The 129,010-nt window shown below is 50.4% G+C and overlaps 3 protein-coding genes across 4 annotated transcripts in view; all 3 read right to left on the reverse strand.

Annotated features, from left to right (window-relative positions):
- C1H8orf82 (chromosome 1 C8orf82 homolog) overlaps positions 1–1,825 on the reverse strand; it is a 3,239-nt gene extending 1,414 nt beyond the window's left edge. The window contains exons 1-2 of the mRNA XM_030478086.1: positions 1,597–1,825; positions 1,144–1,192 (exon numbers count right to left, since the gene is read on the reverse strand). Coding sequence (XP_030333946.1) covers positions 1,144–1,192; positions 1,597–1,722 — 175 coding nt within the window. The 5' untranslated portion in view covers positions 1,723–1,825. The remainder of the gene's footprint in view (positions 1–1,143; positions 1,193–1,596) is intronic.
- A 4,744-nt stretch (positions 1,826–6,569) lies between these two features.
- ARHGAP39 (Rho GTPase activating protein 39) lies at positions 6,570–120,238 on the reverse strand. Of its 2 annotated transcripts, XM_030478039.1 has the most exons (11): positions 119,960–120,238; positions 41,526–41,957; positions 32,362–32,442; positions 21,658–23,065; positions 17,576–18,137; positions 15,344–15,436; positions 11,757–11,830; positions 10,195–10,394; positions 8,812–8,903; positions 8,547–8,716; positions 6,570–7,704 (listed from the first exon to the last, which is right to left on the reverse strand). In XM_030478039.1, the coding sequence occupies exons 1-11, from the start codon at positions 119,968–119,970 to the stop codon at positions 7,510–7,512; spliced, it is 3,318 nt and encodes a 1,105-aa protein (XP_030333899.1). In that variant the 5' UTR covers positions 119,971–120,238; the 3' UTR covers positions 6,570–7,509. The 2 variants fall into 2 exon arrangements, with proteins under 2 accessions (XP_030333899.1, XP_030333889.1); XM_030478029.1 differs by lacking the exon at positions 15,344–15,436.
- A 6,862-nt stretch (positions 120,239–127,100) lies between these two features.
- Positions 127,101–127,417, reverse strand: LOC115611955 (feather keratin 1-like). The gene has a single exon (XM_030495698.1). The coding sequence runs from the start codon at positions 127,413–127,415 to the stop codon at positions 127,101–127,103; it is 315 nt and encodes a 104-aa protein (XP_030351558.1). The 5' UTR covers positions 127,416–127,417.
- Positions 127,418–129,010: the final 1,593 nt, after the last annotated feature.

Here is a 129,010-nt window from a genome sequence, read left to right on the forward strand (position 1 = left end):
TCAAGTCCCAGTTAAGGCTGAAATCCCAACGAAGGATCAGATCCCGAGTCAGGACTGGATTCCAATCAGGATGAGATCCTCATTAAGGATGAGATCCCAAATAAGGATGCGATCCTTATTAAAGACAGGATCCTGGTTAAGGATAAGATCCTAAGGCTCAGATCCTGATTAAGGATTGGATTCCAATCAGGATGAGATCCCGATTAAGGATGAGATCCCAAGAAAGGATTGGATCCTATTTAAGGACAGGATCCTGGTTAAGGATGAGATCCTAAGGATCAGATCCCAAGTCAGGACTGGATTCCAGTCAGGATCAGATCCTCATTAAGGATGAGATCCCAAATCAGGACGGGATCCTGATTAAAGACAGGATCCTGATCAAGGCTGGGATCTCCAGGATTGGATCCTGATCAGGATCCTGGGACTGGATCCCAGGTACGGGTTGGATCTTAATTAAGGATCAGCTCCTTATTGAGGATCAGCTCTGCAGGATGAGACCCCGAGCAGGGATGGGATTCCAACTGAGGATCCCAGTCAGGGCTGACGGGGAAGGGCCATGTTTGGGGTGGTTTGGGGTGTTTTGGGGTGTTTTGGGGCAGTTCTGGGGTGTTTTTGGTTGGTTTTGGGGTAGTTTTTTGGGTGTTTTGGGGTGGTTTTTTTGTGTTTTGGGTGGTTTTGGGGTGTTTTTTTTGTGTTTTGGGTGGTTTTGGGGTGTTTTGGGGTATTTTTTGGGTGTTTTGGGGTGTTTTGGGGGTGTTTTGGGGTATTTTGGGGGGTTTTGGGGTGGTTTTGGGTGTTTTGGAGTGGTTTTGGGGTGGTTTTGGGGTGTTATTTTGGGGTGTTTTTTTGGTGTTTTGGGGTGTTTTTTTGGGTGTTTTGGGGTGTTTTTTTGGTGTTTTTTGGAGTGTTTTTTTGGTGGGTTGGGGTGTTTTTTGGGGTGTTTTGGGGAGTTTTTTTGGTGTTTTGGGGTGTTTTGGGATGTTTTTGGGTATTTTTGGGGGGTTTGGGGTGTTTTGGGGTATTTTTGGGGTGTTTTTTTGGTGTTTTGGGTTTTTTTTTTTTTGTGTGTTTTTTGGAGTGGTTTTTTGGGTGGTTTTGGGTGTTTTTGGGGGGGTTTTGGGGTGTTTTTTTGGGTCCCGGTACCTTTGAAGCAGGTGATGAAGTTCTTCACTTTGGTGTCATCCAGGAAAAGCTGTGGAAAAGCAGGGAAAAGCCTCAGGATTCCCGAGTGTCCCCAGCAGGTGCAGGGGCTGCTGGCAGGGACCCGAGCCCCTCTGGGATCGGTGCGTGGTCCGTGCAGGGAGTGCCCAGGATCCGAGTGCGATCCACGTGGATTCCACCCGGGATCTGTTCGGGATCTACCCGGGATCTCACAAGGATCTATTTGGGATCTATCCTGACCCATCCAGGTTTCTGGGGGTCTCTCGGGGGTCTATTTGGGATCCCCCCGGGGGTCGCTCCGGGATCGGTCCCTGGGATCCACCCGGGATCCATCCCGCGGCTCTTTGCCGTCCCTTTGGGATCCAACCGGGATCACCCCCCCCCCCAGGGCACTCCCCGGTCCCGTTATCCCGGTGTATCCGGTGTTCCCGGTACCTGTCCCTGGTGATCCAGGTAATAGAAGTACTCGCGGGTGCGCGGCTCCGGGCGCTGCCCCTGCCGGTACCCGGGGGCCGCCGCGCTCGGGCCCGGCCGCAGCCGCAGCGCCGGGAGCAGCCGCATCCCCGGACCCGATCCCGGACCCGATCCCGGTAACGACCCCGGACCAGGGCCTGCGACCAGGCCCCGCCGCGGACCCGGAAGTGACACCGGAAGTGGCGGGGGGCGGTACGAGCGCTGCACCGCTCCGGGCGGAACCAACTGCCCCGGGGGGGGGCCGAGAGAGGGAGAGAACCCCGAGAGCCCATAGAGAACCCGATAGAGACCGTGTGGACACCCAGGACCCCTATAGACACCCATGTAACCCTATAGACACCCAGAACCCCTATAGACAGCCATGTGCACCCCTATAGACACCCACGTACCCCTATAGCCACCCATGTGCACCCTATAGACACCCATGTGCCCCTGTAGACCCCCATGCGCACCCTATAGACACCCATACACCCTATAGATACCCATACACCTCTATGAGCACCCACACCCTTTATAGACACCCATGTACCCCAATAGACACCCACGTGCCCTATAGGCTCCTGTGCACCCCTATAGACATCCGTACCCCCTACAGACATGTAGACACCCATTTACCCCTATAGACACCCGGGCACCCCTATAGGCACCCCTATAGACTCCCATGTACACCTATAGACATCCCTATAGGCACCCGTGTACCCCATAGACACCCATGTATCCTTATATACACCCATACCCCATATAGGCACCCATGCACCCCTATAGACTACCACACCTCCATGTTCCCTATAGATATCCCCCCCAGTCCTATAGACACCCATGTGCCCTATAGACACCCACACCCTCTATAGACACCTATTGATCCTATAGACACCCGTACAGACACCCATGCACCCCACAGGCACCCATCCTCCCTATAGACACCCCTACAGACACCCAGATATCCCTATAGACACCTCTGCACCCTATAGACTGGCTCCTATAGACACCCAAGTACATGTACCCCTAGAAGCACCCAGGCACCTTATACACCCCCATGTACCCCTATAGACACCCCTGGGCACCCCTATAGGCACCCATGCACTCCTATAGGTACCCCTATAGACATCCCTTCAAGCCTCTAGACACCCCTATAGACACCCATTGGCTCCTATAGACACCCATGTACAGGCACCCTATGGACACCCAAGCACCTCACAGATCCCCATGTACCCCTATAGCCTCCCCTGGGCACCCCTATGGGCACCACTATAGACACCCATTTCCCCTATAGGCACCCCATAGATACTCAGGTACCTGATCCTATAGACACCCAGGCCCCCCCCATAAACATCCATACCCCCTATGGAAACCCATGTACCCCTACAGACATCCATTTGCCCTACAGACACCAATATATCCCTATAGACACCCATGCACCCCTATGGGCACCTCTATAGACACCATTTCCCCTATAGACATCCACCTGGTCCTAGAGACACCCAGGCACCCCTAAAAACACCCGTACTCCTATAGACACCCATGTACTCCTATAGACTGCCATGTACCCCTATAGACTCCCATTTCCTCCATAGACACCCACCCAGCCCTGTAGACAGCCGGGCCCCCCTATAGACACCCATACTCCTATAGACACCCACCTGGTCCTATAGACACCCATGTACCCCTATAGACACTTCTATAGACCCCCCCCCCACAGCCCCCCATTTCCCCTCCCCCCTCCCCCCCCCCGCAGCCGCCTCCAGCCGAAGCTTTATTCACATCCGGGTACAGGGGGGGAGGGGCGCGCCCTGACCCCTCCCCCACCCCCTCCCCCCCCCCCCCCCCCGGGTCCCCCCAAACCCACCGGGGGGGGAGGGGAGGGGGGAAAGGTTCGTGCCCCCCCACCCCCCCCCCCCCAATGACTTCTATTCGGTGTTAATTATTTGTACATGGGTTTTCCGCCCTTTAATAAGAACGAGGAGAATTAATTAATTAATTAATTAATAATAATAATTAAGAAGAAGAATAAATAAACCCTAAAAAAAAAAACAAACCCAAACCCCCAAAACCCACCAACAAAAAACGGGGCAAAAAGAGGGAAAAAAGCGACAAAACCAGAGGAAAAAGCCCAAAAAAGGCCCCGACGAGGGAACTCGAAACCCGGGGGAGAAATTAATTAATTTAATTAATTAATGGGGGAGGGGGGTGGGGAAACGGGGCCCCCCCAGTGACACCCCCCCCCCCCCGTGCCTGGCAGTGAGTGGAGCTGGGAGGTAGCGTGGGGGAAGGGCCCCCCCCCCCCCATGGGGCACCCCCCAGCTATGGGGCACCCCCCCCCAGCTATGGGGCACCCCCCCCCAGCTATGGGGCACCCCCCCAGCTATGGGGCACCCCCCATGGGACCAGCGTCTGGCTTCAAACTGAAGGGGGGGTAATTAATGGGGCTCTTAATGGGGCTCTAGATGCTGATGGGTGGCCCCTTGGCACCCACTGGGTGCTGACTGAAGCCATTGGGTGCTGCTCAAACCCATTGGGTGCTGTTCAACCTACTGGGTGCTCCTCAACTCATTGGGTGCTCCTCACTCATTGGGTGCTCCTCAGACCCACTGGGTGCTGCTCGAGCCCATTGGGTGCTGCTTGAACCCATTGGGTGCTGTTCAACCTATTGGGTGCTCCCCGACTCATTGGGTGCTCCTCAGACCCACTGGGTGCTGCTTGAACCCATTGGGTGCTGTACAACCTATTGGGTGCTCCTCAACTCATTGGGTGTTCCTCAAATGCATTGGGTGCTCCTCAGACCCATTGGGTGCTGTTCAACCTCTTGGGTGCTCCTCAACTCATTGGGTGCTCCTCAGACCCACTGGGTGCTGCTCGAACCCATTGGGTGCTGTTCAACCTATTGGGTGCTCCTCAACCCACTGGGTGCTTCTCAGACCCATTGGGTGCTGCTTGAACCCATTGGGTGCTGTACAACCTATTGGGTGCTCCTCAACTCAATGGATGTTCCTCAAATGCATTGGGTGCTCCTCAGACCCATTGGGTGCTGTTCAACCTCTTGGGTGCTCCTCAACTCATTGGGTGCTCCTCAGACCCACTGGGTGCTGCTCGAACCCATTGGGTGCTGTTCAACCTACTGGGTGCTCCTCAACTCATTGGGTGCTCCTCAGACCCATTGGGTGCTGTTCAACCTATTGGGTGCTCCTCAAATGCATTGGGTGCTCCTCAGACCCATTGGGTGCTGTTCAACCTATTGGGTGCTCCTCGACTCATTGGGTGTTCCTCAAATGCACTGGGTGCCCCTCACCATCCACTGGGTGCCAAACACCACCCATTTGGTGCTCTTCAAACCCACTGGGTGCTCCTTGAACCCACTGGGTGCTCCTTAGACCCATTGGGTGCCCATCACCATCCACTGGGTGCTCCTCAAACCCACTGGGTGCTGCTCAAACCCATTGGGTGCTGCTGAAACCCATTGGGTGCAACCACCACCACCCGTTGGGTGCCCCCCATGGTCCTGCTTCGCCCCGGGTGGAGCTGAAGGCACTTGGGGGGCGGCCGTGGGGAAGGGGAGGGAGGGGGGTGGTGGATGCAGGTGCTGGGGGTGGGTGCAGGAGGAGATGGTGGGTGCCAAGAAAGGTCCTGGAGGAGCAGGAGATGGTGGCTGCAAGGATGGGTCCAAGGGGAGGTGATGGGTGCCAAGGTGGGTCCAGAAGGAGCAGGAGGTGATGGGTGCCAAGGTGGGTCCAGAAGGAGCAGGAGGAGACGATGGGTGCCAAGGTGGGTCCAGAAGGAGCAGGAGGAGACGATGGGTGCCAAGGTGGGTCCAGAAGGAGCAGGAGGAGACGATGGGTGCCAAGGTGGGTCCAGAAGGAGCAGGAGGAGACGATGGGTGCCAAGTCGGCTCCAGCCCACCCAGATGGGTGCCAAGGGATGACGGGCACCCAGATGACTTGGGCAGGAGCAGGAGAACATGGTGGGTGCCCAGATGGGTGGAGGTGAAGCAGGAGGAGATGATGGGCACCACGATGGGTTATGCAGGACCAGGAGGAGATGATGGGCTCCAAGGTGGGTCCAGGAGGACCAAGAGGACATGACAGATGCTGAGATGTGTCCAGTAAAGCAGAGTCAATGGGCACCAAGGTGGGTCCAGCAGGAGGAGACAATGGGCTCCAAGGTGGGTTCAGCGGGAGGTGATGGGGGTCAAGATGTGTCCACCAGGACCAAGCAGAGATGGTGGGTACCAAGATGAGCCGGCCAGAAGCAGGAGGAGATGATGGGCACCAAGGAGGGTCCAGTAGGGCCAAGCAGAGATGATGGGCACCAAGATGGGTTGGGCAGGACCAGGAGATGATGGGCTCCAAGATGGGTTGGGCAGGACCAGGAGATGATGGGCTCCAAGGAGGGTCCAGTAGGACATAACAGATGCCAAGATGTGTCCAGAAGGATAACGTAGAGATGGGCACCAGGATAGGTCCAGCAGGAGCTGAAGGAGATGACGGATGCCAAGATGGGCCCAGGAGAACCAGGAGAAGACGATGGGCACCAAGACGGGTCCAGGAGGAGATGGTGGGTACCAAGATGCTCTGGGCAGAAGCAAGCAGAGATGACGGGCAGCCAGATGGTCCAGGAGAACCAGGACGATGTGGTGGATGCCAAGATGGGTCCAGCAGGACCAGAGGGAGCTGATGGGCACCAAAACAGGTCCAGGAGAAGCAGGGGGAGATGATGAGCGCCAAGATGGGTCCAGCAGGACCAGGAGGTGATGATGGGCACCAAGAAGGGTCCAGGAGGAGCGTGAGGAGATGATGGGGGCCAGGATGGGTCTTTCAAGGCCAGGAGCAGATGATGGGTCCTGTGATGGGTCCAACAGACGCGGTGGGTGCTCGGACAGGTCCTTTGGGGCCTGGTGGTGCCAACGTGTGGTGCGATGGGGCCGGTGTGGGGATGGGGATGGTCACCATGATGTGGGTGGGCAGCGACCTGCCACCAGCTCCTCCAGCACCCAAAGGTGGGCACCCGGCCTCAATGAGCCACCCAAAGGGACCCCAGCACCCAAAGGGACCCCCCAGCACCACCCCTGGGTGCACCCAGCTCCGGTTGTGCCAATGGTCTCCTTCTCTATGGGCTGGGACCCTCCTGGTCCCTCTGGTCCCCATGTGCCGCCTTCTCCATGGGCTCAGCTCAGCACCTGGAGGTCCTCCCTGCCCCATGGCTGCCCCACGGCTGCCCCACAGCTCCGCTCTCGACCAGCCACCCAACCCCAACATAGATGTTGATGGACCCCGATCCTGCTCAGATGCCACCAGGTCCTCACTGCCACCCATGACCACACGGGCCACCCAGGACGGATGGAAGCGTTGCCCATGGGATGCTCCTCACCCATCCCATGGGTGCTGCCAACCCTTGGTGACCCCACCATGGCCATCCCTTGGTGACCCCACCATGGCCAACCCTTGGTGACCCCCACCATGGCCAACCCTTGGTGACCCCATCAAGGCCAACCCCTTGGTGATCCCCACCATGGCCAACCCTTGGTGACCCCACCATGGCCAATCCCTTGGTGACCCCATCAAGGCCGTCCCTTGGTGATCCCCACCATGGCCAACCCCTTGGTGATCCCCACCATGGCCAACCCTTGGTGACCCCACCATGGCCAATCCCTTGGTGACCCCATCAAGGCCAATCCCTTGGTGACCCCCACCACGGCCAACCCCTCCGGCTGGTCAAGAGGTGCCCAGTGAGAAGGTCAGGATGGGGCTTGGTTGATCCCATGTCTCATCACTGCACGAGGGGCCGGGGCTGGTGAAGGTGCCACCACCCCCCAGCACCCATCCGCTGGTGGGGTCCATGTGGGGTGGAGGAGGCGCGCGGGGGGACCTCGGGTGGCGGGTGCTATAGGACGCCCTCCATGAAGCTGGTGTCGAGGTGCTGGATGAGCACCCGGATGAAGGACATCTCCTTCCGCGTGTTCTCGAAGATGATCCGGGGGTCGTCCGATTGGCAGCGCAGGCAGTTGGGGGCCATCACCATGGCCAGGTTATTGACGTCCATCTTGGTGACCGCCACGTTGCCCGGCTGCACGAACACCTATGGGGCAGGGGGAGGGAGGTGGTGGTGAGACCTGACGGCACGTGGCTGACATGGGGCATCACCACCTGGAATGGGTTGGCTTGGAAGGGAGCGTGAAGATCATCCAGTTCCATGGGCATGGGCACATCTGGACATGGGCAGGTTCCTCTATGGGTGTTTGGAGCAGGAAACGCTCTGGAGGAGGTGATGGAGATGTGGTGGCACCTGAAGCCACCCCAAAAGAGGAGGCTTGGGGGATGTCCAGGACATGGTGACCTCAAATCTGGTGCCCATTCATGGAGTCATGGAATGGTTTGGATTGGAAGGGACCTTAAAGCTCATCCAGTTCCAGTCCCCTGCCATGAACATGGACATCTTCCACTAGAGCAGGTTGCTGCTCCATGGGCTGCGAGCACCCATTTGTCACCACCAGTGTCCCCAAGTGTCCCTCCCACCATCCCCAGTCTCTTTGGGTACCACCGGTTGCTCCCACCCTGGTGCAGGACCCTGCTCTGGGCCTGGTTGAACCTCATGATGTTCACACAGGTCCCACTTCTCCACCTCCCCCAGGTCCCTCAGGTGGGTCAAACCCCATCGCTTGGCTTGGTGGCACCTCCAAAGGTGCTGAGGGTGCATCGGACCCCACCATCTACGTCACTGATGGAGACACTGAACAAAAACCTTGTGGCCCTTAAAGCCACCATGGGGACACCTTCCACTGGAGCAGGTTGCTCCAAGCCCCTGTGTCCAACCTGGCCTTGAACACTGCCAGGGATGGGGCAGCCACAGCTTCTCTGGGCCTGGAGAACCCAAAGCCACCCCAGGAGAAGCCACCAGGGGTGGTGGGGTCCTGGCTGTACCTGTAGGAAGCGGATGAGGTAGCACAGCACCATCTTGTTGATCCTGGGCAGAGAGTGGACAACGGCGATGGCCGCCTCGGGGTTCTCGTAGTGGGTGATGCACTGCTCATAGAACTCGTGGGGGATGAGGGGTTCCTCCAGCTCCCGGTACCAGAGCTTCAGCAGGGAGGCTGGACGGGGAGGGAGAACATGGGGATGTGTGAGACCCGCTGTGGGGCCCCGGTTCTGCACCTCCCCACACTCACACAGCGCCCCCCGGCCCTACCGGGGACGTGGGGGTCCTCCAAGCCCGTTGGGATCTTCCATTGGTCCACCTGGAGCTTGAGCGCGTTGACCTCGTCGATGTCACCGGGGACCCTGAATGGGAAGAGATGTTGGTTCTCAAGCAGGAGATGGGGACCCACCAGACTAAGACCCACCCTGGGTCCCTCACGGTGCATGTGGGGCTCAAGAGCTGGAGATGGAGCCATTCTAGGACATGGTTTCTGCCCCACAGGGAGGTGGCAGCCTGCTGTGATGGACCAGTGGACGTTTGTATGGCAACCCCAAGACCTCAACATGACTTTGGTGGGGACCAAAGGATGGGCATGACCCTGACATGGAGAAATCCCCATGGCCTTGGAGCAAGGAGAAGTTGAGGGGCAGCTCAAGGAGAAGAAAGACACCCATGGGGACATGGGGAACAGGTTAGTTGCCCCATAAGATGACCTGCTATGGGCTTCCCCTATGAGAAGGTCATCATGCTGGGGGTCTCCTGCAGCCATAGGTGAATGGGAACATGAGGAATGGGTTGGTTGCCCCATAAGATGATGTGTTATGGGTCTCCCCCCATGAGAAGGTCACCATGCTGGGGGTCTCCAGCACCTGTAGGTGGATGGGGACATGAGGAACATGTTGGAGACCCTCACCATGCTGAGGGTCTCCAGCAGCCATAGGAGGATGGGACATGGGGAACAGGCTGGTTGCCCCATAAGATGACCTGTTATGGGTTTCCCCATGAGAAGGTCACCATGCTGAGGGTCTCCAGCAACCATAGGTGGATGGGCATGTGGGGAACAGGCTGGTTGCCCCATAAGATGACTTGTTATGGGCCTCCCCCATGAGAAGGTCACCATGCTGGGGGTCACCAGCAGCCATAGGTGGATGGGACATGGGGAACGGGTTGGTTGCCCCATAAGATGACCTGTTATGGGCCTTCCCCCATGAGAAGGTCACCATGCTGAGGGTCTCCAGCAACCATAGGTGGATGGGGATGTGGGGAACGGGTTGGTCGCCCCATAAGATGACTTGTTATGGGCCTCCCCCATGAGAAGGTCACCATGCTGGGGGTCTCCTTCAGCTGTAGGTGGATGGGACATGGGGAACAGGCTGGTTGCCCCATAAGATGACTTGTTATGGGTTTCCCCATGAGAAGGTCACCATGCTGAGGGTCTCCAGCAGCCATAGGTGGATGGGACATGGGGAACATACTGGTTGCCCCATAAGATGACCTGTTATGGGTTTCCCCATGAGAAGGTCACCATGCTGAGGGTCTCCAGCACCTGGAGGTGGATGGGGACATGAGGAACATCCTGGTTGCCCCATAAGATGACTTGTTATGGGCCTCCCCCACGAGGCAGTCCCCGTGCTGGGGTGTAGGTGGCTCTACCTGAAGATGCCCTCGGTCTGGTCGCCGTTGAGGGCCAGGACCTCCTCGGAGAGGCGCGTCTGCACCCAGGGCAGCTGCCGCTCCGGGTACTTCTCCTTCTGCATGTTGATGATGTCCTGCAGGGAGCTGCCGAACATGGACGGGTTGAAGACGGCGTTCTTGGCGTGGCGGATCTCCTCGATGTTGGGCTTCTTCAGGCCCTGCGAGGGACAACGGAGACGTCACCGTCGGGTCAGGAGATGCCGTCCCCAGGGCTGGGATGGGGCATCTGGGTCCTGCTTGGTCCCAGCTCCCCATGGTCCTGAGCTGTGGGATGGGGACAGTGGATGGAGCCATGGAGAGGTCCAGCCAACCCGGCCAAGGCGTCCAATGCCCAGAAGCTCAGAGCTGAAACGCAGCCACTGGGCTGGTGCCTCCAACCCTGGTCTTGATTGGAAAGTGAATCCAGCCCCAGGAGAAGACACGTGTGGTGGGATGGAAGGAGATGGGTGCAGTGGATGTGGGCACGGTGGGATTCGGATGGGGTGGACACAGAAACCATATGTGTGGTGGGATGCTGAAGAGGAGATGGATGGAGCAGACACGTGGGTGGTGGGATGCAGAGGAGGAGGTGGATGCAGTGGATGTGGGTATGGTGGGATAGAGGAGAGGAGATGGACACAGTGGCCATGGGCATGGTGGGGTGCAGAAGAGGAGATGAATGGAGCAGACGTGTGGTGGATGAAGAAGAGATGGATGCTGTGGACGTGCATGGTGGGAAGCAGAAGGGATGGACACAGCGGCCACCAGCATGAGGTGCTGCAGAAGAGGAGATGGACGCAGCTCCCCATCAGCTGGATCTGCCCAACATCTCCTCCCCAGCCACAGCCACCAGCAGAAGAAGCCACCTCAGCTGCACCTTGAGGTCCTCAACACCCCCCACCTTTGCTTTCAAAGCTCAGCAGGACACGTCCACCACTAACCCCATGGTGATCCCAATGGATGCCACATCCCCTCCCACCACCAGGCCTTGTCTGGGCAGATGTCACCATGAGGACTGAGGTGGGATCCACCACCTCTTCTCCATCTCCATGAAACAAGGATGGGGAAACTGAGGCAGCCATGATGGTGGTGGGACCATGAGGAGAACCCCAAGCTCTAAATTAATCCCCATCTGGGGTCTTCTCCTAAAGGAATCAACCACTTCCCTAATGGGCCATGGGGACGGACCTGGTTGGGGAGATCCATGGTGATGGTGACCTGGGAGCTGCTGGAGCATCTTCTCAATCCCCAGCTCCCAGGATCATCTCCTCGATCCCTATTTGATCCCTCACTCTATGGAAGGACCTGAAGGACCCCAAGAACCCCAGAAGGTCCTCAAAGAGGAACGTGGTGATGGGTGAACCACGTTGGAGACACCTGGAGCATCCACCACGGGTCCAGCACAAGCTGCTGCATCATTCCCATTGGTCTCCAGCTTCATCCCTCCTCCTCCTCCAGACCCCATCCCCAAACCCCACCAGCCCCACAAGTGGTCCCAATGGGGGTGACATCCCACCCCATGGCCAGCGGTTGGGTGATACCTTCTTGGCGCCCGTCAGAGCTGCCTTCTGCAGCTTGTTGTAGCAGTACTTGGCGTAAGTGCTTATTGCCACCCCTGCAAGAGAGAAGAGACAGGTTGGGGTGTCATCTCCAGGTCATGGAGGGTCATGGGGGGGTCTTGGGGAGGTGACACCCATCCCAGCTCCAGGACGGTGCCAGGGTCCCCATGGGGTGTGGGGCAGCTCCATCCCTGTCCCCATCACTGCTCCTCAAGGTGGGGGGGTTGAGGAGGACGAAGGGTCCCCACAACTCAACCTGCTCCCCAAGAGCCTCATGGCCTCGTACCCACCAACCATGGAGACCCCTCGGCTCCATCCCCATCCCCACTCACTCCAGTGGCCTCGTGTGGGGACATCCTGGCTTCCAGGGCTGAATTTTCCACCCCTTCTCCTCCTGATGCCACCACTTCCACCTTCATCCCCCTCCACACCATCCATCTCCTCCTCATGACGCGTATCAACAACCTTCAACCCTTGGAGCACCCCAATGGGCTCAGCCCAATGGAAGATGCTCCTGCATCCCACAGCCAAGAGCTCTGGGGACCTGGTGGTACCTTCTGGATCACCCCAGATATTGGTGGGAATGGTCCAGGAGCTAAAAATGTGCTTTTCCTATTAAATATTGGTGCAAAAGAGGGGGAAAAGGGGCTCCTGGAGAAGACCTGGACAACACCTGGCAGGTGTTGGTGCCCCTGATGGTGCTTTTTGGTTGAAACCAGACTTGGGGACTTGGGATCATCTACTTTTCCCTCCATTCCCAGTGGTGTTGTCTTCAAAGGGTTCCTCAATGGGTTTTTGGAGCTGTAAATGCTCTGGAGGAGATGATGGAGATGTGGTGGCATCTGAAGCCACCCCAGAAGAAGGGACTTGGGGGATGTCCAGGACCTGGTGACCTCAATCTGGTGCCTGTTCATGGAGTCATGGAATGGTTTGGGTTGGAAGGGACCATCTGGGTCCACCACCATTCCATGAGCATGGACATCTTCCACCAGACCAGGCTGCTGCTCCATGGTGGAACCTCATGAGGTTCACACAGGTCCCACTTCTTCAGCTCCTCCAGGTCCCTCAGGTGCACCAATAAGGCTTGGTGGCATCTCCAAAAGTGCTGAGGGTGCACTAGACTCCACCATGTATGTTGTTGATGGAGGTACTGAACACAACCTTATTCATGGTGGCCATTAAAGCCACTTCTCAGGTGCATCCACCCCCCCATGCACCAGGTCCCACCACTGCTGTGGCTCCAGGTTGAGGTCCCTCATCTTGCATCAGGAACCTCTTGGTGTCACCTGGATGCTGAGTGTCCTCCACATCCCGATCTGGGGACTTGGCATCCCCCCAAAGCCCAAAGCATCACCCCTCACCAGTGATGGCTACGGCACCAGGGATGGTGGTGCCATCCCTGGTCATCCATCCATCCATTCATCCATCCATGCATCCATCCATCCATCCATCATCCATCCATCCATCCATCCATCCATCATCCATCCATCCATCCATCCATCCATCCATCCATCCATCCATCCATCCATCCATCCCATCCATCCATCCATCCATCCATCCATCCCATCCATCCATCACTGAGTAAACCCGGCAGCACCTTCTACGTGGCTCCACTTAATGAAGTTCCTACTTTCTCCCTCTTGTTAATTACTTATTAATTATCAATTATTAATTAATGTTATTGTTAATTAATATATTAATATATAATATTATATATGTATGAATAATGTTCTATCTACCCATATAGATTCATCTATAAAATTAGATATTTAATATAAACCTATAAATAATTTATATTAGTGGTATTAATTATATTAATTAAATTGCCTACATATCATATATAACATTATATAAACAAAAAATTATGTATTATTTAATGACTGCTATTTATAATAAACTATCATATATTAGATATATTAATATAATAGGATAAAATATTGTGTTTATATAAAATGTTCCATAGAATGTTTGATATATTTCTGGCATTTTTTATCTCATTCTGTGTTAATTGATTATATTGATGGTATTTTATAGTCAAAATGGGCTTATTCATATTAAATCTGATCTGATCTATTTAATTGATAATGTTCGTATGAGAAAATAGTGTTGTGCATAACTTTATATATATTACATATATTCATACATATTATATATTATATATTATATTTTATATATTATATATTATATATTATATACTATATACATTATATATTATATATCATATATTATATATTATATAGTATATAGTATATATACTATATTTATATACATTATATCCAATATATAAACATATATTAGGATACATAATATATATTTTGATATATAGCATTATATTTGTTATATGTTATATATATGATATATATGTTTTATAGGTTATATATGTTATATATAATCTATATGTAACTATATATGATAAATAATATTACATGTTATGATATATAACATTATGACGTATATAATAGAATAGGTAATGTATACTATATATAGTATAGTATATATTATATATTACAGTATATACATATATAATTTATAGCATATGTATGTATATATACTATAATATACTACATAATATATACTATACAATATATAATGCATAATACTTATATAATATATAATATATATTATAGATAACAAATAACAGATAATATGCAAAAGATAATATGTAATATTATATATCCATATATAAGATTATCTATGATATAGATAATCTTATAGAGAACATTATATAAATACACATATAATGTTCTAAACTCAGTATATAATATTATACATAACATTATCTATAATATATGAAAATACAAATGACAATGTGTAATCTATCTCAATGCATTACATTCATATAATGGATAGTTATTTATTAACTCTATTATTGATCTCTGTATCTCTATCTCTAATCTATCTATATCTATATCTATATCTATATCTATCTAATCTATATATGTATATCTATATCTAATCTAATCTATATATCTATATCTATATCTGCATCTGTATCTATATCTATATTTAATCTATCTAATCTATATATGTATATCTATATCTAATCTAATTTATATATCTATATCTATGTATCTATATCTATATCTAACCTATGTATCTACATGTGTCTGTCTGTCAGTCTGTGTCTGGGCTGTCCCTGGTGTGTGTCACTGGGGTGTGTTGTCACTGGGGGGTGTCACTGGGGGGTGTCACTGGGGTGTGTTGTCACTGGGGGGTGTCACTGGGGGGTGTCACTGGGGTGTGTTGTCACTGGGGGGTGTCACTGGGGGGTGTCACTGGGGAGGGTGTCACTGGGGGGTGTCACTGGGGGGTGTCACTGGGGTGTGTTGTCACTGGGGGGTGTCACTGGGGGGTGTCACTGGGGTGTGTTGTCACTGGGGGGTGTCACTGGGGGGTGTCACTGGGGAGGGTGTCACTGGGGGGTGTCACTGGGGGGTGTCACTGGGGTGTGTTGTCACTGGGGGGTGTCACTGGGGGGTGTCACTGGGGTGTGTTGTCACTGGGGGGTGTCACTGGGGAGGGTGTGACTGGGGGGTGTCACTGGGGGGGTGCCGCGGGGCCGTCCCTACCCTCGAGCTCCTCGAGCTGGGGCTTGGGTTTCTTTCTCAATTTGGGTTTCTTCTTATTGGTCCTTTCCAGGAGGTCGTTTATGTGCCGGGTCACTGGGAAACAGGGACGGGGGGGCACGGAATGCAAACAGGATGGGAACAGAACAGAAACGGGAACAGAAATGAGACTGCGACTGAAACACACGAAAATAAATAATAATAACAATAATCAAACCCAATTGTAAGACATGAAAATGAAAACATGAAAAAAATGAAAATAAATGAAAATAAAAGTTAAATAAAGCAGAAATAAATGAAAATGAAATCTAAATAAAATAGAAATAAAAAGATAAATAAAAAGTAAAAATGAAAAGATATAAAACCAGATCTTAAAAAATGAGAGTACAAAGAAAAGTAAAAATGAAACTAAAACTAGAACTAAAGAATAAAAGTAAAAGCAAAAATAAGACTAGAAGTAAAAGTGAAAATAATAAAAATAGAAAAATAAAATGGAAATAAATGAAAATGAAAGTGAAAACTAAATAAAGTAGAAATTAAAAAAGAAAATAAAAATAAATAAAAAGTTAATAGAAATTATATGAAGGAATACAAAATAGAATAAAAAATATAAGTAAAAATTAAAATTAAAAATAAAAAATAGAATAAAAATAAAAGTAAAAAAAGTAAAAATAAGACTAAAAATAAAAAAACCAAATAAAAATGAAAATGAAAATAAAAATAAATAAAAATGAAAATGAAAAGAAAATAAAAATGGAAATGAAAATGCAATAAAACCTAAAAATAGAAATGAAAAATAAATAAAAGAAAAACAAAAAAAAGAAAAATGAAAATAAAAATGGAAGTGAAATAAAAAAAGGAAAATGGAAAAAATAATAAAAACAAAAATAAAAATGAAAATAAATAAAATAAACCCCCCACTGAAATAACAAGTAAAAATGAAATGAAATAAAAATCAATTAAAATATTAAAGTAAAATGAGAATAAAAGAAAAATTGAAATTAAAATTAAAAAAGATGCAAATGCAAATGAAACCTCAGTGACATGAAGTGAAATAAACCACATGAAAATTGAAATTAAAATGAATTAAAATTAAAAATGAAACAGCAACAACACGACGATGAATCAAACCACGATCAAAATTCAAAATGCAAATAATGGGAACAAACACGACAATGAACCAAATCTGACATTAAATTAAGGTTCCAAATGAAATGAATCAAGGACCAGGCAGCAGCTCCCAGCGCCGACGTTCCGAGCCCAACGTGACGTGGGCTTCCTTTGACACCTCTGCTGCGGAGGCTGTGGTGGGACACGGGCAGCCCCAGAGCTCCCAACCTTGCTGGTACCAACCCATGTGCTGGCCCATCCCGTCCCACCACCCCTGGGGCTTCCTCAACCAACCTACAGCTTCCCCCATGGACACCGTGGTTGGGTTCCTCTCCTCTTGTCCCCAAGCTGGGCAGATCCACCACGGCTCCACCTGATGTTGGTGTCCTCCAGATGTTCCTGCCTGTTCTCCAGGGAGCCAAAGGGCAGCAGGAAACACCCGGGCCCCATCTCCCAATGGTCCATCCATGGACCTCCTGGACCTCCACCTCTGCCTCACTCACCGTGAGATGGTCTCAACCCATGGGAGATGGTGATGCCCAACCTTCTGGCCATGCTGCTGCCAGACCAGATCCCAACACTCATGAAAAAGCACCAGTTATGAAACAGCAGCAATGGCCAAGCCCAGGACTGGAGAGAGGTCACCAATTTGGGGTCAAATAGCCCAAATTCATGTCTCTTTTATCTATCATGACAAAAAACCATGTTGGGAGCTGGGAATCAAGCTGAATCCCCTTCCACCACGGGGTGTTTTTTTCGTCGAAAGCTACTCTAGAAGCCACAAGAAGCATCTGGAGATGGTGATGGTGAAATCATCAGGCTCAGGGAATGGTCTGGGTTGGAAGGGACCTCTGAAGCTCTCATGGCCACCTCCAGTGGAGATGACACTGAGCCTGCAGCAAAGGTGTCAAAGCTCATTTCGTGTTGGGTATCATGCTGGATTTCCATGTGCTGAGGAGGAAAAGGTGGTGGTAAAGGCCCCACCACACTCGCTGCACCTCCAGTAGGGATGTGGATGAGTTCCTCATCCATCTTCCAACCAGGAAACTCATGAATACGAAGGGGAAAGGAACAAAATGAGTTGTCACATCAGCAGAAGCCACCAGGGGGTGGTTCCTCCCTTACCTTTGGTGTCATTCACTGGATCCATGTGCCTGTAGATATATCCTTCTAGGTAGGAATGGAATTTGGGAGTGGGTGGGAAAAAGGCCAAACAAATGGCCATGAGCTCCCAGCCCCGGGCCAGGCTCTCGTATCGGAAGTTCTCGGTGGTCTGCCTGCACAGTTGGATGTAGAGCTCATCTCTCAGCCCCTGCATGCTCCAACCCTTGGTGGCGATCTCCAAAGCCACGTTGAGCTGGTCCGTCTTGGCCCGTCGGTCCCCCATGTACATCTGAATCAGTTTAAATATCTCACAAGCTTCCTTCTTGACGTTGCGGTCGTTGGTCATGATCATGGGTTTCTTGATGGACTCGCTGCTCCAGGCCAGCATGTTGGCGATGGACACCTTCCTACGGAAGAGCCCTTGGGTGTGCTTGTTGAAGTGCTTGGAGGCCCAGTTCTCAATGTCCGTCTCCGAGGAAGGCTTCCGTAGGTTGAAGGTGGGGAAGACGCAGCTGGCGCTGGGCATCATGTTCCTGGTCTGTCTGCTGCTCTCGAACTGCGCGCAGGCACCCAGGTCCTCCGACTAGGGGACAACGGCCAGAGAAGTCCATGTTACTGATGGCATGGTTGTACTGCCGAAGCAACCAACCCACCAAACCAACCAACCAACCATCCATCCAACTGACCAAGCAACCAACAAAGCCACCAACCAACCAAACATCCATCCAACCGTCCAAGCAACCAACAAAGCCACCAACAAAGCCACCAACCAACCAATCATCCATCCAAATAACACAACCAACCAACTATCAAAGCAAGCAAGCACCAAACCATCCACCCACCCACCCAACTAACCAACCAACCATCCAATAAATCAACCAACCATCCATCCATCTATCCATCCTCCATCCATCCATCCAACCAACCAACCAACCATCCATTCAACCAATCATCAAACCAAACATGCAACCAATGAACCAACCAATCAACCAACCAAAACCACAGACAACCAACCAACCAACCAACCAACCAACCATCCATCTATCCATCCATCCATCCATCCATCCATCCCATCCATCCATCCATCCCATCCATCCATCCATCCCATCCATCCATCCATCCATCCATCCAACCAACCATCAAAGCAACCAAACAACCATCCACCCACCCACCCACCCAAGGATCTCCTCCTCAATGGCAAGTGGTGCCATTGGCCAAGGTGAGTGGTGGCACCGATGGGCATGAGGAGGGAGGGGACCAATGGGTATAAGTGAAGCCACTCAAGAGGTTCTGGAGCCCTTTCTCACCTGGCACCATTGTCACTCAGGCTTTGCAGTCATGGACAGAAGCAGTTGGTGGTCTTAATGTGGCACATTGGGGAGGGGACAGCCCCCAAAGTCACCTTCAAGCAGGGTTCTCCAGCAGCCACATCCCCAGGAGGAGGCTGGTGGCTCCTCCAAGCCATGAGGAACATGAATGTTGTTTCTTTGCATCCCATGTGCAGAGGGACACAAGCTGGATCTAACCCTGCCTGAAGAGCACCCAGCAGGAAGAACCTCTGCAGAGCAGAGGGTACCCCTGGAGACCAGTGTCCTGCTACTGGAACCAGCACAACTCATGGGTATCACCCCAGGAGGTTGAGGGACACCCAAGCAGCTGACGACCATGAAGAAAGGCAAACAAGGACACTTGGGATGGGCTGGTCTCTGGTCCTGCAGCCAGCCAACGTGGCTTCATCATCTGTCAGCTCCTGGGCCAGCATTTCCTGGGTTTGGTGACCCTGTAGCCCTTCCCTTGGTAGGGAAGGACATGCCACACCATCCAGAGGTGATGTTGTTGTGGGGAGACCATGTTGGTGGCCTTGAGCAGGGACCATGTGCAAGGTGACCACAGTGGTGCCATGGCCTTGGGGTTGGGCTTTAGATGAGGAACACAAGAAGAGAAGCAGGATAGAATCAAGGTGGAAAGAATCAGGGCCATGTGGAGGTGGCAAGACCAGGAGGGGACAAGGAAGCCACCCAAAGAGCCACCAGAGCTGCTGGTAGATGAATGAGGTTCTGCTTCTTCAAACAAGTCAAGTTTCTGGTCTTCTACCTCAACAGATCATCCCTTCCCGGTGTTGAGGTCTCCTCTATCCATGGACATCTCTCAGCTCACATCTTGCACCACGGTGAGAACAGCAGGGACCTGGCCATGGGGACACAGGAGCTTCACCCCTTGAGGGACCCATCCCTGCTGTTTCTATGGAGGCCACATCACCCAAAAGGTCCTTGTGTGGTCAGCTTGTGCTGGTCAGCTCGTGCTGGTCAGCTCAAGGTACTGGTTTGGGTTGGAAAGGACCTTAAAGCTCATCCAGCTCCAACCCCTGCCACGGGCAGGGACACCTTCCACTAGAGCAGGTTGCTCCAAGCCCCTGTGTCCAACCTGGCCTTGAACACTGCCAGGGATGGGGCAGCCACAGCTTCTCTGGGCACCCTGTGCCAGCGTCCCATTCCCATGGGCAAAAAAGCCTTTTCCAGATTATTTGCTGTTTCCCAGCTCCATGTCAAGGGTCTGCCTTCTCCATTACACCAAGCTCCATCTTCCAGGCAGTTTTCCAGGTTGGATTCTTCTCATGAGGGTCCTCATCCACTTCTAAAGAGCCATTATAGCTTTTCCTATCATCCTTACATCAGTCTTTGATGCATTCAAAGCAAGTCAAGAGGTTTTCCCCCCAGAAACCCTCATCCTCACCTCCCCACCTCCACAGCCCATCTCTGGGTTCTTCTGGCTGTGGGGACGTAGGGTCCAGCAGGTCCATGGGGGACTATCAGCAGTAGAAGCACTATACCATCAAAGAAAGGTCTATGGCAGCCCAGGACGTCCTCTGGGATGGGAGCTTGCGGCAGGAGGGGTCTCCAGGACCAGGGAAGCTCAGTCCCAGGGAGGGAACGGACAGCTCAGAGCCCTGGGAAGCAGATCCTGGAAAACTCGTGTGCTTGTGTCTCTTTCATGCCAAGGTTTTGAGGGATCAGCTTGCCAAGGATCAAATTCTTTGAGGAACCAGGTTACTAAGGCCCCACTTTAAGGGACCAGGTAACTAAGGACCAACTTTGAGGGACCAGGTAACTAAGAACCAACTTCGAGGGACCAAGTAACTAAGGACCAACTTTGAGGGATGAGGTAACTAAGGACCAGCTTTGAGGGACCAGCTTGCTAAGGATGAGCTTCTATGAGCAATCAAATCTGGCAGCCAGGTTGGCAGTGCTGTTGATCCCAACGTACCATGAAGGAGATCGAGGTGGGATCTCCATGGGATGCTGCCTGTGATCAGATGGAACAACGTGCACCAGTGATGAAGCTCCTCAACCTACTTTCAGTCCTCACTGGGAAAACCCCCTGGAAAGTTACTGGTGGGTCTGGTGATGGGTTCAGCCACCACTTGCATGGCTGGAGCTGGGGTGGTGGGTCAGGACCCCAACTCAAATGTGGCACTACCTGTTCCTGCTCAACATGAAAGCCAAGGGCCAGCGGTGCTGCTCCAGCACCTCAAACCACTGTGGATGGGCACAACCTGAGGAGCAAACACCCATTTCTAGCAGAGGACCTCTCTGAAGATGGAAGCAGGTGGAGAGAGCAGAAAGAGGCTGATGTTCTCAATGCCACGGCCACCTCCACTGGCTCTGCAGAAGGGACATCCCTGCTTATGGGTCTCCTCCAGCTAGATGGGGACCAGAGCTGGCATTTTGGGTGTCCCCAGAATCCAGAGCTCTTGGAGGATGCTCTGATGCCCTGGATGAGGACACCATGGGGTTGCTAAAGGAAATCTGCACCACCACCATCCAATGGTGCTGTGCCATGGAACACAAGGAGATGAGCAACTACAAAGCACATGAGCCCTGTGTGGGTCCCAGGACCACCAAGCACAGCCAGGGATGGGTGTTTGGAGCTCCCCTGGGAGCTGGATGGGTGCTTGGGATCCAGGAGATCCCAAACCACGACAGTCCCTGACAAGGGAGGAGAAGCAGCTCCCGAAGCTCCTGAGGAACCCAAGGAGATGCTACATGAGGGTTGGTGGCCCAGGGGCACACCATGAACGCCGAGGACATCCCCAAGGACATTACCTGAGATGGATGCAGGTAGGGCTCGGGTGAAGCCAGGTTGGTCTGCACGGAGACGCTCTTCTCCAGCAGGATCTGGGGGAAGCCCAACTTCTCGAAGGTGTTCCTCTTCCAGTGCTTGTTCTCCTGCTGCGCCAACGCTTCGTCCTCGCTGAAGGCTCTCACCACCGGACCCGGCATGGGCAGAGGGAGGGCTCCATCGCTCTCATAGCCAGAACCATCCTTCTGGGAGTCCCAACTGCTCCGTTGCTTCATGTGATAATGGGCTTGTTGGGCTTCCCAAGCCAGGCGGGCCTGTGCCAGGAAGGGCTCCGGGAAGCCTCGTGCCACCTCAGCCTCCACCGCCTTGGTCTCCGTGCGGTTCAACGGTGACCTGTTGGGACCCGGGGTGGCTCGTTCCTCACCCAGCATCTGCTCCCCCAACACCTCCCTGTCCCCTGATCCATCCGTGGAGGAGGTGTTGGGATCATGGGATAGGGAAGGCTTTCGGCTCTTCCTCTTCCTGGTAGAGGGCGAGTAGCCAGTGGAGGACATGGTGTCCTGTTGGCTGGACCATGACATGGAGTCCTCACCCTGGGCTACCTGGCCACTGGCTGGGCCAGGGCAGAACTCAGGTCCTTCCATGCTGCTGTAATCACCTGATTTGATCTCCAAACGTTGGTCCCTGACCAAGCAAGGGCTGTGCTGCAACGAGTAGGAGCCACCGATGGGGTTGGGGGAGTATTTGTGCCTCAACCCCGTCTTCATCTTGGGGCTGGAGCCCGATTGCTCCACGTAGACCAGTTGCCTGACATATTCCTTGCCAGCGGGGCTGTACTCCAAGCTCATGAACCGGTCGGGACACTTCTGTTTGGTGAGCACCAACTGCTGGTAGGGCGAGTTGGAGCCTTGCTTGGGCGACTGAAGGAAGGGATGAGGTTTCCTGATGGGCGACTTCTGTGGCGAGCCGGCTTTGTAGCTCCCACTGGCTTCATACTGCATGTCCACGGGGGGTTCATCATAGATGGGTGCTTGGTATTCCATGGGGGGCTCCTCGTAGAGAGGGGGCTCGTAGGCGTAGCGGGGTGAGGAGGGTTGAGACTCGCTGGAGTGTTTGCGGTGCTGGGCTTGGAGCGGGGAGCAGAAGGAGTCCCCTCGGCCCAGCAGTGGGGAGCAGCTCCCGACGTGCTCGGCCCTCTTCAGGAAGGGTGACTGCTTCCTCTCGGGGAAGAACACGGAGTTGTCGGCGTCGGGGGTGAAGGTTTGGAGGTTGGGTGACTGTTGGCCACCCGAGGGTCGCCGCGAGCGGGTCCCCGGTTGGTTGTCGGGGGTGAAGCCGTTGCCTTGGTGCATGAGGAAGCTGGGCTCGCGGTCCGTCACCTTGATCAGCATCCGCTCCTTGGTGCCGGCGTTCCATCGTAGGGATGATGTCCTGCGGGGAGAAACTGCAGTGAGTGGAGGTCCTCCATGGCCAAGGGTGACAGACGACCCCGTACTGCTGCCCTGGGACAGCCCAAGACCCAAAGGATGGACATGCTCAAGCACCCCAAGACTCTTCCATCAGGTGAAGAGCATGTCCGTGACGTAGTGAAGGTCCCTCATGCCCATAGGTGATAGACAACCCTGTACCAGTACCCTAGGACACCCTGAACCCCAAAGGATGGACATGTCCAAGCACCTCAAGACTCTCCCATAAGGTGAAGAGCATGTCCACAATGGAGTGAAGGTCCCTCATGCCCATAAGTGATGGAAACCATCATACTGGGACAACCCAAGATCCAAAGGATGGACATGCTCAAGCACCCCAAGACTCTTCCATCAGGTGAAGAGCACGTCCATGGTGGAGTGAAGGTCCACAAGTGATAGACACCACTGTACTGCTGCCCTGGGACACCCAAAACCCAAGGGATGGACATGCCCAAGTATGCCAAGACTCTTCCATCAGGTGAAGAGCACATTGGTGATGGAGAAACCAGAGCATTGTCACCATCCCAATAGCAGTGGCACCAGCCATCAGCTCTCCATGGCTCCCATAGACATCAACAACCACCATGGTGCAGGAAGGATGCACAGGCTGGAAAGCCAGGCCCCCAAAAAGCCATGACACCACTTGGAGAACATCTCTAGATGACAACCCTGAAGGGACCCTCCCTACTTGTGCCTTAGAGCTCTCGAAGCCAAATGGTTATGGAGGAGAGACCATGACCACATGCTGGGGACAAGTGTTGGGTCAAACATACATTTGGGACAGTTTCATGGCTGTTTGGGTGCTCAGTCATTGCTGGGAGTGGGGATTCACCCCACCATGGTCCCACCTTGGACCATCTCCTTGCTGGGATCTCCCATCCCAAGGTGAGAAGGAGAAGCCACCTATACACAGCCCCATCTCTCCTACCTCTTGCTTTCCATTCCATGCAGCACCTAGGATTAACCCTGCTCAACCCCTCCATCCAGTTCCCTGCCTGGATTAACACCTTCCCCTGGTTCCAGGATCCCAGAGGTGGATCCAAGCATGGTTTAGAAAGAAGTTAGAAGTCCAAAACCTTCAGACTCTACACAAAGGAAGCCCATGGTGGGGAACGGGGCAGGGGATGAACCTCAGCCTGTGGTTTGGCTCCTGCAGGGATGATAAATGGCTCAAGGGGGGTTTGAAAACCCAACCCTGACCTTCACAGAGGTGTCATGGAACGCTTTGGGTTGGAAGGGACCTTAAAGCTCATCTGCTCACTCCACATTTCAAGTCCTTGGGTGGTGACATCCAGGCCAGGGACACTCAGGAGGAAGAACAGAGGTGGTTTTATGGAGGGATCTGAGCTGGTTTGCTGCTGTCTCCAAAGCACAGGCCAGAACATGGTGTTATCACCCAGTCCCTGCTGGCACAGAAGGTACCAGTGGCACCATCTGCTCTCCCAGTTCATTCCTCTCTCATTCCCAGTTATGTTTCCACAGAACTTGTTCTTTCTGCCCTTCAGACAATGGAGGAGTGAGTCCAAATACCAGGTTCTGCCCACAAAGAGGCTCAGATAAATGTCTCCCTGCATGAGGCTCCACCACCTCGTTGCCCACGACTTTGTCCTCACTCCAGGGGATGTGGAGAACAATTCCTTCCTTCCTTCCCTTTCCAGAGCAGCCTTTGAGCTCCTGAGCACTTGAGCCTCCTGCCAGCTTCTTGCTGTTGAAGACCTGCATGAGTTTGGGTCCCTGCACATTGGTTGATGGATCTCAACCACCCATTGAGCCCTTCCAGACCACCAAAACTCCCTGTACAACTGTAGGACCATGTCCTCAATGGCAGAAAGTACCAGGGCAAGGTGATGAGGAAAGCCTTGCTAGGTCAGAAACACGAAGGAATACTTGGATGCATCTCCCAGCTTCAACAAGCTAAAACGATGAGTGAGGTGAGAAGATAGATCCACTATGGAGACCACCAAGGACCAATTTCATCCCCCTCCATCATTAATGGGCTGATTTCCCACCAGCACCAAGGTGCTGAGTCCAGAGCCAGCGGGTGAGAAGGGATTATGAACCCACCAGCGCTCGATCACCTTGGACATCAACCAAGGTCTCTTCCTTCATCCCACCACAAAGAACACTCATTTCTTCTCACACTGTTCCTATCTGTCATAACTACAGCCTGTGTCACTGGCCAGCACATCCTCATCACCTCCCCTCTGGCTCATACCACCAGCTAGGACCATGGTTGAGAAGCCACCAGGACTGATGGGACTGGCATGAGGGTGATGGGACACCCAGAAGAGCTGTGGCTGCCCCATCCCTGGCAGTGTTCAAGGCCAGGTTGGACACAGGGGCTTGGGGCAACCTGTTCTAGTGGAAGGTGTCCCTACCCCCGGCAGCAGGTTGGAGCTGGATGAGCTTTAAGGTCCCTTCCAACCCAAACCATTCTGGGATTCTATAGATGAAGAAGGGTTTTGCAGCCACACCATTAACTTTCCCAATTCTCCTCTTCTTCCAAGGACCTTCACCCTGTCCTGCCCCCATCACCCATGGGCTTTTGGCCTGCATAAGGAGCACCAGGGAGGAAGGGAGGAAGCTGCAAATCCATAGCTGCTCCATAAGGAAGAGTTGCCTGATCTGGTGCCCATTTCCCACCCCAACAGCTCCCAAGTTAAAAACCTGGGTACCACAAAGCAATAAGAGCTGAGCACCAAGTGATGCTCAAAGAATCAGAATGGTTTGGGTTGGAAAGGACCTCAAGACCATCTAGTTCCAAAACCCTCATGCTTCAACTCTACGATCAACCCCATACAGATACGAATCCATCCTAAATCCAGGGTTTTTAACCCAAAACAGGTGAAAGCACTTCTTAACTCCCGGATTTGCAGCTCACATTCATATTTCAGGCAGCAACTGCATCCGGCAACAGGGAATAGGAATAAAGATCCATGCGAAGCAGCGCTGCCCATCAAATCATGAACCCAAGGTAGAGCTTTCCATCCAAATATGAAGTAATAAACCTGAAAGCTCTGTGGTGCTTCCCTGGAAAACACTAGGAAGCATCTAAATCTCATCTTCTCCCTAGGAAAGGAATAGTGGGAATTGCCTTCTTAGGTGGCCATGAGCAGCTCAGTCCCTCCCGTAACTGCAAGGTGATGCTGGTGGAGAGGAGGAGGAGCCCTGCTGAGGTTTGAACCCTCCTGGCACAGGGAATCCTCCAGGAATTCCAAGTATTTCTGTTCTCTCCGGCTTGGCACCGTGCTCCCTTTGCTATTTTCCTTCTGGTGCGGAAGATTTCCACGACAAGCTGCTTCTCAAATCCCTCCTCATCTTCCATCAGCCAAAATTGATTTCTTGTCCCAATTTTCCTCATTTCCATGGATTGAAATATGTCATTTATTTAAGGGAGGGGTTTTCCCAAAGCACTCAAGTGATTTGTGCTTTTAAATCTCCCTTCTTGCACAAATACCCCCTCTACAACCTTATTCCAGCCTTTGGAATGTCAATGACAGAGCTTAGAGGAGCTGCTGGGCTCCACTGTACGTTCTCCATCTCCCTCATCCAGGAATTGCTGCAGGGACACAAGCAATCCTCACCCTGCTCCATGTCCATGCTGGCAGCAGGACCATCCACAGCTCAGTTTAGCCAAAACCCAGTTATAACAACCAAAACTATAGGTATATTTTTAATACTGATGATTTCTACCACGACACCTTTAACATCAGCCATCGGCAGCTACAGTAGTGGAAGGTGTCCCTGCCCATGGCAGGGGGTTGGAACTGGAGAAGCTTTAAGGTCCTTTCCCACCCAAACCGTTCCATGTTTCTATGATTCTATGGTTAAATCAGTGCAGGACCAGTGAATAAATCCCAGGTCGGAATGATCAATCCAAATAGATTGTTTTCCAAGGCTTGGGAATGCATCAGGGCTCGCAGCCACTGGGAAAACCCAGGATTTCTGGGCACCCCACCACCACCCCGCAATGCCACCAGGTCCTTGTGCCATTCCCAGGCTGTTCCCACCATCCCCATGCCCTTGCTCTTCCTCACCTTCCTCTCCTGGCCGTGGGAGCCAGGTGCATCTTCTCCCTGTGCCTTTTCCTCACATTCCCGAGCTTTAATGGCTTTAAGATCCCTTCATGTGGTGATAAATGGGACTGAAAGCAATCCCCCAGGGATGGGGATGAGGGATGAGGATGAGGGAAGAGGGATGAAGGATAAGGGATGAAGCCCAGCCCCGTTTCCTCCCAGCTGGGTACCAGTGCCACAGCCGGCAATGGGCGGCTGCTGTTCCCATTGGCATCCCACTGTGAAACCCGGGATCAGTGATTTCGACAGCAGGAAAACCTCCCTGTGCCTGGCACGGTGCCTGAGGCCACTCCAGCAACACAAGTATCTTCCTCCAAATAGCATAGGAGAAGGTGGGAAGCTGGGAAGAGCCTCTGCAGCAGGATGTCCAGGCTTCAGACTGAACCCTATGATGATCCCTCCTCAATTCTCCAGCTTGGAAACTGCCCTTAGGAGAACCACCCAGGCTTTATCATTGCCCAAAAGGCACCAGAAAACTCAACTTTGTAATAAAATGATGAAAATCGTGAATTAGGAATAATTCATGACTAAATTAGGGGGGAGGAAGACAGGTTAAACCCCACCACCCGTAAGACTTCGTTGCTTTTCATCTCCAAGTATTGATGTTGCTCAAAATTTGCATGGATAGAATTACATGCTTACAGCAAATATAAATATCCCAGAGCTTAAACTGTACCTAAAATGTTAAATTCCTGCTCAAAACCTGATTTCTTACAGCTTGTATGAGATTAGGGGTCACCAGTGGTGACCACAACCTCACCGTGACATCTCCAACCCTTCTAGAATCAATTCTAGAATGGTTTGAGTTGGAAAGGACCTTAAGATCATCCAGGTCCAGCCCCTGGCATAGGCAGGGACACCGAGACATGCAATCTCTGTTCTCTACATGCCTGGAAATCTCATGTTCTCCTTGGACTTAATTCTATCTGAAACCTGCAAACTGGTCCAACCCAATTCCTACAGGAACCAGTGAGAGTGAGATGGAATCTGTGTTGCTTGGGCAATGAAATGGTTATTAGGACAGAGGTGTGAGGGCCAGGATGAAGATTCCCAACCTCTGCACTGACCCCAGTGATGCTAAACTGGTTTCTGTGGTCAAATTCACATCCTAGCAATGGTCTGGATGGGGCAGGACAGAGCTGAGCTGTAGCTTGGGCTGAGCTCTCCTGGTTATCCAGAGCTGCTGTAAAACCAGCCTGGCACAGCAGGGAGCAGCCTTGGGCTTGCTTTGGGTCATGAGTTCTCATTGTAGGATCATGGAATGGTTTGAGAGGAACCTTAAAGCTCCTCCAGCTCCAACCTGCTGCCACGGGCAGGGACACCTTCCACTAGAGCAGGTTGCTCCAAGCCCCTGTGTCCAACCTGGCCTTGAACACTGCCAGGGATGGGGCAGCCACAGCTTCTCTGGGCACCCTGTGCCAGCGCCTCAGCACCCTCACAGGGAAGAGCTTCTGCCTCAGAGCTCATCTCAGTCTCCCCTCTGGCAGGTTAAAGCCATTCCCCTTGGCCTGTCCCTCCAGGCCCTTGTCCAAAGCCCCTCTCCAGGTTTCCTGGAGCCCCTTTAGGCACTAGAGCTGCTCTAAGGTCTCCTCTTGGTTGGGATCATCAACCTCTCAAGCTACACAAGGACAAGCCATGGTGGCTGGGGGTCTCCAGTGAGCTTCAGTCTCATTAGGAACCCACCAAGAGGAAGCACAAGCTCATGGTCTGCCAAGCTGGCACATCCTCAGCACAACCCATCCTGGTCTCCATGTCAGACACAGCATGGATGGGCACAGATGCCTGCGGGAAGCTGAACCAGATCCCCAGGAGGCAGCCAGGGCTGTTCTCCCCATCTCAGATGTGTGATTAAACCAACCACCCAAACCAGCCTGTTCCCTGAAACCCAAATGTCACTGGAACAGGATGAGATCTTCCTCTTCTTGAGAGGGAGGAGGGAACATAGAGCACGGAGCAGCCTTTATCATCAGGAGGAATTAGCTGTGAAGCACAAAGAGAACAGAAGTGACATGTCCTTAACTAGCAGATCAGCAGACTTGCTTGCTTGGTCACCATGAGCATGACGAGTTCCTACAACAGTGGGTTTTAGCTCTTGTCCAAGTAGATTTCACATTCCCTGTTTGTTAAACTAAATCATGGAATGGTTTGTGTTGGAAGGGACCTTAAAGCTCATCCAGCTCCAACCCCCTGCCATGGGCAGGGACACCTTCCACTAGAGCAGGTTGCTCCAAGCCCCTGTGTCCAACCTGGCCTTGAACACTGCCAGGGATGGGGCAGCCACAGCTTCTCTGGGCACCCTGTGCCAGCGCCTCAGCACCCTCACAGGGAAGAGCTTCTGCCTCAGAGCTCATCTCAGTCTCCCCTCTGGCAGCATAAAGCCATTCCCCTTGGCCTGTCCCTACATCCCTTGTCCAAAGCCCCTCTCCAGGTTTCCTGGAGCTCCTTTGGGCACTGGAGCTGCTCTAAGGTCTCCCTGGAGCATCTCCTCATCCTGATGCTGCAGCAGCTCCCGGCCTTGCTCCGTACCTACATCAGTGCTCCAGCCCTGGCAGCGTGTCGGGCTCTGGAAGCAAGCCCAGCCCGTGGGAGCCGCAGCGCTGCAGCCCCTGCTCGGCAGCAGCTCTTTCAGGACAGCGGGAGGAAGCAGAGAGCTCTGCTCCATCCTGACGTGGGTCTGCAGCAGTGTCAGCACAGGGGAAGTGCTGACCACAGCAGAGATCGAGCTCCGATCCCACCTGAGGAGATAACAAACGTTCCTATCAAGGAGAAGCAGTTGTACGTTGGGCTGAGCCTCTGCTCATCCCTTTCACGTGAAGGAAAAGAGGGAAAATCCAGCTCCAGCAGGAAGGAGCCGTCGGCCGCGTGTGTCAACGTGGGGCTTTGATGGGGAAGGATCTGGCTTCCTTTGCAATGTCAGGGGAAGGTGAGACGTGATGTTACTGTCACAGTGCTCCTCGACAGCAGCAACACTGGGGCATAGGCACGAGATGAGGCTGTCAGGAGAGGTTCATCCTCCTTTCCCAGAGCTGGTGCAGGGCCTGGAGCACAAGTGTGATGAGGAACGGCTGAGGGACCTGGGGGGGTTCAGTCTGGAGAAGAGAAGGCTCAGGGGGGACCTTCTCACTCTCTGCAACTGCCTGACAGGAGGCTGGAGCCAGGAGGGGGCTGGTCTCTGCTCCCCAGGAACAAGGGACAAGAGGAAACGGCCTCAAACTGCACCAGGGCAGGTTTAGATGGAGCTGAGGAACAATTCCTTCCCCAGAGGGTGCTCAGGCATTGGAACAGGCTGCCCAGGGCAGGGCTGGAGTCACCGTCCCTGCAAGTGTTCACACACCGTGTAGCCGAGGCCTCAGTGACATGGGTTAGTGGTGGCCTTGGCAGAGCTGGGAATGGTTGGACTTGATGATCTTAAAGGTCTTTTCCAACCCAGTTGATTCTATGATTCTATGAACCTCCCACTTCCCAGGGAGCAGAAGGGAAGAACAAGGTCATTGATGCTTTGCTGCTCCATGTCCAACACGCTGCATTTCCCTCAACCAGGAAGCTCCAGAATCTTCCTGGTGAACATAGAGCCCTGACCACCTGCATGGCAGGGGTTGGAACTGGATGATCTCTAAGTTCCCTTCCAACCCAAACCATTCCATGATTCTGTGTTGCACAGGACCTCCACCCCATCAGCTCTACGAAACAAAGAGGGTCTCAGGAGCTGTGTGCTGGGAGAGGAGATGAATTCAGATGATCTGAAGACCAGCTCTAGCGACCTTGGACCCTCCACCCATTGACTGGCCAACACAAGTGTGGGACAACAACAAGAGACCTGGGATTTGTCCCACAAACAGACCCCTTGGTAAACCCCATTGCATGGATTAGTAGAGTTCAACCCTACCAACAGAACCATAGGAGGAAAAATGAGGCCATCAAAGAACTGGGCTCCAGGGACCACCAAGCAGAAGGGATGAAGAGGAAAGGGTTAAGAAGGTTTATGGTGATTGCCTGTCTCCGTGGGATTTGGAGGCAGATGCCTCCTAGACAGATGGAGCAAGACTTCATCCTCTTAATGACACCCATAATCTTCATTCCATTAGGAGATCTCAGCAGTTTGGTCTGGGAGCACCAAGGAGAGGAAAAATCCTTACCTGCTCCTGAAGATGCTGCTGGTGACCCAGGCAGCTGAACCCCAAAGCTGCACTTGGGGTTGATGATCATGGAATCATAGAATCATGGAATGGTTTGGGATGAAGGGACCTTAAAGCTCATCCAGCTCCAACCCCTGCCCCGGGCAGGGACACCTTCCACTAGAGCAGGTTGCTCCAAGCCCCTGTGTCCAACCTGGCCTTGAACACTGCCAGGGATGGGGCAGCCACAGCTTCTCTGGGCACCCTGTGCCAGCGCCTCAGCACCCTCACAGGGAAAAGCTTCTGCCTCAGAGCTCATCTCAGTCTCCCCTCTGGCAGGTTAAAGCCATTCCCCTTGGCCTGTCCCTCCATCCCTTGTCCAAAGCCCCCCTCCAGGTTTCCTGTAGCCTCTGAAAGCAGCAGGACCCAAAGGCCTGAAGAGATGGTTCATTTCTCAGGAGGCTTTTCCACCTCCAGGATCCTATGGAGATAGGGCATGGAATCACCTGGGCTTGCTGCATCCATGGATTAAATCCATACCCACATGAACCTGCTTCTAGTCAATGCAAAACCTCTAGGAAAGAGTCTAGAAACTGGTTCCAGTAGATGTTCAAGCCATCGGCCTTGATGGTGCCTGATGGCACGTTTTGGGTGCCATCAGCATCAGGTGAGTCCTGTCCTAATGGTGGAGCCTAATGAGACCCCTCAGACCAGGAGCCCACCCTGAGGTGTCATCCCATCAGCAGACAGCACTGGTGCTCCCCCTGTCCTGCTCCAGTTTGTGGTCATGGGTAGGATCCACTCAAAAGAGGACCACCACATAAAGAGGATGGATGGTTCCTCCTCCGAAGAACCTTCACAATACATCTTAAGGTTTATTTAAGGGTTGTAGTAAAGCTACAAAACATTAACACATGATGGGAAGGGGATGTGGAGGATCAGAAGAGCACAAAGACACTGGTGTTACTGTCCCATTCCCACACGTCAACCAGCAGCACCTGGGTTGTCCCACAGCCCCATCTCACCCCCGGCAGAACCCAACCCTGATACCAGAGGGAAACTTGGGTTACCTGTAGTGGAGGAGTTGACCTTCTGCACTGTAATCCCGATAAATGTCATATTCCTTCTCAAACACTCCAGAAGGCGACGAGCTGCAACACAGGAAGAGTGAACAAGGAGTTACCAACGGTGACTGCAACATGGACATGCCCTTAGTAAAGTCTCCTTTGCTCTAGGATGAGCGAAGATCCATCCATAGAGGCAGGCTCCTGGTCCCACCAGCCTGGACTCTGCACTCAGGACCTACTCGCATCAAATCACACCAAGCTTGGGGTCGTTTATCAGTTGTGGAGCAGATGATGACCAAGTTCTCCATGGTTGTCTCCAGCTTCACTTCACACCCTGCAAACACCGCATTCTCCCTTAATCTATGTTATTGGTGAAGAATGGCTCTAGACATGCTTGGACAGATCCCAAACATCCCATAGCTTTGTCTCCACCATGGTCCTTTCCAAGTGAAGCCCTTCCTCATACCTTGAGCATCGCTCTTGCTCCTCGCATGGTCAGAGCCAACATGGGAGAGGTGTTGAGCACCAGAAAAACCCTTTTAAGCCCATTTTCATCTACATGTTGCAGCTGGTTACGTCTGAGCCCACAGAGCCCTCACGGGAGAAGGTCACAGCACCAACAGCTACCAACCAACTCCAAGAGACACCCTATCTGAGCACACTGCTTGGAGAAACACGAAAAGAAGCACCTGGAGGGGCAGGATGTTCAATGCCCAGATTTTTGGGGTGATTTTAGCAAGTTCTGAGCAAGAAGATGTCACGAGGTCACAGCATGTGACCAAGACTAAGACCTGTGTCCAACATGAGGGCTGGTTCATGTTGGAAAGACATGCGCAGAGGCTGCCCCATCCCTGCCCCATCCCTGGCAGTGTTCGAGGCCAGGTTGGACACAGGGGCTTGGAGCAACCTGCTCTAGTGGAAGGTGTCCCTGCCCGTGGCAGGGGGTTGGAGCTGGAGGAGCTTTAAGGTCCCTTCCAACAGAAACCATTCCATGATCCTATGAAATATCAGACCACAAGCAGGAGACAATCAGGGAACTGGGACTCTTCCACCAGACAACCCAACGTTCTGGAAGACAAAGGTGCTGAGTTCACAGATGTTTTGTTTCTCCATCAATAATTGAAGACATTTTGCAGACCCACGTTTGGTTCTGGGTCTCCAGGTTACTGATGTTGGAGCAAAACCTGCTCTAACCAACAGGTCAACTGGTCCTGCTACGGCAGTGTTGCAATCATGTTGGAAGGGTGCCCTGAGGTGTCCCCAAAACCTTCTCTCCCCCATGAAAAGCCAGCCCAGCTCCCTCATGTTCTCCTCACACATTATGTTCTCCAGCCCCTGATCATCCTGGTGTTTCTCCATTGAACTCACCCAAGTTTATCAAGCTTTTCTTGTCCTGGAGAACCCAAAACTCTGGTCTAATGAAGAATAATTACTTCCCTTGACCTACTGGCTATGGGTCCGATGGATGCCACCACCCTCCCTTGCTACCAACATGTGCTGCTCACCTGCATTTAGCATAAACTTGGGTCCTCAGAACTGGTTCCCAGCCACTGCCCAGAGAGGGTTAGTTCATCCCAACTGTTCCATCCGGCCTTGCTGAGCTCCAGGAGGTTCCTCCCAGCCTGTCCTCACTCTTCCAGGTCCCTCTGACCACCAGCCCTGCCCTCAAGCCGAGCAGCTCATCTGCAGATGAGGGTGACTTCTGCCTCCTCTGCAGTTATTGATAAGGATGTGGAACAGGACAGGTCCCAGGAAGGGCCTGGGAGGAGTTTCCCCCACAGCCAACCATCAGGTTGGGTGCAAACCATTAACCACCACCCTCTGAGCCTGAGGATCCAGTTTTCTTACCCATCTATTAGCGTCCCTGTCTAGACTCTAATGTCCCAACCTGGACACAAGGATGCCATGTAAGGTACATCAAAACCCTTGCTAGGGTCAAGGCAGATGCTCCCATCATCCAGATTCATAGTCATACCATCAACAATCAGGTTGGTCAACCATGACTCACATAGGAAATCCATGCTGGCCATTCCCAACCACCTTCGCATCATCCATGTCCACAGAAACATCTGAGAAGACACTCCATGATCAGGGTAATGTTGACCAACCTTTAACTGCTCAGGGCTGTGGGCAGGTTGCTGCCACCCTTGCAGATGACACCATACTCCTGCTAATGCCACCCTCAACATGGCACTCCCTTGGGTAGCCTCTTCCTTCCCAATCCAATCAGTTCTTGCCTACACCATCCCTTTGCCTTCTATTCCATAAAGCTGGTGAACATGGCCAAAGCCCACACCTCTACAAGAACAAGTTGAAGACCAAAACAACCATCAAGAGACACCTTTAAACCAGGATGTCACAACTTAAGACAAGTGGCACGACTATCTGGAGCCCATCACTCCACAGCAGTGAGGTTGTACATCACTGGTACCAAAGACATGTTCTACATCTTCCTCCATGTCCTCCTCCTTCCATGAAAAGGAGACAAAACCACGGTGGGGTTGGTGCAACCTTAACTTTAGCAATGTCCCTTCTTTTGTAGGTGGACCAAGAGCTGAAGCAGAATCCTTACTCAAGACCATGTGTTTTAAGACCTTTCAATGTATTCCCCTTTTCTCCAGCTTCTGTTGGGAGGTGAAGGTTCTGTACCAACATCTCAGTCCTGTTGTCCTATATAATGCACTAAAGTCAATATAATCAGCTTTTCAGGCCCATTTATTTTACCAGAAGCACCAAATCTTCCTCTAAAACTAGAATTATCTGCAACTCAGGTTCTGAACTTGTCCCTAAAGTCAACTCAACTAAACCAAACCAAGAGCAATTCCATCCTGGATGGCAGCAATCAAGGAGGTGTCTAATGTGGAGGAACCAAACCCCAATTCAGATCAGTGCTGAGCACCTTCATATTCATGAAGACGATGAAATCACTGCACACTTGCCAAGACATCCTCATGTATCTTCATCAGGAGTGGAGTGATAAGACAAGGGGTGATGGGTTCAAATTGAAACAGAGAGATTTAGGTTGGATATAAGGCAGAAGTTGTTCCCTGTGAGGGTGCTGAGGCGCTGGCACAGGGTGCCCAGAGAAGCTGTGGCTGCCCCATCCCTGGCAGTGTTCAAGGCCAGGTTGGACACAGGGGCTTGGAGCAACCTGCTCTAGTGGAAGGTGTCCCTGCCCGGGGCAGGGGATTGGAGCTGGAGGAGCTTTAAGGTCCCTCCCAACACAAACCATTCCACGATTCCATGACTTGCATTAGAGTAAGATGCAATTAAAATGCTGTGTGTTGTGCTAAATGCAAACTAAATGGTTATTCCTCCATAAACGTCAACGTGAGTGCTTATTCCATTAAAAAAGAGGCCTTGTGACATGTTAACTTACTTTGAGAGACAACAAACATCACCATAGAATCACAGAGTAGTTTGGGTTGGAAAGGACCTAAGATCATCTAGTTCCAACCCCCTGCCATGGTCATCTTACCACCATGAGAAGAGATCTCCTCACTAACCCCACATCTGAGGCTGCAGCTCAGGAATCTTGACTTTGAGACACTGGAGCTATTCCAGACAACTCTGTGCACCAACAAACCTAGATTTGCACCAAAACAGGGCCCAGAACACACACTGAGCTCTTGCAGCTCCATCCATGCTGCCTGCACCAGCACTGCCCTGACCAAGGGGATTAAGGCAGCTTAATAAGGGGAAATCAGTCATTCAAATGCCACAAGAAAGGGGCCTTTCTGGCTCCCACCCTCCTGCACCAGCCCCCCATCATCTGCCCAAACACAGCTGGGATCCAGGACTCCTCCTAATCCCTTATTTGACTAATGGGATCTTGGACAACCCTAATTATACTGGAGCCAGACTCCAAACCCTACTGACAAATGTCTTCTATGACAGTCACTAAGACAGATGCCTGGACGAGGTGTTCAATGTGCTGCTGAGATACAGGAGGTGCTCCTAAAAGCTCCCAACATTTGCCATCAGGTGAGGTCTACTTCACCTCAGCACACACAGGGCACGTGCGCTGCAAGACCCATCGGCTCCATCCCTGATGCAACACTTGGTGGGCACAAAAAAGAGCAGTTTTGGGGCACCCAACACAAGAGGGACGTGGAGCTGTTGGAGTGAATCCAGAGGAGGCCCTGGAGCTGCTGCAAGGGCTGGAGCAGCTCTGCTCTGGAGCCAGGCTGAGAGAGCTGGGCTGGGGCAGCCTGGAGAAGAGAAGGCTCCTGAAGGGGAGACCTTAGAGCAGCTCCAGTGCCTAAAGGGGCTCCAGGAAACCTGGAGAGGGGCTTTGGACAAGGGATGCAGGGATGGGATGAGGAGGAACAGCTCCATCTGGAAGAGGGAAGAGTTGGATGGGATATTGGGAAGAAGTTCTTCACTGTGAGGTTGGTGGGACACTGGAAGGGGTTGAAGGGAGAAGCTGTGGCTGCCCCATCCCTGGCAGTGTTCAAAGCCAGGTTGGACACAGGGGCTTGGAGCAACCTGCTCTAGTGGAAGGTGTCCCTGACCATGGCAGAGGTTGGAAGTGGATGAGCTTTAAGGTCCCTTCCAAAGCAACCCATTCCATGATTCTATCTTTAAACAGCTCGTCACGTCTAAAGGTGGCCCAAGACCAGCATTAACACCCAACAGCTTCAAACTGAACCTCAAAAGAGCAGAGAGCATCAGGAGCAGGAGCATCAACACCATCCCTGGAGCATGGAAGGGGCAGGAGCACATCTGGAGCTGCCTCCCACCTCACTCAGCATTTGCAAAAGGCACAATTCCTGCTGGGAACCTTCTCCCAGCACTGACCTTCTCCCAGTTGGGGTGGAGGACATTCAAAGGTGATGTTCCATTAATACCTTAAACTGTGGATTTCAAAGGCTCCCATAGAGAAACAAGTTTGTTTCTGGCAGTTTTAGCATGGGAACCTTTGTCAGAGCAGCAAACATCTACTAAATTTAAGGAAAACCAGGAAATGAAGCATTTTCCCCCTGGGATAGGAAGTGGCACCATTTCACAGCAACTCCGAGAGCAGCATTCCATTTATTTTTAGAACGAAGGGAAAGGGACTGGACTGAAATAGCACAGCTCGATGGCAAGGCCAGGAATAGAACTGAAATCCCAGCTCCTAATCCCCTGCTCTAATCACTGCCCTGGAAGGCTTCATATCCTTAATTACAGCCCCTGCTTCTGATAGGAGGTAGAAGATGGTTTTCTTTGGAGTTCTGTGAACTGCAGTTTGAGGATCTACGTCACATTCCATCGTTACATCCTTAGGCAAATACCCATCTAATCCCAGGTCCTGTTTTGCAGCAGAAAGTGGAGAATTCAAGGAGAGGATATTAAAAGGAAACAGGGATGAGAGCTACATCCCTGATTTCCTCTTCCAGCCTGGCTTAGAGCAAAAAGTGCAAGATATGGACATTTTCCCCCTAAAATATTAGAGAATGGAATGAGGAACAGGAGTGGAATCTTGAGGTGTTGTGAGTTTTACACGGGAAATGCACTGTCCGCTCACAGCCATCTCCAAATATCCATGTGCTTTGTTGGATGGGTCATCATCCAAGAGCTTGGCTCCCATCGTTATGTATGGAGCGAGCCCAGAGGAGGCCCCGGAGCTGCTGCGAGGGCTGGAGCAGCTCTGCTCTGGAGCCAGGCTGAGAGAGCTGGGCTGGGGCAGCCTGGAGAAGAGAAGGCTCCTTAAGGGGAGACCTTAGAGCAGCTCCAGGGCCTAAAGGGGCTTCAGGAAACCTGGAGAGGGGCTTTGGACAACGGATGCAGGGATGGGATGAGGAGGAACAGCTCCATCTGGAAGAGAGAAGAGTTAGATGGGATCTTGGGATGAAGTTGTTCACCATGAGGGTGGTGGGACACTGGAAGGGGTTGAAGGGAGAAGCTGTGGCTGCCCCATCCCTGGCAGTGTTCAAAGCCAGGTTGGACACAGGGGCTTGGAGCAACCTGCTCTAGTGGAAGGTGTCCCTGCTCGCGGCAGGGGGTTGGAACTGGATGAGCCTTAAGGTCCCTTCCAACACAAACCATCCCATGGTTTGATGATTTTAAGCTCCACAAGAAACTCCTGCTTTGTCTGTAACACTCTTCACCTGAAGCCTCTTTCCCAAGTTTTAAGACTTGGACAGATACAGAAGCAGCCTACTGGATAGAATTAGATGTTCTGTGGTCAGAAACCATCCCTGAAGCACAAGGACACCCTGCATGGTGAGAAGCTCCAGGCACCAGTGTCTGAACTGTCTCTGCCCTTTGCTGCTATCACCACAATCAAAATCAATGTCTCATTTGCACAGCTCATGTTCTGCTTTATCTGTCCAGGGCCGAGAGCATCAGATGAAATCTCAGCATCCCTGGAAGCTTCCCTGCAGGTCAGCAGAAGCAAGGCCTCCTTCTTCAGCTGTGCTTTGCTATAGAAATCAGAGCTGGACAAAACCCCCTCTGATCATATGGGCTATCCCCATGGCCATGGAGCCAACACCCCATCACAGCATCCCCATCCTGTGCTTTATCCCTTTCCACACCCATTCCACATGGATTTAACCATTTGCCAGCACTACAAGGACATTTCTGAAGCTTCCCATCCACCCCATCCCAGCTGGAAGTATCAAACCCACCAGGTTCAACCACATCTCCCCTTTCTACCCAACAGCATCTCCCCTTCCATTGAGTCACTGCAGCAAAATCAGAGAATCACGGAATGGTTTGGGTTGGAAAGGACCTTAAGATTGTCCAGTTCCAACCCCCTGCCATGGGCAGGGACACCTCACACCATCCCATTTCTGGTGAGAATAAGGTTGGGTTTGCAGGTAAATCACCCTCATGGCAAGAGGACCCACAACTGACCATGCTGCAGCATCCTCAACCCTTCCAAGAGCTCCTTGGTGTTTGGAATTCTCTCCTTTAAGAGGTCCCAGTGTCCTTGAGGTCTCAGCAAAGCTTTCCAGAGGGGGAGATCAAGGAAGGAATGTGATTTTTGCAGCCAGGATATGGGGATAAAGAGACTTTAGCATGCAGGAGGGTGCCATGGTTTGGCTAAGCTGAACGAACAGGACCGCTGTGTATCCACCAGGGATGCAGGTGGAAACTGGGCACTGAGTGGGAATTTCTGCTCCATCTATTGGCATCTGGTTGTTTTATTATTTTAATGTATTTTTTAATGCTGGAAGACCTGGAATCTGCTTTATGCCACCTCCCAGCAAGGCCAACACTATGAATTGCTGGGGCTGAAGGACACAGAACCCTCCAGCAGCCAGGAGCAACTACACCCCATGGCTTGTTTGCTCTTCTCCTCTAGCAGAAGGTATCCAGGGGTTAAACCTTTCTATTTGAGCACCCAGGAGCAACCCTCCCTCCTCCTTTGCATCCCATAATACACCTGCATGGAAAAGGAAAGAGGACGTAGAGGTAGAGGACACAAAGGATGAGTGACCTGCAGTGTCCTCACCAGCTCCTGTGGTCCAGAGTGCAAGACTATGGGGAATGATCTTCCTACAGGAAGATGCTGATCCTGCAGCAAAGCCCAAGGAGATTAAAACCCATCGACTGGATCCCTGTTAACCCTTCACACTGCTTCAGGAACAAGCTCCTGCTTCACCGCCCATGTCCTGTGGTGGAACAGCTCTGCTCTGGAGCCAGGCTGAGAGAGCTGGGCTGGGGCAGCCTGGGGAAGAGAAGGCTCCTGAAGGGGAGACCTTAGAGCAGCTCCAGTGCCTAAAGGGGCTCCAGCAAACCTGGAGAGGGGCTTTGGACAAGGGGGAATGGCTTTAACCTGCCAGAGGGGAGACTGAGATGAGATCTTAGGCAGAAGCTCTTCCCTTGCTTCAAGCCTCTGTGTCCAACCTGGCCTTGAACACTGCCAGGGATGGGGCAGCCACAGCTTCTCTGGGCACCCTGTGCCAGCGCCTCAGCACCCTCACAGGGAAGAACTGCCTAAGAGCTCATTTAAATCTCCCCTCTGGCAGGTTAAAGCCATTCCCCCTTGTCCCATCAAAGGTCAAGGCTTGGTTTTTGGGCGATGGGCAAGCAAAGACTGGCTGAAATCACTGGCAGCGTGTCCTGAAGAGACCCAGGTAGACCTGGCCACCATGGGCCAGCAAACATCCATCCCACCTCTCTTCCACCACCACCTCCCTGGTGAGGAACGCTGCCATCCCCACACTCAGCAACTTTATCACAGCATCTTCCAAGAGCTCAGGGAAGATCAACCCAACCCTGATGGGTGAGACACGGAGGCAAAGCTGCCTCTGAGGTCCCACATGAAAGCACTTGCTGAGCTGGGAGTTCCTGTTCTTGTCCTGCATGGCCATGAGATCACACAGCCACAGTTTCTGTGAGGAAGGAGAACGTGTTGCCAGCAGAAGTCGTGGTGCTGGTGGGTCCCTGTTGGGTCATTAATGCTCTAAGAGGCAACATTTAAGAGGATATAAAAATATTTAAGTCATGAGCTGCCTGTTTTACAGCTTTGGAGCCAGAAAAGTGCGACCCAAAGCACCAGTGCAGAGGTCTCAGAGTGTTGTCCATGTGCAGATGGACAATAGAAAGCACTAACTTATTCTTCAGGAATCATGGAATGGTTTGTGTTGGAAAGGACCTTAAAGCTCCTCCAGTTCCAACCCCCTGTCACGGGCAGGGACACCTTCCACTAGACCAGGTTGCTCCAAGGCTCTGTCCAACTTGGCCTTGAACACTGCCAGGGATGAAGCATTCACAACTTCATCTCCTTAAGAAGAGCAATCACCCCTGCTATGAGTTCCATAGACCAGTGGGACAACCCATGGTCATAGCATGAATATGAAGATGTTATCCAGGGAAATCATTTCAGATCACACCACTCTGGAACCATGTACTACAGAGGACAAGGGATTCCTTCTGTAATGGACCTTCTGCAGTGAACATCTACCAAGGAGAAACACCTTCTACAGATGTTTTTACCTCCTTCTACTCTATTTATAGAGGAGCAAACCCACTCTTTAAGACTTGGTGCAGAGACCCATGAGCAACCTAGCTAGAGGAGCACCCATAGAATGCTCTACACAAGAGCAGAGCCCTTATCCCTCAGGATTCTGCTCTTCCACAGCCCTTGCAGACAATCAGGGTGCCCCAACTCACACTTTGATGCCACCAACCCACCACCAAGCTCTGTCCCATGGATCCAACCTTGCCTTTACCTTTCCGTTTCCTCTTTCACTACAGCATATTGGGTTGTCTGACGGCTCGACCTCTGCTCCTGCACCTTCTCGCTGCCCTCCAGCTCCTGCTCCAAGGAGGAGCTGGTGCTTCCTTCCCTGCTGACATTGCTGCTCCTGCCGGGGCTGTTCTCCGTGGAAGCCCTCGGTGACTCCGTGTTCTGCTTCAGGGTCTGCAGCTTGGCCAAGGGGATGATGTCGCAGTTCTGGGGCCGGTGCCACACGGTCCTCTGCGTGGTGGCGTTGTAGTAGTAGAAACGGGAGGTGTTGGGGTCGAAGAGCTCCCACCACTGGTTTTCATTGGTGCGCTTGATGCGCACCCCTGCGGGGGGGTCCCACACGCACTCCCCCGTGATGAGGTTGGCGTACATGCGCTCCCGCGTGCGAGGCTCGATGATTTCCACCCATTCCAGCCTGAGGGAGAAGAGAAACACAGAAAGAGACTTCAGTGAGGTGATCATTGAAGGTTGTTTCCAACCATACCCATTGAATCATGGACTGGGTTGTGTTGGAAGGGACCTTAAAGCTCATCCAGTTCCAACCCCCTGCCACGGGCAGGGACACCTTCCGCTAGAGCAGGTTGCTCCAAGCCCCTGTGTCCAACCTGGCCTTGAACACTGCCAGGGATGGGGCAGCCACAGCTTCTCCCTTCAACCCCTTCCAGTGTCCCACCAACCTCACAGTGAAGAACTTCTTCCCAATATCTCATCCAACTCTTTCTTCTTCCAGATGGAGCTGTTCCTTCCTCATCCCAACCCTGCATCCCTTGGCCAAAGCCCCTCTCCAGGTTTCCTGGAGCCCCTTTAGGCACTGGAGCTGCTCTAAGGTCTCCCCTTCAGGAGCCTTCTCTTCTCCAGGCTGCCCCAGCCCAGCTCTCTCAGCCTGGCTCCAGAGCAGAGCTGCTCCAGCCCTCGCAGCAGCTCCGGGGCCTCCTCTGGACTCATTCCAGTGTTTCACCACTCTCTGGGTAAAGAAATGCTTCCTAATGTCCAGCCTAAGCCTCCCCGGTGCAGCTTTGAGTCTTTCCTATGTGTCCTATCACTGGATCCTGGGAGAAGAGCTCAGCTCCACACCAATTAGTTCCCTCTGGGCACCTTCATTAAATCAGGAGTTGATCTCACGTTGCTCCCTACATAGAGCATGGAGCTCATCACTAAAATAGGGAGCAGAAAACATGGTTTAACCTCCCTCCCATCAGCCCATCCCCTGCTGAGCTGAGGACCAGGCCCCACCAACCCAACACACTGAGCCAGCTCACTCAGAAACACAGCAAAATGGGGTTATGGAAATCCTGAAGCAGTAATTGGAGCTTAGAAACGCAAAAGAGGATTAAAAGACATTGTAATGCCAAAGACGAGATCATTTAACCCATTCTTCGGATTACTCCCAACACCTTTTGATAATGCAGGGGATGCCCCAGGCTTTCAGACAGCCAAATCTTACCCAAATCCTTCATTTTTCTGTGAGAAAAAATACAAGGGATGCTCATATTAAAGATTTTTTACTTGGAATCCATCCTAGTCTGCATTTACAAGGCTGTTAAGAAAGGTAGAGAAATAGAGAAGGCAAAACGAGCCCCCAGCGTGCTAAGTGGAGCTTCTCAAACGAGGTGGCATTTAAATGTGACACATCCAGTGAGTCAGACAAGTGATGGATCCCAGCTCACAGCCTTTCCCTGGGAGCAAATCCCCCGTGGGGATTTCAGGAATGCCCAATTCACTCAAGCATTGCAAGATGAGAAGTCCTCAGAGGGGCAATTACCTGACCCCTGCAGCCTGGCCACAAGCCCTGGGGATGGTCCAGAGCATCTTCCAACTGCATTTAAACATTGGAGTGGAAAACAGGAGCTTTTCATGTGCCAGAGGTTCCAGCTTTGAAAAATCCACTGAAATGATGGAATCTTTGCTTAGTGCTGGGCTGCATCCCCAGAGCATGAGCAGCAGGTCAGGGAGGGGATTCTCCCCCTCTGCTGCGGGAAGGGGAGACCTTAGAGCAGCTCCAGTGCCTAAAGGGGCTCCAGGAAACCTGGAGAGGGGCTTTGGACAAGGGATGCAGGGATGGGACAAAGGGGAATGGCTTTAACCTGCCAGAGGGGAGATTGAGATGAGCTCTGAGGCAGAAGCTCTTCCCTGTGAGGGTGCTGAGGCGCTGGCACAGGGTGCCCAGAGAAGCTGTGGCTGCCCCATCCCTGGCAGTGTTCAAGGCCAGGTTGGACACAGGGGCTTGGAGCAACCTGCTCTAGTGGAAGGTGTCCCTGCCCGTGGCAGGAGGTTGGAACTGGAGGAGCTTTAAGGTCCCTTCCAACACAAACCATTCCATGGTTCTATGATTCTATTCTTGGCATAGAGAGAAATAGCCACACTTGAGCCTTTTCTTGCAGAACAGAGACTAGAAGCACTCAGAGATGGGTAAATCCCACACCATGCCTCATGTCATTCCGCACAACTCAGACCAAATGAGCAGCCTAATGCAACGAGACAGTAGAGCTTGAGGCCAGCTCCAGCTCTGCACAGTTAAATGTATTCTCCAGGTTTCCACCCAAGGCTTTCATTTGGGTCTGAGCGTGACGAACCAACCCAGCATTTCCCATCGACATGATTCTGCCCTGAGATTAATGTCAGTGCTCAGCTCCAGGTTTTAACGCTTCTCTTTGACCACCCTGGTTTAAAATAACCTCCATGGGGTCAAGGGCAGATGCTACTTCATGGCTTTGGATCTTCCTTCTAGAAGATATTGGGCTGTCTGCATTAGGGAAGAAGAAAAGACCTTCGACCAGGGCTCCTTTAGGGTGAAATGAGAGCTCAAATTGCAGAGATATCACAGGGAAGCAAAACCAGAGAGGGATAGGATAGGATGGGATGGGATAGGATAAGATAGGAATAGGAATTGGCTAGGAACAGGGATAAGATAGGATAGAATAGGATAGTATAGGAATAGGAAAGGACAGGATGGATAGGATAAAAATAGCCCCATGGAGCTTGAAGAAGATGAAAGTCTGTTTGGACCCCACAAGAACTGGACCATTATGGGCTAGAAAAAAGTCAAGGTAAAGGCCTGCAGCACCTCAAAGAAAAATGTAGGATCTTTTATCCTAAACTCCTTCATTTCCTCTTGGTTTTCACTGTGAATTATCAGCTTAATAACACCGGGCAGTGCCTGGGCTATAGGTTCTCTCCCTGCTAAAGATTTCCTTGCTGCTGGAGAAGGAATTTAGTGCTCACGCTTCTCCATCTCCCCCACTCTTTTAATTAACTGCAGTAATTCATCAACTCAAGCAACTCAATATGATGTGCCTTCCCTACGCAGATGATCAATAGCCAAGGGCCACCTTCCTCAGCCCTATGCTGGGCAGCAGAAATGGAGAACAACCACAATCTTCCATCAGACACCCAAAAATGAGATTCATCTGCCTGAAAGTCAAACCAAATCCTCCAGAAGTACAAACCTGAGTGCTAAATTCCTGAGGTTTTGCCCCAAAAGAGGGTCCACACACAGAATTTGCCAGGTATGAGGAGAGTTAGATAAAAGGTAGGCGTGCAATGTGCTGATGCAACACGTTCAGCACAACTGACCTGGGTACCAGATGAAGTCTTGGCCATGAATTTAACATCATTATTCACTGCATCAGCCAAAAGAACCTCCTTGAAGGGTGGTAGAGAAGTCTACTGCAAGCTCTGGTGGCAAAATAGACTCAGACCTATTTCACCATAGCACTGAGCAGTGCAGTGATCTATTTAAACAGCCCATTGAGGATGGTTCAAGGCAGTGAAGACCTTATTGCTGTTGGGTTAAAGGGATTTATAACGTAAGCAGGAGAGTAGAAGGTGCCCAGGGAGCTTCAGACTCATGGTATTGCCTAGAAAACCTCCACCTCATTGTAAAGGCTCCAAAAAGCCCAGAGATCCACCAAAATTCCATCTTTTCCTTGTACTGTCCAGAAAACAGCCCAATGGATGCTCAGATTAGATTGATGAATATGGGAAGACAGTTGGAATGAACCCTGGGCTCAGTTTAACTTTGTAACTTTATTCACAGAATCATGGAATCAACCAAGTTGGAAAAGACCTTCAAGATCATTAAGTCCAACCGTTCCCAGCAGTGCCAAGGCCACCACTAACCCATGGCACTGAGGCCTCGGCTACACGGGGTGTGAACACTTGCAGGGCTGGTGACTCCAGCACTGCCCTGGGCAGCCTGTTCCAATGCCTGAGCACCCTCTGGGGAAGGAATTGTTCCTCAGCTCCATCTAAACCTGCCCTGGGGCAGCTTGAGGCCGTTTCCTCTTGTCCCATCCCTTGTTCCTTGGGAGCAGAGACCAGCCCCCTCCTGGCTCCAGCCTCCTGTCAGGCAGTTGCAGAGAGCGAGAAGGTCCCCCCTGAGCCTTCTCTTCTCCAGACTGAACCCCCCCAGGTCCCTCAGCCGTTCCCCATCACACTTGTGCTCCAGGCCCTGCACCAGCTCTGGGAAAGGAGGATGAACCTCTCCTGACAGCCTCATCTCGTGCCTATGCCCCAGTGTTGCTGCTGTCGAGGAGCACTGTGACAGTAACATCACATCTCACCTTCCCCTGACATTGCAAAGGAAGCCAGATCCTTCCCCATCAAAGCCCCACGTTGACACACGCGGCCGACGGCTCCTTCCTGCTGGAGCTGGATTTTCCCTCTTTTCCTTCACATGAAAGGGATGAGCAGAGGCTCAGCCCAACGTACAACTGCTTCTCCTTGATAGGAACGTTTGTTATCTCCTCAGGTGGGATCGGAGCTCGATCTCTGCTGTGGTCAGCACTTCCCCTGTGCTGACACTGCTGCAGACCCACGTCAGGATGGAGCAGAGCTCTCTGCTTCCTCCCGCTGTCCTGAAAGAGCTGCTGCCGAGCAGGGGCTGCAGCGCTGCGGCTCCCACGGGCTGGGCTTGCTTCCAGAGCCCGACACGCTGCCAGGGCTGGAGCATTGATGTAGGTACGGAGCAAGGCTGGGAGCTGCTGCAGCATCAGGATGAGGAGATGCTCCAGGGAGACCTTAGAGCAGCTCCAGTGCCTAAAGGGGCTGCAGGAAACCTGGAGAGGGGCTTTGGACAAGGGCCTGGAGGGACAGGACAAGGGGAATGGCTTTAACCTGCCAGAGGGGAGACTGAGATGAGCTCTGAGGCAGAAGCTCTTCCCTGTGAGGGTGCTGAGGCGCTGGCACAGGGTGCCCAGAGAAGCTGTGGCTGCCCCATCCCTGGCAGTGTTCAAGGCCAGGTTGGACACAGGGGCTTGGAGCAACCTGCTCTAGTGGAAGGTGTCCCTGCCCGTGGCAAAGGGTTGGGACTGGATGAGCTTTAAGGTCCCTTCCAACCCAAACCATTCCATGATTCTATGATTCCTGTTGTAAATCTTGGTGCTCTTCCAAAGCCAAGAAGTTCTTTGGGGTCATTTGGGCATCGTGTCTGAGAGACTGGAGATGACAACTCCAGTGGAAGGGCCTGAACTTGTCAGACAATGCAGTAATGAAACACTTCAGGGCACATTTGTGCCCACTGTAGCTCATTTCTAACTCTAAATAAAACTTAAACCCAAACTGACTTCCAGTCTAATAAATACTAAATGTCACATTGAGTGGAACAAGCTCTGACACGTGTAGAAAAGCTTCCTTAGCATTTGTCCCTGAAGCTCATCGTCTGGTCCAGAAGGAGATGGTGAGTGGTAGGAAGGAGAGTGATCAACCTCCTGCTTGCAGTGCTCTGCTGGGAGGTTTTAGGAGGGGAAAGTCTAGTTTGCACAAGTCCTCATCTTACAAAAGAGGTACCACTGGAGGAACCACTCTGTGTTGGGGGCCCTAGAGATGAACACAGTCATCCCAATGAGGTCAAAAAGGTTGCTTCCAACCCAAAGCATTCCATGATTCTATGATCTCTTTCTTTCCACCACCAGCCTGCTACTCCATACTTTAAAACACATTGAGGGTCCTTTTTCCTGCTGCATGTGGGGTGCTTAAATGCATCTCAAACACCTTTCGCTCAGTGCTGCATCATCCCCTTCGCCATTTAAAGTGTGTCAATGGTGCTGCATGGAAAACCATGGGATATTTTAGTCATCTGAAGGGAATCTGGCAGCTGAAGAACGAGTGGCAGGATGCTGCAGATCACTCACTACTCTGCAGACCTCCAATGACCCAGGTTTGAGAGATGCTCTTTTGGACACCCCAGCTCTGGAAGAGACCCTCACACACGTTGGGGCATCACAACACGACAGAACCGATGGTGTCTGCACTAAACTTCCCCATACTCCTCTACTGCCTCTTATTTGCAGGAGATATGAACATGAGATTTGCAACTCAGGAGTAATTTACAATCTAAATTACACCCCTAAGTAATTCCTGGCCCTGGTTAAACTGGGACAACACGTATTTAGATTCACCATTGCTGCAGGGGGTTCACTTGAAATGCTTTCTAAGAAAGCTCCTACTTGCTCTCAGCTAATCAGGGTCTTCTTCAGCCCTTCTGGAAGCCAGTCCATGGAGGAGTGGTTTTGCATAGGGCTAAACCTCCCAGCTCTCTCTGACAGCTTGACACCATGAATTAGAGCATCTCCCATAGGAAGACAGGCTGAGAACACTGGGGCTGTTTAGCCTGGAGAAGAGAAGCTGCGTGGAGACCTCAGAGCAGCTTCCAGGGTCTGAAGGGGGCTACAAGGATGCTGGAGAGGGACCTTCATCAGGGACTGGAGTGATAGGACAAGGGGTGATGGGTTCAAAATGAAACAGGGGAGATTTAGGCTGGATATAAGGCAGAAGCTCTTCCCTGTGAGGGTGCTGAGGCGCTGGCACAGGGTGCCCAGAGAAGCTGTGGCTGCCCCATCCCTGGCAGTGTTCAAGGCCAGGTTGGACACAGGGGCTTGGAGCAACCTGCTCTAGTGGAAGGTGTCCCTGCCCGTGGCAGGGGGTTGGAACTGGATAAGCTTTAAGGTCCCTTCCAACCCAAACCATTCCATGATTCTCTAACTGCAGCTCTTGCCAGCTCCTTTCTTATCTGGATAACCCAGAATGCTGCTTTTAGATATGAATATTACAATCACCATGGGAACTGCAGAGACCTTGCATATTCTTTTGCTGCTTTGCAAAGCTCTGCTCAAACAACAAAGGGTGAATACAAATGAAATTTGTCTTCCCTAATCGCAGGAAAACTGTGACAAAGCCCTTGTACAACACAAGAACAAAGCTAAGGGCTACCTGTTGTTCAAGGTTTGCTGCATGCATGGAGGCCACCTTGGCCATGCAGGGCAGGGGAAGGTGTGTCTCTCTCTGAGATGCACATCTGAGACATGATAAAGGGAGACAATTGAGAGAAAACAATGTGCTACCTCCTCCCTACCATGAGCTGACCCCACCAGGGACTCAATGCTGAGACCCAAGAGGGACATCCCATGTTCTCTAGCATTGGACCAAGCACCATCTTGGGGCTCCCAAACCAGAAAACCCATCTGTACTTCAATACCCCACTCCAACTTGGAACCAAAACCCATGAGATTTAGGATGAGATTCCCCATTGGACACCTTAGGTTACCAACAAGGAACAGTCTCCAGGAGGGCAGGAGGCTGCCCCACAGGTACTTCTGCTCATAGACGCTCCCATGGAGGTTTCCCAGCCTTTTTGCCCCCAAGTGTAGATTAAATGGCATAAACTAACATCATGTTGCAACCCTCTGCTTCATCCAACCCCACCACTTGCTCCCACAAGACCTATTGGAAGGAGCCTCCTGAACTTCAGCCTCTCTCAGCCACCGCACTGCATATACAGAACACAAGACCCAGTAGAAAGATGAGAGTGGGAAGTTTCCATTCCCAGCTTTGTCTCTGTTCCCATAGAAACTAAACTAAAATGGAGATGGGGAAAGGAAATTAAAGCTTCAATAAAAGGAATTGGTGAGGAAATGGAATGCGAGCGGGTGTGGGGAAGAGCTGATGAATAAACAAGGAGAGAAAAGAGGAACCAACACCAAGGCCATAGGAGGAAAACTAAATCCAAACACGACGGATGTGCCCACAGCAAAATCTTTCTTATTTGAGGATAAAACTCAATGAATAAACTATATCAAAGCAAGATGTTAGAAGTAAAAGCTTGAAGATGTCACAGATGAAATGAAGCGTGATGAGACGGTAGATTCATGAGTTGAGGGTCACCATGCTTTAGTGGTGAGATGGTGCTGAGGGTCAGCTGGGATCCCAAAGGAATCCCAAAGCGCTGTCATGTGCCACCTTCCCTATCCCAAGTGTCGGGAATTACAGGGAAGGAATAAACAGGACAGAGACCACGCCACTGGGGGAGTCCAAGTGCTCACATCTTGTATGTCTGTGCCATTGGTCCATGGGGCTGGAGCAGCTCTGCTCTGGAGCCAGGCTGAGAGAGCTGGGCTGGGGCAGCCTGGAGAAGAGAAGGCTCCTGAAGGGGAGACCTTAGAGCAGCTCCAGTGCCTAAAGGGGCTCCAGGAAACCTGGAGAGGGGCTTTGGACAAGGGCCTGTAGGGACAGGCCAAGGGGAATGGCTTTAACCTGCCAGAGGGGAGATTGAGATGAGCTCTGAGGCAGAAGTTCTCATCTCAATCATGGAATGGTTTGGGTTGAAGGGACCTTAAAGCTCATCCAGTTCCGACCCCCTGCCACGGGCAGGGACACCTTCCACTAGAGCAGGTTGCTCCAAGCCCCTGTGTCCAACCTGGCCTTGAACACTGCCAGGGATGGGGCAGCCACAGCTTCTGTGGGTAACCTGTGCCAGCACCTCACCACGCTTATGGTGGACAAGTCCCAGAGGAGCATAAAACACAGCCAAAGACTGCTTTAGGCCTGCAGAGACATTGCTGAAAATCCAGTTTCCTTTATCCCTAAAAGTGATGCAGGGAAGAGAACCAGGAAATGATCACTCATTTTACTTCAGGATGTGTTTTATTGGTTGCTCTGGAGTTATCTGCAGTAGGATTAAAAGACAACCAAAGGAAATTACTTCTCATAGTACCTAATTAAGCTGTGGAATGTCTTCAACAACGCAGCCAAACCCCATAAATAGGTTCAAAGGAGAATTAGATGAGTTCAAGGAGGACAAGCTCATTGGTAGCTATTAAATAGGATAGTCGAGATTAGGAAATCCCCAGAAGCAGCAAGGAACGGGGTGGGGAAGGATCACCCTGCTCTGCCCTGGATATTTTCCCTCTTTCCCAGGGAAATCTTGGCTGCAGAGAGTGGAACTGAAGCCGTGTGAAGCTTTTCCACCCCTCCCATCACCCAATGTTCCAACTGCATCAACGTCTTTGGCTGCGTTACATCCCTTCTGGCCTGGAGGACACTGGGATAAGGCACCAGCTCGTACATAAAGACCTTCAAGGCTTCAAAGGGTGGCTTCAAAAAGAGGAGTGGACGGATTCAATTGTTTTCCCTCTTATCAGAGCAAGTTCAGCCTCTTTCAGGCGAGGAGCAATGCTCCCAATCCAAACTTCACAGCGTGAGCATGAGCTCTGCATTATCTCCTTTTAACACCCCAAAACCAAAGAGTCTAGAAAGCTGCCAGAAAGCAGATAACAAATCCAGGCAGAGATGAATCAAGTATCTGCATGAAAGTAGCAAATTCACCAGCTTGACCTCAACCTTCTCAAAGCAGCTCCTCAATCTCTCCATACACAGACTAATGACGTTGTAGCTTGTTGGCTTGTTTCAGCCAAGTTGGAGGGGTCAAGGTCTTGAGGGTATCAGCCTTTAAGAAGTTTTGTTTTAAAGGAAAGAGGATGGTTGAGGGCAGAAGGATACAAATGGTCTCTTTGGTGAAGATTGGAGAGCTCAGCCCATGTGCTGTGGGAGAGGTGGGTTGAGCTGGATGAGTCATCTGCTGCTGTTGACCTTTCAAAAAGGTGGAAGAGAGAGCTGGAGAGTGCCTGGGATGAGATAGAGAGGGGAAGAGGAGGTGTAATTCCCAAAGGAGGGGCTGGGACATATCATTTCAAGGCCAGGTTGGACGGGGCTTGGAGCAACCTGCTCCAGTGGAAGGTGTCCCTGCCCATGGCAGGGGGTTGGAACTGGATGATCTTTCACGTCCCTTCCAACACAAACCATTCCATGATTCTATGATTCTATGCAGGATACCCATCCATGCAGCCAGGTATGCAGACAGCATCCTCTCCAGCATGCTAAGATAGCATTCCCAAAGCAACCTTGCATTGCTTTAGAAGAAACTTTTAATTTACTACATTCATTCTGCATTTCCATTCATCATAGTCCAGTGCTGAACAGCCTGAAGACCCACCAGCCCAGCAGAAGTACTTTATTATCACTTATTTGGTTGTTCTTTTTTAAATCTCTAAGACCACACAGGTTTCCAGCCAAACCACATCCAAACCAGTGGATCCAAACCATGTCGTTCCAGCCAGACCAACTACCAAGATATCTCATGTTGACTTGTCTTCACAGAATCCTGGAATGGTTTGGGTTGGAAGAGACCTTAAAGCTCTTCCAGTCCCAACCCCCTGCCATGGGCAGGGACACCTTCCACTAGAGCAGGTTGCTCCAAGCCCCTGTGTCCAACCTGGCCTTGAACACTGCCAGGGATGGGGCAGCCACAGCTTCTCTGGGCACCCTGTGCCAGCACCTCAGCACCCTCACAGGGAAGAGCTTCTGCCTCAGAGCTCATCTCAATCTCCCCTTGTCCTGTCCCTACAGGCCCTTGTGTTACACCTTATTCACTTGGAGATGCCCCAGCACCAGTATTTGCAGGGCAGTTTGGGGCAGAATTGGGTCTCCAGGCTGTCTCTCACTCAGTAACCAAGGTGGGACCAAGGTGGGTGCTGAGTGAAGCTGCATCTCCTCTAAGCAACGTAGCAGATGGCTTCCACCTTGAAGATAGATCTATTTGGATAGTAGCTTCATCTGTGCTGGCACTCTTAAGAACATGCCATATGTGCCTCCCTAAATCAGGTCTAGACATTAGTACAACTTCAGCGTCAGTGTTGTAGTCACAAACCCAAACTTTCAGGGCTGAAGTTCCTAAAAATCAGACTGAAGATCACCCGAGTGCTGGGAATTGCCAAAAGCGTCTCAAATGCTGCTTAATACGAGGAAAAAAACATCTTAATTTGCTTTTCCAATCAAAATCTTCAGAGGGAAGATGATGAATGTGTTATTAATAGTAATAATCTCTGTGCAAGATTAGAAGTGTGAATGGAATGATTTGAACATGAAGCCATTTGCCAAAGGCCTAAGAACAAGCAACAACCTGGAGGAATCCAAGATAAAATCAGGAATGATCAGAATCGAAGGAAGAAACTTAACCCCTATCCCATAAATGTATCCAAAAGGGAATTCTGCCAATCTGAGAAGCCCCATTTCAATTCCAAGATTGCGACAAGGACATCAGGGGCCATATATCAAACACCACAAAGCTGAGCTGCCAGCTCCCAAATTCTCTCCGCCAAATTCCTGGTGCATGTGACGCTGCCCTGGCAGAGACACCCATGCAGGTAGAGCTGATGCCTTATTGCAGCTCAGCTAAGCCAGGTCTTCTTCATCAGTTTTGCAAGAGCTTACTCCACGAGGATGCTACAAGAAGCTAGAGAGGGGCTTTAGATAAGGGATGTAGGGACGGGATGAGGAGGAACTGCTTCCAACTGGAAGGGGGAAGAGTTAGATGAGATACTGGGATGAAGTTCTTCATCATGAGGGTGGTGGGACACTGGAAGGGGTTGAAGGGAGAAGCTGTGGCTGCCCCATCCCTGGCAGTGTTCAAGGCCAGGTTGGACACAGGGGCTTGGAGCAACCTGCTCTAGTGGTAGGTTTCCCTACCCATAGCAGGGGGTTGGAACTGGAGGAACTTTAAGGTCCCTTCCAACCCAAACCATTCCATGATTCTAGCCTATGATCCCATGAAAACAAAGCCAAGGTGGGGGCAGCGGCAGAGCTCTGGGCAGGCAGCAGCAGGCAGCGAGGAGAGGAGCAGCAGGAATTCCAGCACGGATGGTGGCAGCTGCTGCATCCCAACCCTCCTCCCCATGTGTGCAGCCACCCTTCCCTTGAACTCCTGCTTTATTAACCCTTTCATTAAGGAACCCTTCCTTTTGATGCAGCTGCCAGTTCATCCTGACCCAATCCCGAAGGGAAAAGACTTAATTCACTGCTTCAAAACAAGCCTGGAGGGAAAAAAGCCCAAGCGTGGATGCGGACAGCAAGTACTGGTATAGGGAAGCCCCACTGCAGTGACACTCTTACAACAGTGACATTGTGCAAGCTCTTAAATGAGCAGGAAATTTATGCCCATGAGCTGCTCAGGGTCCTCAAAGTCATCGGGGTCTGAAAGTGGCTGGAAAAGGACAAAAATTCCAGCAAAGCAGTAAGATTACACACTTTCTCTTCCCAAATTCAAGTGTTATCAGACCACGGGAGGTTAAAACCATTTTACAGATGTAATGTGGGGAAGTTACAGCAGTTTACAGCATAGGGCTGTAAATAAACTGACCATGACTGCCCCATCCCTGGCAGTGTTCAAGGCCAGGTTGGACACAGGGGCTTGGAGCAACCTGCTCTAGTGGAAGGTGTCCCTGCCCGGGGCAGGGGTTGGAACTGGATGAGCTTTAAGGTCCCATGAACCATTCCATGACCCTAAGTTGAGGAAATCACGTCTGAAAGCACACCCTGTGCTTTTAAACTCCACAATGTTTAAGGAACGGGAGGTCTGTGAAAGACCAGGGACCTACAGACACCAGATCTGACACATGGAGCTAAATATTCCTCCTCTCTATGGGCTTGCCAGAGCAGGATTAAACATTGGCACAGCTCTGCTGGGGTCAAGTGCGTGCCTTGCAAATACCAAGCAGTGTCTTAAGGATGTTTTGCTTAGGGCAAAGCAGAAGGACCTTGTCCTAACTCATGCCTGAGCCTCAGCAGTGATGGAGCCGGGCTGAAAGCAGCAGCTGCTTGTGAATAAGTGATTCTCCTTGTTTTGAGGCCAAAAAGGAGCCACCTGTCAATGTCCTGACATCAGTTGATTCCCCATCGCGCCTGGGATCTGGACAACACGAGGAACCAAGCAGGAGGAGGAGGGATGTGATTTGGGATGAGTCATGCCAAGCCGGGATGAAAACAATCCATCCTTGTTCCCATTGACTTGATTTAACCGTTGCAGTTGCTGCATCCATCCAACCCTAAAGCTCCCTGTGATGACTGGAGCAATTAGAGCCTGTAAGACAAGATGACCTTTCCCAACAGCAGCAGGGATGGCCAGCAAGAGCCTAAATATCAGATAACCCCTCAGTCCTGCTCTGATAGGAAGGGAACACGAGGAGGAAGCAGCACTCCCCCTCTTCCCGAGAGCGATGCGGGGATATTTATAGGACCAGGAGATAATGCTGCAAACCATGAAGTGCTCGTTGCTTCAAAGCATCAAGATGGGTAGCCCTAGAGAGCAAATCTCATTAAGCACAAGAAACTCCACCCTTTGGAGATGCACAGGAGCAAATGGAACACCATGAGACAGTTGGAGCTATTGGTCCTCACCACCACCTTGTCCAAGCCCCTTCTCTACAAGTATTTCGCTACCAGAACAAGAGGTAGGAAACAAAAAGCCTTGAGTTGTTCCTCCAAACACCACCATGGACAAAAAGCAGAGGCAAAAGGGAGGGGAGATGCCGCCTACACCCCCAAACCTGGCCATATGTCCCTCTAATATAAATCACTCTGATGTCTTGCCTTGTGCCTGGGTACAGAATCTAATTGCTCAGCACAGTCGGTCTGAAATCTGTCATTCAGGCTGCCAGGGTGATTTAAAAGGGACTTAGAAAAGCAGGTTGACCCCCTTCTCCTCCTTCCTCCAAATCTTCTCCCTATCTAGGAGAAATAGGGGTCTGCATCTTCCCAGCAGAGCCCCGAGCATCCGGCTGTGATTTATAGAATCACAGAATCCTGGAATGGTTTGTGTTGGAAGGGAGCTTAATGCTCATCCAGCTCCAACCCCCTGCCACGGGCAGGGACACCTTCCACTAGAGCAGGTTGCTCCAAGCCCCTGTGTCCAACCTGGCCTTGAACACTGCCAGGGATGGGGCAGCCACAGCTTCTCTGGGCACCCTGTGCCAGCGCCTCAGCACCCTCACAGGGGGTTGGAGCTGGATGAGCTTTAAGGTTCCTTCAACCCAAACCATTCCAAGATTCTATAATTCGATGACTCTGATGCTGGTACAGCAGCACTTTGAGCACCCAGAGTTCCTGCTCCATCTGGAAATCCAGTTTGTTATTTCTGGTATGATAAAGGCACAGAAGAAAAACAGATAAACTTAGAACCTATTTGAATGAAAGACGGGACTAAAGAGTCCTGGATTCCTACCTCCAGCATATCATAAAGCTCCTGCTTGAGGAAATAACTGAGCAGAGCACTGGGAATGTCTTTTATTCCTTCTACAACAAGCTGGAAAGCACACGTACCCTTCTGCACTGTGCTTCCCTTCTGCACTTCTCCCCTTTTCCATCAGCCCACGTGCAACCATAGTGCTTGACATAGTGTAAACTACCCCAAAAAAGTGTTGAGCAAAGCAGATGAACCATTTTCAATGGCTGGATGATGTGGGAAAGTCCATTTTTATGAAGTAGTAAAGTTGTACTCTCCTTCCTCTCTCTTAGGGAGAAAGAACAAAACAGCTTAAGGATAAAGTGAATAATATCAAGACAGGCCAAAATAACCTTGAAACTCAAAATAAAGAGTGACAGAAATAAGTGTTCGAGGTTTTATTCTGCTCCATGGACTAAAACTTGGACATTTAACTCTCAGCAATAAATCAGGGCTGTCAATAAATAACATTTCACCTAAAAGGGCAACTTTTCTACCTAAATCACACTAAATGAGCGCAATGGAATGAAACGATTCCGTGTTTGCCAGCCCTTGGAATGAACTTTGCAGAAGGAGAGCTGCCCAAAGAGCACAACCCCATCCCAATGTGGAGAACCCACCACCAGAGAGTGACTTGGCAGGTGTGGGAGCATCTGCTGCTTCCAAAGACTCCTCTGGCACAAGCAGTGGATTCCTGAGGCTCACACCCCTTGGCAGCAAATGCAATAACTATGGGATAGGCCTCAAGACTTGGCCGGGATGGTCAGCGAGGACGAGGAAGGACGTTCCCTGCCATAAATCTCAGATGCTTCTCTTACAGAAGCTTCCCAGAGGTCAGCGTATACAAGAGAAAAGGAAATCTCTGCGTCCCAACTGGAGCAAGGAGGAAGGAGTTTAAGAGGAGAATGGAGCAGTTTTCTGTAACTAGGGAGAATAGTGTGTATCTTCCATAAAAACCTCAAATAAACCCCCAAAAGAGCAAAAGTATCACCCATAAGGCCTCAGTCCTTATTCCAGATGGGAGATGGAAAGCTTGCCGCATAGGAGGTACAATCCAACATCATGTTTCACTGTTTTTATGGCATTTTAAGCTGGAGCAGACATCTGGAGGTCACCTAAACCACCTTTATTCATGGCCCAAGCAAACTTTGAAGTTATCCTACACAAGGATCTGAAGTCTTCAAGGATAGACATCTCACAGCCTCTTTAGGTGAGCAGCCTCAAGGACAGACATTGCAAATAACCAAACTGAGAGCCCTGTGCATTGCCTCTCACCCTTCCCATGTACACCATTTATGGAATCATGGAATGGTTTGTGTTGGAAGGGACCTTAAAGCTCATCCAGTCCCAACCCCTTGCCATGGGCAGGGACACCTTCCACTAGAGCAGGTTGCTCCAAGCCCCTGTGTCCAACCTGGCCTTGAACACTGTCAGGGATGGGGCAGCCACAGCTTCTCCCTTCAACCTCTGCCAGTGTCCCACCACCCTCATGGGGAAGAACTTCATCCCAAGATCCCATCTAACTCTTCCCTCTTCCAGTTGGAGCCGTTCCTCCTCATCCCATCCCTCTATCCCTTGTCCGAAGCTCCTCTCCAGGTTTCCTGGAGCTCCTTTAGGCACTGGGAGCTGCTCTAAGGTCTCCCCTTCACGCAATAGAGGGGCAGAATTCCCTCCCTCGACCTGCTGGTCCTGCTCCTATTGATGCAGCCCTGGATAAAGACCCTGGTTCTGTCTTCACTCTCACCCCATCACGTAGGTGAAGATGACATTTGGATCCAGGCTGAAGCAGCCCAGCTCTCATTAACTCCTCACATTAACTCAATGCCCTCTAAGAAGCTGCATCAGACCCATCTGGTCCTGAGCGAGGAAGAGCTTCTCCCCCACACCAATTATTCCACGGCTGGGACGACATTCCTGGAATGATCCGGCTGCAGCACCATCTGTTGTGCTACACAGGGCTGTCTGCTGCAGGATAAAGCTGCCTTTCTGCATGACTCTGCTTCCCAGAGCCTGCTCCGATGCTCCTCATGGAGCCAGGAGATCACAAAGATCTCACTCCTATTCCCTTCCAAGCACCACAGGAGCCTTTCCGTGCTGTCCTTGTTAAGAACCAGCAGTACCACACAGACCTCTGCCATCCAAAGGTCTCCATATGTACTTGTGTTGTCCCAGCCCACTCCAGCAGGGAGAAAAGGAAGGAAAAAACCAGCAGCAGCATCACTTGATGGTGGCTTGGAAAGCACCCAGATGGCACAACACGTGGTGTGGCGCGGGAAGCGTGACCAAACACGCAAACAGCTCAATGTGCTTCGCACTCCTGGTTTCATGCCTTAGACTCCTGTCTCATTTCACCCAGCACTTTGTGGGCAAGAATCCCATGTTTAGGATAAACCTCTGCTGTTCCCAGCTCAGACAAATTTGGGCTGGAACACTTCTCCAGTGTTTAAGGTGATATCTGTGTGGCCAACTGGAGAAGGGTTGAGGAGACTTGCCATGGGCACAACCGCCAAGGACTGCATGAGGGTGGACAAGCCCACCTTAGTTATCACAGGGAGAACATAGAATGGTTGGAAGGGACCTTAAAGCTGGTCCAGTTCCAACCCACTGCCACGGGCAGGGACACCTTCCACTAGAGCAGGTTGCTCCAAGCCCCTGTGTCCAACCTGGCCTTGAACACCAGCCCAGCTCTCTCAGCCTAGCTCCAGAGCTGAGCTGCTCCAGCCCTTGCAGCATCTCCATGGCCTCTTCTGGACTTGCTCCAACAGCATCAAGGAAGAGAACTCTTCCATGTATCCCTCATCCTCATTCCATAGAGGGGTTGGGATGCTGCAATCTTTTGTTCTTGTCAAGATGTCTGCAGCTATGCAGAGGAAATAAAACCTTCCCTTCAAAGTGATGCTCTGCAGCTTCTGGAGCAAGGCAGGAGCAGAGGTTAATGTGTTTTGGTTTAGTCTACCTTAAACCTCATGCAGACACAAGAAAGTGTCTGCAGCCTCCTCGGGTGAGCTCAGAAGTCATCGTTTCCCAAGATCTGTGCCCTCAATCCCAGCTCTTTAGGCCATTTATGGAGCTTTTATGTTCATCCCATTCAAAAGCTTTGCCTGAATTCACAGGGCACAGAAACCATTTAGTGCTTGACAAGCTCTAAGGATCAGAATTCATCAGAGGACTCACTACATGACTTCCAAAAGTGTGGAAACCTGCTATTAAAGCCTGTTCTCTGGGGTCTGAAGGTGGGCTGAGCATTGCCATAACGACAGCCCTATTTGTCAACAGCCACATACTGGGTTCAGAATGATGGACTGCTGGTGGTTGCCTTTTGTTCCTCCTCCTCCCCCAAGTTCTAGAGGAGCTGCAGCCATGCAGAGGGATAAAAGATTGCTCTTTGCTAATTTAGGGCTAAAACAAAAGGAAAAGGGAAAATCAAGGCCTCAAACTTCCCAGCTTTTCATTCAGCGGGAGCTATTCAAGGCTTTTAGAGCTCTGTCAGCGCTGCCTGCTGCTGGGCACCCTCAGAGCAAAGAGCTCCCCAATGCTACCGAGCAGAAACGATGCCTACACCATCTCAGCCCCCAACGTTAGAGCTGTGGATGGAGTTTCAGCGTGTTCTGCCTTGCTCTGGCATCTCCCATGGTAACCCATGCTCCTGCCCTGGCTGCACAAGAGCTGCTGTTGGTTTTCTTTGCATAAGATGGATGATTATAGAATCATGGAATCAATGAGGTTGGAAAAGACCTTTAAGACCATCAAGTCCAACCGTTGCCCAGCACTGCCAAGGCCACCACTAACCCATGGCTCTGAGGCCTCGGCTACACGGGGTGTGAACACTTGCAGGGACGGTGACTCCAGCCCTGCCCTGGGCAGCCTGTTCCAATGCCTGAGCACCCTCTGGGGAAGGAATTGTTCCTCAGCTCCATCTAAACCTCCCCTGGTGCAGCTTGAGGCCGTTTCCTCTTGTCCCATCCCTTGTTCCTTGGGAGCAGAGACCAGCCCCCTCCTGGCTCCAGCCTCCTGTCAGGCAGTTGCAGAGAGCGAGAAGGTCCCCCCTGAGCCTTCTCTTCTCCAGACTAAACCCCCCAGGTCCCTCAGCCGTTCCCCATCACACTTGTGCTCCAGGCCCTGCACCAGCTCCGGTGCCCTTCTCTGGCCCCGCTCCAGCACCTCAATGTCTCTCTTGCAGTGAGGGGCCCAGAACTGACACAGGATTCGAGGTGCAGCCTCAGCAGTGCCCAGCACAGGGGGACAGTCACTGCCCTGGCCCTGCTGCCACACTGGTGCTGGTACAGGCCAGGATGCTGGTGGTCACTTTGGCTACCTGGGCACAACTTGGCTGTTAACCAACACCCCCAGGTATCTCTTTTCTTCCAAGAGGACCAAACAGCACTTAGTGAATCGCATCAACCCTAAATATGAGAAAACCCTGCTCTGGAGCATTGGCTCCATGCTACAATTAGAGCCAAATGCTTCTGAACTATAAAACCTGGGGTTTTGATCCTATTGTAGCAGAAAAGGGCTAAAAAACATCACTGTGCAGCCTCTACAACGATAATCATCATCTTTGGTGGGCAATGATTTGCTACAGTGAGGTCGCAACAAGAACAGCCCCGTGGCAGGACATGTTATTACAGAAGCTATTAATGATAACAACGTTTAATTACCTTAATCCATTTAATAACACATTTTACTAAAATTAGCCAGATAAATGGCTCTGATAGCACTGTTTGAGCTGAGATTCCTGGGATTTAACCCACTTCTCCGGGTATCTGAATACAGAACATAGCTGTTCAGGGTGGGAACACAAAGGAATGCTCCTTCTGCAGCATCTGTAGGTTGGCAAAGTGCTCTTCTACTCGCCTAAAAGCTGTTCCAAACATTCCCTGGTCACTAACAACGGGTTTTGTTCTTTGGAAAGACAAAAGGAGGAGGGTTAAGCTGATGCCAAGATTCACTTGCTTGGGAGTAGGAGCTAAACAAGCGTGGACCAAGTGCCACACACCAACAATTCCTGCCTTTGTTTATACAGCACATACTGGCCAGTCCATAGTAATAGATGGAGTGTGTGTGCTTCCAGCAGGAACAGATTGGTCTGGAAAACACTGGATTTCATTCACCAGGGAAGGATCTTGGAAGCACATGGTGTGGATTTTTGCCAGCTCTCCCAGACAGACGACCTGGGCAGCTGCCAGAGCATCTCTCAACACCCCATTGATGGAATTCTGGCTTTTCCCAGGTCATTCCCTAAATGCTACTCTGAACCTCACTGGGGTCATGGAGCTGTTTTAACTCAGGCTGCATCCAAAGATAAAGAACGTCAATCTACTTTTCCTTTGCTGGTGCACAGATGGGGAAAACAAGGCAGAAAGCCGAGCTTAAATCTGTGCAGCTTCATGGAATTTCTGTATCTTATCAGGATAAAGAGGCTACAAGAAACCTGGAGAGGGGCTTTGGACAAGGGATGGAGGGACAGGACAAGGGGAATGGCTTTAACCTGCCAGAGGGGAGATTGAGGTGAGCTCTGAGGCAGAAGCTCTTCCCTGTGAGGGTGCTGAGGCGCTGGCACAGGGTGCCCAGAGAAGCTGTGGCTGCCCCATTCCTGGCAGTGTTCAAGGCCAGGTTGGACACAGGGGCTTGGAGCAACCTGCTCTAGCGGAAGGTGTCCCTGCACGTGGCAGGGGTTGGAACTGGATGAGCTGTAAGGTTCCTTCCAACACAAACCATTTCGTGATGCTCTATGCAGGTGACTCCAGTTTCATCACCTGGAAGGTGGATCAAAGAGGGCATTAAGCTCTTAAACAGACTTCACGTCATTGCAAGTCTTTTTTCTTGGCCATAAGGCAGAGAACTGAGGACATTAAAGCAAGGAAGGAACCCAGAAGATGATCTGCATGATGAGGTCTGGCAGAACACTTGCTTCTGGTCACTGGGAGAAGAATCAGAGCTGCCAAAGCCCTGGATGTTTTCAGCCTCCAGAGCTATTTGCAGGCAGGAACAGCTCCTGGCTTGAACTCAACCCATGCCCAGCAGGCAGCCAGTCCAAAGAGCTGAAACACCATGTCCTACTGCCTGTTCCCAGCATCCTGTACTGACTTGTAAGCCTTCCCCCACAGTTTATGCCTGCTCCTCACCACCACGTCACAGCCACACAATTCCAGTCTGCATTTAACTCTTTAGGAATCTCATGAGCACACAGCTACATTTCAGATGGATCTTCTCAGCAAAACACTGCTGAACTTTAACACTCAAAGTTACACAGTTTTCCATCAGACTCCTCATTTGGAATTAAGTCATTTGGAATTTCAGGCTTCCAGTGTCTGAAGGGGGTTACAAGGATGCTGGAGAAGGAATCTTCATCAGGACTATAGTGATAGGACAAGGGGTGATGGGTTCAAACTGAAACGGGAGATTTAGGTTGGATTTAGGTGATCCTGCCCATGGCAGGGGGTTGGAACTGGATGAGCTTTAAGGTCCCTTCCAACACAAACCATTCCATGATTCTATAATTCTAAGGCTGGAACCAGAGATGGGAAGAAGCATCTACAGGGACAACACATAGAGTCCTTGGTGCAACTTGGAGGAACCAGTTCCCATTTTCTTCTCCTCATTAGTGGGATGATGTCCGTTAGCAGGGCACTAACTCCTTCAGAATAGGCCTATTAAGGGATTTCGACCTGTCTTCAGGCAGTGCAACACCTCTCCCCATTCCCATGTAGCTTTTCTAGTGCATTTAATTGAGCTTGATGCTGCTTTCTACAACCCATAGAGGTTCTCAGGGCACTTCAGCCTAACTGCACAAAGCTAAGTCTGTCCCCCAACACTTCAGCAATCAATATACCCAAACTGAAGGAGACCACCCCATTGCTGGGGTTATCCCAGCTTTGCCACATCACTTAAGGCACATCAACCCTCAGAGGACCTACTCTGCCTTGCCTAGCTAAAGACACTAAACACAGCACCAAGCATGGCATAAGATCCAGGCTCAAGCTGTGCATCCCAGAAGCTGTCGAGCAGGGGATGCTGCAGCCAAATTTAGATCCAGACGGGATCCAGCAAGCAGGAGGGACACAGTGACAGCAGCAGGTCCATCTCCTGCCCCTTGGTTCCCTTCCATCATTCCTCCACTGGTCCTCTAATGAAGCGACAGCACCACACGTCGCAGTCATGTGCCCGGTACCAGACTCTATTCTATCTCCTCGCTGCAGCCACTGCAGGAGGAGAAACTGGGTTAACCAGCTCTCAGAGGGAAACAGTGAGCAGATGCAGGGAAATGAATCTTTTAGACAAAGTGATCTCACATGCCACCACCAAGAACTCAAACCTCATCTCTTGGTCTGACCTTCTGGATAGTGTAAACGTTCAGAGCTCAAAACAGAACCATAGAATCATGGAATGGTTTGGGTTGGAAAGGACCTTAAAGCTCATCCGGTTCCAACCCCTGCCACGGGCAGGGACACCTTCCACTAGAGCAGGTTGCTCCAAGCCCCTGTGTCCAACCTGGCCTTGAACACTGCCAGGGATGGGGCAGCCACAGCTTTGTTATTACCATGCAACCCAGGTCCAGTTTGTTCCCTTGATTACTCACTATTTGCCTCAATCCTCCTGGAATTCAAGCAATAGCAGATTGACTTCCATGGTTTTGCCAGAACTAGAGGTCAATGTGACCCATAACCCACACACTCCTGCTGCTGAACCCCACAAGTGCCATTGAATCTTTGTTAATAGTCTTCTACCAGCCAACACATTGCTCTTCCCCAAACACCAGGTTGCCAGAAAAGTCACTTGGATCTTCGTTTGACCTTTTCATACAGAAGCAACCTGCTCTAGTGGAAGGTGTCCCTGCCCATGGCAGGGGGTTGGAACTGGATGATCTAAAGGCCCCTTCCAACCCAAATCATTCCATGATCCTATGATTCTATTTTCCAAACAACACAAAGTTAAATTGCATTAGAAGGAGGCTGAGCCTTTCTGCATTACCAACAAGTATATTCCTTGGATCAAATAATAGGCCTGTAACAGGGTGAAGAACAAGTTTTGTTCACGTTGGCCAGCCACAAATCTCACTTCTTGGTGCTCATCCCTCCCTCTGCCACTTTGGTCTGAGTCAGTATCTAATAGATAATTCTGCTCTATCATCTTTCCCTTCCTCCTGGTCTCCATAATCACTGTAGCCATCTTCTTTCTACCTCAGTTTTAATTGTCAGCCTTCTCTTTTAAAGCTTTAAACCCATTTTTCTCTTCAAACCATCACAGTCACCCAACTGAAAACCAACCTGCTGCCAGTTGGGCTTGTTCACTACATACCTGAGCAGCTCCTGATGGCCTGCACCCAAACAACTACTCGTTGAGTGATCAGTTCCTGCCTCATTATCCATCCGGAGGAAGTCTTACAGGATTCCCAAGGACTAACAGGGTAATTTAGCTGTGATTTAGATATTCTAAGGATAGTGAGATGCCTTTGGCACATCCTCAGGCATGTGGCTCTTCACCTGTGTGCTGTGGATAGAATAGGTGTCTTCTGAGACACTGAATCTCACTAAGGCAGCAGTCTCACAGACCTGTTAGGCCAGGTTGGACGGGGCTTTGAGCAACCCGGTCTAGTGGAAGGTGTCCCTGCCCGTGGCAGGGGGTTGGAACTGGATGAGCTTTAAGGTCCCTTCCAACCCAAACCAGGTTGTGATTCTACGATCCTATGATACTTGCCCATCTATAGATGCCACAGTCAGATGAACCAACCCTTTTCAGCATGTGCTACGAGTCTTAATTTTGCTGTTGCAACTGAAGCAGCAACCACCATCCCTCAGGGGAACCCTGGAGGTGATTTAAACCCATCTGGCAAAAAACAGTGACTAAAGAAAGTTGCGCCCAACTCCTGAAGGTGCTTTGAATCATACAATCAACCAGGGTGGAAAAGACCTTCAAGACCATCAAGTCCAACCATTCCCCAGCACTGCCAAGGCCACCACTAACCCATGGCACTGAGGCCTCGGCTACACGGGGTGTGAACACTTGCAGGGACGGTGACTCCAGCCCTGCCCTGGGCAGCCTGTTCCAATGCCTAAGCACCCTCTGCGGAAGGAATTGTTCCCCAGCTCCATCTAACCCTCCCCTGGTGCAGCTTGAGGCCGTTTCCTCTTGTCCCATCCCTTGTTCCTTGGGAGCAGAGACCAGCCCCCTCCTGGCTCCAGCCTCCTGTCAGGCAGTTGCAGAGAGCGAGAAGGTCCCCCCTGAGCCTTCTCTGCTCCAGACTGAACCCCCCCAGGTCCCTCAGCCGTTCCTCATCACACTTGTGCTCCAGGCCCTGCACCAGCTCCATCGCCCTTTCCCATGCTTAGCTCAGCAGGCAGCTCCCGAATTCCCACTGGGGAATAGAGGCGGAGGCAGCATTTTTCTGGCTCCCAACCTCACCCACGGGGCTAATTAATATTCCTTAAGCACCACACCCCTAATTACAATAGACAAAGTGAGCACAAAAGTGCTTTGGTCTCCAAAGTTTGACTTGTGAATTTACATGCCGCACAATACCCATGAAGCCATGAATTAGGGCATCAAACCCCTCTTGATTAGAGCAGAAAACCCCATCGAGTCTGAAATGAGAGCACAAAAAGCTCAGTCCCTTAGTCCTGCAGTGGAGCAGCTCACCAAGAAGAAACCATTCCTACCCAAAGCAAAGGATGCCACGTCCCAGACAGTGACACACACTTAGCACCGCAGTGAAAGAGCTGGGATACGAGATGAAAGCTTCCCTTATTAGAATAAAAGAGGATGAAGCAGATTTAGCAATGCTGGGGAGGACCTGGGGCTGCTCCCAGTGTCCCAGGCTGCAATATAATAGCTGGCCAGAACTGTATAGCCCTTTTCAGGAGATCCCATGGGATGGGCTTACATGGTGCAACGCCTCCAGGACCATCCCTTGCGCCCCGCGCTTGCACAGACCGTGGCCCTTGACCGCATCCGCCGTCTACGCAGGGCATGGGGTGGGAACAGAGCAGGCACTGTTTCTCCAAGCCCTTTTTGAGTGCTTCCATGCAGTCACAGTGAGGAGGGAAAAGAGCAACAAAGGGCAGGGCTGTCGCCTTGCCAGGGAATTCCTGCTTCAATAGTCCTGCAGCACTTCTTAAGCTTGCTTTTGCCATCGATAGTGGTTGTACATAGGAGGTGGGCACATGAGTGCAAGTGTTTAATGGGGGGCAATGTGTACAAAGGAGGATTTGACATTCTGTTACTTAACTTTAGGCATAACCCCCCCCCAAACTGTGAATCTAATAAAAATACTGGGCAAAAAACCCCCATGGAAACCAAATAATTACCAGCAGCAGGCGACTTCTGCTCAGTGAGAGCTTAAGCACAGCAGTGAAACTCAGTCCAGAAGCCCATCAGCCTCTGCTGTCAAAACTGCTGACAGATCTCCATCTGCCCAGGAAAAGAGGCTCTGGATGGACCCTCCCTCCATTGTCCCTACTCTCCCCAAGGCTTATCATAGAATTGGAATGGTTTGCATTGGAAAGGACCCTAAAGCTCATCCAGTTCCAACCCCCTGCCATGGGCAGGGACACCTTCCACTAGAGCAGGTTGCTCCAAGCCCCTGTGTCCAACCTGGCCTTGAACACTGCCAGGGATGGGGCAGCCACAGCTTCTCTGGGCACCCTGTGCCAGCGCCTCAGCACCCTCACAGGGAAGAGCTTCTGCCTTATATCCAACCTGAACTTCCCTTGTTTAAGCTTGGTTGTTGACAGCTTCAAAGAGGGAAGTCCGTGAATTACAGCCTACAAGCAGCAAGGCACCAGGGAGCCTTTGGGGCAGCATAAAGCCAAGAGAAGATAAGTTCCAATGGGATATTTTATTCTCTTAGTTTTCACATCCAGAAGAATGACTGAGCCCGGAGCAGCAAAAGAAAGCCACATTCACAAAACACATTCATAGAATCACAGAATCAACCAGGTTAGAATGGACCTTTAAGATCATCAACCATTCCCCAGCACTGCCACTAACCCATGTCACTGAGGGCTTCGTCTACATCGTTTGTGAACGCTTCCAGAGACGGTGACTCCACCACTGTCCTGGGAAGCCCTCACAGCTCCATCAGCGACGTAAAGCTGTTATATCTACAACCCTGCTGCCCACCTCCTTCCACAGAGAAGTCCCGTCATCCCCTCATCTGCCATCTCACATCATCCCTCCAGGCTGCTCTGGAGCCAAGTCTTCAAGACGACCTTCTCCTTCCCTTCGGCTGAGGACGCATCCACCTGAAGGGTCTAATTTGGGGTGCTCTGCAGACGGGCTCCTCAAGCGAGTCTCTGCATGCTTCCCTGAGGAGACCGAGCGAGCAGGCGATCTCCAGAGGGCCTGGCAGAGAGCCCTCCCCTTCCCAAGCCGTGTGGGTGATGCCACTGCCCTCCCAACCCAACCTCCCCCGGGGTTTTGCAACAGAAGGAACCACAGAGAAGCTGTTGGCTGGAGCCAGACAGAAGGAGTTTAATGAGTTGGGCTCCTACAGACGTGACGCTGCGATGGGAAACAAGGGGTTGCTTTGGCTTTTTGTTTGGCCTTCCATTTATTTATATATTTATATATCTAAGGACATACACCCACTTCAGAGCCCATTCACAACATGCCTGCCACAAGAGCCTCAACAGAGCACGCAGAAACAGCAGCCACACGAGTTATTCCCCTTCCACTTTACCGAGCCCTAATCCCGATGCTTTAAACCCAAAGGATCTGTCTTATTTCAGAGAGGAAAAAAAAAGGGAAATTAGAACAAAAAAGGGAAGCCTGACCTCGTGTTGTGTTAGTTTTGAACTCGCAGCTGCAGCAGATGGCTTACAAAGGGGATGAAGAATAGGCTCCCATTATAAAAGGAAGAGAAAAAGAGACCTGCCACAAGAAGAGGTCCTTCTGCCAAGCCAGAAGCTTAAATTGGAACAAGGTAAAACCTCTTTTTGCCCAAACAGAAGCAGCTTGGAAGCAGACCTGGACAGCCTCAGTGCAATCAATACAAGATCTGGGCTTTAGCTCCTACATATTTAATATCTCAGGCAAGTAGTCAAGAAATGACAGTGTATAATCCATTTTTAATGCTCTACATTCTTCTCCCCGATGTCACCTTCTGCCTAAAATATGTCCCAAGTAACAATTTATCATGAGTAGTTTAATATTAAAGCGAAATTAAAACAGAGGAGGGATTCTGAGTGTAATGATTCTCCCAGCCAGAAGTTCCCATTTCAGGAATGAGTTATTTCCTACTGATTGCTTTAGCACTGCTGAAAGAGGTTCTTCTGGTCTTTCAAGTCAGAGGCATGCTGGGGTGTTGATACTAACTGATAGTAACTACATGGTTAACACATGGAGGGCCATGAGGATGATAAGGGGATTGGAGCACCTCCCATTGGAAGACAGGCTGAGAACATTGGGGCTGTTCAGCCTGGAGAAGAGAAGCTGCGTGGAGACCTCAGAGCAGTTTCCAGGATCCGAAGGGAGCTACAAAGATGCTGGAGAAGGACCTTCATCAGGGACTGGACCGATAGGACAAAGGGTGATGGGTTTAAACTGAAACAGAGAAGATTTAGGTTGGATATAAGGCAGAAGCTCTTCCCTGTGAGGGTGCTGAGGCGCTGGCACAGAGCACCCAGAGAAGCTGTGGCTGCCCCATCCCTGGCAGTGTTCAAGGCCAGGTTGGACACAGGGGCTTGGAGCAACCTGCTCTAGTGGAAGGTGCCCCTGAATGGGACACTGATACTGGATGAGCTTTAAGGTCCTTTCCAACCCAAAACCAGTCTGTGATTCTAGCACAACCATTACAGCTTTTCAGCTTCTTTCCTCCTACAGTGGCATTTTCAAGAGCTTAAACTGCAAGAAGATGTATTTGTCTCATCTTATGCAGCACTAATTGCCCACCCTTCACTTCTTTCAGACCATGTCTCAGATCCTGCAGGTTCTCCATTGCACAATTCAGGAATGTGCCATTTACTTTGACAGGTTTTGCTGAGATTTCTTGTAACAGGGCTCTGATTAGGCCAAATGACTTATTAACACTCAAAGAGAACTACTGCTTGAAACCACAATTGTGCTTCTAGTTGTCTTCAACTCACCAAGCAACTTGGAGAAAGTCGCTCTGAATAATGCCTCCGCTTCCCAAACCATACAAGTGGGAAAACCCTGACCTACTTGGCAGGAGCAAGGAGAGCCTCTGCTCTTTACTCCCTCTTTTTAATGATTTAAGACAACCCACATGCGAGGCACTGGAGAGATGGGAATTCCACAAGTCATTAACAGAGCACTAGAGGGACACTTTGGAAGCTGGTTATCAGGATTTTCCCTGTAATCCTTCTCTCAATTTGCCAAAAGCCTTCTCAAACAAACTTAACATCATGGTTTGAGAGCTGCCAAACTGAGGTTTGAAGATGAGGAGAGGGCTCCTAAACGAGAGGGGCTATTGCAACCAGCAGCAAGGGTGAATATTAACTAGCCACCATAGCACAAACATTGAGGAACGTTTGCCTTTTCAGGTGAAGGGCACAGATCCTGAATTTAATCATGGGAAATACAGATGGAGCCCCATGTCACTCCTCTCATCGCAATCTTCCACATCCGAAACTAGCTGAAGTCTCCAGACACCTTCAAATACAGATTTGTACCTTTATGGAGCTCTCATAAAAGTGGCATGAGCACAGCATAGTGATCCAGGGTAAGAAGAAAAGACAGATCTGGAGGATGGTCCTCTCTGGCCCTTCCTAAACCACTGAGGGAAAGCAGGAGGAAAGAGAAGGATAGGATAGGACATTTTCGATTGGAAGTGACCTACAATGATTGATGGCCACTGAATATGAGCAGCTTGTGCCCAGGTAGCCAAGAAGCCACCAGCATCCTGGCCTGTACCAGCACCAGTGTGGCAGCAGGGCCAGGGCAGTGACTGTCCCCCTGTGCTGGGCACTGGTGAGGCTGCACCTTGAATCCTGTGTCAGTTCTGGGCCCCTCACTGCAAGAGAGACATTGAGGTGCTGGAGCAGGGCCAGAGAAGGGCACCGGAGCTGGTGCAGGGCCTGGAGCACAAGTGTGATGGGGAACGGCTGAGGGACCTGGGGGGGTTCAGTCTGGAGAAGAGAAGACTCAGGGGGGACCTTCTCGCTCTCTGCAACTGCCTGACAGGAGGATGGAGCCAGGAGGGGGCTGGTCTCTGCTCCCAAGGAACAAGGGATGGGACAAGAGGAAACGGCCTCAAGCTGCACCAGGGCAGGTTTAGATGGAGCTGAGGAACAATTCCTTCCTCAAAGGGTGCTCAGGCATTGGAACAGGCTGCCCAGGGCAGTGCTGCAGTCACCGGCCCTGCAAGTGCTCACACATTGTGTAGGCGAGGCCCTCAGTGCCATGGGTTAGTGGTGGCCTTGGCAGTGCTGGGAATGGTTGGATGATCTTAAGATTGATGATCTTAAAGGTCTTTTCCAACCTGGTTGATTCTATGACCATCTAGCCCAAATAAATCCCAACTAAAGAGCAGCAGTGAATTCATGCAAAATGAAGCCTGTTCTTATCATAATGACATAGGACTTCATGAGAGTCTTCTGCTCCTTGATCAAAAGCAGACCTTAACATGCTCACTCACTACATGGGGATACAGTTTTGCTCCATCTCTGCCACCACAGGCAGTGGCCAAGGCTTGCAGAGTGCTATTGCTACCTCTCCTCCTTGTTGCACACATTGGATGCTTGAGCCCTCCACCAGCCATGTGAAAGGGCTTCTCTCTCTTGGAAGAAAGGGCTCCTTGTTCCCACATAGTGATGGCATTTGGCTCCAGGGCTGACAAAGGCTCTCAGCTCGTCACCGATGCCCACGTAAGGACATTACAGACCGACCTTGTTCTGGAGAACAAGTTCCTGCTCTAATGACTTGGAAAGTTCACTGTAATGAACATCTAAAGTTCACTGTGCTGAACATCTGCCTGCTGTACACTGAGGTTAATAAACCTAAACCCACGTGAGAGGATTTCAAGCATTCGGCTCCGACTTGTGTTCAACCTTCTTCATTCTAGAAAATAGGAAAGCCCTGGGGACAAGGGGTCTCACCAGAGGCTTGCAACATCTGCTGCAATGGGTTTCATCCTCTACTGGTACCTAACTGCTGAAGAGCAATGGACATGTTAAAGTTCATTTGGAGAGAGCTTTACTGTCTCAGCTTTGCTCAGAAGAGGTTCTGCATTCATTTGCCACAGGTTATTCATCCATAAAACAACAATATCCCCTTGGGCATAGAAGATCATGAGAGATGGTCATGAAATCCTCTAGCTGAAGGTCAGAAACACAGTCCAGAGTCAATCTGTGCTGAAGATGGCCTATAAGCTGAAACAAGGAGCATCAGAGCTGAAGGACAAAGCCTTCACTGATGAACTAAGCCAAGCCAGGCTGTCTGGATTCACTGGCCCTACCAGGAAGGTCAACTGTCATCTGATTGTATCATCCTGCCCCATTCCACACAAGGCTACATCCTCCATCCCACATCCTCTGCAGTGGAGCTGGGCAGGAACTCCCATCCTGACCTTAACTCCTACCACCACCAAGCTTGGCATGGCTTGAACCAACAGACCTGGAGGATTTGGGCAACTACAGAGAGCTGTGAACTAGCCATGAATGACACAGGAACCCCTTCCCACCTAAAGACTGTCCAAAGCAAGGTAAAGCAACGTCTCAGAGCTCACCAGCTTCTATCTGTGCTGGTCATACATCACCTGGACCTTATGTGGTGCCTTTTATCCCCCTTGCACAAGCATCTATTCAACAGCCTCTCCCACCCACCTTCATGGGGTCTGGTAGCACATCTAAGACACCAGAGATGGCTCAAGAAAGTGGAGATAAACTAAGCAAAATCATAGAATCATAGAATGCTGGAATGGTTTGGGTTGGAAAGGACCTTAAGATCATCCAGTTCCAACCCCCTGCCACGGGCAGGGACACCTTCCACTAGAGCAGGTTGCTCCAAGCCCCTGTGTCCAACCTGGCCTTGAACACTGCCAGGGATGGGGCAGCCACAGCTTCTCTGGGCACCCTGTGCCAGCACCTCAGCACCCTCACAGGGAACAACTTCTGCCTAATGTCTAATCTAAATATAATGATTAACACAATTGTAGTTGTTGTGTTCTCTGGGATGTTTCCCTTGGTAAATCTATCCGGCAGAGTCCACCCCCCTTCACAGGGGCTTGGGAGAGTCACAGCATCACCCAGTGCTTGTTTCCAGGTCCTGCTTTCTGCCTGGAACAACTGTGGCTGCGCCATCCCTGGCAGTGTTCAAGGCCAGGTTGGACACAGGGGCTTGGAGCAACCTGCTCTAGTGGAAGGTGTCCCTGCCCGGGGCAGGAGTTGGAGCTGGATGAGCTTTAATGTCTCTCCTGTGTGGGCCGGGTAAGAGTTCTGGATCTGTAGTAATGTGTCTTTCTGGGCCAGAACCCCAGAACCCAATAAATCTGCTATTCTTTGAGGACCTTTTTTGGGTTTTAATAGAGCCATTTTCCAAGCAATGTTCCACAATCTTAAATTCAGCTGACAAATCCAAAGCTCCCTGACATCTCTGTAATTAGCTGCAGCCAGCTGACTTACAGTTTGACAACCAGAGCTATATTTGCTCGGCACGGCTGTGTTTTGCCTTGCTATTTAGTATTATTCATGTTGAAGTACTCTCCTTCAGCCCCAGAAGCTTGAGAAGCAAGATGGGGGTCAGCACTTTGCAATTTCCTGGTCTTTTGTTTCAGTTCTCCAACCACATGGAAGTGAGAGATGACAGGATCCAAACCTCTCCCTACCCATTTCCCATTCTCAAGCCAAGGACTTGCATTGCTTTATTAGTTTACTGGAGGAAACCAGCTTCTCAGGAGGCATTTGATTACATGAAGCCAAATTCTCCAGGGAAAATCTTGTGTAATCACCTCTGTTTATTATCCCCATTCTCAATGCATCCCCATTGACCAGACACTGACCACCCCCTCCTTTCCCATTCACAATTAAGAGCTCCTGCATCATTTACGTGACCTACTTGCATGCCAAAGCTCTATCTTGGTGTTATAGTTGTGAGCAATTAGTTATGGGCCCTGATCTTGTTCTTAGATAGATCAGGATGGGGTTAATTCTTCATCTCCCTCCATATGAATGCCATAGAATCATAGAATAGTTAGGGTTGGAAAGGAAAGGGTTGGAAAGTTAGAGTTGGAAAGGACCTTAACATCATCTAGTTCCACCCCCCCTGCCATGGGCAGGGACACCTCGCACTAAACCATGTCACCCACGGCTCTGTCCAACCTGGCCTTGAACACTGCCAGGGATGGAGCATCCACAACTTCCTTGGGCAACCCATTCCAGTGCTTTACCACCCTCACTGTGAAGAACTTCTTCCTTATATCTAATCTAAACTTCCCCTGTTTAAGCTTGAAGCCGTTACCCCTTGTCCTACCACTACAGTCCCTAATGAAGAGTCCCTCCCCAGCATCCTTATAGGCCCCCTTCAGATATAGAACGGTTTGGGTTGAAGGGACCTTAAAGCTCATCCAGTTCCAACCCCCTGCCATGGGCAGGGACACCTTCCACTAGAGCAGGTTGCTCCAAGCCCCTGTGTCCAACCTGGCCTTGAACACTGCCAGGGATGGGGCAGCCACAGCTTCTCTGGGCACCCTGTGCCAGCGCCTCAGCACCCTCACAGGGAAGAGCTTCTGCCTCAGAGCTCATCTCAGTCTCCCCTCTGGCAGGTTAAAGCCATTCCCCTTGTCCTGTCCCTCCATCCCTTGTCCAAAGCCCCTCTCCAGGTTTCCTGCAGCCCCTTTAGGCACTGGAGCTGCTCTAAGGTCTCCCCTTCACGCAGCAGAGGGGCAGAATCCCTTCCCTTGACCTCCTGGTCACACTCTGGGGATGCAAATGCTCTGCCCTACCCCTGGGTGACAGGAGACAGCAGCTGGATCTTCATCTACCCAGGGTATAACACTAATGAATCAACCACCGTGAATCTCAGAGCTGGGTATTGCAGAAGCAACATGAAGCCAAGAAGAGCAATAAATCAAAAGGCTGGTGTTTTATTTCTATCAATACTTACAGACTAAATGCTCAGGGTCACGATGTCAATCCACTTAAATGTGGACTAAAGATTTCAGCAGAGCTGAGTCTGCACCTGAAGCCTTGTGACCTTCCTCCCATCCATCCATTCATTTCCATCACTTGGAGTATTTCCTACTTCTGCTTGATTGCCAGAGAAGATATCTGCTGTGTAACTCCTGCTTTCAGATCCAAAGCACTGAGCACAGATTTGGGTCAGAGATAGGCCAAACCTCTCTCAGCTCTCCAGGTACAGCCATTACCCATTTGGCCAGCAGCCATCTGAGTAATGTACATGTTCTTCTCATTGCCTACTGCTGGAAAATTCCACCAGAAATCATAATAAATAGGGGGAAAAAAGGAAAACCAGGAAGAATAGAGAAACATTTTGATATGAAAGACACTGGGTATCAATGTAGAGACTCTCCCCACTTGCCAAATGACAACTAAAAATGACATGGCTTGCTGGTGGCATGAGTTTTCCCAGTCCAATGATGCTATTCAGACTTGGCAGATGAAGGAAAGGATAAGAATTGCTTCCAAGACCTTTATGTAATGACTTTAATGAAGGCAATAAACATTCTGAAGAGTATTCAAAGATCCAATCCTCAGGATGTTTAAAAGCCTGAAAATCATGGAATGGTTTGGGTTGGAAGGGATCTTAAACCTCCTCCAGTTCCAACCCCCTGCCACGGGCAAGGACACCTTCCACTAGAGCAGGTTGCTCAAAAACACACTCTAGCAACAGAAGCCAGGGTTTTCCTGATACATTCAGCCCGAATCAACACACCTTAAAGAGATTTGGTTCTTGGATCAGCTTCTCTCCTTGGTGTAGCATGTTTGAGCTCAACCACTGAGAAAAGTGAGAGCTCTGAAGAGCTTCTTCCCTTTCACATCATACCTACAGTGCAGGACTGGAATGGGAGAGGTCAGAAAGCACTCGACCACCCGGACAGAGATTTTATCCATGCCATTTACATGATGTACTTCAGCCTTGGGTGGTTGCAGAGCACCTTTCCCTGCAGAAGATCATCTGTCTCCACAGATGGCACAGCCCCCAAGGGAAACCACCTTTTATCAACACCCATCACAGCATCACTGAATGTATCTTAGGGTTTATCATGCAAAAATGCCTCACACGCTCATACCACAGGAGTTGGGTTCTCCATAGAGGAGGTAACCATTTCCATAAATTTATTCCCACTTCAGCAACAGGAATTAAACACTTGCTGCATGCTCAGTGTGAAGAATCAGAAGGACAAAGAGCTGAAAGAAATCAGGTTTTAGAGGAACCCAAAGAGGAACGAAGCACCAGGTCTGAGGAACCCCAAGTGTTCCGTCCCTATGAGGAACGGCTGAGGGAGCTGGGCTTGTTCAACCTGGAGAAGAGAAGGCTCCTTAAGGGGAGACCTTAGAGCAGCTCCAGTGCCTAAAGGGGCTCCAGGAAACCTGGGGAGGGGCTTTGCACAAGGGATGGAGGGATGGGATGAGGGGTAACAGCTTCCAACTGGAAGAAGGAGGAGTTAGATGAGATATTGGGAAGAAGTTCTTCACCATGAGGGTGGTGGGACACTGGCACAGGGTGCCCAGAGAAGCTGTGGCTGCCCCATCCCTGGCAGTGTTCAAGGCCAGGTTGGACACAGGGGCTTGGAGCAACCTGCTCTAGTGGAAGGTGTCCCTGCCCGGGGCAGGGGTTGGAACTGGATGAGCTTTAAGGTCCTTTCCAACCCAAACCATTCCATGATTCTATGCTCTCCATACAGGCAAATACACACATGGCTTTTTTGTCTGGATTTGCTGTTCCTAGTTCCTAAGGAGGCCCCAGCATCACTGAATGATATGAAGAGGGAGGAAATGGTGCCAGCCATGCTCCTGGCACACAGCCCACACACTTTGCTTTCCTAGAGGTCCATCACAGCATCTACTGTAGAACATCTACACTGACATTAGGCTTAATATTGAAATGAGATGGTTCCTTTGGGATTAACAAAGCCAGCAAGCAGCTCAGAACCTGGGCTAGCCAAGCACGCAGGAGATTTCCTATAGACAGGCCTGTTCTTGGCAAAACTACGGGCTTTGGGTTGACTTCAGCATCCAAAGAAAGCAGCCAACAACCCAGACATTGCTCTGCTAAAAGCAGGAAGGTCTTGGTGGAACCTCTGACCCGTTGTGAGCAGGTCCTGATGCTACCAGGGATTCACGTATCTACAGCAGGTTTGTGCTGATTCCTCCTCTGGCTGTGGTCTGGCAGGGCAATTACAGGCATCCTGCAACCACCTCATCCTCAAATGAACTCGATTCCAGTTCTACTTTGCTGCGGAACCCAGTGGGTGCCTCTCGATGAGCGCTCCTGCTATGACAATCAGCGGAGGAGCCGGTTGTATCACGTTGTGCCAGCAATGCTGAGATGGAGAGAAGCACTTGGGGAAACAAAAGCGCTGATGCCATCAAGGTATCAACTGCTCAACGTGATCTGAAGCCAGGAATACAAAGTAGGAGCCTCGTGCAGGAAGGTGATTATCAACCCCAAAGCTGCCAGACAGGATCCAGGTCCTGCTTCCAGTCTTAATGAAGAGGCAGAGAGGGCTAAAGCAACCCAAACCCATTCTGCAGTGGCTCAGCAGTTCATTATTAGTCCAAGTGCATGAGCGTGGCAGTTTGAGCACTGCAATAAGCCCCAGACTTGTTTTGATGGGATAAATCCCTTGAAAGAAAGCAAAAAAAAACCCCAACCAGCTTTGGCTGGGAACTAATGTGCTTTGATAAGAATCAGCGTGGGAACTGGAAGCTCCAGGAACAACGAGGCAAAGTCTATTTATACAAGACATGAACACAGGAGAGCTACAGAGCTGACATTTGAAAACAGGCACAGAGAAAATCATAGAATCAAAGAATCATGGAATGGTTTGTGTCGGAAGGGACCTTAAAGCTCCTCCAGCTCCAACCCCCTGCCACGGGCCGGGACACCTTCCACTAGAGCAGGTTGCTCCAAGCTCCTGTGTCCAACCTGGCCTTGAACACTGCCAGGGATGGGGCAGCCACAGCTTCTCTGGGCACCCTGTGCCAGCGCCTCAGCACCCTCACAGGGAAGAGCTTCTGCCTCAGAGCTCATCTCAATCTCCCCTCTGGCAGGTTAAAGCCATTCCCCTTGTCCTGTCCCTACAGGCCCTTGTCCAAAGCCCCTCTCCAGGTTTCCTGGAGCCCCTTTAGGCACTTGAGCTGCTCTAAAGTCTCTCCCTAAGGAGCCTTCTCTTCTCCAGGCTGAACAACCCCAAGTCTCTCAGCCCATCAAAATCAAGTTTTAGAAGCTATTTCATGTACAAACTCAAACCCATCTCTGCTTTTTCTTTATAATGGTCAACCTCCAAACCTGTGCCTGATCAACTGCGCCAAAGATGCTTATGCTGTATCTTGCTGGGGTTTTGTCTCCTTAAAGAGCCTTCTATGAGGGTTCTCATGGCATGACTTCCAGCTCCTCATCTTCTGCCTTTGGTTTTAATTTGAAAGGCCTGATCCAACCTGAGCCGGTATCTGAAGGGTGGATGCCGTTGCTTTACAGGTATGGAAATGAAGATGATCAGATGAATGCCTGGAGCTCACCCAAGCCTACATTAAAGCCTTGGATGGATGCCCAGGGTGAGACCTGGACTTGGCTGCAAAACTCGTTTTGTTTCCAAATAATCAGATGTTGGCCTCATGGTCACAGAGATCATTATGATCCAAACCCCATTGTTCAGGGATAAAAACATAGAAGGACCCAACAATTTCTAGACAGAGGCTTGTGACACCTCTAAAACTGCATTTTCCAATTTTTTTTACTGAAATGAGTATATTAGTCCTCTACTCTGCTCTTGTGAGACCCCACTTGCAGCACTGTGTGCAGTTCTGGTGTCTGCAGCATAAGAAGGACATGGAGCTGTTGGAGCAAGTCCAGAGGAGACCACGAGGATGAGCAGGAGCTGGAGCAGCTCCCGTATGGAGCCAGGCTGAGAACATTGGGGCTGTTCAGCCTGGAGAAGAGAAGCTGCGTGGAGACCTCAGAGCAGCTTCCAGGGTCTGAAGGGGGCTACAAGGATGCTGGGGAGGGACCTTCATCAGGGACTGGAGCGATAGGACAAGGGGTGATGGGTTCAAACTGAAACAGGGGAAGTTCAGATTGGATCTAAGGCAGAAGCTCTTCCCTGTGAGGGTGCTGAGGCGCTGGCACAGGGTGCCCAGAGAAGCTGTGGCTGCTCCATCCCTGGCAGTGTTCAAGGCCAGGTTGGACACAGGGTCTTGGAGCAACCTGCTCTAGTGGAAGGTGTCCCTGCCCATGGCAGGAGGTTGGAACTCAACGATCTAAAGATCTCTTCCAACCCAAACCACTCTGGGGCTCTATGATTTTCCTCTGACCATGGAAATGGAGTGAGAAATCAACACCTTTCCAGCCAGCATATGCAGGACTACAGACTTCAGCCTTTCACCATCATGTTCTCAACTCTAACCACAGCTTTACACTCTCTCATCTTTAACCCCATGGGGACCATCTCCAGCCACCCATCTCCCACATGCCACAGTGCATCCCCTCCCTGCTGTTCTCCACGCTACCACAGAGCTTTCTGAAATGAGAAAAGCCACCCAGAAACGCCATCCAGTTGAACCAGCCACAAGAATTGCCTCAAGAGTCTTGCCTTTGGCTTTAGAGAACTGCGACCTGCTTTGATCAGGGTTCCTCTGCCCACATGAATCCCTTTCTCCCACCATTTCTTCTTCCTTTGGGTATATATGAACGAAGCATCCCATAGAATCAAATAGCTACAATTTTTTATCTCCACTTCCTTGACACTCTATTCCAGCCCTAAATTCTTCATAAGCTCTACAATGCCTTAGATGTGAACTCCACACAGACGCATCCGTCGCCGACACAGTTAACAGCAAGTCCCTCCCACTGCAGCTCTCCTGGAATGTTATGAATAATAATTCAGATAATTCCTGAGGCAGACAATAATATTGCAGCTCCACCACCTGCAGCTCCACAAAGCATTTCATTAGGAACTCAAAACATCACCTGCCTTTGAGCCAATTATTTTCTTGTCAGTGTTAGCTTCATATCCCTGCTTGGAGCTCAGCTTACTTCAAATGGGGTTTCAGTGCTGTTTTTTTCCCTTTAAGAAGCAGATCACCTCAAATGAAGATACTGGACTGGATGAAGCAGTCATCCATGGAAGGGTTGAGAGGGTTGGGGTTGTTCAGCCTGGAGAGGAGAAGGCTCCAGGGAGACCTTTTGTGGCTTTTCAATACTTAAAGGAGATAAGAATCATAGAACGGGGAAAAGAAAGATGGGGAAAGACTTTTTAGTAGGGCCTGGCGTGATAGGATAAGGGGTCATGGTTTTAAACTAAAAGAGGAGAGATTCAGACTAGATCTGAAGAAGAAATTTATGACGAGGATGGTGAAACACTGGACCAGGTTGTCCAGAAACACTGTAGATGCCCCATCCCTGGAAACATTCAAGATCAGGTTGGATGGGGCTCTGAACAACCTGGTCTAATGGAAGATGTCCTTGCTTATTGCAGAGCATTGGACTAGATGATCTTCAAAGGTCCTTTCCAAGCCAAATCGTCCTCTGATTCTATAAATGACCCTTGGTACCTGGAATCTGAGTTCACCAGCAGCTTCCAACTGTAATGACTGAGTGCAACAAACTGGTCTAAGAATGGATTTACATCCCTCAGATTTCTAAAACCTAGCACAGGATAATATCCCAGGAGTTACAGAACCAAAAAGGCTGGAGGCAGCAACGGGACACGGGTATAAGCAGGCTGCAGAAGGCAGCAATCCTCCAACAGACCAAGGTTTCCAGAAACTCTGACATGCTCAAATGGACATTTACCTGCAGGCCCATGCTTGAGAACAAACATTCCCTTTAAACCACTTTTCTACCTAGAATCATAGACCAGTTTGGGTTGAAGGGACCTTAAAGCTCATCCAGTTCTAACCCCCTGCCACAGGCAGGGACACCTTCCACTAGAGCAGGTTGCTCCAAGCCCCTGTGTCCAACCTGGCCTTGAACACTGCCAGGGATGGAGCAGCCACAGCTTCTCTGGGCACCCTGTGCCAGCGCCTCAGCACCCTCACAGGGAACAACTTCTGCCTTATCTCCAACCTGAACTTCCCTGTTTCAATGTGAACCCATCACCCCTCGTCCCATCACTCCAGTCCCTGATGAAGGTCCCTCTCCAGCATCCTTGTAGCCCCCTTCAGACCCTGGAAGCTGCTCTGAGGTCTCCACGCAGCTTCTCTTCTCCAGGCTGAACAGCCCCAATGTTCTCAGCCTGTCTCCATACGGGAGGTGCTCCAGCCCCTGAGCATCCTCGTGGCCTCCTCTGGACTTCCTCCAACAGCTCCATGTCCTTCTTATGTTGAGAACACCAGAACTGCACACAGTGCTGCAAGTGGGGTCTCACCAGAGCAGAGTAAAGGGGCAGGTTCACCTTCCTTGACCTCCTGCTCACACTCCTTTTGATGCTGCCCAGCACAGAGTTGGCTGATTCATCTTGCCCTCCAGTAGCTCCATCTTTGATGTGTTGTTATTCCCTATAAGTCTCACCACTCTTCTGAGAAGCTGTTAACTTGTTCATCAACAAAGATACCAGAGGGGAGACCACTTGCTTCTGGGAACAGAAGCGCCCTCAGGTCTAAAATTAAGAGTTGTAACTTTAAAGCCAAAATACATTGGAAGTCCTAGATGATTTCTGGAGGCTCCAGGATCAGGTAGTGGTTGAAAGAAAAACCCCAAACACCCAAATGCTTCAGATCCCTGCTTTGCTTTTAGGGTTTGAATTCATTGCTGTTTCAGTGCCCCATCCCTGGCAGTGTTCAAGGCCAGGTTGGACACAGGGGCTTGGAGCAACCTGCTCTAGTGGAAGGTGTCCCTGCCCATGGCAAGGGGTTGGAACTGGATGAGCTTTAAGGTCCCCTCCAACACAAACCAGTCTGTGACTATATTATTCCAATGACTGATTGTCTATTGTGAAAAATGTCCCGTGTCCATCCTTGGAATCTCCCCAGGAGTAACTTGTGCCCACCACCGCTTATCTTTTCCATGTGACTCCTTGTAAAAGGGATTCTCCATCTTCTCTGTAGCCACCCTTTAAGTACTGGACCATCGTGACAACATCTCCCCTGATCCTTCCCTTCTCTAAATCAAGCTGAATCTACACCATTCTTTGAGCCCCTCAAATCCCTGTCCCAAGCATCGAGACCCAGCTTCCCCATACCCTTCATCAGCTGTATCCTGGTTCTTCTCAGTGAGGCTGGATCGAGCAGCTCCACTGTATAAATTGCTCTTTATTTCCCTGTTAAATTAAGAATTCATAAATGCTTCTTCCACCCCACCCCATTGCTGTGAATGGCAGGGGAGCTCTAAGGAATTCACAGGAAATGGGGTTTGGATTCAATAATGAAGCTCAAATCATTAAATGCCAGTTATGCACCAACGTTTATTGGGAACTTAAAATTACCCCAGACATTCCGAGGCAATTGCTATTCCAAGCTGCAGTGTTTTCATCCTTGTGACAGGAAAATCACTGCAGGGTTACACTTTTCATCCTGTATATGAAACACTGCTTCTACCTCACCTGGTTCTTAGGTGTTGTATTTACAACAATTCATTCACTGTATGCGCCTGGCACTGAACAAGGACCTCAAACCCTTCATTACAGCCAAATAAATGGGATCCAGGTCTCAAAGCAGGAAAAGTTGTTGTGTGACTGTGTCAAAACCCTACAGGACTCAAATTTAGATTTTTATTCTTTGTGAGGTTTTACTCTTTTTGTTTCTTTGGGCATTTTTAATTTTTAAATATAGAGTAATGAGGGAGGATGAAATGATGAATCAATTGTGAAAACTCCCTTATTAAAGTCATAATGAAAAAATGGATGAAACTAACCAGAGTACAGAAATGGGTGGATCTTTTAACTCTATTCTTACTCTTCAACCGCTGAACATAGCACAAATCATAGAATCACAGGCTGGTTTGGGTTGGAAGGACCTTAAAGCTCCTCCAGTTCCAGCCCCCCTGCCATAGGCAGGGAAACTTCCACTAGAGCAGGTTGCTCCAAGCCCCTGTGTCCAACCTGGCCTTGAACACTGCCAGGGATGGGGCAGCCACAGCTTCTCTGGGCACCCTGTGCCAGCGCCTCAGCACCCTCACAGCGAAGAGCTTCTGCCTCAGAGCTCATCTCAATCTCCCCTCTGGCAGGTAAAAGCCATTCCCCTTGTCCTGTCCCTACATCCCTTGTCCAAAGCCCCTCTCCAGGTTTCCTGCAGCCCCTTTAGGCCCTGGAGCTGCTCTAAGGTCTCCCCTTCCCGCAGCAGAGGGGCAGGATCCCCTCCCTGAGCTGCTGCTCACGCTCTGGGGGTGCAGCCCAGCACACGGGGGGGTTCTGGGCTCAAGAGCACACTGAAGCCGGGTCATGAGGAGCTTCTCCTCACCCAACACCCCAAGTCCTTCTCCTCCTCTCTTGCTCTCATTCCATTCTCCATCCAGCCTGTATTACAAGGTGAAAAGCTCACTCACATTTCCACTCTAGCAGATACTCAGCAGCTTAGCATGGACCCTCTATCAAGTTACCATAAAGAAGTAGCAGTGAAAGCCCTCAGACACATACATACCATCCGATACACTAAATAGCTTTTCATCCCAAGCAATCCAAGCATCTTTCCATCTTTCTGCCTCACACAGATCCTGAGGGTCACCCCTAGCTCAGCCTATTCTGGAAACCATTAACTCAAGTATCCACGTGGCCTCTCAAACATGTTCATGTTCTTCACAGAAGTGGAAACAAGAAATAAAAGTGAAGAAATGCAAGACAGCAATTTGAGCACTCACTTGGGTGCCAAACAGATCTGGGACATCCAAATTATGGATTTCACTGTGTATTGGGGAAGATGAGCCAGAACCTACAACGATTTTGGGGAAGGACTCTTCATTAGGGACTGTAGTGAAAGGACAAGGGGTAATGGGTTCAAACTTAAACAGGGGAGGTTTAGGTTAGATATAAGGAAGAAGTTCTTTACTGTGAGGGTGGTGAGGCACTGGAATGGGTTGCCCAAGGAAGTTGTGAATGTTCCATCCCTGGCAGTGTTCAAGGCCAGGTTGGACAGAGCCTTGGGTGACATGGTTTAGTGTGAGGTGTCCCAACCCCATGGCAGGGGGTTGGAACTGGATGATCTTAAGGTTCTTTCCAACCCTAACTGTTCTATGATTCTATGATCAGGAGATGCTGTTTAAGCATGGCTTGGTCACCACCTCCATCCCCTTGTATTCCCCTCCGGTCATTGCAAGGTTAGAGCAGACATTCCTGCCTGTTCCCACTGTCTCTAAATCCCAAAATCCATTTTGAACCTCCCGATACGGTTTGTTTCCACAACCTTCTGTGGCCATAAAAGTGTAGAAATTCACTACCCAGTCCAAAAGAAGTCCTCTCATGCACGTCAAACGCATCTCCTACTAACTCATGGGAGGTTCCCCTGGTTCCAGTGGGCTTTAAGGAGCTCTGCATTCACCTCACCACCATCCTGAGTCCAAAACCATCCGATTCCCTCCACCATGAGCCTCCCTCCCCACAGAGCTGCACTGGATTTAGGCAGGAACTCGGGCACAGGAAATGAAAGAGCCATTGTCAGTGTCCCTGAAAACATCTGGCTGAGCACCCAACTCCTTCAATGACCCTCTTGTTCACTCCACCACATCATGCTCTGCGGTCGAGCCATTCCGATGCGGTGAGGCAATATCTGAGAGGTTCACAAGCTTCTGTGCCCTTCAACCTTATTCCTCTCATCCGACAAAGCTTCTAAGCTTTCATTTTATGAACCAAGATATATTTTGAGACTCTCACTCAAGCCAGATCACATTTGAGCTGCAAATTTTAACCTTTCCATAGTGCCTCCCATAGAGTCTGAAAACGCTCTTCAGTAATGCAGCTTCCTCAGCCCAAGCTTCCTATTTGTTTTTGCTCTCCACTTAACCTTTCGGTTCTAACAACTGGAATGTTGAGAGGAGGAGGAGGAATCAGATCTTGTGCTGCTTCTCCTCCCTCCTCTCACTGATCACTGTTTATCAGCACCGCACCAGTAAACACCTAAAGAAGCCGGTGTGGTCTCATCTGTCAACTGGGAAATGCCAGTTATAAAAGGAGAGCTGCACCTCGGGCACTCTGGGGCTTGAGTTACTGCTCTCGCTTGGCACCACGTCTGTGTTTTGAGATCAACTAATTAAGACCTTCATTTAAACACAGAGATGCATGGAGGAGAGTTAAAGTAGCATCTGCTCTTTGATTTCACCCAACTCCAGCAGAGAGAACATCACAGCATCATTATGGCTGGAAGGGACCTCTGGAGATCATCTAGTCCATCCCCCCCTGCCAAGGCAGGGCCACCCAGAGCAGGTTACACAGGAATGTGTCTGTGGTGGGTTTGGGATATCTACAGAGAGGAAGACTCTCTCTTAAAACACTTAAAGTGGCTTAAAGCCACATTTTGTGGCCTTGGAACCAACTCCAACTGCTTTGTGTCCAAAGCCCATACTTTAATCAAAAGCTTGGAAGACCTCCACATGATAGATTCATAGAATCAACCAGGTTGGAAAAGACCTTTAAGATCAAGTCCAACCATTCCCAGCACTGCCAAGGCCACCACTAACCCATGGCACTGAGGGTCTCAACTACACGAGGTGTGAACACTTGCAGGGCCGGTGACTCCAGCCCTGCCCTGGGCAGCCTGTTCCAATGCCTGAGCACCCTTTGGGGAAGGAATTGTTCCTCAGCTCCATCTAAACCTCCCCTGGTGCAGCTTGAGGCCGTTTCCTCTTGTCCCATCCCTTGTTCCTTGGGAGCAGAGACCAGCCCCCTCCTGGCTCCATCCTCCTGTCAGGCAGTTGCAGAGAGCAAGAAGGTCCCCCCTGAGCCTTCTCTTCTCCAGACTAAACCCCCCCAGGTCCCTCAGCCGTTCCTCATCACACTTGTGCTCCAGGCCCTGCACCAGCTCCGGGGCCCTTCTCTGGTCCCGCTCCAGCACCTCAATGTCTCTCTTGCAGTGAGGGGCCCAGAACTGACCCAGGATTCGAGGGGCAGCCTCACCAGTGCCCAGCACAGGGGGACAGTCACTGCCCTGGTCCTGCTGCCACATGGTGCTGATACAGGCCAGGATGCTCTTCACTCTTGCAGCATCCTTTCCATCCCCTCGGACCACACATGAAGGTTGGAAGGTGAAGCAGGCAAATGCCACCCACTGAACACAGAGGAGATGCTATGTGAGTTTCCAGGATGAAGTCTAGTGTGAGGTGTCCCTGCCCACAGCAGAGGGGTTGGAACTATATGATCTTAAGCTCCTTTCCAAGCCATACCACTCTATGATTGCATGCAGACCTGCTGTACATCACACCTAACCCTGTGCCAGCTTAGGTCACCAGCGACCGGAGTGATGGATACTGCAGAGAGAGCTCAGCAGCAGGGGATATTTATCACCTGGCTGATCCTACCAGTAAATTTCCGAGGTACCACCCAGAATCTAGGATACACGGATCATTAGGTTAGGAAATCTATTAAATTCCTTTCAACTAGAACTATATTGAAGTGCCACAGGATGGGTATTTACTGCATGCCGCCGCAAGAGTGGGGCTTAGTCACTAAACCCAAGGTCAGTCCGCACTGTGTGAGCTTTTGGGGCCCGGATCTGGAGCAGAAGGGTTTAGTGATGCCAGGGATAAGAGCTGGTTACCACCTGAGAGGTCTCCCTGTCTCTCTGAAGGATTCCCTCCTCCTTCCAACTTGCTGACATTAAGTATCGGCCACATAAAACCATTACATCATGTTGGCAGGTCACTGGTGAAGCACACGGGTTCCGTACAGCAAGTAGCGCTGCCAGACCGCTGTAGGGAACTGAACTGGGAAAGGAAGGATAACAAACACACAAAGGATCCTTCCTGCTATTCCACAGGGATGATGAGGACCACCTCTCAGCTGCACAGCCCACTGCAAGTCCAAGCAGTGTTTACAAGCAAAGGTATAACCCTCAGGACAAATAATGTCAACAAATCTGTTCACTAGAGCAGATTTTAGCTTTTAATAATGATTTGCAAAGGTGCAAGGTCCTGCACATGGGTTGGGACAATCCCCAGCACAAACACAGGCTGGTGAAGATGGATGGAGCAGCCTGAGGAGAAGGACTCGGGGTGTTGGGTGAGGAGAAGCTCCTCATGACCCAGCTTCAGTGTGTGCTTGAGCCCAGAACCCCCCCGTGTGCTGGGCTGCACCCCCAGAGCGTGAGCAGCAGCTCAGGGAGGGGATCCTGCCCCTCTGCTGCGGGAAGGGGAGACCTTAGAGCAGCTCCGGGGCCTAAAGGGGCTCCAGGAAACCTGGAGAGGGGCTTTGGACATGGGATGCAGGGACAGGACACGAGGAATGGCTTTAACCTGCCAGAGGGGAGACTGAGATGAGCTCTTGGGCAGAAGCTCTTCCCTGTGAGGGTGCTGAGGCGCTGGCACAGGGTGCCCAGAGAAGCTGTGGCTGCCCCATCCCTGGCAGTGTTCAAGGCCAGGTTGGACACAGGGGCTTGGAGCAACCTGCTCTAGTGGAAGGTGTCCCTGCCCGTGGCAGGGGGTTGGAACTGGAGCAGCTTTAAGGTCCCTTTAACCCAAACCAGTCTGGGGTTCTATGAATTTAGATACCAAAGCATTGAGATAAGGGCACACCTCCAGGAAATGCACGATACTTTCACCACTGCTCATACCCACATTTTACCTAAGCTCATTCTCAACACTGAGCATCGCCACAAGCCGACAAGGATGAAGAGATCTGCTTCAGAAAGAAGGGTTAGGCTGATAGAATGGAACAATCAAACTAATTCTTTGAAGGCATCTTTCAGAAGATAAGCAAGGGGGACTCACAATATTTTGGATTATATCCAGTTTTCCCTGCGTACCTTTATTCAACTTAGTTGCTTGCACAGGGTGAACTACTATGCAAAAAAAATAACCAAGCAAAAGTACTAATCCTCACCAGTGACCCACTCCTTGAGGTATGTTTGTGACCATAAAGCACATTTCCAACCTGAAAGGCTTCTTACAGAATAGGAGGTCATGGGGATCATGACAGCTTGCAGATGACAAAGCAGTTTCAAACATGTTCCTTCAGCTCTACCTGCTTGGCTCCTTTCAAACCACGATGTCAATGACCAGAGTTGAACTATGCTAAGACCATACACAGGGAAGTGTGGTTATGTTCTTAGAAAGCACAAAAACCCATTAACACGTTAAAGAATAAAGGATTTTGAACTTTAAGTTCACCCAACTGGAGGCACAGCTACGAGACGCTGCCCTGCAGAAGTTTAGTTGCACACAGTATGGCACGGGTGGGTTGTGAAAGCATCACTGCAAGCACCACAGAGTTATATCATTACTCACAAAGGACAGAAACCCGAGTGATTCATGCTCGTCCTTCTAGAAAAGCAGCTTAAGTTCTTGCCATTCTCACACGTCTAGGACAACATGTTCATGAGGATCTCACTGCTTAACTCTTAGAATCATAGAGTCAACCAGGTTGGAAAAGACCTTTAAGATCATCAGGTCCAACCGTTGCCCAGCACTGCCAAGGCCACCACTAACCCATGGCACTGAGGCCTTGGCTACACGGTGTGTGAACACTTCCAGGGATGGTGGCTCCAGCACTGCCCTGGGCAGCCTGTTCCAATGCCTGAGCACCCTTTGGGGAAGGAATTGTTCCTCAGCTCCATCTAAACCTCCCCTGGTGCAGCTTGAGGCCGTTTCCTCTTGTTCTATCGCTTATCACTTGGAAGAAGAGACCAGCCACCTCCTCTCTCCATCCTTATATCAGGTAGTTCTTACTGCAGCTCTCATCGTAACTGTCATCCAAGATGTTGGACTGTGTTTTCTGGTGGAGATGAGAGTTCTTCAAAGAATTAGTCTAAAAAAAAACCACTAGATGCTACTGCAAAATAGGTCAATCACATTAGAAGAGTAGCCTTATTCCTGTTACGCTTCAAAGCAAATGCTCTCAACTTCACTTTGCAAGATGCTGAGCTCTTAGTGAATGACCAACCCCACAAGAGCCATTCCAATGACTAAGAGAGGGGTTCCAGTCCTCACAACATTTGTTACCCTGAAGTATTTAAGCTTCTCCAACATCATAATTGTGTGATGTGTGTCATAGGGGAAGAAAAGCAGCACGATAAAGAGAATATTCATCTCCAGAGCTTGACAGGGCAGGAAACCCAGTTGTGTGGTTGATTCTGGGAAAGCCACAACTGAAAACGTTCGAGTGTCCATTCATGAACATCACATTTGGAGCCTTGTTCCCTCTAGAACAATAATATCTTGTCATGCTGCTTTTTACAATTCCCTGACCGCTTCCCAGCCTCCACTGAATCACTGTGAGTGAAGGTGGTGATTTTAGTTTGGTGAAACGCAGTTTGCTTCACCTCCACCAAATTAAAAATGCCTCAAAAAAGCCCAAACCAAAATACTTAAGATCTATTAACTTAGCAGCCAACAGAAGATGACTCTACCAGCCCTTTTCATTGTCATCCTCTGGGAGGGATGGCTTTGTAGGTAAAGTCTTAGTCAGAAAGAGACACAAGAGCTTCACAAAAGGGTATTACAAAAGCCGTATTACAAAACCTCCCCAAAACACAGGGAGAGGAGTCCACAGTCCATAAGTAAGAGGAATACCGTGACTTCACTTATTCAGAAAGATTATTCCATACCCTCCTTAATTAAAGCTTTAGTCTGCTAGTTCTATTTAATAAAAGTCAGAGGGACTCTTCATCAGGGACTGTAGCGATAGGACAAGGGGTGACGAGTTCAAACTGAAACACGGGAAATTTAGGTTAGATGTAAGGAAGAAGTTCTTCCCTGTGAGGGTGCTGAGGCGCTGGCACAGGGTGCCCAGAGAAGCTGTGGCTGCCCCATCCCTGGCAGTGTTCAAGGCCAGGTTGGACACAGGGGCTTGGAGCAACCTGCTCTAGTGGAAGGTGTCCCTGCCCGGGGCAGGGGTTGGAGCTGGAGGAGCTTTAAGGTCCCTTCCAACACAAACCGTTCCATGATTCTATCTGGGTTTTTACCTCATAAAAATGGTACTGGGAGATGTTCTTTCCATCTGTGTAGGATCAAAATGGAGATGCAACTTCCGGACCTAAGGGCTGAGAGCACACCACCTATCCAGGGGAGTTGTGCACAGAACTGGCTTCAGCAATTGGATTTTCCCTTAAGATCAATGAACATCCATCAGGATGCAGAAGTCCACGACAAAGAATCATAGGATCAACCAGGTTGGAAAAGGCCTTCGGGATCATCAAGTCCAACCACTGTCCAGCACTGCCAAGGCCACCACTAACCCATGGCACTGAGGGCCTTGGCTACACGGGGTGTGAACACTTGCAGGGACGGTGACTCCAGCACTGCCCTGAGCAGCCTCTTCCGAAGCCTGAGCACCCTCTGGGGAAGGAACTGGTCCTGATCTCCAGTCTAAACATCCCCTGCTGGAAGCATTAGTAAAGACATCCTCAATGATTACTTCACTGTCATCATCAAAGTCTTATTCAGTCCTAACACGTGTGATTTCCCATGGTTGCTTCAAGCCAACAAGTGTTGGCCAATAGAAGAGCAGCCTAACACTTGTTGTTTTCCTCCCCATACTATCTTTATCACCATCAGCCCTTTCTCACCAGAGCATTAACAGTTTTCATCTGTTATTTTCAGCTGAATCAGGTCCCCAGCAGATTTACACCTTCCTACACTAACACAAGCATGAAGGACTGACTATGTCTACCAGGGTGGCTTCAGGACATCTTGAGGCTGCAGCTTCTGGAAAACCAGGTCAAGATCAGAACTTCAATGCGTGTATCTATCACTGGCGCTGGTTATCTTCAAAGGAAGAAAATAAACCCCAAACCAAAACCCAAACTGGTTTGTAGCCTCTGAGGTCTGCAGCCAAGAAGACGTGTCTCCAAGTGACTCAATGTGTTTATTACCTGTCTTCTTTCCACTATCCTTCCATAATGAGAAAAATTCCCAACTCCAGGGGCCTCAGCCTCCCATCCACCATCACCAGATGCCCACTCAAAGCTGCACCATCCCTCCCAGCAGCATTGGCCATCACCAAGGTGAAGAAGTTGCAATCAAAATCCAGGATCTTCATGGCTATTGGGTAGTTTGGTGCAGTTACTGACCACTTTGGTTAAAACCTGCCATGCAGGTTGCTCAGTACTGAGGTTGTGCTGCTCTGGAGCTAATGAAGCCTCACAATCATCAAGCTCTGATGGCTAACCCACCAGCAGACAGCCAGGAGGCTTCAATCTACCAGACCTTACAACACAGCTGTGGCATCTCAAGCAGCAAACAAGTGCAAGGGATGATTACAAGCTGCTGAAGAGGAATTTTAACTATCTCCTAGTAATCTATTAGCAGTACATTAGGACACCTGAACATCTCCTTTCCTTTAAGGGCCACCTGGAGTCCTATAAGTTCAAGGAAAGCTCACACAACCCAGCCCAGACTTCTTGTCCCAAGCTTCAAACCAAATAGATGCTTGTTTGCCCAAGGCAGAAAACTATTATCTGCTCTCCTTAAATATTAGCTAGAAAGTATGCTGACCTTTACAGTTGCCATGGCAGCCATGTATTGAGTGAGGTCATGTGCCACGATGAGGACAGTCGCTAGAAATAGTTTAATATCATCAGTGTGTCAGATGCCTCCTGCAGTTCTTCACTGCCCGGCACAGGGGGATTGTCATAGAACCATGGACTGGTTTGGGTTGAAGGGACTTTAAAGCTCCTCCAGTTCCAACCCCCTGCCACGGGCAGGGACACCTTCCACTAGAGCAGGTTGCTCCAAGCCCCTGTGTCCAACCTGGCCTTGAACACTGCCAGGGATGGGGCAGCCACAGCTTCTCTGGGCACCCTGTGCCAGCGCCTCAGCACCCTCACAGGGAAGAGCTTCTGCCTCAGAGCTCATCTCAATCTCCCCTCTGGCAGGTTAAAGCCATTCCCCTTGGCCTGTCCCTCCATCCCTTGTCCAAAGCCCCTCTCCAGGTTTCCTGGAGCCCCTTTAGGCACTGGAGCTGCTCTAAGGTCTCCCCTTCAGGAGCCTTCTCTTCTCCAGGCTGACCCAGCCCAGCTCTCTCAGCCTGGCTCCAGAGCAGAGCTGCTCCAGCCCTCATCCTGTGTAATACTGAATTTAGGGAAATTAAAAGATAAGTACATGTTCTTAATGGCAGAAATTAAGTCCTCCGCTGGTTCTCAACTCGGTTTCTTAAGCACTCTTCCTAGGTAATAATAAAAATCAGGAGAGGAAAGAATCCATTATACTATTACTTTCTGAAGAGTCCTACCGTTACTGCTTACAGGTGGAAAACCAACAACATTGCACAACTTCACAAACCGGGTCACCTTTCTAAGAAGCCACGCAAACAGGAAGCAATATTACAGGTAGTAAGACACCTATTCAGCCTTGTGTGCAACATCAGGAGAGCCAGTAACACAGCCTCACTGCTACAGGAACACAATTCATCCCCAAAACAAGTGCTATCCCATCCAAAATGAGTCTTGTTTTCCATCTTCCTTCTTTAAGGTCAGATTTGCTGTGGGCTAGGAGGAATGAAGAGCAAGCAGCATGCCAAATGATGAGACTGAGATGAGCTCTGAGGCAGAAGCTCTTCCCTGTGAGGGTGCTGAGGTGCTGGCACAGGGTGCCCAGAGAAGCTGTGGCTGCCCCACCCCTGGCAGTGTTCAAGGCCAGGTTGGACACAGGGGCTTGGAGCAACCTGCTCTAGTGGAAGGTGTCCCTGCCTGGGGCAGGGGGTTGGAGCTGGAGGAGCTTTAAGGTCCCTTCCAACACAAACCAGTCCATGATTCTATGACACCTGCCAAATCTAGCTTGCTTGATGGTAGGTATCTGTCCCTGAGTTGAGGGTGGTGGTGGTGGGATTGCATTTCCCTTCATTTTCCAGGTCAAAGGGATTCTGCTCAAGCCACCACGGTCCTCACCTGATCTCAGAAGGGCTTGAGCCCTCATCAGCACTGTGTGTAAACCTCCAGGGAGGAACTAAACCAGCTACATGAGCAGTGGACAGCAGGTATCCGTAACAGAGGACATTGACAGGTACCTCCTACCATTCCAAGTCAGCAGGAAGCTTCCTGGCTGGTGAGAACCCAAAGGAAGAGAGAGGATGTTGGGATCACGCCAAGACAAACCACACATGGTTGCAGGGGGTTGCTTAGAAACCTTTGAAAACTAGTCTGAATTTTCAGTGTATGATTACCACCACCACAAAAAAACACTGAAAATTCAGATTATGATGAAGAACACAATAAAATAAGCAGAAGCTGTGCTTTAAATCAGCTTTTCCCAGAGCCAAGTACACTGTCTCTGCTGTCTTCCTGTTCCCTGCACTCCTGCTGCTTTGCAGGTCACCTTTGAGCCTGAATGCTTCAAGGTTTCCACAACTTCAACCAGCAAACAGACAGCTGAGGACCTCCCTACAGTGGAAAGTCTTTTTAGATGGTTCAAATCACCCAAAAACATAATATTTCATTAAAAAATGGTGATTTACAGAAGGTACCCGCTGAAAAGAACGAAGTTACTGTAGCATGGTGCAGCCCTGGCATCTGCTCAAGGAGACAGATGAAGGCAGCAATCTGTCTCCTTAAGATATGCACGTTTTATTTATATATTTCTTTTTTTCTTATTGCTGCATAACTGCATTTGAAGATGCTCATAAAATAGCTGCAGCAGGAGGGGGCTGCACCTCTGCAGTCACGAGGGAAGGAAAGAGAAATGTCATCATTAGCAGGGTTTAATTGCCAGTAGCCAGAACACTCCTTCTAATCTATTAGTAGCTTGGGAATGTACCTGTGGACTGGGCTCATGAGCCAGGTTTTGCTTCAGAGCTTAAAATCCTGCTGCAGCTGACATTGAGGGTGAGCTCAGTAGGTCACCTCAAAGTATTGTGCACAGATGTGTCGCTGTGCATGGTTGGGGTGCTCCCCAAAACACAACCGGGACCACATGCATGAGCCTATTTCAGCCCACCCCATATAATCCTTCAGGTTCCCTTCTACCTACATAGAATCAGACAGGTTAGAAAAGACTTTTAAGATCATCACATCCAACCATCACCCCAGTGACAAGTCCACCACTAAGGGCCTCATCTACACAGATGCCTCCACGCCTTCTGGACCAGATTCCTTCCTCAGACTTCCAGTTACACTATAGACTCTCCTAGAATAAATTATACACAGATCTAGATGTTTTCAGCAGGGCAAAACAACGTTGCCCATCAACATACCAGAATCAAATGGGAAACTCCTCTTCAAATTTGGTGCAAGAATCCAGGTTAAATTCCTCGCATCTTCAAGGCTCAGTGCAACTCCCCACCAGCCCACACCAGTTTTGGTTCCCTACCACATCAAAATCTGTCTCCTCCTACTCCATACAATGTGTTTTGGTTTCCCAGCAAGCCCATCAGTGGTACCATACACATAGTGATCCCATCTCCATCGCATGGAGCCATGTCTTCCCTATGGTAGAACACAGTTAACAAGGAGCTGAATGATCAAGGATTTGTCCAACCTACTCCTTCCCTCAAAACACCTCTCCCATGGGAAGTTCCTCCATGGAGGGGTTATGGGAGTATATTTCCTCAAGGCAAATGGGATAGATATCCACGAACAGGAGTAACTTACAATCATCCAAATAGATATAGACATGCATTCAGCTCTGGGGGCAACGACACAAGAGTGACATGGAGCTGCTGGAGCGAGTCCAGAGGAAGCCATGGAGATGCTGCAAGGGCTGGAGCAGCTCTGCTCTGGAGCCAGGCCAAGAGAGCTGGGCTGGTTCAGCCTGGAGAAGAGAAGGCTCCGTGATTCTATGATCTAGAAATCTCCCCCTTCTGCCCTACCACCAGCATGCACACACAGCCTCACAGCTAAAGGACAGCTTTCAAAATCCCACTCTGAAGGCATCTCACCCAGGAGGGACCGAGCATCAAACCACCCTCCCAAGAAGCTCAGCACCAGGTTACTCTCAAGGAAGCAACCTTTTCCTAAGGAACAAGGGATGGGACAAGAGGAAATGGCCTCAATCTGTGCCAGGGCAGGTTTAGATGGAGATGAGGAACAATTCCTTCCCCAGAGGGTGCTCAGGCATTGGAACAGGCTGCCCAGGGCAGTGCTGGAGTCACCGGCCCTGCAAGTGTTCACACACTGTGTAGCCGAGGCCTCAGTGCCATGGGTTAGTGGTGGCCTTGGCAGTGCTGGGGAATGGTTGGACTCTATGATCTTGAAGGTCTTTTCCAACCTGGTTGATTCTATGATTCTCCCAGAAATCAAAGATTTTATCATTTAATCACTATTTGACACAACTGAGCCGTTTTACTGTGGCTCAAATGAAGTTCAAAGGATATTCTTCGCACACCTTATGTTTCCACCATGTTTTCCCAAATCCCACACCCTGGACTTCCATTTCAGCCTCTTATTAATGAGTGGTTACAGCTCACAGTGGTCAAACCTCCCCCTTCTGCTAAACCAGCCAGAAGTTAATGCCATTTCTTAAGGATTAGCTGCTAGCAGTAGTTGCCCAGCATGGTGGTTAATTCCCATCAGGATACAGCCGAGCTACATCAACAATACACCACATGGAAGACTCAGCAAGGTACCAGCAGCACAAAGAAGATGTAAAGAAGTTTGCATATGCAAGCATCAAAGACTCCATGAGATCCTGAAGCGTGAAAACATCTTTTCCCTACAAGATACCAAAGGAATTGTAGTGAGACCAAGAGGGGTGGGAGGACAGGAGAAGAGAGGAAGGGAAAACAAGACAAAGTGTGATTGTAGCAGAAGCTCAATGGTTGGAGAAAAACCAAGCTAAGAGAAGAGTAGAAACAGTGACTTGGGCACGAGGAAAGCAGTGATGCCAAAAGCATGAGGAAAAGCAATATTCCACTCTGGTGAACACCCCCCTCCCCCCCAGTCCTGGGTCCAGCTCTGGGGCTACAACACAAGAGAGATGTGGAGCTGTTGGAGCGAGGCCAGAGGAGGCCCCGGAGCTGCTGCGAGGGCTGGAGCAGCTCTGCTCTGGAGCCAGGCTGAGAGAGCTGGGCTGGGGCAGCCTGGAGAAGAGAAGGCTCCTGAAGGGGACACCTTAGAGCAGCTCCAGTGCCTAAAGGGGCTCCAGGAAACCTGGAGAGGGGCTTTGGACAAGGGATGGAGAGATGGGATGAGGAGTAATGGCTTCAACTGGAAGAGGGAAGAGTTAGATGGGATATTGGGAAGAAGTTGTTCACCATGAGGGTGGTGGGACACTGGCATGGGTTGAAGGGAGAAGCTGTGGCTGCCCCATCCCTGGCAGTGTTCAAGGCCAGGTTGGACACAGGGGCTTGGAGCAACCTGCTCTAGTGGAAGGTGTCCCTGCCCGTGGCAGGGAGTTGGAACTGGATGAGCTTTAAGGTCCCTTTCAACACAAACCATTGTGTGATGATTCAGGCACCTGCAGCAAGATGCTTGTGCAGAGAATGATCAAAAAATGATGGGAGAAGAAGGAAATCCACAGGCTGGTCCATGGGGAGCAGGACAGAGGAACTTATACTGCAAAATAAGCAGGTCTGTGAAGCCCCTCATCTGCAGATTGAGTCCACGCACCCCTGCAGTGCCACTGGACTCCAGCAGCTACAGGAAAAGCAGCCAAAAAGGGGGTTTTTGTGTGTGTTTCTGCAGCTTTGTGCCAGAATAGCAAGTCTCTCCTCCCAGGGATGAAGGCAGCAGAGAGGTTTCTGCTAGAGCTGAGAAGGAGGACGCAAAAGGTGTGAGAAAAGCAAGAGAGGAGAAATGGAGCAGAAGAAAGAAGTGAGAAATAAAGGCAGGAGGGGGGGAAATTTCCCAGCAAATCTCATGGGGCTGCCCAGGGCATTTCACAGACCTCCATAGCCTGTTACAACTATGGGACAGCCCCGCAAATCCCGTTTTAGTGGCCACATACAGAGAGGCAGGAGCAGAAACAAAGGTGGGGTGAAAGGCTGTGTTTTAAAGTCTCTGAAGGAGTAAAATGAAGGGAGAAGGGAATATAATAAGGCAGAACAGGGTCTTTAGGTAGAAGGAACTCAGCAACAGTAATGAGTTTAAGATAATTGCATCACTGGTGTTATTTGTAACGTCTGCTGCTGGAGAAGCCTGATCCAAGTAAATACGAGCCCCTCAGAGTGGAATCCTGCACAGCAGCCAGATACAACAGATTCATTAGGGGATCTCCACTCAGCACTGACATTCAAGAGGAGGATTCGGTTCCACAGCAATATCATAGAATCATGGAATGGTTTAGGTTGGAAAGGACCTTAAAGCTCATCCAGTTCCAACCCCCTGCCATGGGCAGGGACACCTTCCAGTAGACCAGATACCAATATAAGTAGCAAAACCACGTCATGATAGATCTGACATGGTGGGGCATGTCAGGGCAAAAGAGACTGAAACACCTTCCAAAAACCGAGGATATCAACCCAGCAGGTTTGGGTCCAGTAATCTGCTGGGCTTTTACACCACAGGTAGACACCGACTGAACTTGAAGAACTGACAACCTTAAGATCTTTACTGGGGTTGACTGTGTCAAAATCTACTCTGCTCTCTACAAGAGGGATGTGGAGCTGCTGGAGCGAGCCCAGAGGAGGTCACGGAGCTGCTGTGAGGGCTGGAGCAGCTCTGCTCTGGAGCCAGGCTGAGAGAGCTGGGCTGGGGCAGCCTGGAGAAGAGAAGGCTCCTGAAGGGGAGACCTTAGAGCAGCTCCAGGGCCTAAAGGGGCTACAGGAAACCTGGAGAGGGGCTTTGGACAAGGGCCTGTAGGGACAGGACAAGGGGAATGGCTTTAACCTGCCAGAGGGGAGATTGAGATGAGCTCTGAGGCGTAAGTTCTTCCCTGTGAGGGTGCTGAGGCGCTGGCACAGGGTGCCCAGAGAAGCTGTGGCTGCCCCATCCCTGGCAGTGTTCAAGGCCAGGTTGGACACAGGGGCTTGGAGCAACTTGCTCTAGTGGAAGGTGTCCCTGCCCGTGGCAGGGGGTTGGAGCTGGATGAGCTTTAAGGTCCCTTCAACCCAAACCAGTCTGTGGTTCTATGATTCTTTATGAAGGTGCCCAGGAAATCCTGAGGCTTAAAAACAATCCAATAATCCCAGGACACAGAGGCAAGAGATATGTCAGACCAGCTGCACTTCCTGATCTCCACCCCCTTCCCTGGGCATCCAGACTTCATCTGAACTTGTTTAGATGTCAAGGCAGTGGAAGAATAGCAGTGGTCTGGCCAGAAGCCCATCTAACTTGGCACCCTACCAGCAAAAGCAGATGTCTACAAACTAATAAGACTTCGTGCAACCATACAGCAACTCTTCCAACATATTAATACTACACTAAAGGAACAGGATAAACCATGGATAGGACAAAGCTTTCAGTACATGAACAGTCAAGGGAAGGAGGAGGAACAGCTGAGTGGATAAGGTAGACACGGTAAAACAAGATTTGGTCTTGTACCATGGAATAATAGATGCCCTGGAAGTCAACACAGAGCTGTCAATATGATTAATGGCTATTTATTCATTACCTGCCAGAGCAGGTAATGATTGCTGTGCTGGCAAATGGGAAAGCCAAGTGAAGAGGAATTGTAATGGGGGAAGAAATACTCTGGAGCCAGCCCAGCTGAGGAGCTGACTCAAAGCTTTGGTATTTGTGGTTGGAAGAGAGACTTCTGTGGGATAACCAAGCTGTAGAGCAAGGCTAGTCATTGAAATACCTGCAGTACCAGTTACGTGAGGAGCTTCATTTGGCATAAAGCATATTTAAACAGGTATTTTTAAATCTTTAGTTCTCAAAGTCCTATTTTCAAATGGCTCCTCAGAGCAGAACATTAAGTTGATCAACAGACAGCCAATTCAGGTGACTATCAACAGCACCAGTTAACTTCGTTCTAAGAAGGAAGAGGTTGACACAGAAGTCAACATGGTCTGCTCATAAAGAAGATCCATTAAATAAAACGTTTTTAGCAACTCAGGTAGTGATGAGCTACTCAACAGCAAAGCCACCAATGAACCTCCTAGTACAGAGCCCCACTTCCCTCATCCCCAGTCCATTTAAAATTGAATTATTCCTACTGGAACAGATTGGTGAGGCACTGGAACAGGCTGCCCAAGGAAGCTGTGGCTGCCCCATCCCTGGTAGTGTTCAAGACCAGGTTGGACAACGGGGCTTGGAGCAACCTGCTCTAGTGGAAGGTGTCCCTGCCCATGGCAGGGGGTTGGAACTGGATGAGTTTAAGGTCCTTTCTAATGCTAAATGATTATAAGGCAAAAGTCATTCATGCTCTGCTTTCCCCAAACTCTAACACCCTGAAACAAATGCTTAAAGATGCAGAAGACCAAATTCCACCACGCTGGAGAACAAAACAGGAGATAAGCAGCTATTGAACTGGAAAAGTTTCAAGCAGCCCACCCATTGCCTACACCTTTGAAGACGTGGAGCTCTGGGCTAGGGAAACAGGGAAGTTATTGTTATGAAAATGATTTATTTTCCCTATTCTGTCAATTTGGGAATGTGACAGTATTAAAAATGGTTACAGCAATTTTGGGATAACACAGCCAAGGACTGATAGAAATGAGGATCTGCTTTTATTACATAGGACAAGTGACCCAAGTCTCAACTCCCACACACTATATGTGGCAAGAAAGAAAGGGCTACAGGCTACCAAATCCTTCTCCTGAACCTGCTCCTTTTTTATCCAACCCCTCCCTAGTCCTTTGTAGGAGTCCTCAGCAATTCCCAGCAGCATCTTTTTCCAATAATAGGCGCCAGGAACAAAGAACCAGAAAGGCTTGATTATTTGAGTGATGCCTTAAGTGAGCAAATCAGACTCCTGTCCCTGTGGGAGAGCAGAAAATTCCTCTTCTACCCATGTCATGCTTGCAGCAGAGCTGGCCAGGGAAAATAGGGCAGAGGAAACGAAGGAATCCCTTTGAAAAGCCATAAAAAAGCAGGTAACCAGGTTAAAAGGATGCTATGTAATGGCATTTTTAGGAATGACAGGAGGATTTGGACAGAACTGCTGTATTTAACGTGATTACCGGTGCAGCAGTGATTCAAGCGGGATGTTATTCCACAGAGGCTGTCACAGGGAACCTCCACGGAAAGGTTCTTAACCTGCCACACCACTGGGTCCATTCAAAGAGCCCAAAAAGCTTCCTGGGGTTAAACAGAGTCAAAGTGCTTTGCTGACAGAAAGCCTGTGTGCACGCTGCCGCAGCGCAGCTTTGACGGAGCAGCTACTCACACCAGCAGCTATTGTGCGCCCAAGCTCTATGGTAAAGCCTTTAATCCATTAATACCACCCTAAAAAACCATATATATATTTAGGAACTTGCTTTCAAATGACAAAGCCAAGCAGGTCCCTTGAACCTGAACAGCAAGGCAGCAAGATAAGTGGAATCAGCCAGACCTGCAATTTGCTCCTTGATTAGATCCCTTGAGCAGAGCAACGCAGCAGGGAAAATTAGTCAAATCATCACCCAGACACTACTTAGCAACTAGAAGGAAACAGTGTCTGTTTGGTGCCTTTCAGGATAAGCAACCTTCATAGAACCAGACAATGGTTTGGGTTGGAAAGGACCTTAAGATCAACCAGCTCTAACCCCTGCCACGGGCAGGGACACCTTCCACTAGAGCAGGTTGCTCCAAGCCTGTCCAACCTGGCCTTGAACACTGCCAGGGATGGGGCAGCCACAGCTTCTCTGGGCACCCTGTGCCAGCGCCTCAGCACCCTCACAGGGAAGAGCTTCTGCCTCAGAGCTCATCTCAGTCTCCTCTCTGGCAGGTTAAAGCCATTCCCCTTGTCCTGTCCCTACATCCCTTGTCCAAAGCTCCTCTTCCAGGTTTCTTGTAGGCAAACCTTACCATGATATTTTCTGGAGCTTTGGGAGATGACAGTTGTTATTTAAACACGGAGAAGATGTCGTCTTCAAAACTTGCTTTGCCTGTCTTGCACAGTCCTGGTTTCGGGTGATGCTCACAACTCTCGCTATCAAAGTGCTCTTTGCATACACCTCTCCCGCAGTTCAGCAGAAACATTTACCACTAGAAACCAAAGTCTGAACCGCGCTGGATGTTCTCCAAGTGTGTAAAGCAAGTTTATGTGCAGTGCCTATGGAGAAAGTCTGTAGTCAGCTTGACACTGGCTACACAAAGGCCATGGTTTTGGTTCCGAGATGGTTGAGAGGAAGTCTATCTAACGTGGAGGCAATCAAAGAACATACTGCTTAGAAAAGCAAAAAGAAATATGAAAACGTAGGTGGTGCCAGCCAACAACGAAAGGCAAAATTATCTAAAAGGCTATTCTGGAAAAAGAACCCAGAAAAAACCCATTCTGAAGTCATTACACAGTCAGAAGTCCCTATTGCTCTACTGTATTTTCACCCAAGCCTTGTACCGCACCCAGGCCTCCAGATCAGACCCTCAGCTCCTTTCATCGACTTGTTTCTCAATACGTGGAAGAGCAGACCACCACAAATGGGACTGGAGGTTAAACTGAGCAGTCAGTGTGCAGTAAATCTTGCTATCTGCCCTCCACCAGCAGCACCAACAGCCTGACCAGTCACCAAGTACAACGTCTTCAAAAGTGGCTGCAGCAGGAGACAATCATCAGACTAGTCTGGGTTGAAGCTCATCCAGCTCCAAGCCCCTGCCACGGGCAGGGACACCTTCCACTAGGGCAGGTTGCTCCAAGCCCCTGTGTCCAACCTGGCCTTGAACACTGCCAGGGATGGGGCAGCCACAGCTTCTCTGGGCACCCTGTGCCAGCGCCTCAGCACCCTCACAGGGAAGAGCTTCTGCCTCAGAGCTCATCTCAATCTCCCCTCTGGCAGGTTAAAGCCATTCCCCTTGGCCTGTCCCTACGGGCCCTTGCCCAAAGCCCGTCTCCAGGTTTCCTGGAGCCCCTTTAGGCACTGGAGCTGCTCTAAGGTCTCCCCTTCAGGAGCCTTCTCTTCTCCAGGCTGCCCCAGCCCAGCTCTCTCAGCCTGGCTCCAGAGCAGAGCTGCTCCAGCCCTCGCAGCATCTCCATGGTCTCCTCTGGACTCGCTCCAACAGCTCTAACACCTTCTAGTTCTCACCCAGAACCAGGCAAACCTTTGCCCACACATTGAGGCTAAGGTTGCCGGATGGTGCTGTGCTCCAAGCACACTGAAGATCTCTGCCCAAAGACAGATGCCCTGGCAGTCCTACCTCTGCTGAACATGACATCTCTAGTCTTAGACAAGACTATTTCAGTTTGCTGTGCAATATATTTTAAAGGAGAAATAGGAACTGCCAGACAGGTTGAACATGGGTCTAAGTGTCCACAACTCCAAGCAATACCTTCATCTCACTCAGTACCAGTGATGGCTTCACCCAACATTCCCACTCTGCTCAATTCAGCCTTTCTGGACGCTAATTGCTCAGAGCCACATCAGAGCTGAAGGAATTTCGCCTGCCAATCTGAAAGTCAATGATCTGTGCTTTTAAAAGCCATGGTCACAAATGGTAGTTAAAAATGAGGCAAGATGATGAGTAGAGAAGAGAAAGAATTTCTTAAACATCAAGGGTGGGTTTTTTCTAGCACATTTATAATTTATTGCTACTTAGGCTGATAAATGGCTCTAGGAGTGAGAGCTGGAACCAGAGGCAAGTGTGAGATGTTTAAGATGTGCTTGTTCTCCAATAATCAGGCATGGCTAGGATTTGAGGCGGACAGGAGACAGGTAGACATCCATCGAGATGTATCCTAAAGCAAAAGACCCCAAAAATCATCCTGCCCACTCCTCCATTTTCCCCTTTGCACTTGAAATGTGAAAAAACTCAAGTCCCACAGTGGCTTTAAATAAAAATAAACACAATTACCAACAATAACAGCCCAAGTACCATGTGAGCACCAGTAAGCAGCTCGATGATGGTCCAGCCATTACTCTAAGAGCACTGTGTGTCCGCAGGAATTTAGTTATAAAGCATTTTCTTTTTCCTCCCTCCTTGTACAATGGACACAAAACACGACAGCTTAAGTGACAAATCAATACAGGGAGCTCTAAAACCCCAAATCAGGTTACAGCTGCATTAGACACTTTCTTGGACTGTGGCTCATGAAGTAGTGAGTATTTTCAATTCTTCTTTTTTCTCCTTCTCCAGCTGACATAGAAGAGCTCCTGAGTCAGATGTAAAAATCTGCTCCAAACGTTTTCACCCTACAAAGCAATTTAAGGCTTTTCCTTCTTTTTAGCTGATACAAGAAGATTTGTGAGCAATAAGTGAACCTAAAACACTGAGGGCAGATAGTGCATCACACAGAATTGGTTGACCAAGTTGGAAGAGTTTGCATTTAACAACATCTCTACTCCATTTATCCCAAGGAATAAAAAGAAAAAGCATCCCTTAGGAACAGATTTCAATACAGTGGATTAAAGGGTTAGAAGCTAGGACAGTCATACAGCTAAACTGGAGTTGCTTCCTCCAGTTTAAGAGCCGAGCTGAGCTCAAGGGAAAAAGAGTTCTTAGCACCATCAAGTTGCATTGCTTAGGAAGGTAAATTTGGGCTCAACTCCTCAGGAACCATAAAGGCACCAGTTGGAGGGTGCAGGTTGGACTCCACCAACAAAGCAATTCAAGCTGTATGTCATTATGTGTCTCCCTCCATCCCACACCTCATGTTAGCAGTCACCTCAGCAAGCTGGATACCCACACGCACGTCTTTATTCTCCTTGGAAATCTACTGGGTTTTGAAGCTTTATGAAGAGTATGAGAAGAGATTTCAAAGTACCAATACACTGGATTTATCTTTGTTTAATATACAGAGGCTCCTTGGAACCCATCCCACTCCCTTCCTCCTTTAAGGGATGCACTTAGAGCTGCCCTGCCATTTCCCAGCCTGTAAACCAAAAGGAATGGCTGGAAGACGACGGCTAAGAGATGAGATCCCCCACACTTTGTCATTTCTATTTCTGTGTCCTGCCACGCTTGGATTCTAACTCGAGCTCTTTGTGTCTTTTGATCTTCTGTATCAAATGGATTGCTGCATTAAGGCTTCATTATCTTTCCAAGCCAAAAATACTCCAAGTATCTCAATAGCTCTGCTATGAAAGGCAACATTTAGTCTTCAGGAGAAGAGACTTTCACAAGAAGAAAGTAGCATATTCAGCTACAAGCAACATCAGGGGAGCTTTGTTTTAATCTTCCTCCTCCACTGATACTGATCAGGGTCTACAACCAAGGTAGCAAGAGCAGAACCCAACTTAAATCTAGTTTGTCTAACTCTTATTCATTTTGCCTTTGCAATTAAAAGAATAAAGGCAAATTGGACAGCATCACTTCCAAGTGTTCAACAGAATTATGAAATTGTTTACGTTGGAAAAGGCCTTTAAGATCATGGAATGGTTTGGTCTGGAAGGGACCTTAAAGCTCATCCAGCTCCAACGCCTGCCACAGGCAGGGACACCTTCCACTAGAGCAGGTTGCTCCAAGCCCCTGTGTCCAACCTGGCCTTGAACACTGCCAGGGATGGGGCAGCCACAGCTTCTCTGGGCACCCTGTGCCAGTGCCTCATCACCCTCATAAAGCTTGGACAGGCCACTCTAGATCCTACCACGTCAGGCAAATACCCAGGACAGCAATTCTTAAGCTCATCTATTTCTGCACTGCCTAACCAAATACCCTGAAGGCATTCCATGACAAAAACATCTAACTCCCCCCAAAAAAACCCCAGAAGAGACATTAAATCCTCTCTATATTCTGCCTGAATTAAGCTTTCCTGGAGTGTATTTCATGTTCCCTGTTTTCTCTGTTGTACCCACATGCTTCTCCCTGAAAGAGGGAATTAAAGACATAAAGGCAGCACATTAAATACAAGGATCACTCAAGAACCCAGCAGCCACTTAGGAAACGAACTTCTGTCCATGTCCTCATCACAACCACTTCCAAAGTCACTGTGCTTCTGAGCCTGCACTCCCCTTCATTCCTTATCACTATCAAAAAGCCTCTACGTCCTCCTGCACGCAACTCTGATGTGTAGCCCGGAGCATCCTCTCCTTCCTTCACATCCACTTTCCTTCTTCCTACTTCATGTCCCTCTGTATTAACACTACATTTTCCCCCCATATTTCTACTTTGCCAATCCATCCTGTCTTCCTGACACCACCTTGTCCCTACTACTTATTACCTATATAAGGTTTAGGTCATTTATTGTGCATTCCCTTCTTACCTTCTACTTGCTGACAAGGTTTTTGTAGCCTTCTTGCATGTCTGTGCCTTTATATTCACTCTTTTTAGGGATTTATTAGAAAGAAACTATGATTTCCTGACCTTGAAGAGGGTAGGTCACTCAGCACGGATGCTGCTCAAGTCAAAACAGGTTTAAGGCTTCACGTAGCCTTAAGTTTATACTAAGTTAAACCCAGTTAAAAGGTAACATCAGAGAACCAGCTCAAACAGCCACATCTCACCTTAAATGTGCCATGGACAGATGTCCTCAGAGTTTCATAATCCAAGGAGTACAGGTTTTAATTCATTGCCATTGATCCCTGCAGTTAATTGCATCTTGTCTTCCAGCAGCCAATTCCTCCTCTTCCCAGCAAGAGGGTTCATTTTATAACATGTCTGGGATGCTTAATAGCATGAAACACTCTCTGGATATGCTTTTGAACGCTATCAACCAAGTTGTCCATAACTTTGATAGAGCTGCTAGTTTGCATCCACACTAGAGAGCTAAGGAGGAAGGGAAGGTCTCCTTCAACCTCGTGGAGGGAGCTGTGCCTTTGCCTTCCACAAAGGCTGGCTTTAAAAGCTAGGAATAAAATCAGCCCTTACATAGCTCCAGGATAAAGATCTTCCAAGAGGCTACTCACAGAAGAGCATGGCAATTATATCTCAGCAAACTGTAGGATTAAAGTATCACTCAGGGAATGGGAAAATAAAGGATATTTAGCAATATTTAACATCCGGATATTTAAACCATTAGGAGATGTTCACCTCGAAGATATTTAAGCCTGTATGATCCCAACACAGCCAAGATATGTACTAGAGCTTTGTCGAAAGCTCCCTTAAAAGCTCTATCATCATTCACTAACCCCTTTGAGCAACGTGGTCTAGTGGAAGGTGCCCCTGCCCGTGGCAGAGGGTTGGAACTGGGTGAGCTTTAAGATCCCTTCCCACCCAAACCATTCTATGATTCAATGATGTTGATTCTATGATTCAGTAGGGCTGGAACTAGATGATCTTTAAGGTTCTTTCCAACCCAAACTACTATATGATTCTGTGATAAAGTCAAGGACCCAGAGCTGCGGTCTCCCAGGACCACAGAAGACAAGGACAACATCCACTGTCAGGAGATGGGATATTGGGCTACTAAACCTTTGCTTCAACTTGCTATAAACAACCCTATTCCAATTCCTTTTCCTCCTGAACTCATGCCTCAGCCCAAGCCTAGGGCATTATATCCCTCAAACAGATGCAGTGGTTTCATGCCAGTCCAGATTCCCAGCCAAAGTTAATCCCCAGCGTTGCTCAGGAATGATGTTCCTAGCCCTTCACACCTACCATCTCATGGAGAGTGTGAACTAAAAAGCAGGGCAGCTGATACAACCCCAAACTCCCGCTTTATTCCCCATTTCAAGGGGCTGAGCTCCTTCTCAGGGAGGTGGCTGGCTGGCTGGCTTCAGGATACCACACCTCAGGGTTTGAAAGCCTCCATGATGCAATTCTGCAGCAAATCCCAACTGAGACAGGGGATTTTTAGGGTTTAACCATAAAATACAACAATCTGAGCAAGGTGCATACCATAATCATATAAATTCACTGGAGGAGCACACTAACATACCTGGGAGACAGTTTTGGGATCTTAACATGGTATAGTATAGTAATATATATATATTATACATAGCCTTATACTAATTACAAGCAACAGATCACCATATACCTTCTATAATTTCAAATCTCTGGCTAAACCCCATTGGATCTCTATTTGTAAAACAGTGCAGTGGGAATGAAGTAGAAATTACCCCAATTATTCCTAATTTCAGTGCTATGTCTTTGAGATGAACACACACACACACAGGGATCTCCTCACTTTGGGTTAAATCCTGCACGCCTGTACTCAGAACTGTAGGTCAGCACTCTGAGTGCTGACTTTAAGTTGTCAATATACTGAAGGATCAAGGGAAATAAAATAGTATTCTAGAGCAAAGACAGTGTTTTGTTAAAAAACACATTCTGCTGCTAGGCAGCCAGCAGCCACCTGAAACTGAGTTCAATGAGTAGAGACAAGATGAAAGCAGGGATGTGACAGACACTTCCCTGCCACACAGACACCAAAGCCAAAGGCCCACTTCGGGATGGGATCCAAAAATGCTGAGATAATCATAGAATGGGTTGTGTTGGAAGGGACCTTAAAGCTCATCCAGTTCCAACGCCCTGCTACAGGCAGGGACACCTTCCACTAGAGCAGGTTGCTCCAAGCTCCTGTGTCCAACCTGGCCTTGAACACTGCCAGGGATGGGGCTTCTCTGGGCACCCTGTGCCAGCGCCTCAGCACCCTCACAGGGAAGAGCTTCTGCCTCAGAGCTCATCTCAATCTCCCCTCTGGCAGGTTAAAGCCATTCCCCTTGTCCTGTCCCTACAGGCCCTTGTCCAAAGCCCCTCTCCAGGTTTCCTGGAGCCCCTTTAGGCACTGGAGCTGCTCTAAGGTGTCCCCTTCAGGAGCCTTCTCTTCTCCAGGCTGCCCCAGCCCAGCTCTCTCAGCCTGGCTCCAGAGCAGAGCTGCTCCAGCCCTCGCAGCAGCTCCGGGGCCTCCTCTGGCCTCGCTCCAACAGCTCCACATCCCTCTTGTGTTGCGAGTCCCAGAGATGGACACAGTGTTCTAGGTAATCCCAAGCGTTAATGATTTCTACCCTACAGGATAGTCTGAAAAGGATTATGAGCAGAGAAAGCAGCACTCAGATCACAGTTCTGTGGGTGGAGGGAGATACATGAATCATCAATAACCTTTAATTACTTCAGTGTGCAGATTTGCAGCCTTCCCCAGTAGCCTCTGCAGGTCCAGTTCCCAAGCTGACAAATTCTCCAAAATGAATCCAACTCCAGAACACCTGTTCATGGCACTAGCTTATTAAATACACTGCTCTAGCCTCAATTTTCCCCATTTAGGCATTTTGCATCTTTCATTTCTGAGAAAGGGACAAAGAAGGGAATCAGAATTCAAGTGTTAAGTAGTTGGGCTTTAAGTAGTTGGGCTTGTTCAGCCTGGAGAAGAGAAGGCTCCAGGGAGACCTTGGAGCAGCTCCCGGTGCCTGAAAGGGCTAGTGGAACTGCTTGCAACTGGATGAGCTTTAAGGTGCCTTCCAACCCAAACCATCCTGTGATTCGCTCTTACTTTAGTGAGTCAAGGTTTCTTCCAAGCAAATGGACAGGTCTGTATCCATTTGAATCCTTTTAGCAATAGAGAAAATACAAAAATCTGTAGATGTACTTTTGGATACTCCTGGCATATGTCTCTCCATCTGCACTTGGAGCACGTGGATGTGGCTAAAAACACACTTGCAGATAACGCTGTATAAATTTTCCCCCTGTACAGTGCAAATATCATTCATTAAGACTTTTAAGTAGGGGAAAAAAACCAACCTTTTGGGGTATAATTTTGCAGGGATATTGACATAAAAAACAAGTCTACTTGGGTACTACAGACAAATCTTGTGTCTGGTAGTTTAACTGCATGATTCAAAGCATCCTACCAGTGCCTGATGACAAGGCAAGCCTTCAGAATGGAAACAGGCTCACTCTGCACTAGCTTGGAGATCTGCAAACATTATGTATAACTGTCCATATAGTCAATAATGAAAGAAAACTACTTCATTTTGGCACCCTGGAGTGAGGTGGTCCAAGCTAGATAAATAGGCTGAGCTTAAGAGTTGTCCCCTCTGTTTCAGATCCCGCTGTGAATGGCCACAGAATGGTTTAGGTTGGAAAGGACCTTAAAGCTCATCCAGTTCCAAGCAGTTCCAGTAGCCCCTTTAGGCACTGGAGCTGCTCTAAGGTCTCCCCTTCAGGAGCCTTCTCTTCTCCAGGCTGCCCCAGCCCAGCTCTCTCAGCCTGGCACCAGAGCAGAGCTGCTCCAGCCCTCGCAGCAGCTCCGGAGCCTCCTCTGGACTTGCTCCAACAGCTCCACGTCCCTCTTGTGTTGGGGGCCCCAGAGCTGGACACAGTATTCCAGATGGGAGTAATAGGCAGGAACATTTACAGTTAGTACTATGGAATGTTCACAATACACCTATAAGCACTGACCACGTGAAATGAGGCTGCCACAGCGAAATGAATACAACCTGTGGCTTAGGTCTGGATCAGATGCTTCCTACACAGAGGAGCATCAGACAGCAGAGAGTTCTGCTGCCAAACCTGTTCCTCCTGCACACCAACCTTGGTTTCTAGCAAGGGTTTGTATTAGTTCTCCTGTTTGGAGTATCATCTTCTCAGAAGACAACCTGGGGATGACAGAACAATGCAGTGAGGGGAAAACCAGGGCTTATTTCATGTTCCTCCCATAGGTCTCTCCACATAAGTCCTCCTCAACCTCATTCTCTGGTCTGCTTTAAGCAGTAAAGTCATGCCTGGAAACAAGGTTGACTGTTTTCAACCTCCAGTACCAAACCCTACCTTTTGACACTGTTAAGAACTCAGAGAAAAGCCCTTTTTGTCAGGGATCTTGCCTCAGCTTGGAAGCCCATCCCATGGTAGAACACATTCTGGGTAAGGCAGGCTTTGTACCTTCTCAATAACCCCAATTAATACATTCAGAACAAGTCTCCTCTTCCTACAGAACTTATTCCCACCTTTGTCTGTGATGAAAAACCCTGTCCAAGCACCTTCTCCCTTCCAGCTGAAGAAGGAAGGTGCAATGCTTAGGTGAGCACAAGCTTGACAGGAAAATAATTGCTGCAGAGGCACTTGTCATGGTTTGAAGTTCGAGGCACATTACTCACCTTGAACAAAAGCCTAGAGAACTTCCTATTAGATAAGACAAAAAGATGTATAAAACCAGAAAATGTGCTAAAGTGTTCTCCAAACCACTGTTTCCTTCCCAGGGAGGGATATTTTTTGAGCACGTGCTGCACCTACTTCCCTATATCTGATCCGCAGCCACGCTACAACATGAATTCTTCAAGGTGACATTCAGGAGATGTTAGATCTGCAGAAATGGAAAGGGAAAAGAAAAAGCTTCTAAATGAAAGCAGCGTTGATGTATTCATTTGAAATTTTGCCTCACAGCCTGACAGATTCAACAGCAACTCTTGGAAATGGCACAGAAGGTGGAAGTAGGGAAGCGAATGCTCTCTGCAGCCTTGGATGGGGCAGGGGTGGAATGAAAGTCCTTTTAAGCTGAAATTAAAGCAAAATAAAGAGTTTCCTCTATTGTTTTGCTGCCCCACTGCTGAATTTCACAAAGCCACACTCAATTAGGGACATACTCATTGTGATGCTACTCTGGTACTTGCAGACTGGGGGACTCCTAAGGCAGCAGTGCAAGACCTCCACACCAGAGGAGACCATCATGACCCATCATAGAATGGTTTGGGTTGGAAAGGACCTTAAGATCATCCAGTTCCAACCCCCTGCCATGGGCAGGGATGCCTCACACTAGACCATGTCACCCAAGGCTCTGTCCAGCCTGGCCTTGAACACTGGCAGGGTTCATGCAGAACCTTGATCAAGCAGAGGTTCTCATCCACACACAGCACAGCCTGCCTCAGGAAACCCCATGGAGGTCCAGCACCTCACCATCAGTGCTGCACGACTTCTGCACCAGAGCTGGAATGTCATTATGGCAGCTCAGAGCATGACGAGAGCAAATGTCCAGAAAGAGACCTTTGATGGCTGTTGTTCTGCCAGTCCCAATGCATAACTGGATGGAAATGCTTCTAAATTGTTGCCTTCCAATACTTAAGAAGGGCTTATAAGAAAGATGGGGTCATACTTTTTAGTAGGACCTGGAGTGATAGGACAAAGGGGAATGGCTTTAACCTGCCAGAGGGGAGGTTGAGATGAGCTCTGAGGCAGAAGTTCTTCCCTGTGAGGGTGCTGAGGCGCTGGCACAGGGTGCCCAGAGAAGCTGTGGCTGCCCCATCCCTGGCAGTGTTCAAGGCCAGGTTGGACACAGGGGCTTGGAGCAACCTGCTCTAGTGGAAGGTGTCCCTGCCCGTGGCAGGGGTTGGAACTGGATGAGCTTTAAGGTCCCTTCCAACCCAAACCATTCCATGATTCTATATATTGCCATGAAGGAGAAAGGCAGGAAACCCACCAGGGATGTTGGAAAGGGGTTTCAAACCAGTCAGACCTCAGCATCCTTCCTACCTTGGACAGAAAACCGTATTAAGAAAAAGCTTGCCATGTGGATGGCTCCTTTAGGTGTTCAGCTATGGATGTCCTTGAGAGACAACTACCAGCAGCTTGAGGTAGCTTCTGACTTGAGCAACCTCTTGCTCTCCTCCCCACACTCCCTTCCCCAGACAGCCACTGGATTTAACTCCAGCGAGGGCCAAAACATGATCTCAACTCCAATAAACAGCCCAAACAGCAAGTAGCAGCAGTCACGGGTAGCCAAACAGATGAAAGCAGGGAATCCAAGTCCAGCAGCCTCAGCAAACAACCTGCTTTATACTTATTCCACCCAAATCCCATTGCTTTCCTAGGAAGAAAACCACACGCCTCGCCAAGAGCCTGCTGATCTGGTCAGAGATGAGTGTAACACAAATTCCTCATCTCCTCTGCTCCCAACAGTCGTTATTCTGCTTGTTTGTCTTTGTCTTTTTCCTCTAATTCTTTCCAAATGTTCCTGACCGCATTAAATGCTGCCAGAGTCAGAGGAGTTTGTGTTTTTGTTGTATTATTACTTTTAAAGCCTTGGCCACTGCAGCACAATGAGAAGGTTCTACAGGATTTCTCCTGTCCCTGCCTTTGAGGGGCTGTGGATTCACAGATGCACACACATTAGATTAAAGGCAGCAAAGCAGCTTATGAAGCAGAAACAACAGCAGCCAGGAAGCCAACTTCAGGACTCAGAAAGTACTTAAGAGACAGCTTAATTACTAATAAAACTGATGATACATCTGCACATCCTCCAAAGCCTTGCGCTGCTTGAGCTGCGTTCCTCGCAGTGAGTAATCTAACAGATGGACACCAAAAAACAACCAAACCAAACCCAACGCCAGCAGAACCAAAGGAAGCAAAACAGGCTCTTCAAGAAGCAGCATTTTGCCTTTCGAGCCCAAACTTCATGTCTCAGCACACTGCTGTTGCTGCTTCATTCCTAGTCCTTTAAAGGATTTAGACTTCAAAGAAGGATTATTTGGTCTAAATAACCTGGACAGACCGTGGGTTGACTTATAGAGTTAGGGAATGGCTTGGGTTGGAAGGGACCTTAAAGCTCATCCAGCTCCAACCCCCTGCCACAGGCAGGGACACCTTCCACTAGAGCAGGTTGCTCCAAGCCCCTGTGTCCAACCTGGCCTTGAACACTGCCAGGGATGGGGCAGCCACAGCTTCTCTGGGCACCCTGTGCCAGCGCCTCAGCACCCTCACAGGGAACAACTTCTGCCTTATCTCCAACCTAAATCTCCCGTTTCAGTTTGAACCCATCATCCCTTGTCCTATCGCTGCAGTCCCTGATGAAGAGTCCCTCTCCAGCGTTCTTGAAGACCCCTTCAGACTTAAGCAACCTGAATCCTACCCTTATATCCACACACCCTATTGCCCATCCTTCTCTTCTGGAAGGGAAACTGTCACATCACAGTCAATAAGCGATTGCACTTTTCCATCCAGTGCAATGACCTCTCCCAACTGTGTGTGAAGCGCTCTCAGGCTTGCAAGAAACACCACGGAAAGATCAATAAAGATCATAAACCTACAGCTCCAGTCGGCAGGGCAACGTTTGTGGATGGTGAAAAGCTTGGGTTTCCAAACACGTTGCCTGTGGAAGTCATTTACATTCAAGCAGAGCTCAGAGCAGAGAGGGAAGATCAATACGAATGCAACGAGGCAGACAGAGAAATGTCATCACCTCGGGAAGAGGCAGCCCAGAAACCGCATGCATCCGACAAGAGCACAAATGGACCAGACGTGTAATTTCTGGAGGGGCTACGCCACAAAGACAGCACTTAGCTTCAACTCTGACATGTTTGTATGCTGCTTGGTGGTAAAGGAGGAGGGGATGACATGGTCAAAACCAGAGAGATGGGCCAGAGAGATGAGATCCCAGAGTCCAGTATGATTTTACTCCATGACTAGTGAAACATCCAGGTCTCTTCTCTTCCCATCTGTAGAATGGGGACAGCAACGGTTGGAAGAGAAGGTTGCACGGAGACCTTAGAGCAGCTCCAGTGCCTAAAGGGGCTCCAGGAAACCTGGAGAGGGGCTTTGGACAAGGGATGGAGGGACAGGACAAGGGGAATGGCTTTAACCTGCCAGAGGGGAGATTGAGATGAGCTCTTAGGCAGAAGTTGTTCCCTGTGAGGGTGCTGAGGCGCTGGCACAGGGTGCCCAGAGAAGCTGTGGCTGCCCCATCCCTGGCAGTGTTCAAGGCCAGGCTGGAGCAGCTTCAAGACCCTTTCCCACCGAAACCATTCCATACACAGATGCACAATATACCCATCCTACAGCAAGGTCAGAAACTCTAAGTTCTGATGCTGCAGTTTTATCCAGTACATCCTGAGGTTTCTACTCTAAATTACAACCCCCAGACCCTACACATGGCACTATAAAAAGAGGAGACTTCAAATCACCTTTAGGTCCGGTATCAACTGATCCAAGCCTGGCTGTGTTACTGGTGGCCAGGACACCAGCCAACCCGCTGGCATTCTTCCTCTTTGCCACATTCAAGCCCAGATATCACTTATCCCTGCTCCTTACACCTTCCCTTCATCCCAGCAAGGGCTTTCTTCAGAGTCAAAACGTGCTTTAAAGAGTCAGCAAACTTGAACATCAGCCAGAAGTCAAAATCTCCGCTCCATACCTGAAACATAACTTCCAATCACTGTTCAATCCAGGAACAAACCCTTCCAGGATCACCCTGTCTGTAAAATATAATAAGCAAAACCTTCTCTCCCTCTGACAGCCTATTTCAGGCCTCATTGGCTGAGAGTTTTATGAGATGTTAATCAACAATCAGAAATTTCCACATCTTTCACTGCAGGAAGAGAGGTTTCTGCTCTCTAAATTACACCGCTGGGTCACTACACGTCACAGTTCACGAGCCCTCTCCTCCCATTCCCATCTCCTTCCCACTTATTGTTTAAAAGCACTTTAACAAGTTGAAAACAGTATTTTTAATTCGATTTTTCATTTCATTTTTCATTTCACAATGCGGAGATGAGGATCTCAGTTGCCTGCTCATCAGCTGGGGTGGTGCTGAAAGTCATACAATGGTTTGGGTTGGAAGAGACCTTACAGCTCATCCAGTTCCAACCCCCTGCCACGGGCAGGGACACCTTCCACTAGAGCAGGTTGCTCCAAGCCCCTGTGTCCAACCTGGCCTTGAACACTGCCAGGGATGGGGCAGCCACAGCTTCTCTGGGCACCCTGTGCCAGCGCTTCACCACCCTCACAGGGAAGAGCTTCTGCCTTACATCCAGTCTGAACTTCCCCTGTTTCAGTTTGAACCCATCACCCCTTGTCCTATCACTCCAGTCCCCGATGAAGGTCCCTCTCCAGCATCCTTGTAGCCCCCTTCAGACACTGGAAGCTGCTCTGAGGTCTCCACGCAGCTTCTCTTCTCCAGGATGAACAGCCCCAACTTTCTCAGCCTGTCTCCATATTGAAGGTGCTCCAGCCCCCTAAAGCCAGAGCAATGTGTTGGACTCCTTAAAAATGAGGCATCCATAAGGACTGCCTCTTGCAGAGCTGTTTCTGAGTACATTTAAAGGGCAGGAAGAGCCCCAGCAGCAAGACAAAGAGAATAAATACAATCACCAGATCTATTAAGGTCAGAGAAACAGCAAGGGATGAAGAACCTGAGAAACGAGGCACCTCCTGTTGTAACAGCACAATGTGGTTCTTTCACTTCCAGCCAGGAACTGGGCAGAGCAAACCAGCTTTGGGGGTTCCTGGGAGCAGTTTCAGGAGGAATTCCAAGGGCATGGTGTAGATGCTATCTGGAGAGTGCTCCACTTCTTCCTCTCAGCACCTGAAGGACGTTTATCCCTTGCTTGTGTCTTGGAATTAAAAATAGCCAGCCTGGATTAAACGCCAAGTGGGAAAAGAGCAGGATTACAGCAGAAACGTTTCTTTTTGAGAAGAGGAAGAGGAAAGGTCTCTTCCTTTCTAGCTTCAATGCGTTATCTAGAGCATGTAAGGGAATAATCACTGAAGCAAAAAAGCAGGAGGGAAAGCATCGCTGCTGAGGAGAGGAAGAAGAAATTAGTTGCTCTGGAAGGAAGAGGTCATGGTGACATTTGCAATGATCTTCAGCAGCAGCCAGAATGACGTTCTTGCTGATATTTATTGTCTAGGCTAAGCATGTCCAAAGCAGCATTCCATAAAAACGCTGCTGTACAGTGACAGTGGGCACAGGCAAGCCTAAAAACCTGACACAGGATGATTTATGGTCCATCCCCCAGAGCCAAGCCCCTCCACAGAGCTGCTGCAGCATCGGGGAACTTGCAGCCCTACAACATTATACATCAATTTTAGTCCTGGAATCAGCCCAGTTCCTACAGACTGGGTTTTATTTGGTGGTTTCATTAAAGGTTGTTGGGTTTTGTTTGTTTAAAACTGTGTATATTCATAGCATCCTGGAATGGTTTGTGTTGGAAGGGAACTTAAAGCTCCTCCAGCTCCAACCCCTACCACGGGCAGGGACACCTTCCACTAGAGCAGGTTGCTCCAAGCCCCTGTGTCCAACCTAGCCTTGAACACTGCCAGGGATGGGGCAGCCACAGCTTCTCTGGGCACCCTGTGCCAGCACCTCAGGACCCTCACAGGGAAGAGCTTCTGCCTTATATCCAACCTAAATCTCCCCTGTTTCACCTTAAAGCCATGCCCCCCTTGCCAAGTTCACAAGTTACTAGGGGTGAACTAAATTCTTCATCTTTTAGAAGAGGAACAACACACCCCAAGTCTTTGGTCTTAATACAAGTTGATTGCCAGCATGGTTTGAGAACTTGAGCCTTGCCCAAACCGGTCTTAAACCAAGATTCATGAGACACGATGTCTGCTATCTAGATTATAGTTTACCTGGAAACTTCACCTAGGAAAACTTGCCCTGTGTCTTCAGCTTCACCAGCCTAAATGCAGACTGAGGAGTCAGAGCAGGCTGACCCAGGAGAAATAATGGTCAGGTCAGTTGATCTGGACAAAGAAGCCACATCAGGGCATTGCTGGAACAGGAATTTAGGAAGCTGCTCCTTGTTCATCATCTAAAGCAATTACTCTGCAGGGGAAATTGTGTACACCAACATGCTGCATGTTTCTACAGCTCAGGGCTTCAGCCCCACAAACAGTTCCCAGATGACAACTCCCATACAGTGGCAGGAGCTGATAGCACACAGCTTAAAGACTTGGTCAAGACCAAAGTAGGTCATCTTCAAATCCAGGTACAGAACTCTGGATTCACCTAATTCTCTGGGATAGCTCCTCACAAAGCTTTAAACTAGCACAAAGTTAAGATAACTCCCTCCCTGGAGCTCTACCTGAGAGCATCAGGCTCATCTTTAGAGAGGAATTACATGACCTTCTATACTATGAGGGTGCTGAGGCGCTGGCACAGGGTGCCCAGAGAAGCTGTGGCTGCCCCATCCCTGGCAGTGTTCAAGGCCAGGTTGGACACAGGGGCTTGGAGCAACCTGCTCTAGTGGAAGGTGTCCCTGCCCGTGGCAGGGGGTTGGAGCTGGATGAGCTTTAAGGTCCCTTCCAACCCAAACCATTCCAGGATTCTATGATGCTGCCAGAACCAGCTTCAGGATTTTGGAGATTCAGAATCCTAATTGAGAGATGAGCTGTAGAGATCAACCACAGCTCTAAAGATAGAGTTATGTACAAACAGGCTGCTGGGGCTGTCCCAGATTTTCCCAGTTTTTTAATATGAAAGAGGCAGAAGAGCAGCTCCATAAACAGGAATCAAACCAAACACATACCAGATCATGGCAGAGGGACTCTGCCCTTGTGCAGGGCTGTTTGACAACACATGCCCATGAGGTCTGATGTCAAACTGATTGTGATTGTTATTTTCCTATTATTTAGAAGCCAGACATTCCATTATCCTGGAAAGAATCGGAGATTCATCTCCATTACCTAAAACATCTGGAAAATCTACAACTAGTTATAGATTGGAGAATCTTTCTCAACTATCAGGTCTAGGCCCTATATTCCTGCTTGGAGATGATGTTATCTTACCCTTTAACTCATGTAGTTCGAATGCACAATCACAGGTCCCAGATTCCCAATACAGGCTAGGAAGAACAGATTTCCTTTTAAATCAGAATGAAAGGCCATCCGTGCCATCAACACACACAACATGTATCATTGTTTGGACTGGAAAGGGAGCTTAAGCTCATTCAGTTCCAAGCCCCTGCCATGGGAAGGGACACCTTCCACTAGAGCAGGTTGCTCCAAGCCCCTGTGTCCAACCTGGCCTTGAACACTGCCAGGGATGGGGCAGCCACAGCTTCTCTGGGCACCCTGTGCCAGCGCCTCAGCACCCTCACAGGGAACAACTTCTGCCTTAGGTCCAACCTGAACTTCCCCTGTTTCAGTTTGAACCCATCACCCCTTGTCCTACCACTACAGTCCCTGATGAAGAGTCCCTCCCCAGCATCCTTGTAGCCCCCTTCAGACCCTGGAAGCTGCTCTGAGGTCTCCATGCAGCTTCTCTTCTCCAAGCTGAACAGCCCCAGTGTTCTCAGCCTGGCTCCATATGGGAGATGCTTCAGCCCCTGCTCATCCTCGTGGCCTCCTCCTGCATTCTTTAACCCCCTTTTATTCAGCTGCAAACTATGAAGCTTGGGGCTCTTGGCCAACTCGCTGCATCTCTGCCCTCCTGCTCCCTCAGAGCTGCAGCTTAGGGGACACTATGGCATTTCTGCTTCTCTTATTAAGGTGTTCAATGACCTAATTTAAGCCATGTAGACCATGGAATTACAGTTACAGGCTCCTCAAATGAAGTTAACAATAAATCACCAACATTCAGCTGCAAGCACCAATACCAGCACTATTAATTTCATCAGGAGGACAGCACATTGCTCCCTCCCCTCTTTCTAAGCCACTGACAAATCTTGATATCTCGCTAGCAGCTTCCTTTGAAAAGCTCCTTTGAACCCATCTCCAAGCTCTTTTGGAAGAGCTACATGAAGACATCTGGCTCGCAGACAGGCTAGACCTCGGTTTGGCTTGATCTGCAGCAGGAAGAATACAGCAACCATGGATTTCAGTGGGAATACCCCCTCAGAAGCTCCGTTAGCATCAGAGCAGAGACCTCCCTGGAGATTTGAGGGCCTCAGCATCCACCTTTCTGCCCAAAAGAGGAGCACTGAAGTAAGAAGAGCACTGAAACAATCTCTCCCAAGGGTATCCACATAACTCAAGTCATTTGGATTAACATTAAAGAGTCATTTAGACTTGAAAACTAGCCCAGGTACTGCTGGAATGAGCCATCAGCAACCCAAGCTCCAGCACAGAGTTAAAGTAATCCAAATTTAATGGATGGGGGGGTTGGAACTGGATGATCTTAAGGTCATTTCCAACACAAACCATTCCATGATTCTAAATTTGAGGCTGGGAATGTAGCTCTGGATCAAGAGAGCACACGGACCAGCTAACACACAAGAAGTTACTGGCTGGCGATGGGCAAGGATGCCCAAAACCCCATGGGAGATATCTGTGCTCCCCTTTGAGTGAGTGTAACACCCGTAGGTGTCTTGATCCCTCCCTCTTGCACCCATCCTAAGCGATGAGGAAGAAATAGATGTGTTCTCTATGGAAGGGAGAAGCGACGATGTGTACAGCACAGAACAATACTCGGGAAGAGAACTCCAAAAGGGATTTATCAACTACATCTTGTGAGCACAAGCCAAGATCTCCCATCGCCGCCTAATTCACGTCCCCCAAACACCAAATGTCAGCTTCCCCCTCCCCAAAAGCGGCGGCGAGACACTTCCCAGCAGCCAGAGGATGGAGTTGTGAGGGTGTCGCTTCCCCCTTAGCACCAACGAAACCAGCTCTTGGCAACAGATTTGCAGCAAGGTGCAATCACGCTGGGTTTAACCATCATGTGATGTATTAACATTCAGCTGCAGCTACCGCCCGGGGAAGATGCTTCATGGAGGAGATCAACCCACCAACCACCCATGGATGGTAGAAGCAACCTGGTGGCACGAAGCACAGCATCACATCTCGCTTATAACACGGTCCGGAGACACCCAGAAGTGGCACATCCCTGGTCCAAGCCACCTGCTGCTTGCAGGGACCCGAATCTCCCCCCGAGCTCCCCAAATGTGCTTTGGAAAGCATCTTTAGGGGTGTTTCTCCCCCAGCTGCGTGTGCCAGGTGAGGAACCGGAGCACAGCAGCTGCGGGTTTCTCTGTAGAGGTCACTCAAGGGTTGATTCCTGCTATTGCCAAGGAAGGAGGAGGGAAAAATTCCCATCCTGCAGTTTCTGCAGCCGGGGAAGCAGCAGAACAGCGCAGAGAGAGGGAGAAACCCCCCCACACACACGCAGCGGCTACAGCCCCAATTCCAGCACAAACACCACAACTCCAGCATTCCTGCCTGCTCCAGGATCAGCGCATCCCCCCCTCAGCACTGCTGCAGCCCCATCCCTGCCTGCACCCCCTTCCCAGCGCATCCCTGCATCCACACCCACTGGAATGCCACCCTGTCCCCCCCCCCCCCCCCCCCGCCATGCACCCTCCTTCGCTCTGCCACACCTCACACTTCCACACAAATACCTCCCCTGGATGCATCCCGTGGGGAGGGAGGGATCCAGCCCGTGTACGACCCCCCCGCCCAAAGCATCCATAGGGAGCAGGATGGGGTTGGATCCAGCCCTTCCATAACCCCCGCAGGGAGGGATCCAGACCATCCAAAGCCCACCCCATAGGGAGCAGAGGGTGGGATCCAGCCCCCTCCATAATTCCCACTATGGGGAGAAGGGTAGGATCCAGCCCCCCCAATGGGGAGCAGGGAGGGATCTCGGTCCTCCATGGGGAGCAGAAAGTGGGATCCAGCCCCCACCAAGGGGAGCAGGCTGGGAAACAGCCCCCCCCCAAGGGGAGCAGGGTGGGAAACAGCCTCTCCATAGGGAGCAGAGGGTGGGATCCAACCCCCCCTCCCCTTCACCAGCACCCCCCTGGAAATTAGGGTGGGGTTGGGATCCACCCCCCCCCCCGCAATCTCCCTCCTGCATCCAGAAGGAACCAGGGGGGAGCATCCAGACCCCCCCAGTGCACCAAAACCAGAGAGGTGCTGGGATATTCACCCCCCCACCATGCACCCACAGCAGAAGGGTGGGGTTGGGCTCCAAACCTACACCCTGCAGAGCGAAGGGGGATGCTGCTCCCCCCGCCACGACCCCCCAACATCAATGTGGGGCTGAATTGCTCCCTGTAAGGTCTATCCCCCCCCCATATATATGCAGAGAAAACACCCCCTGTCCCCAAAAGACCACAGATACCCCCAAAGTGGGAGCGGTTGGGGGGTATAAACACCCCTCAGAGCCCCTCCAAGAGGTGGGGGCACCCCCATAGCCCCTATAATACCTATGGGGGGGGCAGCTAAGAGCCCCCCAAGGGAGAATAAAGCGGCCCACACCCCCCTCAGCGCCTTACGCCCCCCACCAAGGTTGGTGGGAGCCGCTTATAACGGGGGGCTCAGCCCCGCGCCCCCCTCGGGAGGCCTCAGAGGGTTCGAACCCCCCCCTTAGAGCCCCCCAGCCCCCCCCGCGGTGCCGGTTCTCACCTCTCCGCCATGTTCCCGGCGGTCCTACCGCAGGGCAGCAGCAGCAGCAGCGGCGGCGGTGGTGGTGGTGGTGGTGGTGGCGGCGGCGGCTCCGGTCCCGGTTCGGCCTCCCATGGTCCGTGTCCGTCCCCCCCCCACCCCGGGTAAACGAACCCGCACGGACCCCCCCACCCCCCGGTGCCCCCGGTGACCCCCCGCGGCCGCCCCCCGCCGCCGACTAAGGCCGCCGCCGCCGCCGGCGCGCCCGCGCGCGCCGCGTCCCCGCCGTCACCAGCGACAACGGCCAATGGGGAGCGGCGCAATGGGCGGGGCGTGGATGGCGGGACACGCCCCCCAGCGGATAAAGCCACGCCCACTTTCCCTAAAAGGAAGGGGGGGAGGAGGCGCGGGAGTTGATGGGAATTGTAGTTCGGATGGGGGGGTGCGGGCGCGCATGCGCGGTGGGGCACACGAGTGTGCGCAAAGTGGGGGGGGCTTGCGGTGCACACGCGTGTGCGCGGGGCGGTGCGCACGTGACGGAGGGCCGCGCACAGGTGCGAGGACACGGGTGTGCGCGCGCACGTGCGCTTGTGCGCGGGTACAGCACACGTGTGTACGCAGCGCGCGCACGCGTGTGAGCACGCACGCGGAGGAGCTCCGCATACGTGGAGCCACGTACGTGCACGTGTGCGTGAAGCACGCTGCGCACGCGGCCGCCTCACCCGCGTGGACATACGTGTGTGTGCTCATATCCGTGTCGCACGCACGTGAACACGCGTGTGCACGGAGTGCAGACGCGTGCAAGTGATACATGTGCGAGTACATGCCACGCACGCATCTGCTCCCTGCTTATGCAAGTGCCTGTACGCAGCACGCGCTTTACTGTGCATATATGTGCATGCCAGTTACGTGTAAACACATTAAACATTCATGTGCATGCTGGTTACACTTGTAAACATGGTGCACGTACGTCTGCATGCAGTTTACACGAGTAAACATGGTGCACGTACATGTTCAGGCCAGTTACACATGTAAACACAACACACACGGTGCACATACACGCCTCACACACACATGCACACAGCACATACATGCACACAGTACCTACATGCACACTGCTTGCATGTCTGCTGTGCACTCACTTGCACATCTATGTGCACACACGTGAAGATGTGTGTGTATGTGCAGATGCAACTGCATGTAAAGCGCATGTGTGTACACAGTGCACACGCGTGTGTGCATGCAAAGGCTCAAGCCCGGCGTGCAGCCATGTACACACACGTGTGTGTGCAGTACGCTGCACGTGCAGCCAGTTCACTCACATGGACATGTATGAGAATATGTGTGCACAGTGGGCATATGTGTGTGCATATATGTGCAGCACGCACACTAACACACACATGTGTGCACAGACTGCAAACAGGTGGTACATGTGCGTGTACTTGCTACACACGTGTGTGCACCCAGTGTAGGCAGTGCCCTGGAGCACTGTACACAGCACACGATTCAGTGCGCATACATGTTCACACCAGTTACACATGTAATGTGTATATTCATGGTGCATATTCATGTGCATGCTGGTTACACATGTAAGCATGGTTCACATATATGTGCACACTGGTTACACGTGTAAACACTGCACACGTGTTGCATATACACATGCATACATGTGCTGAACCCAGGACAGGTACACAACCTGCACACACGTTGGCACATACATGCACACTGCCTGTGTGTCTACTGTGCACTCACATGCACATATATGTGCACACACAGTAAACATGCATGTTAGCTATACGCACCACGTGGACACATGCACAGTACATACGTGTGTGCACTTACACACTACATAAAGGTGCACAAGGTGCACAGTGCCCATATATATCCACATGCACACACATATGAATATACAACACGCTGCACACACACGTATACACACATGCACATGTACACGCCTACACATGCTACACTGTGCACGTACATGCTGCACACAAAAACTGTGCGCACATTAGCACATACACATCACACGTGTGTGTGTGTGCACATACACACGCCGTGCCCCACGTCCCCCTCGCCTCCACCCACATCCCAAACCCGGTCCCTGCCATCCCCATTCCCATCCCTGGCACTGGGATGGGTTGGGATGGGGACCCCAGACCAAGGCAGGACCATGCCCGGTCCCCAGCTTGGGGTCCCGGGTGCCGTTTGTCCCCTCCAGTCTAAACCCTTCTCTTACAAACCTGGATTCACCTCAGTGAATCCAATTCCCATCACCTCGCTCCTCATGTTCCATCAGATGTTTCCTCACCATGATGCCCATCAGCACCTCTTCATGTGTAACTGGGGGTACCCCAATCATAGAATCCCAGCCCGGTTTGGGTTGGAAGGGACCTTAAAGCTCATCTAGCTCCAAGCCCCTGCCACGGGCAGGGACACCTTCCACTAGAGCAGGTTGCTCCAAGGCCCTGTGTCCAACCTGGCCTTGAACACTGCCAGGGATGGGGCAGCCACAGCTTCTCTGGGCACCCTGTGCCAGCGCCTCAGCACCCTCACAGGGAAGAGCTTCTGCCTCAGAGCTCATCTCAGTCTCCCCTCTGGCAGGTTAAAGCCATTCCTCTTGTCCTGTCCCTACAGGCCCTTGTCCAAAGCCCCTCTCCAGGTTTCCTGGAGCCCCTTTAGGCACTGGAGCTGCTCTAAGGTCTCCCCTTCCCGCAGCAGAGGGGCAGGATCCCCTCCCTGAGCTGCTGCTCACGCTCTGGGGGTGCAGCCCAGCACACGGGGGGGTTCTGGGCTCAAGCACACACTGAAGCTGGGTCATGGGGAGCTTCTCATCAACCAACACCCCAAGTCCTTCTCCTCAGGGCTGCTCTCCGTCCATCCATCCATCCATCCATCCATCCATCCATCCATCCATCCATCCCCCAGCCTGTGTTTGTGCTGGGATTGTCCCAACCCATGTGCAGGACCTTGCTCTTGGAGGTACAGGATGTTGCACTTGGAGAAGATGAGTCTTGGTGTCCTGCTGACACTCCCAGCCTCATCCTCAGTGTTCCTACAGAGGGACATCAGGGATGGTGCCTCAGCATCACTTGGGATGCTCAGAGCAGTGGGTGCCATGGCAGAGGCATCCACCCAGTCACTGGTACACAACACTGAAGATGTTGAAGATGTCCCTGCTCATTGCAGTGTGGTTGCACTTGATGACCTTTAAGGTCCTCTCCAACCCAAACCATTCTATAACTCAATGCAGGAGGCATGGAAACCACTGCCAGAGCCCCAGCTCCCCTCAGGATGAAGATCTGGCTGCAAACATCAGCTCCCCCAAGCTACATCCCTGAGCCCTGGGACTGGGCTTCGGCCTCTGCCTTGACCCTCCCAAGCCATGGCCACTCTTCTCTTCTGGGAACCTTGAAGTATATTGCTCTGTCTTCTACACCTTGTGACGAATGCAAGGTGCCAACATCTCCAACCCATGAACGCCTGCTGCCTCTGTTGCCATGGAAACCAAAACTAGGATGTTTTCATATTTTTAAGCTAGATAAAGAATTGAAACATCTCCCAGGCCCCCAACGATAAAAGAAGAGAAGCAATGACAGAAAGAACTGGACCCTTCCGTTAAGGTCCATCTGCAAAAGCTGCAGCAACATCAACCCCCACTTAACAGCTCCATCCCAATTCCATTTATCCACATCTCCTGTGTCAAAACGTTCTATGTGTGCTGGAAGATGGAGGTTCTGGGATCAACCAGGGGCTGTAGGGACATGAAGATGTGGACATGCTCTTGAAGGCAAGCACATGGACAGCTTTCTCCACCTTTAACCTGACCAGCGGGATGGTTGCTTGCTGCTGAGAAGGGTTCAGAGAGAGCATCCTGGGGACACCCAGCTCCAGGCTTTATCCTGAAGGGTTTTACCTCTTCTGGACCCAGCTTGCTCATCATAGAATCAAAGGATGGCTTAGGTTGGAAGGGACCTTAAAGCTCCTCCAGTTCCAACCCCCTGCCACAGGCAGGGACACCTTCCACTAGAGCAGGTTGCTCCAAGCCCCTGTGTCCAACCTGGCCTTGAACACTGCCAGGGATGGGGCAGCCACAGCTTCTCTGGGCACTTCTCTTGCTTATCCCGAGCCCAAACCAAGGTGGGATGCAAACAGGAAAAAGATGTGCCCGTGGTGGGACAAGGGATATGGGCTGAGAAGTTCCTTGGTGTCCTGCCACACCACAAGGAGAAACCAGGAGAGTGAACCACACATGAGTGTTCCAAGGACCTTGCAGCACAGAAGAAAGGTGACATGGGCACCAAAAGTGGTGGGGCAGTGGCTTTGGGATGCCTCAGTCAAGGGGGGAACATGGCAAAGCCCCACATGACTGGTTCGAGAACCCCATGGATGAGGAATGGTGATGTGTGATGGGTGCAGGAACCCTGTGTTGAAGGGTCCTTGGCACCCAGGGTAGCTGTTTGCTTTTGAGAGTTTTGGGGTTTATTGCTCACTGCAGGGGGTTGGAGTAGATGATCTTTGAAGGTCTCTTCCAACCCAAACCATTCCATGATTCTATTGTAGCTGTTATCAGTGGGTTTTAGCCCCATTTTGCCCTTGTGGCATTGTCGCCCCAATTTTTCACAGTTTATATTTGGTGTTTCCTTGTCATTTCTCATTTTGATTGATTCTTTTCTCTTTCCTCTCTATATTTTTGCCACTTTTTTGTGGGCTCATCGGTTGATCTCCACAATTCACTTCAGCAGAGCTTTCCAAACAGGATTTCCATCTCTGTTTGGCTTTCTTTTCCTCCCTCCTCACTCCCCAAGAAGCATTTTGCAAGTTAGTTTGCTCATTGGCCTTTATTCTGGTGGGGTTTCATGTATTTACTCAAAGCTGGAGGACACATGGTGGGGTTTGTATCTTCATCAGGTGCTTTTTCCTTCCCCAGCAGCTGCTTGCAGGGTCTGTTGATGGCTTTGCTGGTTGCAGATGGGGTTTGGGGTGGGTGTTAGTTAATCAGGACATTTTCCCTCCCTCTTACCCTGCTGCGTCCTCCAACCACTGTTGTGTGAGGTGTTTCATTTGGTTTTCAGCAGCATTTCTACTCATTCATGCCCCACACTTCTCAGAAATAATTTTGGGGACTTTCTGTGAAGATTATCTATTTATTGTACCTGAGGTGTTGATTTTAGGGTCTTGACAGGCACCTTCTGAAAGCTTCCAGAGGCTTCTGAGTCAGCTGGTGCCCATCAACCATCTCCTGATTGCCTGGTTGGGTGCTGAAGGAGTGTCTGGTTGTGGTAAGGGAAAGCTGGGGGGTTGAAGATAGGACTAACGGGGGTTTTGGGGGACTCAGACTTCATCCCTGTGCCACCAGCTTGGGTACTGGGGTGGCCATGGTGTTGCTGGTGCTCCATCACCCTGATCATCTTCATGGCCTCCTCTGGACCAGTTTTAAGATGTCCACATCTTTCTCGATGTCTACTCCCAGGCAGGTTCATGTCTTTCTTCTGCTGGGGCTCCTGGAGTTGAGCACAGTTCCCCTGTTTAACATTTTCATCAATGATCTGGTTGATGGGTGGCCTCTGCTGGCCTTAGCAGAAGGTGTCACCCAGCACAGCCTCTTTGCTAGGACATTCCATGGAGCAGAATCAATCTCCTGCCGCGCATGGTCGCTCTGCAAACATATACCAAGGCCAGCATTTCTGGGTGGACACAGTGAATTGTGCTGCATGGCTTTGGACCTGCTCCAGCGTTGGAAAACTGGCTTTTTGGAGCTGCAGGGTGCAGAATGACCTCGGCTGCAGGCTGTTCCAGTTCAACATCTTCATTAATGAGCCAGATAATAGGGCAGAACGTACCCACCACATGTCTGCTGCTGATGGCAAGCTGGGAGGAGTGGCTGATGTGCCAGAGGGTTGTGCTGCCTCTGAGGGACCTCACCAGACATTTCTTTCTGCTTCACTGAGACTGTTTCTTGTTAGGGCTGAAGAGTGGTGCTGGAGAAAAGACTTGGTTAGGGCTGTGCTGGCAGGAGGAGATTGCACCAGAGGCATTGCTGGATGAACATTACTGTGCCCAGGCCTTTGTCTGGGCAAGTGAAGGTCTTGCATCATGTGAACCTCATGAAGTTCAACAAGGCCAAGTGCAGGGTTCTGCATGTGGGTTTGGGCAGTCCCAAAGAGGGTTGCAGGAAGAGTGGATTGAGAGCATCCCTGTGGAAAAGGACTTGCGGAATAGGTGGAAGAGGCTTTTAGCAATCTGGCCTAGTGGAAGGTGTCCTAGCCCATGGCAGCAGAGTTGACTAGATGATCTTAAAGGTCCCTTTCAACTCCACCCATTCCATGATTCTGTGATCTCCTGTCCTTAAGCTGGCCCATCAAAGGATTGTCATATTTTCTTTGCCCTCTCCATTAAGGAGGGGGAGTGACAGAGTGGCTTGGTGGGCAGCTGGCATCCAGGCAAAGTTAACCCAGCACACATGAGGAGCTTCCATCAGAGGCATGGCTACAAGTGCATTAGCGTGTCCAAGCAATTGTTTGAGTAGGTGAAGGGCTTGTGTGATGGGCTGGAAGCCCTCCTGGGTGCCAATGAGTGGTGTTGCTGGTGCTACACTTCCAAAGAGAGGTCTGGAGGTGCTGTTTCAACCCACACTGATGGCCCGTTGAGTCCTGGCTTTGTGCTGGGAGAGGTTGGGTGAAGACTGGGAGAAGAAAGGAAGCGGCTTAGGCTGGGATGCAGGAGAACTTTATTAAGGAAAAAAAAGGTAAAATTTCAGGAGCACCAAGTGGAACCAGTTTGAGGTACAAATTAGGGCACCATGAGCCTTTCTTATGTGGTAGCTGTTGCAAGAAGCCAGAGGTCTTTGTGCACACCGGTATGAGCGGCACAGGGAAGATTGGTGGTGGCCTTTTCCTAGTGAGAAGGGGTTTACAGCAGAGGGTGGATGGCACAAGAGAACAGGCGATGCAGAGAAGGAAGGTGGAGAAGAGGAGGAGGTCCATGGGCCATGTTTTCAGGCAGCCTGGGCTGGGACCCTGCCCTGCTTCCTCTCTTGGTGTCTTGAGAGGAGGAGCCTCTCAAGGATGGAGAGCCCATGTGCTAGGGTTGGCCTGGACGTGCATTCTCAGTTCTTGCCTTCCATGGTGTGAGTGGTTGGTGTCAGGAGTGCTGTTAAGGGCCCTTAGCAGATGTTCCAGCCCCTTCCGCCGCCGTAGCAGCCCAGGCCTCCAAAGCCGTAGCCAAGGCCGTAGCCGAATCCGCCAGAGGAGATGGGCACTCCCTGGGAGCTGAGGACGTTGCCCACAGCAGCCGATGCAGAGGATCCGATGGCGGTGCTCTGGGGGAAGGAGGTGAGGATGGGTCCTGGCAGGGTGACCAGCACGGTGGAAGGCTGGATGACGACGCGGGAGTCCTCGCACTGCCTGACACAGGGCTCGTTGCAGCTGTTGGCCAGCGGGGTGGGTCCGCAGGGGCGGCAGAGGTCGTAGCAGGCCATGTGTGTGGTGTGGAGGGGCCCTGGGAGAGGAGAGAAGAGAAGAGAGGGTGTGTGGAAATCAGAGGGGCGTGGGGGGTGTGAGGGGTGGTGCTGCAGGAGGGTGAGGCAGTGGGGAGGCTGGTGTGGGGCTGTGGGGCTGGGGAGGCATCAGGGGTGCTGAGGCTGGGGGCAGAGCATGCTGGAAGAGCCGGGTCATGGGGGGCAGGAGCAGGAGGGCAAGGGGCTTGAGGCTCACCTTGTTGAGTGCGCAGGAGAAGGCGTCAGCAGAGCCGAGTGAGGGACAGAGGCGCTGGGCCGGCTTTTATGCTGGTCCCCGAGGGGCGGGACAGCCTTTGCGCATGGCAGCATTTGTCAGCCAGCAGCTGGTGCGTGCCACAGCCTGGCAAGTCATGAGCTGGCTCATGTTTTCCTTGCCACAACGCTTCCTTTGCATGTCCTCCTGTTGAGGACATGTCCCTGTGGCCCTGGCGGCAGCTTTTAAGTGAGAGTAGGTGTTTGGGAGGATTTGCATGGAAGGTGCATGTCAGGGCATTCTGCTGACACAGCCAAAGCATCGGAGAGGTGGGGTGTCATCAGTGAGGTCACCTCGGGGCACTCGTGTGGTGTGGTTTGTGGGTGCGTTGTGAAGAGCGGGCCCCATGTCCTTGCATCCCTGTCAGGCTGGTCTGTGCTTTGGAGCTGTGCTGGCTGTGAGGGGCTGCTTCTTCCATCACATGAGGTCCCTCCGTGCCTTGCTGCCAGGTCACTAAGCCTGACTTTAGACCTGTCCTTTCCTGTTGGGTGTGCTCTGTGTGTGTCCTGGTGCCCTTTTGCTTGTAATTTTGTCACTGGGTGTAGTGGTTTTACATGAAATGGTTTAGGTAGGCATTGGGCTGCTGTGCTGGCTTCAGTTCAAAGATATCAGAAGCTTTCCCCTGAAAATGGGTTCTGATAGAACCCATTTCAGATATAGGACCTATGTTGGATAAGTTCGTGGAGGGCTGTTTCTTGTTGAAGGTACCCACTGGTGGATTAGGTGAAGAGTGTGAGGATGAAAGAATAGCAGAGGCATGTGCTGAACTGCTCACAACCTTTTTTCTCCATCGCGCTCAGCCACTTCAGGTGTGGGAATATGTAATTCAGGAGGGAAGGTGAACCTGGAATAAGGGAGTGTTGGGGGAAGGGCTTTTCAGATTTGTTTTATTTCTCAAAATTCTTCTCTGACTTTTGATAAATTAGTTTCCCTGAGTCAGGTCTGCTTTGCTATCATTGAAAACTGGCGAGTGATGTCCCTGTCCACATCTCAACTTTTGTCCTATTCTTCTTTTGTCCTATTCTTCTCCCCCTATCCAGTAGAGAAAAGAGAGTAATAGGCGAGGAATAGGGCAGCTCAGTGAGCACTTGGTGCCCAGCCAAGGTCAACCCTCCACAGAGCCCCATCTTCACAGCAGAGCTGGGTTATAGGCTTATTCCTCCGCCTTGTCCCCAGTGCCCCATGCATGGCCTGGCTGCACCAACCTGAGGAGGATTGTGACCTCACACTGGGGATTTCTGTGTGACCTCAGAGCAGAGGGATGGTGGCTTGGGGTCCCCTGCAGAGGTGTTCCAGAGACTCT

The sequence above is a fragment of the Strigops habroptila genome, chromosome 1 (assembly GCF_004027225.2).
Source record: "Strigops habroptila isolate Jane chromosome 1, bStrHab1.2.pri, whole genome shotgun sequence".
In the NCBI taxonomy this organism is placed as follows: domain Eukaryota; kingdom Metazoa; phylum Chordata; class Aves; order Psittaciformes; family Psittacidae; genus Strigops; species Strigops habroptila.

Bases quoted from the DNA above. Each gene is read 5' to 3' on its own strand.
- ARHGAP39 (XM_030478039.1), bottom strand. The intron at 11,831-15,343 runs GTAGGGACGGCC...TCTCTCTTGCAG, and splicing joins CCAGCTCGAGGAGCTCGAGG to GGGTGGCAATAAGCACTTAC. The intron at 10,395-11,756 runs GTATCACCCAAC...TGTCCCTCGCAG, and splicing joins CTCTGACGGGCGCCAAGAAG to GGCCTGAAGAAGCCCAACAT.
- LOC115611955 (XM_030495698.1), bottom strand. From the start codon at position 127,415: ATGGCCTGCTACGACCTCTGCCGCCCCTGCGGACCCACCCCGCTGGCC.